At 41.8% G+C, this 102,687-nt stretch overlaps 4 protein-coding genes across 12 annotated transcripts in view; all 4 read left to right on the top strand.

The window, feature by feature from the left end:
- The first annotated feature begins 1,232 nt into the window (after positions 1-1,232).
- On the top strand, positions 1,233-14,759 carry pnpla3 (patatin-like phospholipase domain containing 3). Its single transcript, XM_030046304.1, has 9 exons — positions 1,233-1,546; positions 2,925-3,157; positions 3,752-3,817; positions 7,530-7,739; positions 9,878-9,938; positions 10,093-10,269; positions 11,180-11,312; positions 12,757-12,864; positions 13,529-14,759. The coding sequence occupies exons 1-9, from the start codon at positions 1,360-1,362 to the stop codon at positions 13,752-13,754; spliced, it is 1,401 nt and encodes a 466-aa protein (XP_029902164.1). The 5' UTR covers positions 1,233-1,359; the 3' UTR covers positions 13,755-14,759.
- Positions 14,760-16,721: 1,962 nt separating this feature from the next.
- ttll12 (tubulin tyrosine ligase-like family, member 12) lies at positions 16,722-66,326 on the top strand. Its single transcript, XM_030046129.1, has 15 exons — positions 16,722-16,916; positions 17,634-17,773; positions 18,592-18,790; positions 19,808-19,967; positions 24,205-24,338; positions 25,471-25,547; positions 28,211-28,327; positions 29,618-29,812; positions 39,591-39,702; positions 49,356-49,507; positions 51,783-51,864; positions 52,017-52,085; positions 52,866-53,004; positions 55,730-55,889; positions 65,716-66,326. Exons 1-14 carry the CDS (start codon positions 16,776-16,778, stop codon positions 55,879-55,881), a joined length of 1,869 nt encoding a protein of 622 aa, XP_029901989.1. The 5' UTR covers positions 16,722-16,775; the 3' UTR covers positions 55,882-55,889; positions 65,716-66,326.
- A 2,207-nt stretch (positions 66,327-68,533) lies between these two features.
- LOC115355383 (uncharacterized) lies at positions 68,534-81,567 on the top strand. 4 transcript variants are annotated; one of them, XM_030046159.1, is made up of 5 exons: positions 68,534-68,751; positions 75,336-76,639; positions 77,021-80,131; positions 80,259-80,333; positions 80,487-81,563. In XM_030046159.1, exons 2-5 carry the CDS (start codon positions 75,370-75,372, stop codon positions 80,537-80,539), a joined length of 4,509 nt encoding a protein of 1,502 aa, XP_029902019.1. In that variant the 5' UTR covers positions 68,534-68,751; positions 75,336-75,369; the 3' UTR covers positions 80,540-81,563. The 4 variants fall into 4 exon arrangements, with proteins under 4 accessions (XP_029902019.1, XP_029902018.1, XP_029902016.1 ...); XM_030046158.1 differs by having other exon boundaries at positions 75,336-80,131; positions 80,271-80,333; positions 80,487-81,567; XM_030046156.1 differs by having other exon boundaries at positions 75,336-80,131.
- A 17,921-nt stretch (positions 81,568-99,488) lies between these two features.
- Positions 99,489-102,687, top strand: part of dennd5b (DENN/MADD domain containing 5B) — a 106,536-nt gene continuing 103,337 nt past the window's right edge. For all 6 annotated transcript variants that reach the window (XM_030045440.1, XM_030045436.1, XM_030045438.1 and 3 more), the window contains exon 1: positions 99,489-99,907. In XM_030045440.1, coding sequence (XP_029901300.1) covers positions 99,799-99,907 — 109 coding nt within the window. In that variant the 5' untranslated portion in view covers positions 99,489-99,798. The remainder of the gene's footprint in view (positions 99,908-102,687) is intronic.

The following is a 102,687-nucleotide window of genomic DNA, read 5'->3' as shown; positions in this document are numbered from 1 at the left end:
AGCTTCCCAAAATATATTATATTTTCAAATTTCTGTCTCTTTTTGGTGTTTTTTTTTTTTTTTTTTAAGTATGAAGTTGGTCTAATGTTCCTCTAATGCCCTCTCACATGACTGTGGTTCTTTTTTCTTGAATTTTTGGCTTTTGTTTCACTTCTTAAATCACATGTTATACGAATGTGGGATAAATAAAAAGACAAACAACCACCAGTGTAAAGCCTGGTTTGCCCAAATCAACTGTACTAAGACAACAACAACAGAAAAAAACTGTACTAAGTAACCAAACTGTACCGTGTGTCAACGTGGGCATGTGTGGATTTTGTACCTGCTGGCTAACCGGCAGGCTGTTTAGTTTTGGTCCGTCAGTCATGACTTCACTCCGCCTGGCCCCGCCCTCTGCTGCTGATTGGCTCTAACAGAGAAACACGACGTGACTGCTACGCCGCTCAGCCAATCCTGCTCTCCGTATATCATGTTGCCTTTAAATACCCCTCGTACATCTTAAGTCCTTGTTCATTGTAAGTTAATTTAAGACTTGGTGCATTCGAGCGCATTTAATTTAGGAGGAAAAGAAAAGTGCATCAGACAGGATGAAGACTTTTAAATAATTAATGAACCAAAAGTTGTTGTCTGTATAGCCTATGCCATGTGCGACGACTGAAAATTCAACTAAGTGAGAAAACAGAGGTGCGGATAATATAATGTGATATAACCCAGAATGTCTCATAACAAGCTACATAATAATTAACTGCAGCCCTTTGTCCTCAGATATTGACACAACCCTCATACCCTCCGCTCCATAAAAGATGCATATCTTTCATGTTTGTCACGAGCTTCATGAAAACTTTCCAAGTCCAAACCCATTCCTCGACAATTGCCCGCATATTTTGGAGACAGAAAATATTTCATCTCCAAAAATATGCGTTCCTTGGCAATGTGTCTGGACCTCGATTTAACCCTGCTCAAGACACCCACCCTCTCTCTCTCTCTCTCTCACACACACACACACACACACACACACACACACACACACACACACACACACACACACACACACGCAACACGAACCGATGACAAACCACGCCGCCAGGGGAGGCACATTTTTAGTCACACAAGCTGTTCATAAGGGAATACTGATATTTCTGAGAGCACGTGAACGCATCATCCTCGCTCCTGACACTCCCTTTATATAGAGCCAGTTGTTTACCTGGGAGTCCATCAGTGAGCGGCTCCTTGCACGGAAGCGGAGCTGTGTGTGTGATGAAGGTGTGAGTGTGACTGTCTTTCCACATTAAGAGTGCAGTCAGTGATCTCCTGCTTCTCCGGAACCGAGGCGGCCCGGCCGGGGCTCCATGTCCCGGGATGTTTGACCTAAAAGGAGGATGGAACCTGTCCTTCGCCGGCTGCGGGTTCCTGGGGATTTATCACATCGGAGTGGCCAGCTGCCTGCTGGAGAAGGCGCCCTACCTGGTGAAGGGAGCCACCAAGCTGTACGGGGCCTCGGCCGGCGCTCTCACAGCCTCCGTGCTCGCCAGCCAAGCCTCCATAAGTAAGATTTCACCTGCGAGCGCAAGTTTTACGCACGCGTTTGCGCAGCGGCCGAAGCGCCTCCTGTTTGTAAAAACACTTAAAATTCACATTTACACCATAATAGTGTTTAAAGGTTTCATCTGAAGTGCCGTGAGTGTGTTTCTGCATGTTGAGCAGCCAAAGTACATCGTGTTCTGTATCGGCTTCCAGTCCTGTTGTCACCAGCGCGTACAGGAGGGACGATGCAACCCAGCGTCCAGTTTATTCTAACAGACTGTTACCTCCTCCAAATAATACGTGGGACATTGTTGGTTTTGTTTTCTTTTGTTTTGCCTCTAATCATAATGTGATTTGAAAGGAATATATAGTGAATGTCTATTTGTTTGAGTTCACTTTGTGTCCTCTGTAAGTTAATACGCTTTTTAATAGTCTATTTCAGTCAACATAGATGTTTTTTTTTTTCCATATCTCTAAACAAGATTAGATGTAACTTGGACTGGGTGGTAAATTGACATTATCTCTATTGTGGAATGAATGAGACCCGATAAGTCTGGGATTAGGGTGTGTAATATGATGATATGGCATTAGTTTCGTTTTTTCCATGTTGTAAAGGCTGCATTACAGTAAAGGGGTGCAGTTGTCAGAGGTTATTACACTGTTGTAGCTGTTCTGCGATTTGCCTCTAGCTGCTTGGTCTTTATATCCACGTTATTAATGACTGTTGATGTAAATATAGTTTGAAAGCACCAATAATTACCCCTGCCAGTCAAAGATATCATGATGATTGCTTTTGTCTATATCGGCCAGCCCTAGGTTTAACCAAATGCCTCTAATTATAGTAAAAAATCTATCTATCTATATATCTATCTATCTATCTATCTATCTAGAGACAGAGAGCTGTGCCGGACGCAGAGGGGACAAGGCCTGATAATAGCTTTCATTTATGCGTGTGTAGATTTGATTTGAGGAGCCACAAGGTCACAAGCAAACATGCCTGGTCTTGCCGGGGGAAAATATGATTAAGATTCAGTGAGTGAGTGATTGATCGACTCTTTCACTTTCTCTCCTATGAATAAGCAACCATAAAAAGTCATGTTATGTCACCGAGAGGCGGCAGACACGTGTAAGTGGACATCGGCCAATTTTGGAGAACCAATGAGAAAAGTAAAGGCCCTGTGAAGAGGTCACACCTTGCCGGGGCCTGGCGCTCGGCCACAGAGACGCACAGTTCACTGCCGGTCACTGACCCACGCCGATCGAGGTCAACATTGATTTAAATGCTGGTTGACAATCGTGGTGTGTTTTTGTTTGTCGTCAGCTGATCACCAGGGTTCCTCCAGGTCTCTCTAACCCCTAACTCCTCTCTCTCTCTCTCTCTCTCTCTCTCTTTGTCTTAGCTACATGCTGTGAAGATGTCATCGCGGTGGCAAAGGAGGCCAGGAAGAGGAACCTGGGCCCCCTTCACCCCTCCTTCAACCTGGTCAAGGTGCTCAGGTCAGGCCTGAGTCGCGACCTGCCCTCCGACGCTCACATCCTGGCGTCAGGCCGGCTGTGCATCTCCCTCACGCGAGTGTCCGACGGACAAAACGTCCTGGTGTCCCAGTTCGGCTCCAAGGAAGAGCTTATTCAGGTGGGATGGAGGTTTCAAATGACCTCAAACTGCTGTGCCGAATAAAAGCTGAAAGTAGCTGAAATACTGCTGGTAGTAGTTCAGTAATAGTATTATTGTGATTATAATTATAGTCACAATAATTATTATTATTGGTGCAAAATGCGGGTGGATAATCCGTATCAGATGCGGATTATGCATCCCGTGGGAAGGGTCTGCCTTGACAACTGCATTCCTTGTGTGAGAGCTTTTGAATATATGATGTTTAAAATCCTGAACGGAACGCAGAGATTAAAATATAAAGATGAAGTCTTGCAGCCATTCTGCACAAACGGGGTGTGTAACATGAAAAGTCCAATTTGCCAAGGTCAGTATTTGCCTTCGATAGGTCTTGTTAAATAGAGTGTGAGCTTATTAGTGATGGCTTTAAAAATATGACATCCACAAAGTCAATATCAAGTCACAGAGATGGTGTTTTATGATGATGATGGCTTGGCCTGTGCGTGTGTGTGTGTGTGTGTTCAGGACCTAGAGGATCTAACTGGGTTTCTGTTGGTGAAACATGTGCAACAGGAAATGGATTTATTCTGGTTTAACCCTGTGCTCCCTCCACAGGCCCTCATCTGCAGCTGCTTCATCCCCATCTACTGTGGCCTGATTCCTCCGTCCTTCCAAGGAGTGGTAGGTGTCTGTGGTTGAATTTCCCCCGGAGGGGCTTCAGCTTTGGCCTCCATTTAAGAGTGCAATTAATCGGACATTGGTGTTGTATGTCTCCATGATAAATAGTCGTGTAATTGAGCAAGGCCAAAGTGTTAAAATCCTTGTGTGGTTTGTCGTTTATGATGCATTGCCAAACATATCTGCCGAGTGGGCGACGTGCTCCAGTGTGACCAGGACAAAAGTTCAGCAGTGAAACGTGACATTTAGAAGAAGAAGAAAAAAATCTTTCTCCTCTTCTGAATGCCTGAGGAGAGCCTTCTTCTGTCGATGGGAAAAGTTTTGGTGTCAAAAGACTACAGCCGAGCAATATGGTTAAAAAAAAAAAAACTATTTTGAAAGATGTTGCAATTGCGATATGATTCAAAAATTTAGTGGGAATGATTATTTTTGCATCACAGTTTTCATTTTTACTTGAGACAAAACAATCAAAGTAATGATGACGTGATTTGCAACATGTTTATTACATCTGGAAAATAGGTCAAGGTGCCTTTGAAACACCACAATGCTTCATTCACAATGCAATTTTTTCACATAATTTACCATTTCCCCCCCAAAACCTAAGCTCCTGCAGTTTGGATAATGCTTTTGTTGCATGTTGCAATTTTGATAAATTGTTTTAAGGCCTACAAAAGACCTCAAACAAGTGAAGAGTCTATGCGATGTTTGCCTTAGGGGCTGTAGCTGTGCCCGAAAGTAATAAAGTGATTTATTTTATGATTTATTTGTCATGTGAAATTTGATGATAAAGAACCACAGTGAGTGTAAGAGACAGAGTGTCTGCAGGTCCTTAAAAAGTCTAAAAAATGTCTTAAATCCAATTTTATAAATATTAGGCCTTAAAAATCAACAAGTTGTCTTAATTTTCAATGCATGATATTTTAGTTTCACCATTTAATCTCATTTCATTTATCGGCCTATTTCAATTGACCAGAGTGAGTTCCTCTGCATCAGACAGCATTTCTGCAAAATGTATTTGAATAAGAAAAGGGAAAATTTGTCCAGAAGTCTTAAGCCTTGAAAGATCTTAAAAAGTATTGAAAGTAACTCTCTGAAAGCTGCAGACACCCTGAAGACAGCAAGAAGTGAAAATGTGAAAGTATAAGGTGCAGCGGTGCAATAAAATAATTTTGTGTCCTGAAACCGAGATACAGTAGGCGATCTTGATTGCTAATCAGCTGCAGTTGGACTCTGGCGGTGATCTCATCCGGGCACATGCAGCGGCAATGACTTGACTTCTTGTATTAAAAAAAAAAAAAAAAAAAAAAAAAAAAAAAAAACGGTGCCACTTTACACGGCAGCCATCAAATCACGCACGGACCTACTTCCCGGCAAGGTTACTATCCTCAAGTGCAACAGTCCAACAATTTCATTTGAAGGGATAGGAGGAATGAGAGAGGACGTTTTAAGATTTGTGAAGATTTTATTGGTTGAAATCTTTAATTTTCACCCACTAGTGCAGAATGATGTCACTGTTTAAGATGGAGAAGTCATGTGTGGCCATTTCATAAAAATAAAAACTAACAAAAAATGCAAAATTGTAGTAACCTTGCTTGCTGGTCAGACATTGTTATAGCTCAGTCAGATCAGATCAGAGTCCAGGCCTGGTGGCTGTGCTTGCAGAGTGACTCACTGGGGGCAGAGGAGTGTATCAGGCTCAAATTAAAGGAGGACAAGCCTCAAAACACATGCAGCTCTCCAGCCTGCAGTCTCTCTCACTCTCTCTCTCTGCCTCTCTGTGGACGCCTAATTGTATTTCACAGATAGCTCATGTCCTCTGAATAGAAGCTGTTATCTGTGCCCGCTGGGGGTTAATGGTAAAGTTCAATCTAAACACCACAGTGCATGCATTGTGTCCCATAAGTCACAGCTAAATTCAGCTCAACAGGCGGCTTTTTAGAGGAAACGACCCCTCTCTCCGCTTTTTCCCCGAATTGGCCGGCCTTGCTTGTGAATTCTATACATTCTGTACTCTTGGTTTCCTGAACGGCAGGCTGGCTGTGAGCTCATTTCAGCTGGCGTGACTCATCACCCCCGTGCGAGGATGTGTACAAATTCTGCACACGTTGCCGTTTCACATGAGGCACGCTACCTCCGGGGGGAGGACAGCCTGAAACGAGTTACGCTTGGTCTAATTTGTCTGACATTTGACTCAAGCAAATTGATTTAAGTGTCGTTGCAATCATGTAAAAATAAAAGTCACAGAGAAGGGAGTTTGGTTGCCGTGCACATTTCGTGAGATGATCTCGCCCTGCATTTCCTCACTGACCTCTATTTCGTCAGACGGGCCGCTCAAACAGGAAAACAAAACACAGAGGCAGCATTTTTCACATTTTTCTTCCCCTGCCAGCAAACTGAATGGGATTTCAGAGCTGGCACAGGGAAGGAGGTTAATTCCTCCTGTGCTGAGCGAATTAAACCAGAAAGCCTTCTTTTTATATGCTCACGTTATAGAAGCTGCATTTGACCTTAATTTGCAACTAGAGCAGTTCATTGCATAAAAGTGACAAAATGGGTAATCTCCACTCACGTCACTCATGCCTACAAAGATGTTAGTGTTGGGGGAAATGAGATGAGGCCAGGCACATTTGACTTGGGTTGTTATTGGTGGAAAGGTAATTTTTTATTTTATTTATTTTTTTAGCCGTTGTAATATTTGCTCGCTGCAAAACGTGGGAATTGTTCAAAACATGTGACCGAAAATTGGGAATACAGACAACCACTTGTGTCGGCTTAATTCTCTTTCACATGAGCATCTGTGACGCGCCAAAATCAGATAACATGCCGTTTATTTAAACAAGAACAAAATGTTGCAGGGAAGTCTGTCAAAAAAAAAAAAAAAAAAGTCGAAACTAGTTTAACTTTTGGTAGAGCGTACATAATGCATTTTATCAGCCAATGAAATTTTACTAAAGCTGTGCCAATTATCAATACAGCTGAGTATCACAATAATCGATAATATTTCGCGATACTATATCAATTCTCTAATCCTTTGTGTTGAAATGGATCATTATGCTCTTCATTTTGATATAATGTTATTGCATTTTAGCATTATGATGAGTGCATTGTGCTAATAGTGTTATAATAAATATGAACTATGGATGAATTTGTTTTAAGTCACAGAATTTATCAAAATATGTTGCAGTAGCTTGTATTTTAAGCTTTTTTTATACATTTTGTGTCCAGTAATGTAATTGTTATGTATTATGATAAAAACCATGTTGGAACCATGGTTATTAATCACTAACGAAAACTAATGAAATAGCAAGAACTAGATGTGGAAGAGCATTTTTGTTAACGGAAATAAAATGAAAACGAGACTTTGCAAAGAAAAATCGATAACTAACCAAAACTTTAACAAAACTAACTGAAGTAAACTAAAATTATATACCAAATGTCTTCAGTTTTTATCTTTTTTGAAATCGCCCTTTTTTGAATCTTGCCCCTAACACCCCATATTACAAAAAAGACTGAAATTAACACTGAAACTAATGAAAACTAAACTAAAACTAAGCATTTTCAAGAAACAAAAACTAAACCACACTAACACAACAGCACAGCCTTGGAGGTTTCAGAGTACAGTTTACTTCTTTGTGAATTTGTTGGTGTCCAATGTCTCGTGTGAGCGGCGCCTTCTACGTCCTTATCCTAAAATCCCACTTCTGATTTATTCCAGCGTTACGTCGACGGGGGCATCAGCGACAACCTCCCCCAGTCGGAGGTGAAGAACACCATCACCATCTCTCCGTTCTCGGGCGAGAGCGACATCTGCCCCAAGGACAACTCCAGCAGCTTCCACGAGCTGCGCTTCACCAACACCAGCATCCAGATGAACCTGGGCAACATGTACCGCCTGAGCCGAGCCCTGTTCCCCCCAGAGCCCAAGGTAGGAGCGCGCCGCACCGAGGACGAATCCCCTTGTCTGGGCCCATCAGTCACCTTGTCTTTAGCTGGTTTTTGTGTTTGGACCAGTCAGTGCAGTCGAAAAACAAGTGATGCATTGGGCTGATCAGTGTTTTCTGCAAAATCCAAGTTAAGTTCAATGGTTTGGACCCACAGCCTCTTTCTATCTCAGGTCCCTTCCATTATAGGTAAAATCCAAGTATTCATTCCTCAGGGTTTCATCAAAATCTGATCGGTGGTGTCTGAGATATTGTGTGCGATGGACGGACCAATCAACCAGGGCCAGTCCAATAGACTTTTATCTCAATTTACGGTGAGGTATAACAATATAATGTTCTGCTCAAGCCTACAAACCTCTCATAATGACTTTATAATCACCTCGCCCATCAGAATCTGAGCTATCATCATTTATGAGTGCAAACTGGCGTCATTATGCAAAAGGTCAAGCGGCTCACACGGAGGAGGGTTAAAGTGGAAACCCACGAGATTCACACTTTCATGCATTTGGCGACGTCTTCAGCGCCACGTGCTGATCGCTGCTGTGTTTTTGCACCGCGCTTCCCAGAGATCAGCTGTCCATCAAACAGCGTGGGCGGGACCGTGGGGAATATTTCCTTGGAGTTCCAGTTGATGGAGTTTGAGTTTCTCTTTTAGCCATGGTGTCTATCGCCGTCCATGTGCCTCTTCCTCTCTTTATTCCAATCAAGGCGCCGTTGCTGCAGCGGGACACTTTAAACGCATCACTAGCATTACAAAACCGATGCATATTTTCAAGAAAACATCACTTATTATTCCTTTGAACCTGTTTTTGACTGGGCACAGAGTACATGGGTGAAAGGGACTTGTGGCACAGATAGTTAAGATGGTTTACAAAGTTGGATGCCCCTTAATTCCCCAAACCGCATGAGAGAATAAAGGAATCTTTACCCCAATGGTTCACCCAATGCTTCATAAAGGTCTTTGTAAGGGAGGGGTGGCGGCATTTGCACCACAACTTTTTTTATTTTCTCCCTTCTTTACCCTCAGCTTGCCCGTCTGACCACTCAGTTGTTTAGTGTCTCTGTGTACTTTTGGCTGTTTGGCTGTTGTTTTCCCCTTTCTTCCCGTGTTTCCGCTGATTGCCCCCCTTTGTCTCGATGACATTAGGTAACCTTTAAGGCGAGGCGAACTTTGACCCCACTGGTTTGATCTCTCTGCGCTATGTTGTTGTGGTGCCGCCTGCCGTCACACCACTCACACCACTCCCCTCACGTGGGAGCGGGGTGTCGCGCCCGCTGCGTCGCGCGGTTATGTAACACCGTGCACAAATCTCTGTGTGACGCCGGCATGTGTGCTCTTACAACATTCTTGCAGGGAGGAATTGCCTTTCTGCACCACGTGGCCTGAAGAAAAAACAAAAAAAACACACAGGGAAACAAATCTACTCGTACATACTCAAAGCCATGAGCGTCATAATCATGTTTAATCAGTCTGTGTTAACTAGAAAGGGCAAACACACACACATACACACACATACACACATCTTGGCTTGCGGATTAACAACATGGAAAGAATTTGAACATCAAATAACGAAGAGAACTGAGTGTTTTTTGACTTCTGACCCCCTGAAAGGGCCTCTGCTGATGTCAGTGCCCTCCCTTTTATTGAAGCAGTTGCACTTATGTAATAAGAAACTGAGCATGATGAGGTGATGGCACCATAAGATTGATAGGACATGCCATTAAAATGATAAGGTGATTCGCTGACAGATTTATAACTTGCATAATGGAAAGATGTGAATGTGAGGCATTTAGGAGGCACTTATGCAGACTATCAAATATAATTTAACAATCTGGTCTAATAAGGAAAAACATGGGAATGTATTCCAAAAGGTATAAAATAGTTAAAACATGTCATCTTGAAGAAATATCCATGACTTCTATACAAAATCTGTGAAATATAGATGAATGGCTTGAACTCTTCTTCAAATAGATTTCTTTTAAATTTATTTTGGGATGCCACCATGCCTGTAATTTCTATGGATTTTTTTTTTTTTTTTGTTAACACTTTGTTGATGCAGTCTTTCTTTCATATACATTCACTTCTGGTAATTTAATTTTTTTCTCTTTTTCTTTTTGACAGGTCATGGCAGAGATGTGTCAGAGTGGCTACAAGGATGCTCTGCGCTTCCTTGAGGATAACAGTGAGTATCCCGCTGTGTTGCCATGGTAACTCCCAAATAGTGCATCATTTTGCGATGTCATTCCATCCCCCTATCATAAACCTCAATGGCTAAATTGCCGTTATAATGGCTCGACCTTTGTAACGTCACTCACGTCGTGTTTGTGATGCCGCAGACCTGCTGATGCTGGAGCGTCCGGCCGCCGGCCCCGCCCTGCCGGACCCCCCGGCCGACTGCTGCTGCAGGCACGCCGAGACCACGAGGGAGTGGGTGCTGCGGCGGCTCCGCCTGGTGGGCAAACAGCACTGGTGGCTGGACGAGCAGCTCGTCCTGCCGACGCACATCAAGAAAGGTGACAAGTCGTCCCGGGATCTGTTGGCTTGTGCTTAAGTTTCTACACGTCGCTGTTTACTGGGCCAACAAGTCCATTTTTATTACACAGTGACCATAATGCAACTCACTTTTTGGCCTGTAATCTGTAACTTGTTTGTTTTTATCCCTGGAAAAAAGTCTAACTTAACCTTACCACTGAAATTCTTAAAATACTCCAATTCACTGTGGCTATTTTGACAAAGGTCACACAAGTGTCAAATGTTGCTATCACTTCAATACCAGCAAAAAAAAAAAAAAAAAATGCAATATCAGTATTACATTTTGAGTCTGATATCAGCTGATAACAATTTTGATATCTCAGCCCATCCCTATGAGTCATTGTCAGCCTAAAAAGCGAATGACAGAGCAGTATATTTATCAGAATATTTAACATGCTGATATTTCACCTCCTCACTGGATGAGTCTGTTAACTGGCTGTCAAACTGAATATTTCAGCCTGTAATCTGCAATCTGTTTGTCTCTAATCTGGAGAGAAACAATCCCTACACACATTTTAAGATGCTCACAAGCGCCTCCCATCGTTTCGGCTGTGAGGCCATGTTCTTATAAAAGCAGTGGTATTATTAAACAACATAATTAAAGCAGCATTCACTATGTGCTCCTGTTGAATTTCAGCTCTAATTAATTTGTTTGCTCAGCCCTCTGTTAAACTGTTTGTGTCAACACTTTTGAAGGAGGCCCGTCCCATCAGGCCTGTTTTGGTTTTTACTGCCCGCCAATAGAGGTCGAGGGTCATGCATGACTTAATCCTGCCTTTTTACTGTTGTATAGATAATGTTTGTGTGCATAGATAACATAATGATCTGGTTTCTCTCTCTCTCTCTGTGTGTGTGTGTGTGTGTGTGTGTGTGTGTGTGTGTGTGTGTTAGTGTTCTGTGAGGCCTGCCAAGGCAAGGCTGGCCTGTACGCCACAGTGTCAGAAACGCTGCCAATGAGAGTGGCTTCCTACATGCTGCTGCCGTACACACTTCCTGTGCAGTCGGCCTACTCAGTGGCCCAGAGGTGAGTACACACACACACACACATACACACACACACACACAAAGATGTCTGTCGGCGTCAAACAAACGAGGCTGCGGTTTAGTTAAATTACAACAAGTCTGAAAACTCTCAGTCCAGGTGTAAATATATATATATTATATATAATATTATATATTTATATAAGTTAAGTATTTAATTTATATAGTTTTCTTGTCATTAAAAAAAAATTCTACTCATTTTCAGGTCATTTCTTGCCAATTTTTAATGTTAACTCATTGCCTTTTCCCCATGTTTTGAAAGAAATCAAGTGAACATTTGTAAAAAAAAAAAAAAAAAGAAAAAGAAAAAAAAAGAAAAAAGAAAGAAAGAAAGAAAAAAGAAAAAGAAAAGAAAAGAAAAAAAATCTAATATTAGAATATTACAAAACTTGAAAATATGTATGAAAATATTTTAAAATTACAATAAAGCTATATTTCTGATTATTAAAAAGATATATTTAAACATCATACCAGTGATGTTAGATCAGATTGGTTGTGTTTAAATGCTTATAAAAGGTTGAAAAGCCTTGGATTAGTATAAAGAGGCTCCCTCTAGTGGCCGAGGTATAGAGGCACATGACTGAAGAAGTCTGTCCACCAGGAACTGAAATCAACATCACAACACTCATGAATATATATATTTTTAAAAATCAAAATAAAGGGAGTGGATAAAATGAAACTCCTCACAGTTCATCAGTGTGTTCATGTTCATTAGTTCATCAGTTTCCTCATGTTGCTTCAAAAAATATTCAAAACATTTTGTTAGTGGGATTTTGTTCTTTAATTAGACAGTAATTTTTCATGTAAAGTTTCCACTGTTCTGTCCACCCCCTCTATATCACCATATGACTCATGTATGCATAATCACCTTAAATGAAATCAGATTATTTTTCATACCAAGTGAAGTGAGCTGTAATGCTGGGTGTGGTGTCACATTTTCAAATAATTTCCCTGCCTACATGTAAATGATTCATGCCTCATTTTGTCAGTTTTTGAATTCAAATTTTCTCGCCGTCATCAGTTGAGACAGCAAAACGGTGTGTCACGATACCCCGAGGTCACCTTATCATCACCCTGTCATCATCATCGTCACTATATGATTCAACTGAAAGGTTTTAAATGGAAATATTGACTTGATCACAGACTCATGTTACAGCTTTGTTTTGTTTTTTTTTCCTCATAATTTTGAGTAGCCAGGACCTGGAGCTGCATGTTCCCCACAGCACTTAGAGCTTGGCAGGTGTTTAGCACCGTCAAGTGCTAGAAGTTGAAAATATTAAAATTTTAGGCAAAACAGCGGTGCACTTCAAACTGTCCATGAGGAGCACATTTCATCTCACGTACGGTCAGGGCTGCAGGCTAAAACAGCGCTGCCTGGTGGTTAAAAATGGGAAACAGCACTCGAATGTTCCTTCTTCTTCTCCCAGATTGGTGGAGTGGATCCCCGAGGTGCCGACTGACGTGCGCTGGCTGTTCGGGGTGGCAGGCGACGTGTACCGGCACGCCTGGAGAGGAGCGCCAGCCGCCTCCGACGGGTAACACGTGCCTTCGATTAAGCACTTTATTTAAGAAGGGCTTTTTGCTTCAGTTCAGTAATCAGTAAAGTTAACTATAGCCGTGTGGCTGAAGGGTTCAGGATGACGACTGGGAGGATCAAGTTGCCATCCTGAAGTTTACTTAACGAAGAGAAAATAACTCCTGCACACGTCATCAATTAAAACCGAAAGAAAGAAAAAAAGTGATTTAAATTATCAGACTTTTGGCTCCACATGCAACCCTAAAGCTCAAATGAAGATATTACAAACATGCACTGCTTTTTGTATATCTTCTGTGCACCATATGGTTGTCTCTGTCTGCAATTATTGTAGTTCTGCAGCCCATTGTTTATATCTATTGTAATATAGTTCTAGTTGTGGAGCCCATTGTTTATATCAATTATAATGTAGTTCTACTTCTTTAGCCTATTGTTTATATCTGTTGTAATGTAGTTTTAGTTCAATAGCCCATTGTTCATATCTTTTTTGATATAGTTCTGCTTCTATAGCCCATTGTTCAGATCTATTATAGTTTAGTTCTAGGTCAATAGGCTGTTGTAATATACCAGCCCATTTTCTCTGTTTTTTTATAAAGTGTGTAGAAGCTGTTATAATTTTCTGTGTGTGCACCAAACTGACAGCGTCCCTGTGCTCGACCCCACAGTGACCCATGCCTGAGGAAGTGCCTGAGCTCGCCGCCGACCGTTGAGCACAACAACTTCGTGGAGAAAGACAATCTACCGGCTTTCTCCGCCCTGGACCTCCACAGCGACTACTGGGACGTCCTCAGCTCGAGCCCGTCCTCTTCCTCCCAGCACCAGCTCTCTCCCAGCCCCTCTCCTCGACAGGTCTGCTTCTTCGTGGGCACAGAGGACGAGCCGCACGAGTGAAATCACAACAGGAGCTGCACTTTAGCAACGAAATTGTGGTCAAATCTCAGCTCCGTCCCGCTCCTGATCAGCCCTGCTGTCTGATTGGAGGAGATCCGCTGGGTTGGGTGCTGGCGATTTGACAAAAGTGAGACTGAACTTGTGAATCCATGTTGCACAAGTGCACGAGTGTTGTTCAGGACGCACAGCTCTGTTTCCGACTCCGAACACTCCAGGCAGCACCGAGCATACCGTGTTTTAACGGCTGGCAGTGTCACTGCTATCTCAGGATTGCAGATGTGTTTTATGGCCTGTTTTATTTTCGACAAAGTCTCCCTTTACACCTGGCGATATTAACATGTGCCTCAAATCCAGATTGTACCTACACCCGGCAGTAAAATGCATCTCTCTCTCACACTGAAATATTTTACATCCTTTAAAACTGACAGTGAATACTGTGTCTCTACTCATCCATGTCCTGACAATCCATTTGTGGTGGCATGGGCGATTTCTAAATCTTAATATTGCGATATTGTTGCAATATTTCAACAATGATGAGCAGATTCAGCCAATCCAACATCAACTCAGAATTTGAAAAGTCAGTTTATTTTATTTTATTTTATTCTAAAATCTCCTACATTCACTGTTTTATGTACATGGTTTGCACATTAATCAAAATTGTTGTGTGTATAATCAAAATGACCTACGCACGCGTGACTACTGCCATGTGCATATGTGTTATATGGATAAGTGCAGTGCCAACAATCTAATTTTTTTTTTTTTTTAACTCAAATAGTTAAATAAAAGAATGCATACGGGTGGGTTCAATATTGTAACAAATATAGCATTTGGCCACTAATATCATGATATTTAATATTATCAGATATCAGTGGTCACTTGTCCAAGCTGCCTGCTACCAACTGATATATATACATATATATATAAAATCAGCTGCCTGATATTATTGGCCAATATTGGCTCTTTTTAGATATATTTGTACTGGAGTGCATGTTGGTCAGCATGCAAAAAAAAAAAAAAAACATATTGCAGCATAAAGCACTTTAGATAATTTAAATCAGTGTTATCATGAAACAGTTTGTGCAGCAGACTCTGTTGTTTACAATAGTTTGTATAGCAGTGAGGTGGCAGAGCAGCGAATCACAGCCGAGCAGATGGAGCTGTGTTTATAGTTGAGATGTAAAATATCAAGCCTCTAGTGCATACCTTTACTATTTCATTACCACATTTAATTACTTCTCACTATAAATGTGTGTTTGATGGATAAGGAAAATATGGGCCACTACTACTGTTATTTTTAGCCTCAAAAATCCAGTCTCAGTCAGGTGTTAGGTTGTTTTGCTTGCACTCCCTGGTTGGATCTGCACTCAAGCCTCGTGGAAATAGAAGTGTATTTTTATCAAAAGTTTATATCCTTTTACGTAGCTTGGACACGTGGTTTGAAGATTGCATTTACGATGCATCGACTGATCAGATCCTCAGTGCATCCTGAGTGCATTTTCACCTGGATTTGATGTTCCTGCACTCCGCGCTCGCAGTTCCGCTCCCTCAAAACGTGTTAATGCCAGGTGTAAACAGGAGTTTTGCCAATTAACTACAACCTTCCCTACCTGCCTGCCTGTTTGAACTTCTCTCAAGTGTAGCATTCCTTCCTTGTTGCAAGACAGCACCTTTATTTTTGACAAGCGCAGGTATGTGCTGTGTGTTCCTGCAGCATTACAGAGTGCAGGGCGAGGGGTCCTCACGGTGAATTCGGTGATACTGTGCTGAATCAAATCTGTTTCTTCACAAGTGCCTTTCTCAATCTGTCTGTCCGTCTGTCTGTGTGTCTTCTTTGCCATGTCTGGCGATTGTCAGGGTTGCACAATAACTCTGTGTGCCAATACAAGGCTTTCAGGTGATGTAATGCGACCTCTGGTGGGCGTTACGTCACCTGAAACATCTACCTTATCAGACTATTTGCTTTTACTAACCTGACCCCACAGCACAACTTTTAAAAGCCTAGTTTTTTACATATTTCGCCATTATTTGTGCATAGCCAATTTGCCATTGGAGGCCTGATGGTGCCACATGTGGTTGCTCCAAGATTTGTGATGCTACTGCAAAAATCTCTATTAGGTTTATTGTTTCCTTTAACAAAAAAAAAAAATCCCAAACTGATGATCTGTCAGCATCTTACACCAGCCAGTGAGTGCAGTGATTGCATCTACATCACACGTACCAGTGTGTGCTGCTTGGCCCTCAACGTGTGAACCTGTTTCTCTTCTTCTTTACCACTTGAATTCAATGCAAATTTATGTTCATACACTGTGATATCATGTTCTGAAATTAAACAATTTTAAAATTCAGCCTGGAGTTCTTTTCTTTTCCCTCAAAGTGGAAGCATTGTGAACATCGTGAGTTGTTATTCTCATGATTGTTCGATCTATTGCATCATAGCAACATGAACACACTACAATTTTAGTTTTCATACATATAAATAGGTAAGACTTAAACTCTTCAACACAGAGTAATGGTATCTCCAGTAATCTAGAGGAGTCCAGTCCAGTGTAAAACCATGCAAGGAGTCAAAAGAGAGAAACGTGACTGGAAGATATAGGTGCATTTGGGATTTGTCTTATTGAAATCTTCTCAGAGAGCGAGTAAAGATGCTCATACTGTTTGTAAGTTGCATCTCACACACCGAATTTACTGTTTTCTTGGTGTGCTCCTTCCAGAATCTCTCCCAAAAAGGCCTAAAACTGCAGCATTTAACTCCTTTGACATGAATTAAATGGAGGCTACATGAATTGGGTGATTTGCTATAATAATTACTATTAGAATAAATACTTTTCCTCCCTTTTCACCCATATTTGTTCAATGCATGAGGGAATAAGCCCTGTGCACTTGTGCTGCTGGATGAGCCCTTGAGCAAGGCATGCGACCCCTTTAACACGTCCACCCACAATGCACTGCGCCCCAGCTGTCAGTTCCCGACATCCTGGCTCTACCTGTGTGCACACACGTGAAACTCGGCTAAACAACATGACGACGAACGGCGTGGCTATGAATGGAGACGAGGACGAGGAGTTCAGCGCCTTCGTGGCTCTGCACGGCGCCGCGCTCCTGGCCTCCAAAATACCGCAAACCTACTGGAGGAGTCTGCAGCGCAAAATTGTCAACGAGGTCTGGACTGGCGCTAAGTTAGCTAACATGCTAGTGGAGTAAGTTAGTGTTAAATAGTGTGAAATAAACCAGGCATAGCTTTTGTGGCAGTGACAGTCATTACACCTGTTTATTGATAATGCAACTCTGTGCTGTGTTAAGATACACTGAGGTAAATATTAGTGTTGTGTTTTAATTTGCCTCGGAACATTGTGCTTTCGCTCATGGGACAATCTGTCCTGCAGAACTCCATTGAAAAATCAGGCAGTTTTGTATTTCATGGCTCACAGGAAACTGCACACATAGAATAGAAATTGATTTACCAACTTTTTCGTGTAAATGTGGCCTTCTGTTAAATTCGGCGTGCAAATAACTCGTTAAACAGCATGCCATGTTGGTGAAATCCCAGCCTGTCGTGTTTGACTGGATTGCAGTAAACGCTGTTATTTAAGTTATGGCCGGTGGGGAAAAGACTCTGAGAAGAGGACGGAAACCTGCAAAACTTGAAGCCACGCAGAGAGTTAATGCATGCACCATGGAGAATGGAATGCGTGATTAAAGTGAAGAATAGGTCCTGTCCAATCAGGCTGTTAAAGGGGTGTGTGCGTTCACCCACAAGCAAGGAAACTTTGAACTGACAGATTTTTGTAATGGACTTTGGTGCACCGTCTTCCTAATGAAACAACAGGTCAGTTTGCATTTCCTCTCAGCCATAAAGTGATCTCCTGCCTGTCCTAGGTTTATGATGCCGGGGAAGTGTTCGGCATCATGCAGCACCAGCATCAGGACGAGCAGGACAAGGATAGCCATGCAGCAGAAGTTACCTGTAAAGTGCTTGTAACTCGAGAGAGTGGACTGCAAGCCTCAGAGCCGACCAGGTGAGGGCGCTAGAGTCTTTAAAATCTCCTCTGACATGAGGCTTCGGCACCCTTTGGCACCTTCTTCTTCAATATTTATGTCTGCATATATATACACATGCACACACACATACACCTCACCTTATCATAGACTACACATTATATTATTCTGAGCTCATGGGAAATCCACCACAAGGGGAAACAATAAGCAGAGTGGCTTTATAACGCCACAATAAGCATTTATTCTCAATTGCACTCATTATTATTTATACTGGTTATTCACTTGTTTACACTGTTTAGTCTGTTGTACATTCTGTTTTATCTAGCTATTCTCAATTGCACTCATTACTATTTAGCTCCTGTTTTTTAGCACTAGTTATATAGACCATATCATACCAGGTATATAGACTATATTTATGTATAATATTTATATTTATATATACCTAAACGGTCCCACAATTCCATCTCTGCTGTAATCCGGAAGCCAAGCAACGACATTTCGTTGCCAAAATCTCACTGCTGTGTTTTTTTGTGCAATGACAATAAAAGAAGTCTAAGTCTAAGTCTAAGTCTAAGTTAACTGACAGAGCCATTTCATCAGCTGGCTTACATTTCTGAATGTTTTCAAACGACCACGGTGCTGTCATGTTTGTTTGAATGAGTGCAAGCCACAATAGTTTTACTTTGGCGTCCAAATCTGGACATCAACAATTCTTTTGAGACATTTGAATCTCTGGGAAGGAGCCAAATTACAATAACAGCATACGCAGGCAAAGCTTTTCCATCAGTGTTGCTTTCCTTCCGATATGGATCCGCCCCCCTTCCTCTGCCCTCTGCAGTATTTTCCTGGTGGATCATGCCTGGACCTACCGCGTGGATCATGCCCGCCAGCAGCTGGAGCAGATCCCCGGCCTGCTGCCCAGGATGGCCGCCCTCATGGGGCTGGACTTCCATGGGGAGGTCCCGGACCCGGACACGGTGGATCTGGTGATGGAGCGCATGTGGAAGTACAACCAGACCTACCAGCTCTCCCAGGGGGTAGGATGGCAAACACACAGGACTGTAATGATTTGTTGAGGTTATAAATTATACCACTACATGACACAGATTCACAGTATATTAGAAACATACGACAACACATGAGATAATAAAGCTAGATTCTGGCTACTTATTTCTTCATTCAAATGAAGAATGAATCTGCTAAGGAGGACCTACATGTCTTTTACTTTGAAATTATGACTCTGATTTCTGTATATTTTAACTATTTGAGCCGTTGTGTAAATGACTGCATTCATAGGAGAATAATGATAGTGCAAACAGGGGTAGAAAAAGTAACAAAGTACATTTTAAGTGCATTTACTCAAGTACTGTTCTCAGATGCGATGTTGATTTATTGGCACTGTATTTGAGTATTTTCCATTTTGTGATTATTTGTGCTTTACTACATTTCAGAGGAAAATCTTGACTGGATGACATTTATCTGACTGAGTTGTTAGTTAATTTTCCGAAGGCGTTTCTCCGTGCAAAACATCAAATATAATGCATTGTGAGAGTGTAGACCAGCCAACAGGATATGGAGCAGTGAGAGCTCCAACATTAAAATACTTCTTACAGGTCAAGGCATCGACCCCATAACTCTCCATTCTTCACGATTAATATCTTTACTTTTCATGCTGAACTACATGTGACTGCTGATGCTGTGATACTTTCATCTATATAACATTTTTAATGCCTACCTAGAGTAGTTTTCAGGATTTGAGGATTTTCTTTCCATGATGCATATTGTGACTGATGGAATTTATGTTGCAGTGTATTGTTAATATATTGGTACATGCCTGGACACAAAACACACTTAAACACAGTCCAGCCTGCCATTTATTTTTCATGCAGCCATTTCTCCTTCCACTGGGTTAATTTCACATTTGCTGTTTGATGAAACTGAATAGTTGCACAGACAGGAGCTAAATATCTGCCAAATACAAATGGGAGTAAAGGCCAGCTGTCTGACATCAGCCTCGATGCTCTCCTCCCCTCTCGGCGGTGTTCGCGGCTCAGACGGCAGAGGAGAAGGTGCCGGTCTGGTACATCATGGACGAGTTCGGCTCCCAGGTGCAGCACTCCGACCAGCCCACCTGCGGCATGGCCCCGTTCTACTACATGCCGGGACAGCTGACCTACAGCGTGCTCTGGCCTCTGCAGGACCTACAGGAAGGAGGTAAACACACACACACACACACACACACACACTCTCACTTTCCTGCTGGCCAGTGAAGAAAGATAAAGGTGCTGAAAGTGCGTTCAGACTCACGCTTTCCTCAGGGTGACTCTGGCACGACTCGCCCCTGAATTCAGCCGCGCTTCTTATCAGATTTGATTTAATCTCTCATAAGTCAGTTTGCTGTCACGCTGTAGCCAAAGAGGTTGCTGTCATGTATTAACAACAATTTATTTAAGCAAAGATTCGCTTTAATCAGAGTGTAGCAGAACAGTTTTTTTTTTTTAATATGTTTTGGGGTGGTTTTCTGTTTTTGTTTTTATTTTTTGCTTTTCCAGTAGTTTTACAGTGTTTTACCAGGCTTCTGGTAATTTTATGACAAATTTTCCGATAGTTTTAATTTTTTTTTTACTGATTATCCAACCTTTTTGTGATAATTTTCTTGTAACTTTTTGCTGATTTTATGCAAATTTTCAGGTAATGTCTGGCTTTATTTTAAGCGTAATACATGGGCTTGAGCTAATTTGTGTGTGTTGGGTCAGGAGATGGAGGGGGGCTGAAGTGAGAACGGACCTGGCACAAACAAAAGTAATCTCCCACACAGCAGAGCTCAGACGGGAGCCCTGTGCCGAGTTATGTACTTTCATTAGGAGGATATGAGCCTGCTGTCACTTTACATGATTATTTATTATTTATGATTCTTTTGTTGCTGCAAAAATAAACAGAAATAAAATCCACAGCCCGTGTTTCTGCACGTCGTATTAAACATTTTAGTAAAGAACTGTAAAGTGTACAGGCATGAGCAAAACCTGTGTTCTAACTGCATTAGTAACTTATTGATCAATACATGCTTTAGGTATTAATTCTGCACAAATGAGCACTTAGTTATCATGTTATAATCAATATACACACACACACAGTTACATGCATCTAACCCTCTGTCTTGCATCTCCCCATTTGTGTTTATTGTGTTCACAGAACGGCTCTTAAAAACATTGTTGTAACTGAAATATGAACAAGATATCAACGTGACTCAAAAGAGGATTATATAAGGAAGCCATCGCCTCATATTTTTTTTAATGCTGACCGCTGAATTTTCATAATATAACTGAACGAAGGAGGAAGTAGACTCATTGGTTTGAATTTACCAAACCCAGTTCCTCATTCAAACAGTTATGTTATGAAAATTCAGCGGTCAGCATTAAAAAAAAAAAAAAAAAAAAAAATGTGGCCACTGCTTCCTTATATGACATTCTTTGAGCCATGTTCGTAACTTATCATGTTTTAGTTGGGACTTTCACCGTCTGAGGCCCGTTAGACGCGAGCCAGAATTTTAATTTTAGATTTTAGATTAACGTTCTGGGAAAGGAAGAGAATCACCAACAGAGGTAGAAGCAGTCAGGGAAGGTGTGTAGGAACTAGTGCAGATGCTTGAAAGTGGGGAAAAAAATCCTGAGCTCTTCTCAGTTTTACATAAGCCAGTTATCACTTTCTTCACACCAGTAACATCACCTGAAAGTTGAAATGGTTTCCTCTGACAGCGAGCTCATTATCCTCACAGACTCAAGGACACCAACAGAAACTCCCCGACTCTGCCTGCAACTCCAAAGTTTTCCAAAGTTTTCCTCACACACACAATGAATAAAACCTGCCGTGCCAACACTCTAAGCCCTGTATGCACACACACAGGAAAGCATTTTATTTTTGTTGCAAAAGTCTAAGTACACCTTACACACCTCAATAAACAGAAAGGTAGGGAGATCTTTTCTGATTAGGAATCAATTTCCCACTCATAAAATACTCAAACAACTCATGAATTACACAGATTTTACAAAAAAAACAAAAATAATAATAATAATAATAAATAAAAACTACAGATACTGATTACAAACTACCAGCTAAGTTACATGCGAGGTGATGTGCAGGGTTATTTACAGAGGCTAAATCCTGAGTTGAACCATTGAAAGGAAAAAATGCACAGATGAAAAAGAGCCATGAAACAGTGATGTGGCTTGAGAATATTATGGAACATACATCAACAGTCAACCACCATGTACCTGAGTCAGCAGCACTGCGAAATGCCGGATCTAAATTCTGGGGGATTTGGAAATATATGAGGCAATTTTGAATTAGAGTGGCGTCATAAGTAAAGCACCAGGAGCTGAGCTAAAGAGCGCTGTTGTGGATTTCTTTTGCTTTTGCTAGGCCAGTTGATCTTCAGCTCTTTGCTTTACCAAAAATTACTCAAGCAATTAAATAAAACTGGTAGTCAGGCAGAGTCTGGTTTACTGCAAAAAGTAGGAGAACGCAGTAAACCGAGGCTGGTTCATCAACGCAGACGCTGAAAACAAAGACCCTGGGTACTGAGTTTTATCCCTTCTGAGTTTTCGTCTGTCAAGGGACCTTTTTAGTTTAGTTTTTGGCCGTGATGTAATGATGTCTTAGTTCTTTTATTCATCCTGAGCTCACTGGAAATCCACCACAGCGTGTGTGTGTGTGTATCTGTATGAGTTGGAGGGGGTTAGCTATCTTTCCTTCATGGTCAGTCGTGGGAGTCTCCAACTGCTCTCTGTTTTTGCTCGCGTGTTATAACACACTCTGGCCTTGCCCGATGTTTGACCGCTGGAAGGTGGGGAGCATTATCTAATCTGTGTCCGTTTGGAAAAGGGGAATTAAGGAGCTCGGATGCTGATGAAGGTCTGGGCTCCGGAGTGTTTCAGGCCGGGAATAACAGACGCCGGTCAGGCCTGGATTTGGGAACAAATGTGTGTGTGTGTGTGTGAGAGAGAGAGAGAGAGCATTTAGCTGCAAAAAGGTCAAAGGGAACTTTTTATTGGTGTCAGGCTGGTAGGGAGGAATTAGCTTGAAGGGGAAATTCTGTGGTTAAATGCAGTGAATCTGATCTGTTGGCACTGAAGAGAGAAAATAAGTGATCAATTAGTGTCTTCATGTATGCCTAAAAAGTGTTTTGCAGCACTTAATCACCAAATATCTCCTGTAACAGACACAACATCACAGACTGATGATATACGAGGAATGGATTTTTTTTTTGAACACTCAACAGGGCAGTATCAAGCAGGAGACCAAGCTGCTGGGAATAGTCACTGATGAAAAATTGTCATGGAAATCACATATTAATAAGATAGTTAATAAAATGGGAAATGATATTTCTGTTATAAGAAGACACGGGACATGTTTAACTCCAAAAGCAACTAAACTAGTAATTCAGGCCTTAATTATATCAAATCTTGACTATTGCCCCGCAGTATGGTCAAATGCAACTGCAGATATGATTGAAAAACTACAAAAAATACAAGACAGTGCTGCACGCATTGTTCTTGGTTGTAATTGGATGACAAGTGTTGATAAAATGCATAAGAATCTTGGTTGGTTAAGGGTTAGTGATAGGTTATTTTATTCATTACTATTATTCATGAGAAATGTGTCCATAACAAAGAATCCTCATGTATTATACCAGGAACTATGTTACAGCTCTGATTACAATAAATACATCACCAGACAGGCGGCTGGAGGATATTTTGCACTGCCAACAGTAAAGTCTGATGTTGGTTTAAAAAAAAAAAAACGGTTGTGTACAGAGTCATGTATGAGTGGAACTCGTTCCCTTAGCACATCACACAAACATTTGGCAAAAGAACATTCAAACTATTAGTTAAGCAATATCTTTTGAATAAGTATGAATGATAATTATAAAAATAAAAATGATTTAAATAAGCATTTAGCTGAGATTGATTGTCTGACGTACTGCGAACTGAAACATAGTTATGACTGCTGAATGTATTTCTCTCTGTGCTGAAGTCTGTGACTACAAATTAAATGGATTGAGGACAGCTTTTCAGTTTTTGAGAGGGATTTGACCTCAGACAGATACTAAACTGTTGCAGTGTTTTTGTTTCATTTTTGTTCTCTGTGATGTTCTAATTTGCTGTTTTTAATTTCTTAGTATGTCTCTGCTTAGGGCAGATTCTTATTTGCAGAGTGTTTTTTTCTGCATATGGTATTTTCTTTCATCTATTTAAGCCTCTTTAGGTTTGCTTTTATTATGTTATTTTAAGAATTGTATTATTTTAAAATGTTGGCGGACCACATGAAGAATAGCTGCAGCCATGCTGTTGCTAATGGGGGTCCTAATAAACAATAAACAATAAACAACACACCAGCTCTTGTGTTTGCCAAACTTTTCCTCGTTAAAAACTCCTCACTTACTTTCTCATAGACGAAGCAACGCGGGATTACACTTACGGCGAGACCAACGCCCTGGTGAGGCAGTGCAGCCTGTTGCCATGGATACCAGCTGATCTGGAGGGGGTCAGCGCAGTCACCGCTGAGCCCGCTGACTTGTACTACGAGGTAAGAGCAGTCAGTTTCACTTGGATTTATGTGCTTATTTGTATTGTTTCGCTTTTTTTATCTTGTTCGAGGGTAAATAAAGAAAATTCCCTACATGCACATTTGATGTCATTTTCCTTGATGCACCCGTGTTTAATCCCTGCAGTCACAACAACATAAATGAGCAGAGCAGAGGGGAAACTGCAAAACTACTAGAGCATTGTGGAGAAAAGCAAGGTGCTGTTTTTGATGATGCAACCCGTCTGATAAAACCCTATCTGAACTTGAATGTGTTTCTTGACGCCACTCGTGCTCATAATTCTTCATTTTTTCTGATTCCCCTCCCGTGCGCTAATGGAACGTGTGCTCGGCGGCACGAGAGGACAAATTGAAAATGAGTGTGGACAAACGCAGGGGGCAAAGCTCACACAAATTAAACAACGTGCAGGTTGCGCTCTGTTTCAACGATGTCCCATGAGAGGATATCAACACTTTCTCATGTTTTTGTAACTGGCCGCGTTCCACTGAGCCGAGGCACTCGGAGCCGCAGAGACGGGCTGGAGAGTCGTGTTTTTAGACGCACTCACTCTCCTGTGGAATGTGCAGGAGGATCCTCTCTGTTGTTCGTGCCAGATCTAAACCAAAGAAGCCGCAGTGTCAGGATGTGTGTGTGTGTGTGTGTGTGAGGGGCAGAGTGTGTGCTCCTCACGGGGCTCGCCTGGGTTGCACACACTCTCCTGTTGATTGAGTGTGATTTAAAACATTCTCTTCTACAGTCTCAAATACACACACACGCGCGCACACATGCTCAGGGCCTGACTTTTGAGATACTTTTAAGGAGGATGAATGCAATTTAATCAACACCTGCTCTCCTTGAAACAGATAATTAATACACTATGTTTAGTTTATTGTAACTGTAAACATTCAGGGGAATGAAAATACCTCACATCCATTATTTATTTCCCACTCACATGATAGGGACACTTTTGAATTTTTTTTTTTTTTTTTTTTTTTTTTTTTTTTTAAAAGACAGCATATTCAGGGATCTCTTAATTGGCAAAGAAACAAAGAAATGGGACCTCATGGTGACAGAAATAAATGCCCAGTTAAATCTGTAACACCTCGTTTTCTCCTGTGCCGTGGTTTTCTTCAGACCATTTCAAAGGAGAACAAGGAGCAGCTGCCTGTGGAGATCCCACCCCACGCCGTGCCCGACGACAAAATCCTCAAGTAAGTCTTCGGTCTCAGCAGCAACAATCAGTTTTGTTTTCATTTGGTTATCTGGTTCGCACCTTGAGTATTCCTTAAAATGTCTAAATGTGTTTTGCAAGTCACCTATAAGGAATCTTTATTGTGTCATGGAAAGATGCATGTTGTGTCTTCGCCATCGGTGGATTGAAAGATTAACTGATCGATTGATGAACTTTTAACAGAGACAAAAGTTGATGTGACTTCAGACGTTTGGTCCTTGGACTTTATTTTGTAATATTGACAGGGTGGTTGACTTCATGTGAAAACCTAGTATATCCTCCAATAGAGATATTGGAGGATACAAATAGATATGTATGTGACATTTTGCAGCTGTGTGAAGGTCAGCTCTGTTTCATTTCTGTTTTTTTTTTTTTTTCATTTCCTACTGAGGCCAGCTATGCATTTTTGCACTTTTTTTTGGAGTCTTTGGATAACAAATTGTAACATTTGTCAGGTTGGCTCTCAGTATGGGCGTCACAGCTTATTTTTGCCCCAAAGGAGAGCACCGCTTCTGCCTTCATGTAACCCTGAAAAGCAGCTCTTATCGAGTCACGTTTTGCTTTGGCTGTGTGGATTATTTATCACTTCCCAGAAAATCAAAATGTGTCTTTTCTCTGTTTAGGCTCTGAGCCTTTGTGAAGCAACTTTGACCAGCAAGGTCAGCCGCACCAGATGTCAGAGCTGCTCGTATCGTTTGTCTCTGTTGTGTCTGTTATGCTCGAATTTCAAAATAAGACAGACCTGTCCATGTGCAGGATTTACAGTATGTGGTAATGAAAAACCTCAAAGTCTGTAAATATGAAAATACAATCTCCAGCCCCTGAGAAAGCAGTGGAATACAATTTTTTTTTTAGTTTCTACCTTTTGGAAAAGTAATGGAAATCTGAACAAAGTAAAACTGACTTTTTAAAGATCGATTGAATGATTGTTAAAGAATAACAGGTAGAACCATTGTGGCTTTGCTTTAATCTCTTAATACCCGAGCTCTTGTTTGATATGCATTTTTTTTATTTCTCTTTGCTATTTTGGCTTATTGGACCCTGATAAGTATAAAAACTAAGCATCATCTTTTTACATGGTGTAGTTTTAGAGAAATATGTGGACACTGGTTCTCAATTTCCTTAAAACACAATAAAGTCGTGATGTGGAAAAACTTCTGTCCAGATCAGGCCAGATTGCCTGGCAAAATCTTCTTATACTTGGTACCAAAAAACACCAATAAAAGAATCTTAAAGTCCTCAAAAATAAAGACTTGAATCAGGCAGAGTCTCGAGCATACAAGTTTATTTTCCTTTGAGATCTCAAACGAAACAAACAGGGAGTCGTTTCACAAAGAAAGACTGGAATTCACCGTTTCAGCACCCATTTTTTATATCACACAAATTGGCAAGTCAGCATTCGAGATCACAAGAGTAGCGGTGCTTACATCATGCCAGCTGGGAGATCGGGGACTTTCCAAGTGGTAGTAAGTTGTCTTTGATGTGCAGCTGATTGGCATTAAGCCAAGTACGAGGTCGTTTAAAGTTGACTAAATCACGTGTCCTGGCTCCAGCTCCAAGCGTGATGCCGCCCAACGCATACTAGCCTCGTGCCCTGTACCTCCTCCAAGTGTGGGGGTCTTTTAAAGTTAACCAGGCGAGTTCAAACTGGGACATGGTTTTGGCATTCAGTCAGAGCCGAAAGAGGTGCACCACTAGAGGCTTAGTGAGCCTTTATGTTAAAAAGAGCTTCATCTAATGGCCAGACTATTAATTCAAAGTTTTACTCATAGTGTTAGTGCTTTCAGACTGATGCTGATTTATGTTCCTCGATCCAAGCTTCCTTATCTTTATTACTCCCTACAATGTTGACATTCTTTCAGAGTCAGAATTTCCTCCACAGTCGCCTTTGTGTAATAAGGTGCAAAAGTCTTTATTTCCACCCTGAACATTGCAGTTTTTGTCCTGGCTGCTTTGTCTTGTATTAATAACACGTACAAATGTACGTATGTATGTATGTTTTGAATATCACAGTGCAAAAAAACAAAATGAAGTAACAACATTTTTGCCCCCTTTGGACAGTCACAGCTACAGTAAGGCATCATATGCTTGTAACAAAATACAAAACATTCAAAGCATTTTGCATTGTCACTGTTGCATGTTGCATTGTCACTTGCAGATAAGCAGAATTAACTACTACGGTAATATAACCCAAAATGTGATGTCCATGCATGTGTACGCCAGGTCCTAAGAGGTTAAGATCACTGTTGTGTGTGTGTTCATGCATCATTTTGACACAGAGAGGTGGAAAAATGATGGAAATGGCTAATTTTACCTCAGTGAATAAATAATGTCGTTTCCGCTTGGACTGGAGTTACAAAATGAAAAGATTAATCCAGGAGGTGTATGTCTGTTCCTAATTTGTTCGAAAGAGGCTCATTTACAGCATTTGAAATACGGAGTGACTTTCACAGCACATGTACTGCTGAAACACGTTTTCAGTGGCAACTCAAAAAGTTTTTTTTTATTTTTGTCTTCGAAATTAAGGTAAATTTCATGGAGAAATCATGGGAAAGTCCTTGAAAACCACTGGTTTAAAATAAATAAATAAAATAATAATAAGATATGTATGAACCCTGGCATCTGCTTCTGCTTTGCTCCCAGAGTTTATGCCACCATGAGACAGGTGAGAGACAACCTGACACATCCACGTTTCCAGCTCACAGAGGAAGAGGAGGAGGCTGATATTATCTGGGCCTTCAGTCACATCAGGGAGTACAGGTCAGCCTGCAAACACACAATAACACAAACACAAACACAGCCGCTTACAGTCACACACTCACGTTCACCGAATACGTCCCTTTTGGCCAGTAAAACCAGCAAACTAGTTAAGATGCTGTGATGCACAAGAGCAGCTTTACTTTGGTGCACTCTGCCTTTCACTCACTGTCACTGCTTGGAAGGAACCGAGCATTTGCTGCCGCTGATATTTCCTCATCTCCTACCCAGTGACAGATTCAGACTCAGACAAAAAAAAAAAAAAGAGGGCACCTGCTGCACAACAGGCCGGCCATAAGCTGTGGTGCATCGTGTATGTGGAAATAGTCCTCATCCGTAACAAATTACAATATTTGTAGTATAATTGACTATATTTTTGAACTGTATATAATGTTGTGTTACAAAAGAACACAGCACTGCCAGCAGTTCACTTGCCTTAATGATGTTAAAATGATAAAAGGAGTTGAAAGACAGTTGAAAGTGCATCAAGGACTTTTTTTTTTTTTTTAAACAATCTGTTAGGTCTACCGAGGGCTTTTCTCTCGTTACAAAAGAAAATATGATCCCTTGCCCTTGCACAGCACATAATATAATCTGTTTCAACACTGAAGCCTTCAAGGTTAGTTAACTCCTAGTCAAAATACCCTAGTATTTATATTAACACTCCTACTATCTTTGGGGTCAAGTGTCTCTAAATTCATGATGAATGTAATTTTTCATATTTAGTGACTTTTCCCAATTTAATGGGGATGAGTAATTAAACATGAAATCAACATGATGATATGTTTTCAATGTCCTGTACACATTTGGTATCCTTTGGTGTTTTATTGGTCTGTTTTATTGAGTCTTTTTGACGGCTTTTTTTAGCAGTATAAAATATATGACACTGAGAAACCACAATATGCCATTTATAATCGTCAAAAATCTTCCCACCGCTTTAGGGTGCTCACCGAACACAACCACACCTGTAACCGTGTGAAAACCACTGATAGTTAATGTGACGTTTGGGGAAAAAACATGATTTCCACAAGAACTTTGATGTATTTGGGGAGTGATTAGGTTTTTTTTTTTTTTTTTTTTAAGGGATATTTAGGTAGTCAGGCAGTAAAAAATTTAGGCAGTAAAAAAAAAAAGCTCGTAAATTTGAAGGTAACAGCAGGATTAAAGTAATCATCATACGTTTCATCAAAACAGTCGGGAGGATATAATAAAGTGGCTGCTGCGATATACATCAGACATATCTGAAACCCCCGGGTGGACATGGTGCTGAGAAACCTTTCTCTCCTGCGACAGGAAGCTGAGCGAGGAGCGGCCTCATGTCATGCTCAACCAGTTCCCCTGTGAGGCGGTGATCACCGTGAAGGACTGCCTGGCAGCTGTGAGCCGCAGGGCCAGAGGCGGCCGGGGGGCAGACTGGCTGCCAGAGACCTTCAACCTCCATACAGAGCTACCGCAGTTTGTCAAACACTACCAGCAGAGACAAGAAAGGTGAGCACGCTGGCTTTGGTTTTTGTAATATGTTTCCATAAAAGAGATCTACCAAATCCTGATTAATGCAGCAACAAACCTGCACTCAGGTCTGTTTTTTTTTTTCTGTTTTGTTTTGTGTCATGGAAGTCTACAGCAAAAACGAACAGTCAGATGGTCTTCAGGCCTTTAATGCTGTGACAGCAGGAGAATCATACACACCAAAGCTTGGAGGTAGATTGTCAATGTGACAGAGGTGATAGAAAGCTTTTAAGGTCTTCTGATTTTACATATACTTTGCATGTCTTACATAGTCAATCAGGTAATAAAGCAATAAAAACTTTCCAGAAACAAACCTAGCTAATGAACAGGTCTAGTCGTAAATTCCAGACAAGTAACTGACCACCTCTAAATGAGATAAGCTGGTAGAGGGTCTGCTCCATGGCACATACCACCGGTTTAACTCTGAGGTCATACAAAGGCTAACGCAATACATGATTTTAATGATAAATTCCTTCACACTTCCCTCCTTTTTAACATTAAAATCATTGTATGGTGGTATAAACATATATCATAAACATGGATACAAAGTTATTAAACACAGTCTTATCTAATCACATGGCCTGGAGATTCTGTTCATCTTTCAACCTAATTTGATCCAACTGGATTCAATAAAAGTTACCAAAACAAGCCAGAAAGTCCAGGTTTTCTTATGTCTGGAGACAATCCTTCCACAAGCAATTGAATGAGTTGATTTTCCCATGGAGATGGGTTGGTCATATCATCTGGTTTCTGCAAACCAGAGCACTCTTCAAAAGCTTTCATCAACCGCTTCTGCCAGTCTGCACACGTCTCTGCTGCCCCTTGCCTCAGATTTCTGAGTTTAGTCGAGTCCATTTTAGGTGGAAATGTTTCTTCTATGTGAGTGTACAGAGCATTTAGCTGTGTAGTATATGCATCTTGTATATTAGCAGACCATGGAACATTTGCATCAAAAGCACCTCTCACATCTTGCCAATTTAATTTCAGGGTCTCAGTGAAAATATATTCCAACTCAGCCTCTTTCTGTTTGCGTCTGACCTCGTCCCTAGTGAGTGGTTTATGAGCACGTTTACATGCAGACCTTATTCCTGTATTAACCGGAATATTCGCAATATTCCGGTTGCGCACGTGTCATGTAAACACGCACCGAACCCGATTAAGGTCATATTCCGGTTGGAGAGAATTCCGAATAAGCCCCCTGGAATATTCCTGTTCCAACCGGAATATTGGGGCTTGTAAACACCTTAGTCGGAAAACTCCCCAAACCGGAATATTCAGTCACGACTGCGCATGCTCGACTCACAAGGACTTCTGTGGCGTCTTGGTTGCTATGGTTACTGCAAGCGGGGAAAACGGCAGGGCGAACAGCAGCAAGAGCCAGGAGACTGCAGTCCACCTTCAGCTAATGAAAGACTTAAATATCACGGAGTATATCGATGGGAGAAAACATAGAACTAGCGACAGAAGACAAAGAAAAAGAAGAAGAAGACGAGGAAGAAGACTTCTTCGTCTGTTTTTCCGGCAGACCAGACGCCTATACGCGTGCTGCTGCCCCCCGCGGCTGAGTGTCGCATTACGTCAGAGAGTGGAATACGCCGAAACACGGGGGCATGCCAAGTGACATGTAAACGGAATATTCCAGTTGCCGCGGCGCAGTTACCTTAACCGGAATATTGAGCCGAACCGGAATATGGTGTGCATGTAAACGTACTCTATAACTAACTGAATCAGTGATCTGTGGCACACCAGGGTATGTGCGTGTGCTAAGGCTAGTTGTGGAGCTAACTTCTCCCTCTGCTGCTGATGCAGTGTGTGTGTGTGTATGTGTAGATGTATGCAGGGGAGGAAGACCTCCACCCTCAGCGCCTTGCTGTCCTCTACCTGTTTGTGGTTCTCCCCCAACTGCCTGTGGTCCTGCCCTCCTTTCTGCTGCTCCATTCCCTGGATGAGCTGCAGGGTTGTAGGGAGGTGGGCAATCAAGATCTGGATCTGCAGTGTAAAGGCTCACCATGGCAGAATCTCTCCTGTCACTAGGAAGACAGTTTTTTGCCATTGCTTCCCATTTATTTAAAGATTTTCTCATGTATGGCATGTCCCAGCTTACATTACCTTCTGGAGATATATCATCTAAGTTGTCCCTCAAAAGCTGTGTAGCCCATGGCGCTAAGCTACCCTCCTTAGGCCACCTTCCATCTGTCCACTTAGTTATATCTCTACAAAATGGCTCACAGAATTCCCAACCAAACTTACCAGCAACCAGTTCTCTAGGTGGTTTGTGCTCCAGCAGCTCCTTCTTTGTTATGCTTTCCAACCTTCTCTCTTTCATACTCCTTTCTTAGCCCCTACATACCAAAGCCTCCAACTTACCTAAAGACTCTCTTTCCCTTTCCTAATTCTATTAATAGGTTTTGAGTTCTCCCTCAATTGCTCAAGTTGACAGATACTAAAACTACCTTTAGCATAGTTACTGTATACTCACTCACTCAATTTCCATACAGTGGGTTTTCACCTTCAAAGTCAATTACCTGTTCACAAAAACAATAAAACACAACAACACCAATTTCCAGGACAAAGCACTCCTTTGCAACAACAAAAGCACAGACATAGACACAGACACAGACAGAGACACTCACACTCAGACAAACAAATAAGCCGGCAAAACCTTCAACTCAGATCACGTGAATTCACTTTAGCCCTTTCGGCTGGCACCCTCAGAGGCCCCAGGCCTCCTACCTTAGAGCTCCCAGAGCTCTATCACGTGATTTCACTTTGCCCTTTCGGCTGGCGCCCTCGGGAAACTGATTTTCCCTACAACTCAGAGGCCTTATGCCTCCTACTTCGGAACACTGGTTCTTCAGAGGACTACTTTCTTCCTACTTAGAATGCAAACTTCAGGGAACTTCCTGTTCCCCTACACTTCAGAGGCCCCAGGCCTCCTACCTTAGAGCTCCCAGAGCTCTATGCTCCTACTATTCAGAGCCTTCCGCTCCTACTGCTTAGGTCCCAGACCTAAGGGGATCCCTTGGGTCCCAGACCCAATACTTAAGACAATCAGACTATTCAATATTGCTCTCGATATTTAAAAGGATCACTTACTGATGTCCACCAGCCAACAAAGAAATCTTAGGGCTTCTCTGAAGACTAAGCGAGGTTGCCCTGTCTGCGTCCAGACTAAGTTTTCTCCTGTGGGCCAGTGGCATCAGGTTAGCGATCCCAGCCTCGTCGCCAAATTGTCATGGAAGTCTACAGCAAAAACGAACAGTCAGATGGTCTTCAGGCCTTTAATGCTGTGACAGCAGGAGAATCATACACACCAAAGCTTGGAGGTAGATTGTCAGTGTGACAGAGGTGACAGAAAGCTTTTAAGGTCTTCTGATTTTACATATACTTTGCATGTCTTACATAGTCAATCAGGTAATAAAGCAATAAAAACTTTCCAGAAACAAACCTAGCTAATGAACAGGTCTAGTCGTAAATTCCAGACAAGTAACTGACCACCTCTAAATGAGGTAAGCTGGTAGAGGGTCTGCTCAATTGCACATACCACCGGTTTAACTCTGAGGTCATACAAAGGCTAACGCAATACATGATTTTAATTATAAATTCCTTCACATTTTGTTTCCCCCTCGGTTTGCTGTGGTATAAACTTGACTCTTCATACTTCATATTTTCATGTTATTTAGATAAATCCATGCTAAATACTCATATACAGGATCATTGTATGACTTGTTGCTAAGGATAACAATTAATATCGCCAGTTGTTAGGAAAGTTATAACCTGAAAAAAAGATGAATCCACATATATTTGTGTGCATTCATTCTCTTATTGTTAGTCTGTCGGCCTCTCCCTGTGTGTCCTCTGGGCCTGCTCGGAGCAAAGTGTGTGTGTGTGTGTGTGTGTGTGTGTGTCCACTTGTGTAACCTGAGGACACGATGAACGGAAGCTGATACTGCTAGGAGAAAGAGAACAGCATGGACATGGGCAGATTTTTTTTTTTTTTTTTTTTTTTTTTGGAAGACATGACTCCAATTTCTGGAAAGATTGTTTATGATTAAGGCGGGTTGAATGCACCTGTTGGATGATATTCAAGATCCATCAAGGTATGTTATAGTCTGGAGGGGGGGATTTAATTGGTGGTCAAGCAAACAGAGAGGTGGTGTCCATGCAGAGATGTGTGTAACTTTGGCATGTAAAATCTTAGGAACGCAGAGAAAGAGACAGCCGGTTTCTCTGTCCGGCGTCCAGTCACTACCGTGGGATGTGGACGCCCTCGTCAGTGGCCTCGCCCCTGACTTGAGGCAGCTCATGGACACAGATTTTTTGCTCACCTCCACAACGTGGTGATAACACGTGACCTAGTAACATAACCCCAAGCTACCATCTAATTTAAGAGCTTCTCTTTAGACAGAAGTTTAGGATCCAGGTCGTCTGGCCTGGTGAAACAGACACCAGATCATAACAATTGCTTTCCTTGTTATGATCTGACCGGAGCTCGACCCAGGATGCTTGAGAGGGTTCCAGCACTAAAAGTTGCCCTTTCCTCTCACCTCTGCGTGCAAATGAACAAATACTCCCCTCTCTCACCCCAAACCAACCTGGCACGGCGTCGGTCTGGGCCAGCAGTTGGACTAAGGGTCTACTCACATTAGGCCCAGTTGCTCCGTATCGTGCTGAAGCACAAATGTCCCCCCTCCCCAGTCCCCCGCTGGCCTGCACTCACATTGACCCTGAATACCCAACAGACACCAACCAGACCCTTAATTTATGCCTCACAGCCCAGGTATTTGAATTTTAAATAAATCTGGCATTCCACATACAATGAGGTTGTCAGGTCCCACTGTCAGGTCCCCAAGGTGTCAGTGGGATCAGGACCTAGCTGTAAATTTTGACACAGATCCAGTGGTTATCCTCTCCTCTGAAACACACACACACACACACACACACACACACATCTCCATTGAAGGACATCCTGCAACATGAGGAAACCACCCAGGAGAATCCCTCCTGCAAGAGGAATGCCACAGTTGCTTGACTCAGAATTAGACTGTGTGCCCTTCTCTGGACTGTACAACACCATGAATTATCAAAAATGCTCAGCAAATCATAACTGGGTTAGGCTCATTTGAAGGAGCAAGGTTACATCTAATTAAGTGATATTGTAGATGTGAATGTTAACCATGTTGTGTTTTGAAATGTCATGTTGGTTGTTATTGTGTTGCTTAAGCTGAGGTGAATAGGCCGTAAGGTGAATCCTGTTATCGTTTAATTCTGTTCCGCGGTCCGGCAATCACATGATCTTTAATTCCTAAAAAAAAAAAAAATACAGATTCATAATTAGCTAACGGGCAGAAGTTCTCCGCTGATAACCCCCGCAAGAGTCCTTCAACCAGGCATTTTATTCATCACTAGCTCCTTCTGAGCGTAATGAGATTTTGGCTCACGAGTGGTGGCACGGCCGTTATGTGATCGTGCTACACCAATACGGTACCTGCTTTTTGTCAACAAACCGGCAACAGACTGCCTCCAAGGTTTCATTCAGCTGTGGCGATGAAGTGGTCCTCTCAATATCCTAGATAACAGAGTGTTATCTGATTGGCCAAGATTTCCCGCCCGAGAAGGGACCCAAAGAGTTAAAACCACTGGGTACCTGGAGAAAATGGGCTTTTTCTTTTAGGCGTTCTTTTCTTTTTTTTTAAGATTCTTTTTTTTGGCATTTTCCTGCTTTATTGGACAGTCACAGTAGAGATGGACAGGAAAGGCCTTTGTCCCGGTACGAGCCGTTGGAGCCCCCTTCATCATATGGTGCTTTTCCACTAGTATTGACTCGGCTCGACTCTACTCGGTTTGTAAGCTTTTCCATTACCTGGCAGTAAATGCGCATGTGCAACCGTACATGCAGCCTGTTGCAAGCGCTCCTGCTCGTTTTCTAACTTTTTAACTTACTACTCGAGTACTACCTACTAAGCCGTTCCCTCTCCGAACATGCTGGTGGAGAGAGCTTTAGTCTTTTTACTAGCAGTGTGTATACTTTTTACACTCTGCCGGGCGCAGCAAACACACGGCCGCTTTGTTTACACTAGAGAACAGCTGATCGCTATGAAGCCGGCCGGCATAGCGACCAGATCGGCAGACATCCCCGAGGATATCTGGAGAAGAACACACCGGGGTTGCAGAGGAAAGAGGAACCAGCGGAGAGGAGAAACAAGAAGGAGACAGCAGAGACTTATGGAGAATAAGAGGTACAAACCGAGTCTCCCCACCGTCACCATGGGCAACGTGAGATCGCTGGCTAACAAGATGGATGAGCTAACAGCACTAGCCAAGAGTCAGTTCTCCCTCCCTCGAGTCTTATGTGCTTTACGGAGACATGGCTGCACCAGGACATCCCCGACGACAACGTCTCCATCAGTGGCTTCCAGACTGTCCGGGCAGACAGGGACTGCACCGGGAGCGGTAAGCGGAAAGGAGGTGGGCTTGCCGTTCTAGTAAACAACAAGTGGTGCAATCCTATGCACATCACTATTAAAGAGCGCATTTGTAGCCCGGACACTGAACTTCTTGCTGTTGGTCCCGTCCATATTATCTGCCGCTGGAGTTTTCTCATGTTGTAATGGTGACTGTGTACATTCCTCCGTCCGCCAACCCGACCACGGCGTGTGACGTCATCCACTCCGCCATAGCCCGGTTACAGACTCAACACCCGAGTGCATTCATGCCATCTCGGGTGACTTCAACCATGTCACCATGGACAAAACACTACCCAGCTTCACACAGTTTGTAAACTGCCACACCAGGGAGGAGAAGACACTGGACCTGCTGTATGCCAACGTGAAGGATGCATACAGCTCCTCTCCCCTTCCCCCGCTGGGCAGGTCAGACCACAATCTAGTGCACCTCAGACCCTCTTATGTGCCTCTGGTGAAGAGCCAGCCTGCGACCACAAGGACAGTGAGGAGATGGTCGGAGGAGGCTTATGAGACACTGCAGGGGTGTTTTGAGGTCACAGACTGGCAGGCACTCTGTGAGCCGAACGGAGAGGACATAGACGGGCTCCCAGAGTGCATCACGGACTACATCAATTTTTGTGTTGACTCCATTGTTCCAGCAGAGACGATAAACTGTTACCCCAACAACAAGCTCTGGGTAACAAAGGACATCAAAGCCATCCTGAACGACAAGAAGAGGGCGTTCAGGGCTGGCAACAAAGAGGAGGTGAGAGACATCCAGAGACACCTGAAGTGCAAGATTAAAGAGGCTAAGGAGGAGTACAGGAGGAAGCTGGAGTGGAAACTCCAGCAGAATAACACCAGAGAGGTCTGGAGAGGGATGAGAACAATCACCGGCTTCAGGCCGGCCGTAAATAAAGGTACTGAAGGCAGCGTGGCATGGGCCAACGAACTAAATCTGTTCTTTAACAGATTTGATTCAGCGGTCCCTGCACCCCCCACGGACTCCACCATCAACACCTCCACCAGCACCTCTATTGTTTGGCCCCTGACGACAGCTACTCCTCTCTCTCCCCCTCCCCCTCCTGACTGCCTCCCATCTTCCTGTGAATGCCCTTCTCTCACCTCCACCCCCACCCATCCACCCTCATCTACAGTGTTCATCACAGCAGAGGATGTTAGAAGACAGCTGGGGAAACTTCACTCTGGCAAGGCTGCGGGCCCTGACGGTATCAGTCCCCGGGTGCTCAGAGCCTGCGCCCTCCAGCTCTGTGAAGTTCTCCAGCATATCTTCAACATGAGCCTGAGTCTACAGAGGATCCCCGTGATGTGGAAGACGTCCTGCGTCGTTCCCGTGCCGAAGACGCCGCGCCCTGGCAGCTCCAAAGACTACAGACCGGTGGTGCTGACCTCCCACATTATGAAGACCATGGAGAGACTCATCCTACAGCAGCTCCGGCCTGTGGTCACACCACATCTGGACCCCCTCCAGTTCACCTACCTTGGGAGTTGTGGGAGTTGTTATTGTAACAAAAAGTCATTTCCCCCTGGGGACCGATAAAGTATTCTGATTCTGAGTACCTGGTAGCAGGTCCCATTTTTGGACCTACACGGCCGGGGTTTCAAGCGAGCTGAGTCGAGCCGAAATGTGACGCAAACGGGAGTGACAACACGTGAGAGCAACTCTTTCATGAAAACCAAACCTAGCATTTAAAAAAAAAAAAAAAAACGGAAACAGCAACCGTGCGCATTGATCATCGCTGAAGTCGGCAAAGTCGGAGCTGGACGGTGCGCCGCCTTGCTATGACGACTCCACCCACGGCGAGGTGCTACTCAGTTGTCATGGAAAACCACCCAAACCGTGTCAAGGCGAGTAGAGTCGAGCTGAGTAGGTACTAGTGGAAAAGCGCCAATAGAGAGCCACTTGATAAGCACACCATCCGCGTAAACTCCGGTCCGTCGAGAGGCTGATCCACCCCGCACTCCAGCTCCAACCCAACTCCGTCCACCGCGACTCCCTCGAGTAAGCCCTGACTGCAGTCTGCAGATCGAGGAGTGGCTCAACGTGGGTGGAGCTAAACGTTTGGCTCCGCCCACTTCCTCAATAGCAAGCCACTGGAAGAGGTTGCTAACCCTAACCCTTACCCTAATCCTAACCCTAACCTCAACCTTAACCCTTCACCTAACCCTAACCAGATGGCGCCCGGGTGGAGTCAAACGTTTAGCTCCGCCCACATTTAGCCCAACTCCGACCTGCTAACTGTAGTCACCGCACGGAGTCAAACATTTAGCTCCGCCCACATTTAGCCCAACCCCGATCTGCAGACTGCAGTCAGGTGCAATTGACTCCCTCCGGGCTCCGCTGCAACCAACTTGGCCGTCTGCCATCAACTCCACGCAACTACCAACTACCGCAAGACCTGCCCCAGGCCCAAGCCGGGACTCCAAGCCTCTATTTGTGTAGCCCCTGGTGCATTAATTGCCGCTATCCTTTTTTCTAATCTGTTAATCTTCCGCGTTTTCTCGAAACCAGCGTGACAAAAGATGCAGTTTCTTACTCCAGGTACAGAGTGGTTACCTTTCACTGACACTGCCGTTTGCTGTTCTAATATAATTATTCCCTCCCGGTTTTGCCTTACCATTCATGCCCTTCCATATACATCATTTTTGTCTCTTGTGTTTGTTGTTGTTCGTCCTGTTTCTTTATTTAGCGTAGATTAGTTGTGTATCATTATTAGTCGTAGAAATAAAGTGTGTTAAATTCACGTCCGTTGTCCGAGTGTTTTATGAGTGGAAATCTTGATCCCTATTCGGAAAAGATCTGCCTGCCTGTCAACTTATTAGAGCTTTTGCTCTAAGACAAATCATTTTTTGGCAGAGTAATATTCCCGATTTGAACTGTTCTCCTGCCTGATCACCAGAAGACATAGTTTCGATCATTAATTATTACACCTACTCCCAGGTAAAACTGCCGTTTTAACTATTCATCACTCTTGTGGTAATTAATAATAGTTTCAGTAATTTCCCCTATCATTTATGAAACCTATTCAAGCAAGTGATCCTACAGGAGAATGGTAATAACATACATTAAAGCATGTTTTAAAGGTCTCATATTTTGCATTTTCCAGCATAGCGAGGTGCAGCAGACAAAACATAAGAGGGGAAATGTGTATCCCAGCAAAATGACGTTTTCGAATCACAGAATCACAGTGTAAATGAATATGCAAAAGATGAAACCACATTTTATTATTAGCATGTATACATACAGTTCGACTGCCGTCTGTGTGTGTGTGTGTGTGTGTGTGTTTCAGAGGAGAGGATAACCACTGGATCTGTAAACCATGGAACTTGGCTCGTGGCCTGGACACGCACATCACCAACAACCTGGACTACATCATCCGACAGAGAGAGAGCACACCCAAGGTACACACTCAGCATGAAACATTAAACGAAGCCTGTTTGCATATTGTCAGTAGTGGCTGTGTCTAATTTTATAGATCTTGCAATTGCGATATGATTCATGATTTTAGTAGGAATGTAAGTTTTGAAACATAGTTTTGATTTTCACTGAAAAAACGTTCAAACAGTGATGTGTTGGAATTTTTGTTGGGGTCAGTAACAAACAAGCATGTTCTCTTACATTTGGAGAACATGATTTGTAGGCCAGGGCATCTCTGTACAACCACAATAACTCATAATTTCAATAATATTTTGATTAATTTGGCAGCCCTACTTTGCACACAGTATACCAAATATTGACTCATATCCTATCAACTTGTTGACATGGCAATAAATCTATTGAATCTTGATCTTGAATCTTGAATCTTATCAAAGCTGGCAGATAAGCAGAGTTTGTGCAAGGTTTTTAATTAAGTTTAAAATATATGGAGCTTGTGCAGAAAGCGGAGACCAAATGTAAGAGTAATCACCTGTTTACATGGGCTAGCATCCCAGCTACCACTTCTCGGCTTTTCAAGATTATTATAAAATGAGATGTAGCGTTCATGTGCACCGTGGTGTTAACATGTGCAGGGAACATGGGTTTGAAACTCAACGTCCAATCAGACATTCACCAACTCCTAAAATTTACCAAATCCTTTAGATCCCAGTGACCTCATATGTTTAACACACACAGAAAACAAAACAATTAGCCTCCATAGAAAGGTACTTTATTGCACATTCAGCAGTATTAACATAATATATAAATGTGTCACATATCAAAAATAATAGTTGATAAAACTCTGAGTTTGGAAATATATCACAGTATCATAACAGGAAGGAGCAAATATTGTTATCAGTGACTGAGCCAATATAGATAGCGGCAGCACAGAGGACTATTGATCTAAGCAAATAATCTGAGCAAAAGTCGGTCATATCAGATAAAAATTTCCCCATGAGTGGGCGTCAACGAGATCTCTTCATTGCCGCCAAAACTTGAGCTAAACACCTGCCAGCAGCAAGATTAGTGATTAAGCTTAAATATATCTGGTATCTATGCAAGGCTGTAAATTAGTAGCTGCCTCACCAAGTCCATTTTAAGGTTACTTTTTTCTTTTAAGTGCTCGTTATTTATATCACGTTTTATAGTGAATAAATCTCTTGTTTTGTGCTTTACATTTTAGATTTTTTCCCCTCTGTCTTAATATGGTTTCATGCATTGACACCATAGACCGATTGACACCAAAGATGAGACATTTATGACCAGCCCGGCCTGAGTTACCTTTTTGTTGGGTATAAATTTTGCACCAAGTACTGCAGCTTTCATTTACACACAAAACAGCGGCAAAGTGGACATGCAGAATTGATCTCAGCACATATTATCATGTAATTCAAGTCTTTTCTGAGTGTTTGGGCCAAGCAGAAGTGCAAGGGGAAAAAAGAAGGCTTGCTCTTTGGATTTTATGAGACATGCAAGAATTTACTGCTCTCTCTGTCGTCTGTAGGAGGTCCACCTTTAGTTTTTCTGCAGTCCTTCTTGTAAGAGGGATGTTGACTTTATCTAGGTGAAAAAAGGCTTTACTCCTGAAGTCAGCACTCAGAGTTAAGGAAAGGCAAACAAGGCAAACAATGTGGGGGAGGATGACTTATGGCTTATGCAGGCCAGTGCGCGCTACACACAAGATCTTACTTTGCTGGTTCTCTAACACCCTAACAACACTTCAAAGAGAAAGTCAAACGGCATTTTAGCATTTTTCTTGGTTCTTGATTTATTTATTTATTTTATTTATTTATTTTTTACCCAGGTAAGTCTAGTTTGGTGCAATTAAACATATTTACAGCAGGGAGTTGCCAAATACAACTGGCCTCCTCCTGTTGCCCACTGACTACCAAGGGTAACCTTGGACTTTATGTGACCGGAAACTTATCCAGAGCCCCTGAAACTTCACTAGTTGCCAGTGTTGCTGGTGTTCAGTGCTAACGGCAGACTACACAGCACTTTCTGTTCACCACCCAATTCAGTTCAGACCCAATTCACACTCAACAAAGACAGAAAATACACCAATTGTGCAAGATATTACGGTTTTTGAGCTGAAATTTCCTTTACACAGCACACATCTCACAATTGTCTCAAAGCCTAAAAATTCATATGTATATGTTCTTTTAACTACATCTTCTTATTTGCAATTGGTGTAGATTTAGTGAGGGTATTCAATATTTGATAATGGTTTTAACCTCAATTCGCCAAGTTAGCTTAGTTCATGAAGAGTAAATTCCCCAAATGATTTATTTATTTTTATGCCAGTGATGGCATAGGAACCACAGCTAAGCCACTACTGCTACATAGAGCAAGTTATTATGCAACATTTAAACAGTTTAGGAAGGCTACTAAGTCAAATGTGTTTGCACAGCCCTCAATCATAGTTAGAGCCTGGCTTTGTAGAGGTAATTCTGAGCCTGAAAAAAATCAACACTGTAGAGGGTATTAAAGAGGAGAGAGAGAGCTCATAGTGAAGGACATGAATCAGCATTTGTCTAGAAACATTAGGACTTAAGCAATGCTTTGTAGCAGGAGCATAAGCACTTAGGGTGATGCTTTCTCACTGTGTTGACATCAAGGCTCACACGGGTCAAGTAACATTCTGTAAGGGAACAAACCTCCACCTGCACTGACCACAACTGCCATGCCTAAAGGCATATCAAGGTCTGGCCTAGTTAGAATGTACCCAGTCAGCCTTTCTCATGTTGAAAAAAAGACCACTAATCATCGGCCAGAGTCCAAGATCTGCAAACCTAAGGTACATCTGGCCCAATTAAAAACTGTTATCTTACCAGAAAGCCTTACACTGGCACAGCTACTCTTGTGATCATGTATGATCTCTTTGTTATGACCAGAATTGATGACACGGTGGTTGGGAGGGTATAAAATCAAGTGCACAAACTAAGAACGTCAGTCGTCTTCCTGGGTGACCGACTCACTGTTTGTTTCCATTTGAGATCTCGAATGAAAATAAACCTGCCTGCTCAAGATTCTGCCTGCTTCATAGTCTTGATTTTTGGAGCCTCCAAGACTTATTTTATTGGTGTTTTTGGTACCAAGTTTAAGAAGTGTTCTGCAGTCAATCTGGCCTGATTTGGACCAAAGTTTTCCACATCAGCTTCCAGTGGCCACAAACAACAACCCCAACTTTTGACGATCAGGGAAGAAGAAAAACATCAATCACCAAAACTTCATTAGGATAAAAAAAAAAAAAACAAAAGTTGGAAGAAGGGCCACACAGAGAGGTACCTCCTCATATTAAATGTTGATAACAAAATGGAACAGAAACAAAACGCCAAAAGAGTAGACAGGTATAGACAAAATTCACACTGACTTCACTCTTTGGACTGCCTTCTGCCCTCCTCTAGCATGACCTGGGTGATGTCAGCAGTGATCATCTAAAGCAGCAGTAAATCTGTAGCTTAATCTGCACTGATGGCTAGTGGGCTGCAATGAACTCACATTCCTGTGTGTATGTCAAGATCACGAGTTGCGGATACAATACGCCAGAAAAAGGAATGATCCAGTGGAGTCTTTTTATGTCATTTTCCACTCTAATCATTTTTTTAATATCCTTGTTTTGTGTTATAGAAGGGACAAATGATTCATGTGAAGTTTGTGTATGAATGATTATTTTTACACATAATTTGATCAAAAGAATGACCAATTTTGGGTTTTTTAATACGGCCCCTTTAGTGACTGAGTTTGACACCCATGCTGTAATCTCCATCTCTGTCAACAGAGCAAACCAAAATAACTGCTAAGCACCGATGGAAAGCCTGTACCTCTGCAGTTCCCCAAGCCCTGATATAGAGCCCTTTGGTAATCTTTGGTCATAGTAGTTGGTGCATCTACCAAAGGATCTGGTCCATAGAGAATTCTTGCTACAAAAGAGAAAGGGACATCTACAATGTAAAAAGTACGTTGAATTTCATCAAACCAAACAGCTGTTTGTAATCCCTCACTTGTCTACTTTTCACCACGTTAATATGCTCCTATGTAGAAAATAAACTCAGATGCATTTAAAGCCAAGGATACCCCAATTTTTTGTTGCAATAAAATGAAAGATGACAGTTGATGTGGAAAACTTCAGTCCAAATCAGGCCAGATTGACTGCAGAAAACTTCTTAAACTTGGTACCAAAATCACCAATAAAAATCTTGGAGGCTTCAAAAATCAAGACTAAGAACAAGGCAGAATCGTGAGCAGGTGAGTTTATTTTCATTCGAGATCTCAAATGGAAACAAACAGTGAGTCGGTCATCGAGGAAGACGACTGACGTTCTTAGTTTTTACTCCTGTTTATATGTTCTCTGATCCCTGGGTGCCCCCCCTTACTATTTTCCTTTGTCAGCAGTTTTGTTCACACAAAGAACTCCTGTATTATCCCAGGGTGTCATCTTTCGGCCAGCCGGTGAGATAAAAGCTCCTAATTGGGCCATATTTATGTTGGGCTTGTAGATTTTGGACGCCGGCCGATGCTTTGCGGTCTCTTTTCTAGATAAAAAGAGGGCTAATTGGGCACACTCAAAGTAGGTCAGGCTTTGAACTGAAGTGAAGAATAACCCACAAACCTCAATCCATAACATTTTGTGATCAGTGCAGGTGGATGTCTATTCATCTAAGAGTATAGTCAGGCCTTCTTAAATCTTGCTACGGCCCTGCTCATGCTCATTAAAAGAGCATAGTCTAGACTTTTCAGGACAGTCTAGCTTTTCAAGGCTTACTGATGTGTTGTCCATGCAGATTTAAAAAGTACAGTCTAGTCTTCTAAACATTAATACTGTGAGGTCCGTGTAGATTTATGTTGCTCATTATGAGTTTTCTTACTTTTGTTACCCTTTACAGTGTGGATATTTTGGGCTCAGAATTACTTCTACACAGTCAAGTGGCAGTCATACACATATCTGCAGTCATATCGGCTTCTGCGTATGTGTTTGTCAAGACAGACGGATGCCTGTTGTTTTCTTTCCTCTCATCTCCGCATGTGCGCTCCTTGTGGCAGAACCATTTTATGCAGTTTCAAGCAACATGCGAGCATGTTTTTTTAACTGCAGCCACGTCCTGTGACGATCTTCATCCCGTTACAAGTCATACTTGTTTATCTCTGAGGTCAGAGGTGAGAGATTGCTCGTGAAAGTGTAATGGAAATTTACTGCTCATGTCTGCTTAGTTAGTATGCCCTTGATTTATATCTTGAAACCTCCGTTGTACCTTGGTGACCTCTACGTTCCTGTTTTATGTTCCTGTTTTCTATGAAACTTCTACGTTCCTATTTTCTTTCTGGACCCTAATAGTCCAGTCATTTTATGAAAAAACCTAGGACAAATTGCAAGAGAAGCAAACTCAACTGATTTTGTATCTTCAGTTTGTCCTGAGTGAGGGAAAAAAAGTCCCAAGAAATCCCATTGGTGGAAAGTTTTGAAAATCACCTATATATGACCATATAATACCAAAAAACACTGTTTTTAACACACAGGGGAAAGAGGTTCAAAATTTTACTTTCAGATATCACTATAAAAATTCACAAGTTGATTACACACACAAAGACAAGAAAAAAAGTCAATTACAAGTTTGTTGAATTATTCTGTTTACACATGCATATCACACATTATCTGATTTGATATGCGCTAATAATGAATATAAGGAATAAATGCCGAAACAGATATTTAAACAGTGAATTAAAAGGTTACTAATTCACTGGGTTAGGGTCACCAAACAGTGTTGTTTGGTAATATGTCGTCAAAAATAGGTGATTTTCAAAACTTTCCACCAATGGGATTCCTTGGGACTTTTTTCCCTCCCTCAGGACAAACTGAGGATACAAAGTCAGTTGAGTTTGCTTCTCTTGCAATTTGTCCTAGGTTGACCCCAATTTTGGCCTAAAATTACTCGACTATAACCCTAACCCTAACCCATTTCCACGACAGAAGCGAGAACCAGTTTGCCCACCTTTGTCAGCTCTGAGGATGGCTCTGCGACTGGACCCAGTTTCTCCCATACCTCCACAAGATCCCCTACTTTTGTACTCACCACTTAATCCATCCCTCATGTACTGTATCTTGATCAGATTTTGATGGAAACTTCCGCAAATGATGTGTGTCGTTGCTCTATTCTAGCACTTCTCAAATTTCACTTATTGGTGTAAGACGGGCTATGACTTGTCTTACTGATCTGCTCTGGCATTTGTAAAATTGCACTGACTAGTCCAAGGGGTCACTACAGCATTGGTTTTGCCCAAGAGGTGCCTTCATAATTCAAGTTGGGGATGACATTGTAATGGAAAATTCCTGTGTACTCCCTTAACCTTTGACTTTGTGCCCTTATATCCTCAGCAGATGTGCTGTTTCAAGTGTAGTTTTTGTATCTAATATCGTTAAAAAATAAACAAAGTTTCCTTTTAAAACCCCATGACAATTAAGAAGCGATCAGAATTAAATGCTTCCTTAAAATCTGCTTAAGCAATAAGTCATTTTTGATAATATAAGGTTGAAAAAAATGTCACAAAATATATCAAATCAGTGACAACAGGAGATGCACAGATTTTTCACTCCTGATATGGAGTCCAGGGCTGAGTGTCAACCGATACAGAGCACCATTCTGCTGCTGAACCCTCTTTTCCCAATAAAGTTGCACACAGTATATATAATACTGTGTACTATGAAATGTTGTGGTTGGTTAGGGGTGTTACAGTTCTGAAACTTAGACCGAAGCTGCGATACAAACGACCACGGTTTCGAATCACCACTCTTCCATCTCAGGAACGACATGATTAAATGTGCGCTCCAAAGTCCTCTGTATTGAACTCTGTACAGGTTGGACAATAATTACTTTGACGCAAACACATGATTGCACAGTGCGAGTTGCAAACTATGGTTGTGAGATAAAAGAACGGAGAGAAAACACAAGCGAGGAGCAAGTAGAGGCAGGCTCATCTGGAACACAGCAGAAAGTGTGTAAACTTTGGGACCTATGGTGGCTACAAGCGGTGATTTCCACTACCGGGTGCTGCCTACAACTGAGCATCTCTTCTCTTGCCGTTCCTGTTAGTAATCGCTGGCTGTCCCTTTCACTGACTGTTACCCAAAACCTGTGAAAAATAAGATTCTGTAATGTTCCCATGGCACTGACCATTTCCCCGAGTGAAGGGAGGCAAACATGATGCGCTATTTAACAAGAGCAAACGGAGGCACCGTCACTGATGACACACAAACTGGTCGCTGGCAGGGAACGACATCTGACCCGAGTGGACTTACAAGTCGTCACAGAACATAACGTGTTACATTATCATGACATTATTATTCAGTAAAAATGAGTATTGGGTGAAGGTAAGGTAATCTTGTTTGGTTCCAGCAAGAATATTGAATAAATACGATCATTTGAAGGAGAAATTTGTAAATGTTCTCACGGCAATATAAAATCAGTGATACAGAGGGAATTATGACCTGTTTAACCACCAAACAGAAAAACAGTTCAAACCAAGATCCCATAGTACATGAATGGTATGGTACTTTATGCATTAAACAGTTTTTCGGGGGGAAGATAATGTTTTTCTATCACCAAAATATGTGATAAAATTATTGATTTTCTTCACCCACACACACACACACAAACTAAAGGCGTGAACTGACCTGTGGCTCAAAAATCGAGGTCTGAACTGAAATGTGGATTTGGAGAATCGTTGCACTCCTAATCATTATCTGCCAAAGTAGTTTGTAGCGATCCGCTCTGTTCCTTTTATTTTTTTATTTTTTATTTTTTTAACCTGTACAAACTCCTTGTGTTCTTTTGTTGTAGTACTTCTTCAAATGCTGGTCTTACTTAACACGTATTGAAATTTGCTTTGCTGCCACCTCGTATGAAACACAAGCCTAATTTGCACTTGGCACCCTTCCCGGCTTCTGTCTCAACCTTGAAGTAAGTGGTGTCACACTTTGGTAATTAAATGTCCACACCGAAAATATGTTTATAGTTTGGCGTCACCAATGCTCCATCCAGCAGTTTTTGGTCAATATCGGATAAATTCCAATACGTAGATATGTAGTATGGGGTTTTTGCATCCCTACTATAATGTTACCCCTCTATAGTATTTTTTCTCATGAAGCAACAAAAGTCAGAGGTGATCAAAAACTGAGGACTGAGAAATCTACAGCAGCAGCTCCTTGTATGCTCAGTGATTCAGAGCTTTCAGAAACAGACCAAACGCAGCTGCTTTTATACCCTGGTTTTCCTCCTCCCTCACATCGGACCATATAAAAGCGACCAATCACAGATGATGTGCGTCACGTGCGTGCAGGCAAACTGATTGTGTAACCTAAAAGTCCCGGTGACTGTGACTCAGTGGAAAGTCCCTGATGTTCGTAGTTCACTGGCAGACGCTTCCTGCCAAGCCTCAGTTTGTTTCACACTCCTCCCAGATACAGTCGAGTATTAGCACGCTTTTTTTTCCCCCTCTTGCTCTCTTTCACTGAAGTTAATGTGTCAGATCATCTCCAATTTGAGTTTTTGTACTTGTTTAGCAAGGCTATATTGTACTGTGTGATTATTAAACACCATTTTTACCTCGATTATTCTGTAGCATATCTTCAGTTTCTGTTTTTTTTTGCAAATGCTTACTTCAGCATGATCATCTACAGTATCATAATGCACTGTACTTGTGAGGGCAGCTATGCCAGATTTTGTTCTCTCAGCCTGATCATTCAGTTGTGTTTTCTCTTTCTCTCAGTCGATCTCGCAGCTCCTCTCTGTCTCTGTGTCGATCGCTCGTATTTATTATCATCTTGTGTATCACCAGATAGGTTTAAGCAGCTACTACACCCACTTCCTGTTTTGGTATGAAGCGGTGTGATCTGGTTTGGGCTGCGTTGCACAGCACGGTTTCCTGTTTGTCTCGTGTCAGACTGAGAACTGAAAACGTAGCTGTGGCATTTAAAAGGGTTGTGTTTTTGCCTTTGAACTTCCAGATCTTTTGCTTCCCAGCGAATATTGCCAATTCATTCCTTCCATGTATTAGAGAAAGAAATGTCTCGGTTTCTTCATCTGCTCACCTTTACCTTTTGATGTCTGCCACAGTAGCCAGCTCTGTCTAAAGTTAGATATCAAAGAGACACCAGACTTTTGACTAAATCCTATGCATGTCCTGTTTTTATTCAGCGAATGCATTTTCATTCCAAATGATCAAACTCCAGTTTATCCATCTCAAGCAACCACAAAAACTTTTGGGCATATTTTCGGGATTTTATTTGACTTTTGACATTTTGCAACAGCATTTTATATACAATGCGGCTCAATACAATACTGCTCTGGCTGCTGATAAGCGGTTTCTAAAGAATATAGAAAAAAAATGTTGCATTTCCACACTGCACACTATCATATTCTCTTCTCCAGTAAAAATTAACCAAGTAATAGCAAAATTATTTATTCTTTTTTCGTTTGACTGTCACTTTTTTTGAAGATGTCTGTGCATCCTCTTCATGGGCGACGTACTTCACTTTGGGAAACAGTGTAATGTCATATCCTGCCGCTTAGACTCATTTTATGGATGTTTCGTTCTTTCGTCAGGTCTTATTTTGTATTTTCTGTGTGTCCTCGTCTCTCAGGTGGTGTGTAAGTACATCGAAGATCCAGTGCTGTTCAGTCGGGAGGATGTGGGAATGGTGAAGTTTGACATTCGCTACATGCTGATGCTACGCTCCGTGCAGCCTCTGCGTCTCTATGCCTACAATGTGTTTTGGCTGCGCTTTGCCAATAGGTGAGACTACATACATGCTACAAAAGTGTTTTTTTTTTTTTCCTTTTTTCTTTAAGTTGCATTATTTTGATGAGTTAACTTATATCGCTAGAGAGCAATAATTATGCAGCATTAATCCAAAATAAATGAAAAAAGTCAATCACAATCATGCGTTTATTCCCATAATTTCTCAAATAAAAATAATTTAAAAAAAATAAAGGTGAACTGGGAAGATTTGAATGGCTGTAATGAGCTCCTCATCCATTTTGCTCTTGCCAGGCCAACGTGTTGCTCATGAAACTAAATATCAGTGAGGGAAACTAGGAGGCGGGTAAATCTGACGGTTGGTCGTCGATGCTTGAAGCTCCGCTCGTCAGCCATCCACATGTATTACAGGCTGAATTCAGTCACACACCCTATAGGAAATGAATAGGCTCCTAATAGCCTGTTGATTATGTCACGTGCGGTGTTTTGCACTTTCTATGGAGAGTTTTCTTTTGGATGTGGATACTTTGGATCTGCCTTACATTTAAGAGTGATCCTGCTGTACGCGTGCAGAGTGTTTTCTTTACCAGCAGTGTGGCAATATTGCTTGTGTGAAGGAATTTTCCCTCACAGATTTGGCCCTTGAATGCTGCATCAGGGGTCAGGTGTTGTTGCTGTAAACCACCTTTAGGCCCCTTTGGGCTGCTTGTGGTCTTCTGTGCTGACACTGGAAATAGCTGCACTGATAAGATGTGCTGCCTCCCTGTGATACCAAGGCCATGAGTCTGGAGCATGCTAGACGCAGGGAGGCATGGCCAGGCAGAATAATGCCTTAGGTCTTTCATACTTGGGTAAGACTTTCTCCCTCCACTGATGCCCCTTTTCCACCAAAAAGAACCTGATGCTAGAGCCAGTGCTTAACTGGTTCCAACAAAGAACCGGTTTGCTTTTCCATCGGCCAAGAGCCAAGTGGAGCCAAGTCAGACCCACGTCATTACATCAGCGTAAAACGTGATGACGTGGGTGTGGGTGTGCAAGACGCTCACTGGGAGTCACAATAAACGACATGGGCGACAAATGGACGAGCCATCGCAGTGATGCAAATACTGCTCGTGTCTTTACAAGCCTACATTGTGATCCAGAGGAGAAAAACGCAATTATTGCTGGCTAACCATCGTATTCGTGGTCGGAACGAACGACGACTATGTTTAGCTATACGTTTATAGCGTTCGCTGTTTCCGTTTGGGTCTGTAACCCCGCCCACCAATGACGTGGTGGGTCGAGTCCTCGGTTCTTTCTCTGGCCCCTGTAGTTGGTGCTTGCCTGGAACTGATTTGGAACCAGTTTGGCCCGTGCTTGGGTGGTGGAAAAACAAAGAACCGGTGCTAAGTCAGGCACTGGCTCTCAACCAGCCCTGGAACCTCTTTGGTGGAAAAGGGGTATGAGCAACCTACAGAATTGATGTGGCACTACACAGTGTTGACATTTGTAGTGCTTATAGCCAAGCATCAGTCTCCTTGGATATCTTTCACCCAGAGAGTTGACCAGAACCTCCTGTTCCACCTTTTCCATCACAGCATGTTCCAGAGCTGCCAACTCTCACGCATTGGCCGTGAGACTCACGCATTTGATTGGCTTCACACGCTCTCACGCCACACCTCCGATTTCTCACGCTGAAGTGCTCATCAAGACCCTTTTTTTTCTTGACTAAAAACGGTTCTGTTTATCTGTGATCTATCGGCTGGGCCACTTTTACAAGAGGCTCAGCCAATCAGAAGAATCTTTTCGATCAATCAGGGACTTCCACTCACCTCACCGGCATATTATCCAATGAAATGAATGAGTTAGAGGCTACTCACATTACAAAGTTTGTACCGCGCCCAAGCGCTCATGCACGAGCACATGCACGGTCACGCACGCAGCGCGAACGTGGATATGGTGTAACTCATGCAACTTTCCTCCTTCCTCCGCAAAATCGTTTAATGCGCGCAGTGCGGTTACCGGCGAATCGCCGCGTTGCGCAATCAATAATGAACCATGTTGTCTGTGTCGCTGTCCATGGTGCTGCTGCAACCGCATATAAACAAAAGTCGGTTTATAATGAAAGTACAGCAGTCTGTGTGCGCGGCTTAGGCTAGGCTTAGGCTATATTGATTTACAACACACACACACACACACACACACACACACACACACACACACACACACACATCAAATCTCACTCTAAGAATTTTTGAAAAGTTGGCAGCTCTGATGTTCTCAGTTGTATCCAGTTACCAGTGTCCTAACCTCTGTTGTGTCTCTGATCCAGGCCTTTCTCCTTGGACCGTTTTGATGATTACCAAAAGCACTTCACCGTCATGAACTACGCAGAGGGCGTGCAACTTAAGCAGGTACACTTATTGGCAATAAAATTTGAAATAACACAGTTGAATACTTTTTATTTAAATCAATATTTTCTCATTTAATTATTCTGTAGTTGCAACAATAATCTCCATTTAACATTCCCAGTTCATATATATACGGTCTGATTATCTGTCTCCAGGTGCATTACGACGAGTTCATCCCGATGTTTGAGGAGCAGTACCCGCAGTATCCATGGAAAAAGGTGGAGGTAAGTGTTTTGAGGGTTTTAGTAAGGATCTTTATACTGCGGCAGATGGTCTGACCCAGCAGCTCTAATGTTATTCTGGGCATAGGGGTCTTGAACTCTGATCAAGTGCTCGCTTCCTTGTTTTAATTCATTTAGTTCCCCTTTTCTGCTACCAATCTGTGTCCGCCCGGACTCACTAATGTACTGCATCACACGCGCACACGTACACACACACCAAATGCTCACTCTAAACAATGAAGCAGGGACAGTATCACACACTAACATCAGGATCTCCAACTTCAACCTGCACAGTCCAAATTAAAAATTATTACTGTTGTAAATTACAGAGTTCTTATAGTTTTATATTTTTCATTCCGTTTTCGTTTTTGTTTTCAGTTCAGCTTAGTTTCAACAATCTATATATTTGCAAAACTCAAAATGTTTAAAAGTGCAGCTCTATCGTGTCATGAGCATTAAGTATCTTGATGATGTTGGATTGTGGGGCCTCTGGTGATTCCCTCCCTCCCGCTGTTATTGGATTGGTTCACATCAGTCTTAATGGTGTTAAGACAGTTTTGGCGGTTTCCTCTCTAATTGTTGCTATAAATCTGCCTGATAATCCTTTAGTGTGTCCACAGTCTTACTACAATCGTGAACACTGAGTGCCTTGCTTCTCGGGGGTGTGTATGTGCTAAATGCTTGCTGTTATTTCTTAATTTTTCTTGTTGCTTTCTCTCTTTTCTGTTCCGCCCTTTGGCCCTGTACTCTCTTCCCGTCCCTCCTCTTCGCTCTCCCTCACAGGCGGACTTGTTTAAGGCGTTCGGGGAGCTCTTCCAGGCAGCCACATCCCGCCCGGCCCCGTACGGTATCTGCGCCTACCCGTCCTCTCGGGCCATCTACGCTGTAGACCTCATGCTGAAGTGGAGCACAGGGGAAGACGGTGAGCCTTCAAGCGCACAAGTGGCATGAAAGTAACCATTACCTTCAAAACCACAGGGTCATAATGTGGGGTTTTGTGTCGGCTTGTATGAGAGAACTCACATTTAAGAAAGATAATGAAAGATAATGGTGACAGTGATGAAGATGGTTGTGACAGTGTTAGCATTGGTTAACTATGTCTGTTTTGTTTATGATGAGATTGGCAGCTAGAATAGAGTAGAACAGAAAGCCTTTATTGTGATTGTGTAGTATACTATGAAATTAGGAACACTACTCTTAATCAGTGCACTAAAAGACCATCAAAATATCAGAATATCAAAAATAAAAATAATCAGAGTAACAAACAGCCAAAGCCATCGGCACAGGTTCAGAAATAATAAAATAAATAAAAACAATGTAATTTTGGACTAAACTTCTTGCACTGGAATAAGTGCAATTATTGCTCTGGTATGAATTAAGTTCAGTTGTGTTTGTGTAGCATCAAATCATTTTTCCCTGTTAAAAGGGGGGAAGTTCCCTTTAGGGAGGATGCCGAGTTAGTTCATGGAATATTAATGCGTAAGGATGGAGAGAGGAAAGAAAGACAGAGCTCAGTGCATCATGGGAATTCCTCCAGCAGTCTAGACGTGCAGCAGCATAACTACGGGCTATGGCTATGAGCTATGGCTATGAGCTATGGCTATTGCTTGGACAGTTTCTCATGGCGTTTTGGCAGACCTAACTTCCGAATAATGGGGGAGCATTTCTCACTCTCACTTATCTTGGACTCCAACCAGCTACTGTGTGTGTGTGTGTGTGTGTGTGTGCGCGGTGTACCTGCCTTTTTCCCAGAATCTCCAGATGTTTCCCACTCATGTTCTTGGCCTATGCGTTCCCTGTTCGGCGCCAGTACAGGACACAATGGCCTGGCACTCACACTCTTCCTGGCGCCAGAACAGAGACACGACCTGAACTGCTTTTGGACCTTTTTTTTTTTTTTTTTTTTTTTTTGGGGGGGGGGGGGGGGGGTAACAGGTCACTATGAGTTCATTAAGATAAAATTTAGGGTTTTGTATGTCAGAAGGGTTTTGAATTCAATTCTGGATTTCACAGGGAGCCATTTCAGATAGGCATGTAGGACGGCGTGGTTTCTCGTGGTTTTGGATGACCATTAAACTCAGCCAGAAAACTCTCGATTATGAGAGCTAGAAATCCTGTGAGGAACAAAACTCTGCTGTTAGGGTCACAAGGGGTCACGAGCGACTGGTTCAACTTCGTAGGACGGCATCGTAGGCTGGAGAGATAAGTGGTGCCCGAGACAGATAGCTTCTCTGTTGACAGATCGTTTCTCTATCTTAAGATATAGACAGATAGCTTCCCTCACTCCTCTATTTGTCCTCCCTATCCAAGGTCTCAATACAGTCCACTCTATGCAGTCCAGTGCCATAAAACCAACACAGCAGGAGCAGCTCCTCAGGTCAAAACCCAGCAGTTTACCTGCAGCTGAAAGAAAAGGGACGCTCCTTCGGGGACTATAACCTTCATGGTTTGGATCGAGAGGGCAGATGGTTTGAAAGAGGAGCGGAGGAGACACTGAAACCTGAAACAGAATCAATATCAAGCCTAGATAAAAGCTCTCCCATTGAGTACTCCAACCTCACTGGCATAAGCAACAATAAGCAAACAATTACAGGAATTAAGCCACTAGTAAAGATTTGTTGTTACATTTTCACATATAATGAGCTTTGTGATTCCTTTTTGTTAATATGATATTGCTAGAAATGCAGTGAAGAAACTGATTGATAGCAATGTTTTGACATCCAAATGCAGAAGAGGGAAGAGGGAAGTGTGGTTGACCTGAGTTTGACTGCGGCACTGTGGTGACTGTACTGTTTTCTTATCTTTTTTTTTAAGCCTTGCATATGTCCTGCACTGTGACTGTGATTATTGATACTTTGGTGCTGCAGCCAACACATGGCTGTGGCAGATAGATAAAGACACTCGTGTGCTCCAAGTTAAGCAAAAGCAGTTTTTGGATCAAGGTTAAACTGGTTCGTTTCGTAATATTTATTTTTTGACATGATGGCATTTGCATTGATTTAAATAATAAAAACTTTTTTAAATATTTTGACTAATTCCCCATATCATCACATCCACCTGTTTATCAGGAAGTGCCCTTTTTGTTGAAACTGATTTCCAGCTGGTGTTTTATTGATCACAGCACACCAATCACTGTCTTAGTCTGTATTAAAATAAATTTAAAAGTTAAAATTAAAATGAAACATGTTGTTGCAACCTCTGCTTCGACACAATGCTTCAATAATTTTTTAAGTGAAACAACAGTGAAAAGTGCTTTATTGATCAGAACAGATCAATCAGTGTATACCGTCCATATCATTGAAATATTAATGTCGCAAGTGTTCATATATAGAAAACGATGTGTGTGTGTGTGTGTGTGTGTGTGTGTGTGTGTGTGTGTGTGTGTGTGTGTGTGTGTGGTGTGTGTGTGTGTGTGTGTGTGTGTGTGTGTGTGTGTGTGATTGAACCAGAAACACACACAGCGCTGGGAGCAGGATGCCACTGAATTAACATTTGCTTGTCACTTTAATGTCACGCAGACATGTGCTCTCACAGAAATCACCCATCCATTGTGTTTGAAGTGTTTTTCCACAGTGTTTTGCTGTATAATTAGTGTGATTATGCTAAAGACATTTTATTAACTGCTGTCCTTTCTGATCCTGGGTCAGGTGAGCGCATCATGAAGCCTCAGATTCTGGAGGTGAACTTCGGTCCGGACTGCGCCCGAGCCTGCCTCTACCACCCATCCTTCTTCAACCACATGTTTCAGACGCTGTTCCTGGATCAGGCCGAGTCCTGCCCGGTCACACAGATTCTATGATAAATGAGGCAGGATTTTTTTTTGTTTTTGTTTGTTTTGTTTTTTTTTCCAACTTTATTTTTTTGACAACACTGTCAAACAGTAATATTTTCCATTCTTCTCCCCCACTGTGTATTGCTCTCTCTAACCCTTATTTCACAATTGATCTTTCATGTTTACATCTTTCCAACTTTTTTAAATTGGCAAACTATCTGTTTTCTTTTTCTCTCTTGTTCACTGAATTCCCCAAACAGATCCAGTCACTTTTTCCATTAGAGGACAAATGTGGACATTTTAAATCTGAATGAAACCAGATAATTAATAAGTACTGCACAAAGTAATGCGGTGTAGCATTAATAAAGGGTAATTTGGGTAAATTGTAATTGTATGATGACTGATTACTCTCAGGGCGGAGTTTTGTCACAAGCCATTGGACAACTCACATTTCAATTTTCATAAAAGCACATCGTGTTGTAGCTACAGTTCACAGTATTCTCCTTTCTCCTTAGCCTCTTATTTTACTCCTTATTCCTGCATTCTAATTAATTAATTCATTATGATAATTGAACAGTAACAACAGTTTTTTTTTTTTGTTTGTTTTTTTGCACTGTCCTTGGCAATCATTGTTGGTTATGTCATGGAGAAAATGCTTCAGATGGGCCAGTCGATCTTCACAACATTTATTTACCATCAGCAGTAACTTAAACAATGCAATCAAATTTGTGGACAGACAGAGTCAGGTGCAAGGTTTAGATTTGCTGTTTATTGTGAAAGTAGCAAAATGCAGTAAACCGAGGCTGGTTTCATGAACACAGACACTGAAGCATCGCCTTATATCAGCTCCCTCTCCCCTGCAGACTGTTGCTCTACACCTCCCTCTTATTCTCAGGGAAAATCTCTGGGAATTTCCCACCATTAGATCATCCCAGGCCCTGTTTCCACCTGCTATTAAAATGTGCCTTTTGCAATCCGCTCACCAAAGTAAAAATAAAACGGCATTTAACAGGCACCAGGTATTTAACAAAAGGAGACATCCTTGCTCATTTTAATGTGCTGTGAATTACTTAGAACAGGTTTCACATCTGTAAATTAAAGGCTCAACCCAATCACATCGGTTCAGGCTCGGATTATTTAAATATCCCAGCCGGTCTGAGATGTGTGGGTCCTCTGCTGAGGCTGATAAATCAACCTGAACCTGACATTGAACTTGAATGTTTGAATGTGCAGGTGGGTGGGGACTCAAATCATGAGTGATCTCTCAAATCCCGTTTTTAGGTTCACTGAGCACCTCCTGGCTGCCTTGTACTTCTGAACCTCCAGGTAGTATTTTTATTCACCAAACAGCTGCTTTATAGCCGGCCGGCACTTCAGTTTGCATTCAGTCCATCAGCTGACACTTCAGTTGCTCTGGGCAGAGTCACAAAGATTTTTTTCTCCGTTGGAAAAGTGCCGGTGGCGGGTGTGTTGGGCTGAATGCTGTAACTTAGTCCTGCACTAAGAACCTTTTGTCAGCTCATTACAAACATGTCGACTGTGGTTGGCTTTCCAGCTCGCCCAGAGTGGACCACCTGATCACAATGACTGTCTGGAGCTCGCCGTAAATCCCACACAATCATCACATGACAATAACCACAGCTGCTGCCGGCCACTCACACTTCATTTCATCAAGATGTGTAACGTGATGAGTACTCGTGCAACCAGAACATTGCTGACTTTAAAAATTTCACAACTGTCCACGGCTATTTTTGTGACACCACTGAAGGACAGTTCATTCTTTTCAGCTTGACATGTCCGGACATGTCTTGAGACACAGACTATAGCACATATTTGGTTAAATTCCTAATCATTCCTGTATTACTGATCATCATCATGACACCCTGTTACAAGGCTGGCAACATATTGCATTGCACTGTCATGTTTGCAGAGAAGTAAATACACCCAGCAGTGCCTCATGAGCCCCTAATACTTAAATATTAAGACCTGAATACTCAGAGGCTTAAGTTTACTATAGTGCTAAAACTGTAAAGTAATCTAAAATGAGACTGGACATTGGTGTGAAAGTGCAGTTGTGCCGGTGTGATTGAGGTCAAGGCTGTCTAGGTCGGTAGATTGTGTGTTTCTAGTGATGACACACTTGAAAATGGGGAGCTGGGAGTGTAGTGTGTGTGTCTGTCAGCGGTAGGAACAGTACCGAGTGAGGAGGCAGAGTGGGGGCATCTGAGGGGCCATTGCTACTCCTACGCCGCCTGCTGTGTGATCGCGTTGAAACATACCAAGGAGCTCATGTTGTAACAAACCTTTTCGAGTTGGGGAGGGCTGCTCCCCCTCCCTTTGCTCATTCCAACTTTGTGCCAGTGCTCTGTCTCTTCTTTTTTTTTTCTACTCGAGCACATTAAAGCGGCGCCTAGGGTGGAGGGGTTGATTACTCTTTGCTAACTCGAACGATTCAATTTGTTTGCTGTCATCATAAGAAGCACCAAAAGTTTAAATAAAAGTGAAGGAAAATCTTTAGGGCCAAAAAAGAGAATTGGAGTTGAAAATCTTAAACTTATTTAATGATGAGGGCCGGCGATACATGAATTGAATAAAAGAAGGCCTAGCTGAGGTAAAACAAAAATGACCAAAACAGATAAGAAAGAGGGGAGGGAACACTCGACAGGCGTGGCAGGACTGGGTCCATCTCTGGTAGGAACGGTTAATATTAATGGAGACTTTCAATTGAATGATAAAGAAACACTGTCCTAACCATCTCTGCCCATGGCTCCTTCATCCGCACCTCGTGCTGCCTACCCTGCGGCCACCAGTCTTTCTGAACCGGGTGAAAAGTTGAAGCCAAGTCAAACCATCCCAAGAGAAGGTAAAGCAACTCAAGATCTGATGCCAAAATTTTGCAGCACGGGGAGGAGGGGGAAGGAACCAAAAGCACCACAGATGTTAGACTGCTGTGCGGAGTGAAATGAGACGATGAGGGGAAGGACAGGTGGAGAGTCGACGGTGATTCAGGAGTTAGAGGAGGAAATAGATAAGTGCCATGAGAGTATCTGTGATTAGGGGGGAGAGGGCAGAAAAGGTGAAGGCTGCAGAAGCGTCGCCAACTGGGCCTGATGTGACAACAGTTGTCCAAATCAGGCCAGAATGACTGCAGAAAATGTCTTAAAGTTGGTACCAAAAACACCAGAAAAATAGGTCTTGGAGGCTTCAAAATGATGACGAGGCAGAGTCCAGAACAGGCAGGTTTATTTTCATTCAAGATCTCCAATGGAAACAAACAGTGAGTCAATCCCCAGGAAAGACTGAGCTTTACCTGGCCTGGACACCTGTTTTAATGCTGTCCTTAGGGTCCTCCCAGCTCCTGGGGGCCCACCCTCACTATTTCCTTATTCGGTCATCTTTTGGCATCAAAAACAAAGGTGTCAGCATTTTGTTCATCTTATGAGATCATATCTTGGCACCAAAAATACTGGTGTCAGCATTTTGTTCATCTTATGAGATCATATCTTGGAGTCAGGCCAAGATTACCTCAGTCTTAGAAACCTTGGAATCATGCCAAAGCCTAGCAGGCACTTTTCTGGGGCAAGAAAGGGCTTGATCAGACACACTTAAAAACAGGTCAGACTCTAGCTGGATTTTTAAAAAGTATTTTTAAAGCACACACAAACCTAAATCTATCACTTTTCTTTGCAAGTGCTGATTGGTTTCTACTCATTGTGAGGTATATTAACTTTTATTAGCTTATACAGTGTTGGTATTTTGGTTCAGAATTACTTCCACAGGCCTCCCAAACCAAGCGGGGGTAATGAGGCATATGATCTCAGATATGCACCTAACATACATCCACCAGATAGATATACTCATCCAGGGCAGTTTCCTATTCTAATACAGGGAGCCCAGGGTCATCACATGCCGTGGCAGACACTCGACCTTGCAGGGCTAATCGCCCCGTTACTTGAGGGAGCCAGTAAGGGGTTTTGCATTTGAGGAAGAGACAATGGGCAAACTGCTGGCCCTGGGGAACATTAAGGCAGTGGGGGCGCAGAGTTTTGGAGCACCAACCATGGAAAACACTCTGAGGTACAGTGGAAATGGTTGGATGGTGAGTCCCATGGCAGATGGAACTGAATTCAATGCATATCGGTCAGTGTTGTGGAAAGCCCTGTGTCCTGAATATCCTACCGAAATCGATTTCAAAGCACTGAAGGGTGAACCCCTATTATACCCCTTTTCCACCAAAGCGGTTCCAGGGCTGGTTCGGAGTCGGTGCCTGACTTAGCACCGGTTCTTTGGTTTTCCACCGCCCAAGCACGGGCCAAACTGCTTCCAAACTGGTTCCAAGCAAGCACCAACTCCAAGCAGGGGCTAAACAGGAGCCAGAGAAAGAACCGATGACGCGACCCACCACGTCATTGGTGGGGCGGGGTTACAAAACAAAACAGGAACTGCGAACGCTATAAACGTTAAGCAATAAGCCCCGAGAAGCCGTTGGTTACACTGATTTTACAACGGCGTGGAACACAGCTCAGCCAATCACATTTAAGGATGGGAAGCACCCATTTTATAACTAAACATAGTTGTCTTTCGTTCCGACCACGAATACGACGGGTAGCCGTTGTTTTCCGTTTCCTGCTGATGTATTGACGTGGCTCTGACTTGGATCCGCTTGGCTCTTGGCCGGTGGAAAAGCAAACCAGTTCTTTGTTGGAACCAGTTAAGCACCGGCTCTAGCACCAGAACCGAACTAGCACCAGGTTCTTTTTGGTGGAAAAGGGGCATTAGAGACTGAATGTCCAGCTGTCTGTATCAATAGACAACTGGACTGAAAAGATGGAAGCAAGAGACTGATGAGGAGATTGAAGAGAGCCAACAACTCTGTTCAGGAACTCAGTTGCTGAATCACTCCCAACTCCCACCAAAGAGGTTCCAGGGCTGGTTTGGAGCCGGTGCCTGACTTAACACTGGTTCTTTGTTTTTCCACCACCCAAGCACCGGCCAAACCGGTTCCCAATCGGTTCCAGGCAAGCATCAACTTTGAGCAGGGGCGAAACAGGGGCCAGAGAAAGAACCGATGACGCGACTGTTGGACTTCACACTCAGTCTACCAGCGTCTGTGTTCTTCTCCAGGATTGGTCCGCTGATCTGACTCCATTCTCTGCCTCAGTGTTCTTGAACTCCAGTCGATCCCCACCTGCAGCTGTTAAACTTCAGTTGTCATCTACCTGCGATAGCTCCCATTTCTGAAACGACCGAGCACAACACAGCACATCCTGTCTCTATGCCCCTCAGGGGTCTCTTTACCATGTATGGGTCCTCTTCTAAGAACATCACTACAAGGTCTTCCCCTAAGAACATCGCTTTCCTGTTCTTGTCAGCTATTTCTCTAATATGGTTATTTTTGCACATCTCTGTTGCAATATCCTGTTATGCACAGTGCTCTCACAGCAAACTTTATTACTTAAGTATAGCCTTCCTATGGATTAATAAATGCAATACTTCTGATTAATGTGTTCTGCTCATTATTGCTAAGCATCAAACCATTGCATATATCTACACGACCCACCACGTCATTGGTGGGTGGGGTTACAGACCCAAACGGGAACAGTGAGCGCTATAAACGTATAGCTAAACGTAGTCGTCGTTCGTTCCGACCACGAATACGACGGGTAGTAGGCAATAATTGTGTTTTTCGCCTCTAGATCACAATGTAGGCTTGTAAAGACACAAGCACTATTTCCATCGCTATGACGGGTCGTCCATTTGTCGCCCATGTCGGTTGTTGTGATTCCGAGCGAGTGTCTCGCACACCCACACCCACGTGATCACGTTTTTACGCTGATGTAATGACGTGGGTCTGACTTGGCTCCGCTTGGCTCCTGGCCGATGGAAAAGCAAACCAGTTCTTTGTTGGAACCAGTTAAGCACTGGCTCTAGCACCAGGTTCTTTTTGGTGGAAAAGGGGCTACAGAGAGTTCAGTGATTTTGTGGTGCATTTTGTAGACAAGTACTGGCAGGGGAAACGTGAAGTGAGTGAGCAGGACAAGAACCTTCAGTGGAAGCTCGCTCAACTACAACTTGATGCCTTGCAGGGTGCGGGTAGGGCCAAAGTCCAGGTTTCAGTGGTGAGCAATGCTCCGGAGAAGGCTGCTCCCATCTCTGAACCATCTCTGGTGGGCAATGTTTTCCCTTCCCTTTCACAAGCCTATGGTGCAGCAAGATGACCATAAGGGGTGTATACTGACAGCTCTGGCCTGGCTGGATCTGTAAATGTACACCAAATCAGAATGTGCAAAAGCCTATTGACTGAAATATGAACCGCTGTCCTAAATGTTCAAAAAAGGGGAAACATTTATCAGAGCGCAAATTCCAAAGGCCACAGATCAGTTTTCTTTCTCATTGTACCATGCTCAAACCCCTCTGCCTAACCCCTACGCCTACTCCTTTGCCAGGGGAGAAATCAGAGTCAGACGTCGGTTACAGCCTGACAGGACTTTTAATAGAAACACACAGCACACATGGAGACTGCAGCAAAAGTCCTGGTTATTATTACATCGTGTCAAGCCCACTGGTTCAGGCCTTGCACACTACCTTTCTAACACAATGACATTACTGAAAAATGCATAGCCCAAGCCTGGCTCTTTGGCAAGACGTTTGTTTTGAACACTTTTGAACAGATGCTATTGTTTTAATTTTAAGATTTTTTCTGTGCTTTTTTTTCCTGCTTCATTTCATAGTGACAGCAGAGATAGACAGGAAAGGCAGGGGAAGGGGGGAGAGAGAGGAGGGGGACGACATGCAGCAGACACCATCAGGCATCCTGTTGCAAGGCTAGCAACTTACGGTCGCCTGTTGCACTGTCATGTTTGCAGAGAAGTAAATGCACCGAACAGTGCCTCATATCGTGACTTGGGTTAGGAATGTCCAAAAGTGCGCGTGCTTAGGAGTGTGCACACAAAGTAGCTCCAATTATAAAGAAAAACCAAAGGACAAGAAGCAGACAAAAGACCAGTCATGTAAGAAGTCGCCAAGGACACACAGATGGCCTCTCTGCCTGGACTGATAAAAACTACAACTGGAATTTTGCAATGAGGCCAAATGTGATGTGGTTACTTCTGAATGGGAACACAGCTTTGGTGGAGCTCAGGTCAGCAGGCAGCTTATTCCAGATGCTGATTTTTACAGCTGCGATCATTTTAAACTACCTGAATCAACACTGTTTTACACACCACTTCCCACATCATCTTTGTATTACAAAATATAAAAATCATAATACTGTCATCAAACAGTATTTTCATGCAACATAGTTTCTAATATAAAGTTAAAACCTCATTATTAATATCACATAACCTTTGTATTCATTTCTGTGATGCTCTAGTTTCTAGTTTCTTATATGCTGCTTTCAATATACTAGTTCAGCCACAGTTCATTGCTCAGACTTTTTGCTGGGACCATGTATTCCTTGTTGTTAAGGTTCTTACACACCGGCATGCGTAGCGAAATAGCGGAACAAAAGTGCGAAAAAACTCACTGGCGACAATTTTGCCTTTAAATATTCACACCAATCAGCGATGCGAATATGCGTATTGCAAAATATGAATCCCACAGCGCACAGGAGAGCGTTCTGACAGGAATAAAACATGGAGTCAACTTCGTCCTCCGATGAGGACCTTGTCATTATTGAATTGTTTACCTGTCCAAAGAGGAGATTTTGGGTACACCTGCTTTTACAGAGCAGGGATAGAGAAGGGGAATTCCACCTGCTGATACAGGAATTAAAATTGTATCATGACCGTTTCCGAACTTATTTTCGGATGTCCGTGGGACAATTCGAGACTCTCCTGGGTCTGCTGGCACCACATCTAGAGAGACAGAGAACCAACTATCGGGATCCCATTGACCCAGAGCAGCAAATGGCTGTTTGTTTGAGGTAGGCTATCATAATATTTTAGTGGGCAACTACTGAGGAGAAACGCTGCCTCTCGTGCAGGCACTGACGTAATGTTGTTGTGAATGGAGACTGGTGATTGGCTGCTGCAGTTTGTTCGCCTAGAAAAATCGAGCTTTTTGCGATCTCTCGCATTTCGACTTTTCGTATTTCACGTTCTATGTGCAAGTACTGTTTGCATGTTATGAGTTTGAAAAAAAATATATGAAATATTCGCACGGAAATAACGCCGTTGGTGTGTAAGGACCTTTAGTCTTCTCTTACTGTTTGTTATATGTTTTCCTCCCGCTGCTGTGGAGGACTTGGAGAGCAACAAACAAAAATTCTCTTATTGGGTAGGATGCGGTTAGGAAAAGTTGCTCACAACATGCGCATGAAATGTGACAGCTGGAGTCTCCCAAAAGGATGCTCTTGAGTCAGCCACAGTATTGAGCGGATGGGTTTATTTCTGTCAATATGCACCAACAGCAACAATTTTTGATCAAGTCCCAGGGCTTCACTAACTTGATTGAATTGTAAACCCACTTTTATAGTGTGTGGAAGGCCCTCCCAGCTTGTCTCATGGGGCTGGGGGACGGACTTCCAGCTTTCCCTTATTTGGACCCTTTTTGGAAAGTAAACAATGGTGTCAGCAGATCCTGTCCCCACCTCTTCTTGGCAAACACCGTGTCTTCCCTGGGAGAGTCTGGGCATGTCTAGACACAGACCCACTTTCTGTTAGTGCTGGTGTTTACGTGATGACGCTGAAGGCAACACATAGGCTATTTCAGGAGGTAAATGTTAGGGATGGGCGATACCACACTTTTAGGATTCGATATGATACCGATACTTTTTCTTGCATTTTCATCGATACCGATACCGATACTGATAATTTCTTACTGGCAATTTTTTTTCATTCAAAATATTATTACATTTAAGACAAATTACATGACAAATACAGACCATTTATACCATATTTATCATGGTCAATACATAATAAAACTAAAATTAAAATAAATAACATAAATATGAATGAAATAAGTTAAATATGAACAAAAATTTGCACATTTTCACTTTTCTTGTCAAAAAAAGAAAAAAAGACCGATCTGCCATTATTTTCTGTGTGTTCCTCCGGCTCCCGCATTCGAGCCACTCTTGCTGGCTGTGCTGTCGGGCCGACACGTGACACGGGCCAGCTCAATACGTCGCCAGGCTCGGGTGTCTCGGCACATAGTAAGTGAAGTAAGCTATCTAAAACAGCTGAAAGTTACGCATGCACCCACAATTCTTATTTGTTAGTATCGATATTTGTTTAAGGAAATTGATGCCAAATGAGTATCGATACCACAGGATCGATACTAGTAAATGTGATCTAGCGATGGAGGACAGGCAAAATCGGGCTTGGGTTGGGTTAGAACGCAAAGAAAAGAATGCCTGGTGGGTTCGGGTGCGGCACGTTGCTATGCTCTCAGGTTCAGGTTGGGTTTGGATAAAAATATGCGGCCCGATACACACTCTAGTGTAGTGAGACATGAGTCATCTATTTTGCATATAGCTGCAGGCAAACCTGTCACCAGCTTGTGCATGGATAACACATGGTTACCACATGGTTACCACATGGTTGACGTGCCTAACAACAGTTACTGATTGTTTACAGCTCTCATGCACATCTTTTTTTTTTTTTTATCCAAGGAAGTATGGTTTCACTTGGATGTTTCATGTTTGCTTTTATGGTTTTGTTTTCTAATTTTTTTTCCCCTTAATCATCACCTCCCTGTGTTTCCTCTGCTGTGGGTTTGGGACGGGATGGGTGCATCCTTTTTGTAATATCTATTTATTTAAAAAAAAAAAAAAAAAAAAAAAAAAAAAGGATGAAAACATTAACTTTTACAATAATTGACCTGGCTCTCACCACTGTGTCCATGTGTCCTCCATTGCAGCCTCTGAGAAATGAATCACCCATCCTGGGACTGTTCAACCAACCACAAGCTGGACTTCTTCTGACCAACACACACACCCTCCATCCCAACCCCACCAACACTTTTTATCCTTTTAATGAGCAAAGTTTTGCAGCCTCCCCCACTTCAGACTTCTTCTTTATCCCTCAGCTGACACATGAATTTGCTGAGTCACTGAATAGACCCTCTGTAAAGCATTTTTATTTTCTAAATTAAATATTTACCCATTTACACTGATTTGACATTGACTGCACTTCATAGTCACTTTGTTACCTTTGCTTGCTTGCACTGTGTTACCATTTGTCTTTGGGCCCAGTTGCATAGAAAGTGTGGTATTATTATTATTACGCACACACACTGAAAGAGAGAGAGGGCTGATGATATGCTCCTCCAAAAATTCAAAGAATCTACTTGTGCTGATGGGAGGATCAGGTCAGGGTCACAGATGACTCTTCTCAGGTTAGTTTTACAAAGTGACAACTCCATTAAATACATCTTTGTCTGTTGGATTTGCTATTCTTTGCTGTTGTTGATGATGCAGGACTGAGCATAGATCTCTAAGCCTTTCATATACAAAAAAAAACAAAAAAAAACAGGAGGCTTTATTACCCGCTGTAGGTGAAGAAGAAATATTACCACCATTAGCAGACTCTGGCTGAGTGCATCTGCAAAGGAAATAGATTTCCTCTGAATGTAAGGTGAAGGGTAAGAAAAAAAGAATGATTAGGCGGTGCAGCCTAAACTACACGAGATGATGAAGATATAGTGTGGTGGAAACCTTGTCACTAAAACTGAAGAAAACATGTAACCTTTAGGCTGCATACTCTCTGAACTGTTTAACCTTGGGTAATGAGTAAATTATCCAAAAAACAAAAGCATTAACTTCTCATGTCAACATGACATGACAAAATAATTCAGTGAGTGTCCAGTGTCTTGTTAGTCATTTGGCAAACGGGTGAAGGTGAATCTGCTTCAAATTTCGAGTTCTTGCTCTGCAGGCATTCTATAACAAAAGGCAAAACATAACAAAAGCACATAATGTCTGCATCAGTTTATTCTGGTAGAGGGCCAAGTCACTAAAGTTCAAGGCTGGTAGACTTTTAATCATCCAGCGCTGCACCCAGTGTGCTGTTCGTCTTTTGACCTTGTAATTGCTGGACTTAGACTTAAACTCATCCATACTGGGCTGTTTATTTAAAAAAAATTTAATTTTACCTATTAATCTCTATGCAGTGCTTTGAAAGGTTTACTTGTGGGATAGATTAAAAGCTGAGGGCTTTTTTTATGTATGCATATATTTTTTCCCTGTGTTTTAGGTGTGTGTACTAAGGTGTGTTTACTCAGGTGTGTGCACTCGGGTGGAGTGGGGGGCTTTCTGTATGTTGTAAAAAAAAAAAAAAAGGAAATACTATAGCATCACTGTATCGTGTGCTTGTCAATATTTCCAAATAAAAAAAATGTATAACACAAATTAATGGCTTGTAGATCCATATTGCCTTTTTGGCGAGGTAGAGTAATTAATCACTGTTACCGTAACAAATGCACCTTTGATTGGCATATCAATAAATCAAATCTGGCATTCAGGAAATGTAACTGCAAATGCAGTCCTGAATGTCAGGAAATATTAATCAACCTTAATCGGGTTGGACGCTGTCATGCAGTTTCCTGATTGGTGGAAAGTATTGTCCTTATGCTTGCATGAGGATATGGCTTCCATTCCATTTTTTTATTACAAATACCAGTGTTTGTGTAGATGCATGTTTTGATGTTTTTGTGCGTATTCATCGTGTATTCATTCTGCCTCAGCCACACAGTAACTAATAATAAGGTGCAGGTGGATTATTTCCATTATTATTTCTGTCTCGGTTGTTTTTGGTGTTGCCTCAACAGGAAAAAAAAAAGATTTGGAAGCTTTTGAATCACTGGTCTACACAGCAAAGTGTCATCATCATCATCGTCATCATCAACCAGATGAGCTAGTTGCTTACCGCAGCAATATAACTTAGTCATTCCTGTTTTTGCACTATAATGCACATTCTCCCAGCACCTCAACCCCCCACCCCGCTACCCCCCACCCATACACACACACACACACACACACACTGCACTACTGGTAGATAACACGTAAAGACTGGAGGGGAAGGGGTGATTCCATAAGGCTGGATCAAGTCTGACAGTTCCTGAATCCCAGTACCGGGCGTCGGGTTCTGCCACTTGGTCTCATGGTTTCACACTAACCCTGAACCTCCGTCGGAGCAGGTTGTTCCCCAGGTTTAGGTTTTTTCTTCTGTTGTTTAAATTGTGCATATTTCTATCTTGTTTTTTTATATTCCTTTTTTTTAATAATGTTTATATTGCTTTTTTTCTATTTATTATCTGTTTATACTGTTTATAATGTAAATTATGCTTCATATCTTGCTATCCACTTTGCTGCTGTAATGCGTGAAATTTCCCCACCGTGGGACTAATAAAGGAATATCTTATCTTATCTTTGTTGTGACTACCTGTTGGAAAACATCAAAGGAAGGCAAACAATATCAACTTATGTAATTAAAAGGCCCAAATAAAATCACATTGGCTCATTCAAAATTGAAATCCTTTAAACAACAACAGCAACAACAAAAAAATCAGAGTTGGGACACCTTTTCAGGCACTGTGTGAATACATCCTCAGTGTCCCGCGCAGTGATAATGCGGCGAAACAGACCCCGCCCACTCTGAAAACCCACCAATCAGAGCTCACAAGACACTATAAATTAACTTTCCCTGAAAGCGGAGGTTCAAGAGTTTCGTTCCTCTTTCGGTCGGACCTGAGGTCTTTCACCAGCCAGACCACGCTTTCTCAGTTTCCCCCCTGGAGCTCCTTGGATATACAACAGTGCACCGGTGTGATTTCACTCAGAGGGAGCTCGAACTACCGGATCCGAAGACGGAGAAAATGGGATGACTCACACACGGAAGCTGCGGTTGTTTTGAGAAATGCATCAAAGAAAAAGTCAAAGTGAGAAACGGAATTTAAGTAAGTCATCTCGGCAGACCTACAGAGGGGACATTGGGTCATACTTAAGTCGTCCCTCCTTGGTTTTAGGATTCATTCACTTTTTTTTTTTTTTTTTTTTTTTTTTTTAACGGAAGAGGAGCGTGTGCATGTCACTCAGGTTTCAAACAACGTCGCACGTTTTTGGCATTAAAACGTTAAGCGACGCCCCATAGGTAACGGCTCTGCAATGTCTTTTTTTGTTTGTTTGTTTGTTTGTTTTGTGTGGGTGTTTTTGTGTTGTTTTAACGGTCGCTTAAGACGCTATGCGGTTCATTTTTACCGTGTGGGTTTGCCAGCTAAGGTAAGTTTGCATCGTCATTCGTGGAAAATCAATGATTGAAATGACGTGATAGTGTGTGTGTGTGTGTTTTAAACGCTGCATGTGTGTTTGAGAGAGAGAGAGAGGAAGGAAGGAAGGAAATGAGGAAGGAAGGGAGGCAGGGGAACAGACTGTCATACACTGAAACAGATCAAACACTCGTTTCAGCCCATTTGGTCAGGCTTTGGTGTTGAGGATGATACTGAATTACTGATAAATATAAAACATAGATAGGACTCAGATAAAGATTTTTCTTATCAGGTTCTGGTTCTCAGAGCTTGTGGAAGTTATTTTTTAACTAAAATAACAACAAAAGTAACTACGCACAATCTAAATAATCAACATTTATTAGATGAGCTATCCAGAAGCAAAGTTTGTGATTCTGTACTGTAACTTCGATTAAGTAAAATATTGTTTTAAAATGAAGAGCAACAAAGAAGGTGTGGATGCTATTTTAACATAGAAAGCAATAAAACAGTGTCAGTAGTTAAGCTAAATAATCAAGATTGTTAAACGACTTAGTCCGAAATTAAGTTTATGTGAGTAAAAGATACTTTAAAAAAATTAAGTATGAATCAGGGTTGAATATAATAGTGCCGGGAGATGGCTTGGACGATGGTTTCCAAGGGAAGTCCGTGGCACAGTTATTTTGAGGTCCTAGACAGAGCTTAGATGTCAGCTTTATGCAAATGAGGAGATAGTCATTTGACATCTCTCGAAACACAATAGTTCGTTGCCTAGACAATGAGTGGGAAGGATGGAAATGACTGATCCTGCTCAGCAGCCTGTCAGGGTGAGGGGAGGTCGTTTCAACCAGGGGGCTGCCACTCTGGTCGGAACTCGTACCCGCAGCTGTAGTGCTTGGAACGACCATGTGGGTGTCCATTTGACTTGGACCAGGGACCAGAGGAGTGCAAACGCACTCATCTTTGCCACTGGTGGACGACTCAGTCTGTCGTACGGTGCGTTTAAAAAAACTGTGGATATTTTCACCTGTTTTTCAGGCGGCTGGAGCCAACGTGACATGAACTATTTGTTTCACTCATAGGGGCACAAGTGTGATTCTCCTCTGCTCTCCTCTCTCTGTCTGCTTGTGGGTGGGTGCGCAGGTGTGTATCACACTATTGTGTGATTAGAGCGGAGCCCCGTCCAAGACAGCAGAGCGCATTCTGACCAGATAGGCCCTATACTGAAATTATATAAATTAGACTAATAACCAACCTGAACGTATTTAGTTTATTTGATAAAAATACGGTCTAGATATATTCTATAGAAACGTGATGGTAAATTATTTTTGTTGTGATTTTATTTATTCTTTTAATTTTAAAATAAATTAAGGGTGTTTTCACACATAGAGTGTTTAGGTCGACCTAACTGTCTAGGCCGGCCTAATTGGTGCGGTGCGGGTAGTGTGAACACAACTAGCCGCACCCGAGGTCGACCTAAACGGCCGTACCGAGAGCAGCTGGAAGGGGCCCTTTAGTGCAGTGCGGCGCACCAAACTAGTGGTGTGAACGCGTAGTGAACGTTATAACTTCCCGACACTGAACTCCCGCCCCCGCGGCACCAGTCGGCCGCGGCACCGAGGCACCGTCAGTCAGCATCAGGCAAGCCAGCCGTGGCACCGGCCGGCATCAGGCCGCTCCCCTGTCAAATCCGGCAGACCTGACGAGTGGGTGCGGTTCCGGCCGGTGCTGCGGCCGGCACGCCTGATGTTGACCGGTGTTGGTCGGTGCCGGTGAATAAAACTATCTTGTTTTATTCAAACAAGATTTTGTCCATATAAAAAGTGTTTTTCCAAAAAAGGGTCTTGAAAAAGAGGGGTCGTCTTAAAATTAGAGTCGTCTTTTATGTGGGTCAATACGGTAGTCTAGAAAACTGGCGTTTTGTTTTTTTTTCCGTGCGCCCCCAAGTAGATTGAGCCCTGGGCGGTTGCCCACAGGCTTATCAGACAGTGTTGCTGTTGAGTCTCCATCGTTCACATGTGTTCTGTTTAGGCTACATCTTGAGGCTTCATTTCAACCTTCTTTTCCGTCTGGTTGCCATGGATACATGATGCTCCATTCTGTAGAACGGTGGACTTGGTACGGCGATAAAAAGCATATGTGAAACCGAGCCGCGCCAGTTGAAAATTGATACATTGTATATTGGGTCGACCCAAATATGTTACTGGGTCGACCCAAATATGTGTGAAAACACCCTAAGTTAATTTAGCGTGACTTTCAGGCGAAGCAGGAGGCTCCGTTGGCAAGCCCCACCAATAGAATGACAGGTGAAACACTGCTGTGGACATGTGCCAGCAGGCATAGTTTGAGTGTGGAGCCTATTATCTCTGTGGTACCTCCAGTGTAGAAAGATAGGGCTGTCACTAGTAGTACTGCAGCAGGAATGCTGTCTTTGTGGAAACCACACAAAGGCAAACTGCAGTGGTCATGTACAGGTAGAGATAACCACTTCATGAGAATAAAGGATGGAGGCTGCCACCTTATCAGAAGAACAGCAGTTGCTGCTGTTACATGGAAATGGTAGTTTCCTTTTACTGTAATCTTAGTTCCAAGTGAACAAGAGGTAATAAGTTGCTGAGTCGCTGACTGACACTGTTCAGTGGCAAAGTTGACAGTGGCAGTCATGAAGGAATACTTGATAAATCATGCACATCCCTATTTCAAATTCAGAGTGATTTTTGCCCTGCTGCCTCTGTCTTTTCTTCTGACTGATAGAAACCGTAGGTTTGATTCTGCCCGATAAGTCAGAGGATGGACATACATAGAATTTTTTGAACTTTTGAGCGTGACTATGACTTTTAGTTATGTTTTTTTGGTCACAGCAGGGGCTTATCTTCAAATGATGTCTTTTACGTTTTGGATGCAGTATATTTGGGCTGTACTCTTCTTGACCCTCAGCGTTAGTAGTGCAACGGATCATCGTTGATCCGTACGGATCCCTCTCCACGGTTCGGCACGCGCGTGGTCCGTGGATTGGTTGATGGAAAAAAAAAAAGTTGTGCGCATTCACATGAAGGGCGCATGTGCAATCCACACTGGTCAAGCGCTGCAGTAAGGCCAAGCAAAAAAAAACTTTGGGTTCAGGTTCCTTGTCATTTAAGGGCATGAGTAGGTAGGGAATTTATTTTATTTTATTTTTTATTTTATTTAGCATTTTAAGGATGGGTAGGGGGGATTTATTTTATTTCATTTATTCATGGGAAGGATGGCTAAGACCACCTTTTGTAGCCCAGAGGAGATATGTTGCTCAAACACTTGGTATGTTGTGTTAGTGTATGTTTATGAGCTGTAGAACATAATAAATGATCTTGCAGGAGTAGATGTTTACCAGTAAGCGTGACTCAAATAATTTAACAATATTTTAAATTATTATTTGTTTTAAAAATGTAAATTACTTATCAAACAGACCTAACTATTCAACTACCAGTGAAAGAGCAGTAGTATGCATGTGATAACACAGATAAGTCAAAAAAAAAAAAAAATAGCCAAAGTGATACCTCTTCTCTGAATAGACAAGCTAAGCCAGTGTGCCATTGTGTATTCCACACAAATGAGAATTTAAATGAAGATCGATTCAAACTCGGAGGATCGATCTTTTCAACACAGATCTATCCTGAAGTCAAATACACCCATCACGCCCACCACCATAGAGCCAGGCTCCGCGGTGGGGGCAGCAGGCAAACATGACGGATCCCCCGTCATGTTTGCCTGCTGCACTTGCAAATCAACACACACACACCGTGCGGAAGTCCATTCTTTCCAGCCGGTGCTGTCGGTGGCGTGTGATTCCATGAAGTTATTTTCTGAAGTTACGCGAGAACATCACAAATAAGGCGAGTGCAACATACATCAAAATAAAAGCCCTGCTTAACTTTTGACCAATGCCAACAAGGTCACACTCGGTCACATAGTGCCTTTATTTTATTTTTTTATTTTATTTTTACACAGAGGCCAATAAAATAATCTGACTCGGGGGTTAAATGGGACAGTCGGTCGGGAACCGGAACCCAAAGTTTTTTTTTTTGTCTGGCCTAATCATGGCTAGCACCTAGCAGAGGAACTTGAAAAACCTCCTGCATCATTTAAGTCGCATGTATGGGAGCATTTTGGCTTCCCTGTAACATACAATGATGATGGAAAAAGGATGGTGGACAACAGTGGCGGTTCTGCCTATGTTGCCGCCCTAGGCGAAATTACTGGCTTGCGCCCTTCCATGTTAATCAGGGTAGTCTTTTATGCGGGTCAATATGGTAGTCTAGAAATTATTTTTTTTTGTTTGTTTGTTTGTTTGTGGAGGGCGCTTGTGGCCCCCAAGTAGATTGCGCCCTAGGCGGTTGCCCACATTTCCCATAGCAAAAACCGTCCCTGGTGGACAAAACCATTACGGTGTGTAGGCACTGTGGCACGCAAAATTAGAATGTATTATGATTTAAATTGCACTTTAATTTGTTTTTATATAATTTAAAAATTTAATTAAACATTGGATGGACATTTTTAGTTGAATGTTTTTATTTAATGGGCAAAAGTGTTTTACAAAATAAATGGAGGACAAAGTTATATTTGTCTTGTCTTTTTTTTTTTTTTTTTTTTTTTTTTTTTTTTTTTTTGCTGATCTGAAAAATGATCCAATCCGGGACTCAAAACCGTGATACAATCCGATCCGTGAGTTTTTTTGATCCGTTGCACCCCTACTCAGCGTTGAACATGCCAACCAAATCACGCTCAACCACAACTTGAAGAAAGAGTTGAATGTTTGTGGAGATGAATCATCATTGTTGTCCAGGGGCCAAATTTTGCCCACACAGGGCTTTTGTGATCATGGCATTTCAAGCAACTGCCTGTGGATAGTACACAATGTGACAGGGTGGGGTTTGTTTGGGGATTGGGGTTAAAACAAAACTAGGCCTCTGTATCAAGAATCTGCTTCATAGTCTCAGTTGCCTTCCTTACTGTATGCATAAAGTCACCACACTATTGCCTATTGATTATTAAGAATGTAGAACAGCTGGATACCTCTTGAGGAGCTGTGAAACAACCTTTTTGATCAGTGTGCTGTAAGCTCTGTGTAAAACAAGCGGTCATGTTTTTGGAATTTACTAAATGAAAAATTAATTAGTCAAATTATGGCCAGCATAATCCAAGCGATCTTACTTATAAGAGGGATCGCAAATGGCACTGGATTAAGACCAGATGCTGCAAAAGTGAAGGACTGAGCAGGTTCAGGTTATGGGTATAGTTCAGTCAAGCACTACTATTGCGCACAAGATCCACTGTCATGAAAATGTATAGCTCTAATTTAGATCAGGTGTGCAAGGACGGTGCTTATACATTGTTGGCAATAAGCCTGGGCGGTGTGGAAAACATTGAATTAATTCCTGGTCTGAAGCTGACGCTGCTCTGTTGTTGTGGTGAAAGGACGCTGTAGGCTGTGTCGAAGGGCATGCAAAAGTGTCAACATGTCACCATGCTACATATTGTTGATATGACGCTTTTTTCGTGTACAATATTTATACCAGCATTATCATGAATAATAAGTTATGGCAAGTTATGGTATGAATCATGGAATTGACATTGGCCTCCTTTTCTGGCTCATCTTCTGCAACATGATGTCACCATTGTCGAAGAGACAAGAAAAACAGACTTTCAAGGAGGTACCAGATGAGATTGATGAGGCAAGGCCGGTGCCAGCGTCCAAAAAATTACATTAAGGAGGCCACTAATGAAGAAGGTAAAAAAAAAAAAAAAAAGATAATCTTCATCAAAAAAATCCAGAATATCAAGTGGAGCCAGAATTGGTTGTTGACTGTTCTGCGTACACGTTTGTCTGTCATGAGGAGATGCCCAGGAGGTTGAATGAAAGAGTGAGCAGCTCCAACAATTACACAATTACAAATACACAAACTTAAATCTATGACATTTCTTTGCAAGTGCTGATTGGTTTCTACTCATTATGAGGTATATTAACTTTTATACAGTGTTGGTATTTTGGTTCAGAATTACTTCCACAATAGTATGACTTGATTGTAAAATAGGGAAGCAGCCTTAAATTAAAAAAGTGTATTTGCGTATGCATTGTTTTAAGCTTTCTCAATTCAGCTGTGACCTTTTTGTAACCACAAAGCATCCGACATTTCACTCTACAGTATTAGGTTTAAAAGGCCTTTAGAATGACAATATGGAAGGAGGTATTGTGATGAATTGACATTAGCAACCAACTCTTGTTCTTTTTTCCCCTCTAGACCAGAGAAGAACTTAGCTGATGTGATCACTTCTATGATTGTGCTCCATGCCATGCGATCTGGGTGTCTACAGAGCCATCATAGAGGAGTCAGTCCTATGCACCACCAGTGCAGGAATAACAATAGAGCTCTTACATCAGCCAGTGTTGACAGAGCTACAGCTAAACCACTGGGTTACCCTGCACATGAAGTGCAACACAACATGTTTGCCTCTCAACATCCTGGGGAACCAAGAGTGGCCTTATATCCATCCCAAAGACAACTTCAACAAAATGTTTCAGCACTGCGTCACAGAGAGGACCCCCAAACAAGCTCTCACACGGCTGGATTCCAGTACTTTATTTCCATGGGAGACATCCGTACTTCTCAAAGCAGTTGCCACCAAATGAGTCGAGAAGCTAATGGACAGTTAAACTCATCAGCAAGTGCCCCTCCTCAATACAACAAACAGTTTTTGACAACTGCTACTGAATATGGTGCTCAACAATCTATGATGCAATTTGATTCATCAAGGAAATTTACCAATCAATGTTTTAATATTAATCCTTGGAAAAGGTCCAATACAAACAATAATACTAAACTGGCACAAACACAAGCAAATCCTGCATTATCAAGGCATCACAGTTCTGCAGGGTGTCATGAAATCAGCCACAACACTTCAGAGAGTCTGCTTCAACATTGCAACACAAACTTTTGTTATACAGCAGCCTCTCATGTATCGGTGCAAACACTGAAGGAGTCTTTCCCACTGCTGGCATCTGCTCTGTCAGAAACGTCTCCCAACACAACCACAAGCTTAACCCAAACCTCAAACTATGGACTGCCTGGACCCATGGTGGTGTCTGAAGCCAGTTTCCAAGACAAATATTGTACACCTGTAAATTCTGCTTTTGCCTCACAGGAACAGGGCAGTTGTTCCATCTCCAATGAGCGCTGTAGCTCCTCTCCATTTCTCAGCTCTCGGCCAATACTCACTGATGACCAAATACTGGACCATGTCAGAAAAAGGCTTGTGGCTATAATGAGAAACAGCCAAGGAAGTAATGGCTGGCTGGATTCCACAAAGGAGAGGATTAGAAGAAAGGAACAGAAGCAGTCTGATTGCAGATCCATTGTGCCAAAAGCTGACAGTGTTGCTAATTCACCTGCAACATTTAATCAATTAGAAAAGCCACCGCGATGCTCTGGTGGTGAAGCATGTGAGGAGGACAGCCCATGGAAGACCAGATCCAACGCTGAGTTAAGTCAGAAGCTTAAAAAGAAGAATGACTGTACCAGATCAACACCAGAGAAACATTCAAAAGGTACACCAATCTATACTGTTGAAACCTCAAAAGATGCTCATAAAAATGAATCTGTTGAGAAGAGTACTTTAGATTTTGACGTAAAGAAACAATTGGATGTAACTGTGTCTGCAGGTTGTGATGGCAAACCCATTTATTCCCAAGATAAGCAATATGTCACTAGCAATGATGAAAGTTTCAACACTAAATGGTGTCACAAGACCTTAAAGAATGAGTTATCCACTCTTCCAGTACTTTGTTATTCATTAAATGCATTGAAGCAACTGGTGGCTAGTTTGGAAAGTATAAAGGCCATTGCTGAGATGGACAACATGTCTGACACCATATTGAAGCAGTATTGGAATGGGAATATAGATAACCTTCATGTCTTTACATCCACAGACTATCCACAAATTATGATGAGCGTCGCGGCCACTTGCACAAAGAATGAAGAGGAGAGTCCCGTGGTTCTCACTGCAGTGTCTGGAATGACCTTGGATGATCTAGTTGAGGGAGATCCCACTTCAAAATCACATGAAGAATACAAGTCTTGTTGGTTGAACACCAACAAAAATCTGGATGACATCGACCAAGGGTCTGGTGTTTTTTTGCCTCTGAAGTGCATACCAGAGAAAGAAGGAGCCAAAAGCCTAAAACCAGCTGCGGTAGTAGAATTAAATATTTCTCAGGTTGTGCCCGGTGGTGTCTCAGAGGATTTTAAAGCCAACTCAAGGTCAGTGCTATCTGAAAACCGAACTCAGGAGAACCAACATGTAAGACCAGGCAAACGGAAAAATGTTTTGGATCCACAACATGGCAGGGTGACTGGTAAGGAAGGCCAAATTCATAAACAAGTATCCTTGTTATCATCTTTGAATCCAAGTGAAAGGCGTTACAAGCAGACAAATCATAATACACAAACTGAAGTTGAAATTGATGCGCTGGAGGCTGGAGATCCAGTGTGTTCACAAATTGGGCAAAGCACAGCACTTTCTGGAAACAAACGTGAAATCCAGGCTGTATCTGGAGATAAGGGCAAGGGATCAACCTTTCAAGAGTATTTAAGAGACCCACAGTATGAAGACGTTTCAGAAGATGAAAGTTCAACTGAAAACATAGCTATAGATTCAGAGCCAATTTTGCAGGTGTCATCAAACAAGGAAAAGGAGTCAAGCTTTCCTCCGTCTTTTAAAGTTCCAGAGTATGAAAACATAAGCGATGATGAAAGTTCACAAAATCAAGATGTGACTGTGTTGCCACAGTCAGTTACACCACTATCTGAATGCAACAGTGAAAAGTGTCCACCTGGAAATCAAGGTGCAATTTCAGATATGGAACTGATTCCACAGAAGCAAGTCCTACAGAGGACAGAAAAGTGTCAGTCAGCGCAAATGTGCTGTTGTCCAATTTATGTTGAGACTGAAGATGGTTTTGAAAGCCAGTTGTGCCCCAAATGTGAGACTGAGAGACAGCTTCCACAGGAAACAAATTTGTTCAGTCATTCTTTGCAGTCAAAACCTTCTAATGAGAAGGACAGGATGGAGGCTGCCAAAGAATCAGCCAGGCCAACATTGGCAGGATTACGCTATAGCAGTATAACCAAAAGGAAAACTTCACCATGCAAAGTTATAACCAAGAACGATGGTCTTCAGTATCAGAAAGTAACACAACCCGGTGGTCCACAACAGATAAGAGAGCCACAACATGAGAACGTATCAGTGGAAATATCTCCACAAAGTGAGGATTTGGCAGTAAATGAATTCAAAAGTGAAACTAAAACAGAGGATGAGATGGAAGATGACTGGATTACCATACCTATAGTGATATCACATCTTAATGATGCGACACAGCATGGTGAGAATGGGCACAAAACAAGAATAGGTCAAAGAATCCTAACTCACTCTGAACTATATCAGTCTACTTCAAAGGCTGCACCAGCTTCTACTACCACCAATGCTACCACTGCCACCCCTAGTACTACTCCTACTCCTACTATGGAAGTGTTTGAGACGCTTGAAAGCTATCTGCAAGCAAAAACAAATCAGCTGGGGAATCGTTTTTATTATCAAGTGTCAACTGAATCTGAAATAGATCAGTCCCGGTCAAAGGATCAGGAGGCAGTGACTAAGACATCAGGCAGGAGCACACCTTCACTTGAAGTAGAGCCTATGAGGAAACACTCAAGCTCTAGTGAAACTGAAGACAGTTCTGATTACTCAGATTCTTCATCAGAGCTTAACTTTAAAATTGTGTCCAGTCAATACTGGGAGAAGAGGTCACAAGTAAAGACCATGCAGGGGTCAGCAAATCTTTCCTCTGATAAAGATGTATGTGTAGAGTCTGAATCAGTGAGTGCAGATGGTGGGTTTACAGATGTTAAAAAACAAACAAACAGGACATTCTCCAAAGCTGAAAGGGACAGCTCTGATCAATCGGACTGTCTGAGCACAAGTACACAGTTGGTTCAGCACAGCAAGACCAAGAGACAAAAAATGTCCGAGAGGAAAGGTACAGTCATATTTGCATCTCAAACAGAGTCTAAAAATGACGAAGACAGCAGAAAGAAGGCAAAGAAGAGATTTCTCTCAAGAACAGGGCACAGTTCAGATGACCAGTTGATTCCACAAAACCAACATTCAGCCGAAACTGTGAAAAATCAAGGGCCAACTGCAGTAACAGAACCAAGACCTCGAAAAGCCAGACTGTCTGAGGACTCATCTCTGCCACATCAGTCTGTGGACAGAGTGGAGTCCCCTTCAATCCCTGATCCTGTGATTGCACGCCTTGTTGTGCAAGTGCCTTCTGACCCCACTGATCACCTGAAACTTACAAAAGCTACATTCCACAAGCAGAGGAAAGCTCAGTCCTCAAAGCCCCCCACCAAAACTAACGAAAAGAATGGCACCTCTAATATCAGGCAAAAGTCACAGTTGCAAAAAGATAAAGGAAGCAGTTTATCAAATAAAAAAGCTGACGGTTGTTCAGTGGCACACCAACAATCAAAGACATCAGAGAATGAGACCAGGACCACTGTCAAAAACTGCAAATCGGTTTCATGGAACCCCATGCTCTTTATCCAAGATGCCCCGTCCACCTCCACAGACAGCATGGCTTCTGCAAGAAGACCCCCCTCTTCAGCCAGAGAGAGCTTGGCTTCTCTGTCCAGAGAGGGCTCAGGATCCTCAAGGACCTCTCATTCTGAATCAAAACAGTGCCTGCAGATACTGAGAAATGAGTGGCAGAAAAGCTATTTCCCAACCCGGAGAGACAAAAAATCTGTCTTGGACAGAGAGGAGGAACCAAGAACCAGTCCCACTCATTCTAAAAGCATGGCTACTGGACAACAGTATTATGATGCTGGGAGGGAAGCTAGGCCAGGACCAAGTCACTCTGACAGGTTGCCAAGGCAAAGGCACAGCTCGCATGAGTCTGCTACCCCACTGATGAAGAGGACCAAACATCAGGCCATGCTCTGGACAAAGGCCAGACATCGTGAAGCACAACATGACCAAAGTACGCACATGGTGTTGGTTGGAATTCTTAAATGTATTTTTTGAATAGTCAATAAAAAATGTCTATGTAACAACCAAATGTAGTTATTTTTAATTTATATAAAATTAACTCTGGCTCCTGACCGTAGTTCTTACTGCAGGAGCCTCTGTGGGTGAAGGTTACAAGTGGGCAGAGAAGACCCCAGCAGCAAGAAAACCAAAGGGTAATACCTGCTGTTTTCTTTTACATGCTTCATTTTATGCATAAGCACAAATGCCAGCTAATGCACGAAACCATTTCACTGATTTTGACTCTTTTGTTTTTGAGCTGTCAGTGTAACCTGTTTTGCCTTGTCCTCCACTGTTTTGCATTGTAGATTACAGACCGGATAGGAAGAAGAGTCGATCCTGTTCAATGCCAACTCTGTGAGGGTAAAGTGGTCAGTGACTGTAATAATGCCCGGAGGGAGAGGGACTCAGGAGGGGAAAAATTACTAGTTCAAATTGTAACTAACTGAAACTGGCATGATTTTGAACACATGCCCTTTTATTTTCACAAATGTACAAATTATACCTTAAAGGTTTCTTCATTCCTATGTTTAATTTTAACAGTGTTTGTTTATATTCAATGTGTCTGTGTTCATCTGCTGTTGGCAAGCTGTAAAACTGTAAACAAAAACTGTGTGCAGCTTTATTTTTACACTGGCTACCTAAGTGAAATGCATATTACTACTTGAATGTCCTATGTTTTGCTGTTCTGTACAGCCTCCTTTTCTTCTTTGTCTTCGTCTTCTTTTTTTTTTTTTTTTGGTCCTGTATAAGAGCAGCTACAGTAATGTCTAAGTTGACAGAGATCAAAGTCAAAATGTTCATAACTTTTGAGTTTGGAAGAATCTGATTATTTATTTTGACCAAAGGACCACGTAAAACATTAAAATAATAACAGTTAATAAAAAAATGTATAACTTCTAGAAAATCTAGAATACACCATTAGCTCTCAAAATGTGTTAGATTTGAAGGATCCTACTATACAGACCTACTGCCCTCCAGTGGAGACAAGAGTGTATTACTCATTTTCCATTGCCTTCACTAACTGCACTTGGTACGGTCAATCTGCATCGTGTAATAAATAATAATAAATTTGTTTATTATTACAACTGATCATTTCCTTTTATCAATACACTGTAATATGATATATTTGATATTATTCCATGTTTACCTTTTTATGTTTACAGGTTTTTACTTGTTAAAGAATGCTTTCCTGTTTAGGTTGACATTGGTTTTGCAATACAATATATAAGTATTACACTGTGGTTGACCGTGGTTATGTTGTTCAACAATGTTTTATTATTTTTAGTGTTAATGTATATTACATAAAATGTCTAAAGAAATGCATTCATTGTTATGTGTGGTCATTTGTAGTTAAAATGCAATTTAAATGTCACCTACTGCAAAATACTACCCATGACGTATGGCAGCACAACATATACATTAAAATCACATATAAAATTGTAGGAAAGAAAGAAAATATGTAATTATGTGAAAGAAAATATGTGATTAAATATGCAATTAATGTTCATAGTAGGCAAAATGTCTTGGCTGATACCATGGACCAGTAAAATGTATGAGTTCTCTAATATTCTGATTTTTTTTTTTCTTTTTTTTTATTTTTAATCTAGTATTTTTGAATTGAAGTCTTCACACAGGGACAGCAGCATTCAGTTAACTGCAGACAGAGGAAGGGAATTTGCATTGCTTATACAGTATCAGTGGATAATAGTTAACATACTGCATTAGACACCTTTTTATTTCTGACAACCAAGTGGCACATTATTGATATCCAAGGGGAAATTCTGTTTTCACCTGCCCACTCCAGGTAATCCAGTTCAAAGGCCACAGTGAACCCCGCAGCTGGTATTAAAAGCATATTGGCAGGGCGGATGATTGCCAATAGGTGGCTTGAAGTCCACAACATGGTTTACAAAGCATAATTTAACCCTAAGCTTAGCATGACAAATTATCAAAGTCTCAGATGTTCCTGACCCCTCAAGGCAAGCTGGCTGTCATTAAGCCACAAACCATCTTGTGCACAGATGTCTAGAACATTGATAAGTAGATTCAATTTGTTGAGATTAAAAAATAAAGGCATAATTTAAGATAAGACAACACTTTATTTATCCCCCATAGGGGAAATTCAGGTGTTACAGGCAACAGCATTAGGAGAGACGATTCAAAAACAAGGTACACAATATACAACATACACAATATAATACAATATACACAATATAAGACAAAAAAACAGCAGCAGTGTGCAAAATCACAGCAGCAAGTGTGTACCATCACAGTGCAGCAGCATTATACAGTACTGGAGTTTAACAGTCTGATTGCAGTGGGGATAAAGGACCTGCAGAAACGTTCCTTCTTGCAGGGTGGGTGCAGCAGTCTGCTGCTGAAGGTGCTGCTTAGGTCCCCCACCACACCCGACATATTTTTTATCTTTGTTCAACCACACAGAGTAACCAGTCATCTGTCTTGAAGATTGTGCCCAGCACTTATATGCTCTTCCTTACTTCTGACAGGTTGGAACAGAAGGTGTTACAGACACATGTATACACATATAACACCATGAATACACAATGTAACACCATGAACACAATAAAATGCTGTTTATTGTGCCCACCATGTCTCTGTCTGACAAAATTATTTTTTTCTTTTCCGTTTTGTTTTTGTTTTGTCCTGTTCTGTCTCGTTCTATTGTCCTTTACTGTATACAGTGTAAGTGCTATTCACTTGTGGTATGATAAATGAAATAAAAAACTGAAGAAAAAAATGAATATAGGTGTTATTTCTGAGGGCAGAAGAAAAGGATCTCCAGTAAAAAAAAAAAAAAAAAAAGCTGATTTTTGTTAATCCACTCCTTTGTTAGGCATCTGACTCACAGTGTAGTTGGATTTGTACCACAGCTGTGTGTAAGTACTCTCCATGAGTGTGTGAATGCATATGTGCTGGATGAAATTAGTTTAAAAATAACAGATGCTGTGGGACAGCTAACAGAAGGTTGTAGTAACCAAGAAATACAAGTAGATGTACATTTTGTTATTTCTCCTTTGTCATGACATTTCTCACTGGACTTGTATGCAGTCAGAAATATCAGTGGAGATCCTTGGGCTGAGACTGGCCAGGGAATAGAAATGGAAAGGAAGAGAAGACACAGCAGCTGGCAGCTGGCTGACTGCAGGGTCCACTGCTGTGGTCACAGCTAAACGTTGACCTACAGCCCTTACCACAATTCTCCTGCTGTGCAGAAGGTTTCATCATACATCTCTACACATCATGAAAGCCTAAAGGTTCATCACTGTGCTTTCGCAGTCATAGCATTTGACAAAGCCAAACTAAATGCAAAAGGGCCATTTTTTTAAACAGGGCAGGTGGCAGAATATCGTATGATTGCCCCTTGAAAATGAATTGATAATCAACATAAAATGAACATTAAATGAAGGGAAATACAGAGAGGAAACACATAATGAGATATGTATAATCAAAACAATTTCAAGATGTCTTGGACATCTTGCAGCACCCTATAATTAATGTCCTTCATGGTAATCTTCAGTTGCCATAGGGACAGAGAAGTAGTCAATTTAAGCAGCGATGCTGGCCTGCAAGGGAAAGAAATGTTCAAGCAATTATTGCTGCTGTTAAACTCTGAAAGAACAACCCAGTGGATGTCAAAAGGCTTCACTGTTGAAAGCTAAGTGTTACGGAGAAATATTATCCACCATTCACTCTGATCATTAAATATGTATCAAGCAAGTAGTCTATCCTAATTGTTTTTATAAATGAAGAGTTCATTTGCAAAAACAGATATCTCCATTTGAATTTATTAAACCTTTTTAAACTTTTTTGAATTTTATTTAAGTTTACTTTATATTTATTTCTATTTTTTATATGTTTATTTAGTCTGGCATAATGGTTATTATCCTAAATCATGCTTTGTGTGTGTGTGTGTGTGTGTGTGTGTGTGTGTGTGTGTGTGTGTGTGTGTGTGTGTGTGTGTGTACTCCAAGCAGTATCAGTGAAAAAGGTGTATTCATTTTAAGAATGGCTTTTATCTGTTTTTGCAAATGAACTCTTCAAATATTATCCACCATTCACTCTGATCATTACATGTGTATCAAGCAAGTAATTAAGTAAGTAAGGTAAGCAAGACAGAAAGACAGGCGACGAATTATTTAAAATTAAATGCAACGTTGCCGTTGATCGTGAAATTTGGTAGAGATACTGGCATGTCCACCTTAGTGGCATTTGAAGGACGGAGATTTAACGTTTGTGGACCCTGACCACTGCTGGTTGGGACGTTGCGGGACGACAAAATGTTGCTCCATTCTCGTCTCTCCTGGACTGACGGAGCCCAATAAGCCTGCAGGCTGCTTTCACAGCGATGCCCCGTCACAGACTTGCCGTTGTGATAAATAAACTGTAAAATAACGTATGTTAACGTATGTTCTGAGTTTCTGTTGCCAAGGTTACCAACTGGCGTTTGAGCCAGCGCAATAATTTAGAACAATCAGGCTATTTGACCGGAACTTTTTTTCCACATTTTAACGGACACCCTGCAGCCAATCAGAATCGAGTATTCACCCAGACCATGGTATAAATATATATTATTGCCTGATATTTGCTATGTTGTCGAATAAACCTCGGATCAGGTACGGTAGCTTTGTGGTCTAATTAAATGACTTACATAATTTCCTTTAGGTATCGAACCCCGGGTGGATCATTTTTATTTTGAAGAAAATAAAGCAAAATATGGAGTAGATTTCTGATCCCACCGTTTCACTAAACCGCATGAACCACCAACATGTTAAGTTAAGCAGATAGTTAGCCAAGTCTAGAAAATTATAAACGAGATTGAATAATAGTCATTCAGGTGTCCGCGAGGTCAGCTGCGTCCCCTCGCCGTGATTGGAACATCTGCTGTTGCCACGAGAAACGCCCGACGTTTACAAACAAAAGTCACCAGTTAATGGAAACCAGTTAATCCGTAACACCGGGATGAGTGGGAGCTCCGTGGGGTCAGCCACTACTTTGTTATATGCGGGATAGACACAGAAACTGGACTGGAACCGGACGAATGAGCAGGTATGATGTCTTTTGAATTAGTTTTCTAACATTAAACATTTACAATAAGTAAAACAACAGCATAAGTTATGTTGTTTACTCGCTGGGCTCTGACTGTAGCCTGACCCATATGAAAAAGAGCCATAGCTGATTTATTTTGGCTGTTGTGGGCTTCAGGTATCTGACATGGATATTAAAATAATTGAGATTGTTTACATTCCTGGAGAGTCTCAGAAGCAGAGGCCTGTACCATAAAGCTGGATTTGGGCTTGGCGAGGTAACTTCAGGGTTAACCCTGGGTTTTCTGTACCACGGAGGTGGTTTATTTTTCATCGGGGTACGTTGCCGTGGTAACATATGCTGAACACCTAACCTGCTCCGGAGAAGGTTAAGTTTAAGGGTCATTCCACGAAAATGTCCATTTTCCTGTCCCTCATCTTTACAGAAGTGTAACACTGGAAAAACACTTTAGGGTTACACTTTTATTTATGTTTTCAAATAAAACAATATGTCATTTGATAAGTTATACCTTCTTAAGCCATCATTTTGGCATTTTTTTTTAATCAGTTATATCGAATCCCAAGCTCCACAGAAGTGATCATCCCTATAGTCATGTATAGAGGCCAAGTGCCATATTTTAAGGTCAAAAAGTTGTTTTTCTGCCATTTAAAATGCAATAATGTCTACATAAATATAAAATATTTTATGTGAATGGCATAAAAAATAAAAATGCTAAATGATTATTTAAAAAAATTATAATTAAAGTGTGGTCCCCTGGAATCATGTCACTGGTGTTACCAGCGAACACAAGTCTCTTATTTTGAAATAAACATCACACTGATGACATCACTTGACTTCCTTTTATCTCTTTCCTGGAGATTTATGGAGAAATCTCCATGGTATGTCCACTGTCTCTCTTCAGTTATCAAAAGATTTCTTATTTATCTAATGATTTCATGTGAAGCTTTTGGTTGAAGTCACTGGTATGACCCATTTTATTGTGAGGGAAATGTAAAAAAGTGCAATACAAATGTATTAAATAACATAATTTAGTGAGTATACTGTGATTGACAACATGTGGTCTGATTCCCTGTAGCAGTCATTTTGTCAAATTCATTTTTCATGAAAACTGTCACTGGTGTTACCGTCACTGGTGTTACCATCCTTATAGGTAACACCAGTGAAGACCAGTATCTTCGGCCTTATCAATGTCACTGGTGTTTCATTGTGTCACTGGTATTACTGTGATTTTTTTTCTGTCACACAAACTAAAATGTGTCACATTTAACATAATAATTTTACATCAATTGAATTTTGCCATACTTAAGCATTAAGATTTAAAGGATTGCATCATTACTTGTTTACAACTGTTTTTCAAATATTTTCATTGTTATAGCAAATACATGGTTGCGCAAATGAAGAAATTTCATTCAGTCACACTTTTAACAAAGCTGATTAAAATTAATAAAAAGATATTCTCATCTCTGGTTGTTTTGTCATTATTCTTCTGTGACTCTGACTACATTTGCTGAAGAGACTGAGAAATAATATTTAATTAAAGCCTTTAAAAATGCCAAAGAAGTAAGGTAACACCAGTGACAAAAATACGGTACATGCAATCTTTAAATAAATGCACAAAAAAATAAAAAAAATAAAAAGCCATTAAGCTGTCATTTATGTGTATTCAGAAAGTCAGTAAGTTATAGAATAATGTTGTATAGGTTAAAATGTTAAAAAAGAAGATCAATTTTATGACATCATGCCTTTCCAAAAGTGAACATATCTGTAGAATGACCATTAAGCATTATTACACAAGAGGGTGTGCTTGGCCGTTATTATTGTCAAGACAGTGATGCGGCCAGTTTCGTTAGCATCACTTAAGTGTAATAATATGTGTAATAATGCGATTATACAGCTGTTACCAACAATTATACAACTATAACCAACAAAATAAAATGTATAATCAAAATGTAGCTATTCATACTGTGGTCATTTCGCTCACAAAATATCAAAGTTTTTTGCTAGTATTCTCTCCGTATCTGCGGAAATACATGAGATCTGATGTTAACTGGTCCTTGTCAGCCAGTCAACTTGGGCTTGTCATGCTTTCTAGACATCGTGATTCCCCAAAACTGAAAAAATACCACACATAGCAACATAAAATTGCTTTACTAGCTCAATCATGTTGTAACTAGAATATCCGCCCTTTTTATGTGAGCGTGCACAGATCTAGATTGGAAAACCCTGTTTAAAACCCTGGTTAATTGAAGCCAGATAACTAAGAGAAACCCCGGGTATGTTAATCCAGCTTTATGGTTCAGGCCCCAGCTCTGACCATTGGCCAAATGCCATACCTCTGATCCAGTGTGGCTTCTTCTCGGGGAAGAGAGTGACAAAGCCCTCCTGTAGGTTTACACACACTCATAAATGTGATGATCTAATCAGTGTTGTGCTTGTGTTCTTCAGTGGGCTCACACAAACATACCTTTTTTGGTGTATTTGGAGGGGTGGGACAATCTCATACATAGGCAATTATTTTTACTCACTTTGTTTTTAAATTGAGTTGTTCTCGTTGTTTGAAAGCTATTTCAGTGCACATCAACAAGAAATATGACTTGCTCTTGGATGTTTTGGTTGATGTTTCAGATCAGAAGTTTGGTTAAGCAATGTCTCGCTGTGTTTCCCACTGGCCAGTAATTATTCTCACTCTCATACAGACAGTAGAGGCATACTGTCATGTGGAAATGTTTGTTAACACAAACACAAGCTAATCCTGCCTTGTCAAGGTATCACAGTTCTGCAGGGCATCATGAAATCAGCCACAACACTTCAGAAAGTCTGCTTCACCGTTGCAACACAAATATTTGTTGTACAGCGGCCTCTCACGTGCCGGTGCAAACACTGAAGGAGTCTTTCCCACTGCTGGCATCTGTTATGTTAGAAACGTCTCCCAACACAACCACACGCTTAACACAAACCTCAAACTATCGACTTCCTGAACCCATGGTGGTGCCTGAAGCGAGTTTCCAAGACAAATATTTCAACACTAAATGGTGTCACAAGATCATAAATGATGAGTTATCCACTGTTCCAGTACTTTGTTATTCATTAAATGCATTGAAGCAACTGGTGGCTAGTTTGGAAAGTATAGAGGCCATTGCTGAGATGGACAACATGTCTGACACCATATTGAAGCAGTATTGGAATGGGAATATAGATAACCTTCATGTCTTTACATCCACAGACTATCCACAAATTATGGTGAGCGTCGCGACCACTTGCACAAAGAATGAAGAGGAGAGACCAGTGGTCTCTCCTCTGGATGACATCGACCAAGAGTCTGGTGTCTCTTGACCTCTGAAGTGCATACCAGAGAAAGAAGGAGCCAAAAGCCTAACATCAGTTGAGGTAGTAGAATATTTCTCAGGTTGTGCCTGGTGGTGTCTCAGAGGATTTTAAAGCCAACTCAAGGTCAGTGCTATCTGAAAACAAAACTGAGGAGAACCAACATGTAAAACCAGGCAAACATGTTGTTGTCCAATTTATGTTGAGACTGATGATGGTTTTGAAAGCCAGTTCTGCCCCAAATGTGAGACTGAGAGACAGCTTCCACAGGGTACAAATTTGTTCAGTCATTCTTTGCAGTCAAAACTTCTGTTGTCAAATGACTGTTTAAGTTCTAATGAGAAGGACAGGATGGAGGCTGCCAAAGAATCAGCCAGGCCAACATTGGCAGGATTACGCTATAGCAGTATAACCAAAAGGAAAACTTCACAATGCAAAGTTATAACCAAGAACGATGGTCTTCAGTATTCAAGAATCCTAACTCACTCTGAACTATATCAGTCAACTTCAAAGGCTGCACCAGCTTCTACTACCACCAGTGCTACCACTACCACCCCTAGTGCTACTCCTACTCCTACTATGGAAGTGTTTGAGACGCTTGAAAGCTATCTACAAGCAAAAACTAATCAGCTAGGGAATATTTTTTGTTATCAAATGTCAACTGAATCTGAAACAGATCAGTCCCAGTCAAAGGATCAGGAGGCAGTGACTAAGACATCAGGCAGGAGCACACCTTCACTTGAAGTAGAGCCTGTGAGGAAACTCTATACTACCAGGAGCAGGAAACACTCAAGCTCTAGTGAAACTGAAGACAGCTCTGATTACCCAGATTCTTCATCACAACTTCACTTTAAAATTGTGTCCAGTCAATACTGGGAGAAGAGGTCACGAATAAAAACCATGCAGAGGTCAGCAAATCTTTCCTCTGATAAAGATGTATGTGTAGAGTCTGAATCAGTGAGTGCAGATGGTGGGTTTACAGATGTTAAAAAACAAACAAACAGGACATTCTCCAAAGCTGAAAGGGACAGCTCTGATCAATCGGACTGTCTGAGCACAAGTACACAGTTGGTTCAGCACAGCAAGACCAAGAGACAAAAAATGTCTGAGAGGAAAGGTACAGTCATATTTGCATCTCAAACAGAGTCTAAAAATGACGAAGACAGCAGAAAGAAGGCAAAGAAGAGATTTCTCTCAAGAACAGGACACAGTTCAGATGACCAGTTGATTCCACAAAACCAACATTCAGCCGAAACTGTGAAAAATGAAGGGCCAACTGCAGTAACAGAACCAAGACCTCGAAAAGCCAGACTGTCTGAGGACTCATCTCTGCCACATCAGTCTGTGGACAGAGTGGAGTACCCTTCAATCCCTGATCCTGTGATTGCACGCCTTGTTGTGCAAGTGCCTTCTGACCCCACTGATCACCTGAAACTTACAAAAGCTACATTCCACAAGCAGGGGAAAGCTGAAGCTCAGTCCTCAAAGTTCCCCACCAAAACTAACGAAAAGAATGGCACCTCTAATAACAGGCAAAAATCACAGTTGCAACAAGATAGAGGAAGCAGTTTATCAAATAAAAAAGCTGACGGTTGTTCGATGGTACACCAACAATCAAAGATGTCAGAGAATGAGACCAGGACCACTGTCAAAAACTGCAAATCGGTTTCATGGAACCCCGTGCTCTTTATCCAAGATGCCCCGTCCACCTCCACAGACAGCATGGCTTCTGCAAGAAGACCCCCCTCTTCAGCCAGAGAGAGCTTGGCTTCTCTGTCCAGAGAGGGCTCAGCATCCTCAAGGGCCTCTCATTCTGTATCAAAACGGTGCCTGCAGTTACTGAGAAACGAGTGGCAGAAAAGCTATTTCCCAACCCGGAGAGACAAAAAATCTGTCTTGGACAGAGAGGAGGAACCAAGAACCAGTCCCACTCATTCTAAAAGCATGGCGACTGGACAACAGTATTATGATGCTGGGAGGGAAGCTAGGCCAGGACCAAGTCACTCTGACAGGCTGCCAAGGCAAAGGCACAGTTCACATGAGTCTGCTACCCCACTGATGAAGAAGACCAAACATCAGGCCATGCTCTGGACAAAGGCCAGACATCATGAAGCACAACATTACCAAAGTACGTACACGGTGTTGGTTGGAATTCTTAAATGTATTTTTTGAATAGTCAATAAAAAATGTCTATAGTTATTTTTAATTTATATAAAATTAACTCTGGCTCCTGACCGTAGTTCTTACTGCAGGAGCCTCTGTGGGTGAAGGTTACAAGTGGGCAGAGAAGACCCCAGCAGCAAGAAAACCAAAGGGTAATACCTGCTGTTTTCTTTTACATGCTTCATTTTATGCATAAGCACAAATGCCAGCTAATGCACGAAACCATTTCACTGATTTTGACTCTTTTGTTTTTGAGCTGTCAGTGTAACCTGTTTTCCTTGTCCTCCACTGTTTTGCATTGTAGATTACAGTCCGGATAGGAAGAAGAGTTGATCCTGTTCAATGCCAACTCTGTGAGGGTAAAGTGGTCAGTGACTGTAATAATGCCCGGAGGGAGAGAGACTCAGGAGGGGTAAAATTACTAGTTCAAATTGTAACTAACTGAAACTGGCATGATTTTGAACACATGCCCTTTTATTTTCACAAATGTACAAATTATACCTTAAAGGTTTCTTCATACCTTTGTTCAGTTTTAACAGTGTTTGTTTATATTCAATGTCTCTGTGTTGGCCTTGTGCTATTGGCAAGCTGTAAAACTGTAAACAAAAACTTTTTGCAACTTTATTTTTTCACCTAAGTGAAATGTATATTACTACTTGAATGTCTTATGTTTTGCTGTTTTTTTTTGTTTTTGTTTTTGGTCCTGTTTAAGAGCAGCTACAGTAATGTCTAAGTTGACAGAGATCCAAGTCAAAATGTTCATAACTTTTGAGTTTGGAAGATTATTCATTCAGATTATTTATTTTGACCAAAGGACCACGTAAAACATTAAAATGATAACAATTAAATAACAATTGAAAAAAATCTATAACTTCTACAAAATCTAGAGTACACCATTAGCTCTCAAAATGTGTTAGATTTGAAATATCCTACTATACAGACTTACTGCCTTCCAGTGGAGACAAGAGTGTATTACTCATTTTCCATTGCCCTCACTAACTGCACTTGGTATGGTCAATCTGCATTGTGTAATAAATAATATTAAATTTGTTTATTATTACAACTGATCATTTCCCTTTATCAATACACTATAATATGATATATCTGATATTTTTCCACATTTAGCCTACCTTTTTATATTTACAGGTTTTTACTTGTTAAAGAATGCTTTCCTGTTTAGGTTGACATTGATTTTGCAATACAATATATATGTATTACACTGTGGTTCACCGTGGTTATCTTGTTTGACAATGTTTTATTATTTTTAGTGATAATGTATATTACATAAAATGTCTAAAGAAATGCATCCATTGTTATGTGTGGTCATTTGTAGTTAAAATGTAATTTAAATGTCACCTACTGCAAAATCCTACCTGTGACGTATAGCAACACAAAACATACATTAAAATCACATATAAAATTGTAGGAAAGAAAGAAAATATGTAATTATGTGTAAGAAAATATGTGATTAAATAAGCAATTAATGTTCATAGTAGGCAAAATGTCTTGGCTGATACCATGGACCAGTCAAATGTATGAGTTTTCTGATATTATATTTAACAGTCTGATTGCAGTGGGGATAAAGGACCTGCGGAAACATTCCTTCTTGCAAGGTGGGTGCAGCAGTCTGCTGCTGAAGGTGCTGCTTAGGTCCCCCACCGTCTCATGCAGGGGGCGGGATGGGTTGTCGATGACTGATGTCAGCTTGGCTAACATCCTTCTCTGTCCCACATCCTCGATAGTGTTCAGAGGGCAGTCCAAGACCGAGCCAGCTCTCCTGACCAGTTTGTTCAGTGTTTTCCTGTCCCTCTCAGAGCTTCCACAGCCCCAGCACACCACTGCGTAGAAGATTGCAGATGCCACCACCAGGTCATAGAAACTTTTTAACAGTGTCCTACAAACTCCAAAGGACCACAGTCATCTTAGCAGATGGAGACGACTTTGGCCCTTCCTGTACAGGACATCTGTGTTGTTTGTCCACTCCAGTTTATTGTTGAGGTGTACACACAGGTATTTGTACTTCACTATCTCCTTCGGTTGAAACACACTGACTTTTTACATGATTTAGCCACTATAATGAAGACTTTTTCCTTGTGGTTACATTTCCTGACATTTGAGGTACCTGAAACGCCCTCCTAAGTACTCCCTTTTCCCCGTTTCGAAGAGCACCTGACATATTCTTGATATTTGTTTGATATTCTAGACACATCTAGTATTAAAATTTTGTTTCTCTTCAGACAAGAAAAACAAAATTCTGCCACTTAATCCCACTTAGTTCCAATGCTAATCATTTCCATTTTTTTTTTTTTTTTTTTTTTAAATTAAGTGTCATTTTCTTGATGTTAGTGGGCTGATCTGGCTTACTCTGCCATCTTTCAGCAGAACAGACATCCAGAAGGCCTCTTCATTGTGGCTGGGATTTCAACCAAACTAATTTAAAGTCTGTGCTCCCCAGATTTTATAAGAATGTGGACATTAAAACAAGGACGGGCAGAACACCAGACCAGGTCTACACCAACATTCCTGGAGCCTACAAAGCTCGCCCTTCCCCCCACCTCGGACACTCAGACCATCTTTCCTTGCTCTTGACACCAGCTTACAGGCCCCTCATCTAGATAGATAGATAGATAGATAGATAGATAGATAGATAGATAGATAGATAGATAGATATACTTTATTGATCCCAACCAGGGAAATTCTGCAGGTCTAAGCCACAGAACAAGCCAGTGCAGTGCTGGACTGAGGAGGCCACACTATCTTTGCAAGAATGTTTTAAGGACGCAGTCAAACCAGCAGGATAATCTCATCCTACTGTAAGATTTTTAAAAAATTTATTATTATTAATTATTTTATTTATTTATTGATCGATTGCGTAAAGAACAAGATTTTATTTTTAAGATTGAATGTCTTTCTAAACAGCTTGCCAAGATGAAGATTTATTTATTTATTTATTTTGCAGTGTGTATGTGAATGCAAATTCTGGCTATTCATAGAATAGCTAGAATGGGTGGCGGGGTGGGGGGGGGTGGGGGAGGGGTGGCCTGGGAGCTGGGGGGCGGGGCGGGGCGTGATCTCAACCAGCACAGATACACAGAGCACGGAGGGACAGAGAGGTGAGACGAAACTTATCGTCTCATTTGTGCCTTTTCCAGCGGATTTTTCAGCTACCGTGGTAAAAAAAAAAAAAAAAAAATCATTTTTGTGGGTAATCTATTAAAATTTTCTTTATCAACTTCTAAAATTTTGATTTGAGGGGGCAGGACAGTTGTTTGAGGGGGGCCGCAGGGTTGCCCCTGCGTAAAGCCGACCTCAGTTCAAAAGCGACTCCTGTGAATTTCCCCCTCTGTCCTGCTTTCTCTGGAGATGCGTCGCTTGGAGAACTAGGAGCGGGAGGCGCTGCACACTGAAGCCGGAATGAGTGGGAGCTCCGTGGGGTCCGGCGCCTCGCCCACTACTTTGTTATATACGGGATAGACACAGAAACTGGACTGGAACCGGACGAATGAGCAGGTATGATGTCTTTTTAGTTTAGTTTTTAGTTTCTAACATTAAACATTTACAATAAGTAAAACAACAGCATAGGTTATGTTGTTTACTCGCTGGTCTCTGAGTGTAGGCTGACCGATATGAAAAAGAGCCATAGGTGATTTAAGAGGACTGTTGTGGGCCTCAGGTATCTTACATGGATATTAAAGTGATTGACAGTAACATAATGGGAGTACAATTAGGTCACTTTCCACTCGTAAGTGAATAACACAGGCACACTACAAGTTCCTATAGGAATATTAGGCGATTGTGTTTTTTTTTTTTTTTTTTTCGTTTGATGAGCACGCAAAGCTTTAGCAGGATACTATATAGTTACTAGATAGATAGATAGATAGATAGATAGATAGATAACTATTGTCATTCAAGCACACATACATAAAAAACAGTGCACTAGAACGAAATTTCATTGCAATTGGCTCTCACAAACAGTTAAAAAAAAAAAAAAATACAATCATCAGCCATAGCAGTGCTTATGTGTGCATACAATTGAAACAGATCTGCAATAAGTATATATATGAATAAATAGATAAAAATTAGAAGTAATAAAATAGTTCTAACATAGTTCTGGCAGCAGTTTTGGAGTTCGTTTTAGGGAGTTCAATAGTCTTATGGCCAGTGGGATGAAACTGTTGCAGAATCTGGCGGTTCTGCTCCTCACTTCCTCACCCTGCGAAACCTCCTGCCAGAGTTGACTAGATGCAGCTGGCTAGATTTATAAATTTAAATAACAAAAGGCAGCGAAGTGAGATTGTTTACACTCCTGGCAAGTCTCAGCAGCAGCTCTGACCATTGGCCAAATGCCATACCTCTGATCCAGTGTGTCTTCTTCTCAGGGAAGAGAGTGACAAAGCCCTCCTGTAGGCTTACACACACTCATAAATGTGATGATCTAATCAGTGTTGTGCTTGTGTTCTTCAGTGGGCTCACACAAACATACCTTTATGGGTGTATTTGGAGGGGTGGGACAGTCTCACACATAAGCAATTATTTTATTTATTTTTAAAAGCATATCTGAATTTTACTGATGCACACTTTGTAATTAGCCCTGCTCACACGCCCCTTCCTTTTAATATGTCTGACACCATATTGAAGCAGTATTGGAATGGGAATATAGATAACCTTCCTGTCTTTACATCCACAGACTGTCCACAAATTATGATGAGCGTCGCGGCCACTTGCACAAAGAATGAAGAGGAGAGTCCAGTGGTTCTCACTGCAGTGTCTGGAATGACCTTGGATGATCTAGTTTAGGGAGATCCCACTCCAAAATCACATGAAGAATACAAGTCTTGTTGGTTGAACATCAACAAAAATCTGGATGACATCGACCAAGAGTCTGGTGTTTTTTGGCCTCTGAAGTGCATACCAGAGAAAGAAGCTGGGTTAAGCACAGCACTTTCTGGAAACAAACGTGAAATCCAGGCTGTATCTGGAGATAAGGGCAAGGAATCAACCTTTCAAGAGTATTTAAGAGACCCATAGTATGAAGACATTTCAGAAGATGAAAGTTCAACTGAAAATATAGCTATAGATTCAGAGCCAATTTTGCAGGTGTCAGCAAACAAGGAAAAGGAGTCAAGCAGTTACACCACTATCTGAATGCAACAGTGAAAAGTGTCCACCTGGAAATCAAGGTGCAATTTCAGATAGGGAACTGATTCCACAGAAGCAAGTCCTACAGAGGACAGAAAAGTGTCAGTCAGCGCAAATGTACTGTTGTCCAATTTATGTTGAGACTGAAGATGGTTTTGAAAGCCAGTTGTGCCCCAAATGTGAGACTGAGAGACAGCTTCCACAGGAAACAAATTTGTTCAGTCATTCTTTGCAGTCAAAACCTTCTAATGAGAAGGACAGGATGGAGGCTGCCAAAGAATCAGCCAGGCCAACATTGGCAGGATTACACTATAGCAGTATAACCAAAAGGAAAACTTCACCATGCAAACTTATAACCAAGAACGATGGTCTTCAGTATCAGAAAGTAACACAACCCGGTGGTCCACAACAGATAAGAGAGCCACAACATAAGAACGTATCAGTGCAAACATCACAAATTGAGGATTTGGCAGTATATGAGTTCAAAAGTGAAATTGAAACAGAGGATGAGACAGAAGATGACTGGATTACCATACCTATAGTGATATCACATCTTAATGATGCGACACAGCATGGTGAGACTGGGCACAAAACAAGAATAGGTCAAAGAATCCTAACTCACTCTGAACTATATCAGTCAACTTCAAAGGCTGCACCAGCTTCTACTACCACCAATACTACCACTGCCACTCCTACTACTACTCCTACTCCTACCATGGAAGTGTTTGAGACGTTTGAAAGCTATCTACAAGCAAAAACAAATCAGCTGGGGAATCGTTTTTATTATCAAGTGTCAACTGAATCCCAGTCCCAGTCAAAGGATCAGGAGGCAGTGACTAAGGCATCAGGCAGGAGCACACCTTCACTTGAAGTAGAGCCTGTGAGGAAACTCTATACTACCAGGAGCAGGAAACACTCAAGTTCTAGTGAAACTGAAGACTGTTCTGATTATTCAGATTCTTCATCAGAACTTAACTTTAAAGTTGTGTCCAGTCAATACTGGGAGAAGAGGTCACAAGTAAAGACCATGCAGAAAGCTGAATGGGACAGCTCTGATGAATCGGACTGGCTGAGCACAAATACACTGTTGGTTCAATCCAGAGCTAGCTCTAAGCACAGCAAAACAAAGCGACAAAATATGTCCAAGAGGAGAGGCCAGTCATATAGAAAGAAGGCAAAGAAGAAGAGATTTCTCTCAAGAACGGGACAGTTCAGATGACCAGTTGATTCCACAAAACCAAGTGAGTCAGTGACTGTAATAATGACTGGAGGGAGAGAGACTCAGGAGGGGTAAAATTACTAGTTCAAATTGTAACTAACTGAAACTGGCATGATTTTGAATACATGCCCTTTTATTTTCACAAATGTACAAATTATACTTCTACACATACTACAGTAATGTCTAAGTTGACAGAGATCCAAGTCAAAATGTTCATAACTTTTGAGTTTGGAAGAATCTGACTATTTATTTCGACCAAAGGACCATGTAAAAACATTAAAGTAATATCTATATATATATATATATATATATACACCATTGTGCAGTAGCTCTCAAAATGTGTTAGATTTGAAGGATCCTACTATACAGACCTACTGCCCTCTAGTGGAGACAAGAGTGTATTAGACATTTTCCATTGCCTTCACTTATTGCACTTGGTACGGTGAATCTGCATCGTGTATTAAATAATAATAAATTTGTTTATTATTACAACTGATCATTTCCCTTTATCAATACACCATAATATGATATATCTGATATTTTTCCACATTTAGCCTACCTTTTTATATTTAGCCTACAGTTTTTTACTTGTTAAAGAATGCTTTCCTGTTTAGGTTGACATTGGTTTTGCAATACAAGTATTACACCGTGGTTGACCGTGGTTATGTTGTTCAACAATGTTTTATTATTTTTAGTGTTAATGTATATTACATAAAGTGTCTAAAGAAATGCATTAATTGTTATTTGTGGTCATTTGTTGTTAAAATCCAATTTAAATGTCACCTACTGCAAAATACTACCTGTGGCGTATGGCAACACAAAATATACATTAAAATCACATATAAAAATATAGGAAAGAGAAAGAAAATATGTGATTAAATATGCAATTAATGTTTATAGTAGGCAAAATGTCTTGGCTGATACCATGGGCCAGTTAGAGAATCTTTTAGTGTTAATGATTAACACATAAAATGTCTACAGAAATGCATTCATTGTTACGTGTGGTCATTTGTAGTGCTGTTTCACCACTAGAGGGAGACATTGCAATTTAAATGTCACCTACTGCAAAATACTACCTGTGACGTATGGCGAGACGAAATATACATTAAAATCACATAAAATTATAGGAAAGAGAAAGAAAAGATGTAATTATGCATAAGAAAACGTGTGATAAAACATGCAATTAATGGTTGGTTGATACCATGGACCAGTAAAATCTAATATTCCGCTTTTTTTTTTTTTTTTTTTAAATCTAGTATTTTGGAAATTAAGTCTTCATAAGGTAGTCATACTGCACAGGGACAGCAGCATTCAGATGACTTGTTTCTCAGACAGAGGAAGGGAATTTGCATTTCTCATACAGTATCAGTGAATAACAGTTAACATACTGTCCTTGTGGATGTTGATCTCACAATGGAAAGCTCCTCAGCTGAATGATTACTCCCCTAATCTACATGATAACAGCAATTTGTTTAGAATCATAGATGTACTGTGGGATAAACCCAGATAAACTGATTTTACTTATCTTTTATTTAAGAACTGGAGTCAATCCGCCTCTTTATACAGACCAGGCAATCTTCTGGAAGTAAATTTAACATCATTCTGACTAACCTACATGATGTGATGGGCTTATGTCATGAGAAAAGGTAGAAAGGTCATGGTTTGTCCTCTGATAATCACCAAAAACAAATTATTCATTAGACACCTTTTTATTTCTGACAACCAAGTGACACATTATTGATATCCAAGGGGAAATTCTGTTTTCACCTGCCCACTCCAGGTAAGCCAGGTCAAAGGTCACAGTGAACCCTGCAGCTGGTCTTAAAAGCATATCGACAGGGCTGATTGCCAATAGGTGGCTTGAAGTTCACAGCATGGTTTACAAAGCATGATTTAACCCTAAACTTAGCATGACAATTTATCAAAGGCAAGCTGGCTGTTATTAAGCCACAATCCCAATTCTAAGTGATTTTGTCCTGTATTAAAATATATTTTGGTTTGTGCAAAGACGTCTTGAATACTGACAAGCAAATTCAACTTGTTAAGATTAAAACATAGTGGCGTAATTGACAATTAGCCTAAATTATGATATCCAAATTAAACTGTTTTTTATTTTGTTGCTCCCCGGATGCCCCTTAAGCACCCCAGGGGTTCCCCCGGAACCACCGCTATGTAAATAACTTACTGGTACAAATCAGCGCTCCGATGCTTATCTTAATTGTAATGAGGTCGGATGTGCGTTTGCTCGGTAATTTAAATGAGCTTAATGACTCAGACAAAGAGGAAAGATGCAAGCCAATCACTGTCACTGCTGAGAATCACGCAGCCACCGAAAACTGACGTAGTTCAAATTCAATCACGACCGCACATTGTACGAACGGGGAGATTTGAATGTCCCGCCCTGCCGAGCTGCTCCTGGGAGATCCGCCGACGCGAGGCGCACAGCGCGCTCTCTGCCCCAGCTCCGTCAGTGTGTCCGGGCAGCGCTGAGTGGCTGCAGGCAGGTCCGCCGACACCGCGCACCGAGAGCAAACTATCACTGGAAAAGCGTTTAAAAGCGACTCCTGTGCAACCTGAAGCCTTTTCCTCGCAGCCAAACACAGTTATTCACCGGAGCCGAGTGAATTTCCCCCTCTGTCCTGCTTTCTCTGGAGATGCGTCGCTTGGAGAACTAGGAGCGGGAGGCGCTGCACACTGAAGCCGGGATGAGTGGGAGCTCCGTGGGGTCCGGCGCGGCGCCTTGCCGCTTCGCCCACTACTTTGTTATATGCGGGATAGACACAGAAACTGGACTGGAACCGGACGAATTGGCAGGTATGAGGTCTTTTTAATTAGTTTTCTAACATTAAACATTTACAGTAAATAAAACAACAGCAGAAGTTACGTTGTTTACTCGCTGGGCTCTGACTATAGCCTGAGCCGCATGAAAAAGAGCCATAGCTGATTGAAGAGGGCTGTTGTGGGCTTCAAGTAACCTATATGGATATTAAAGTGATCTATTGGGATAAAAATATCCCACACGATAAGGTTATAAGTTGAATGCCATTGACATTAACATAATGGGAGCACAATTAGGTCACTTTCCACTCGTAAGTGAATAACACGGGCACGCTACAAGCCCCTATAGGAATATTATAGTGATTTTTTTCGTTTGATGAACATTCAAAGCTTCAGCGGGATACAAGTTAGTTACTATATGCAGCTGGCTAGATTTATAAATATAATTAACACAAGGCAGCGAGGCGAGATTGTTTACATTCCTGGAGAGTCTCAGCAGCAGCTCTGACCATTGGCCAAATGCCATACCTCTGATCCAGTGTGGCTTCTTCTCGGGGAAGAGAGTGACAAAGCCCTCCTGTAGGCTTACACACACACTCATAAATGTGATGATCTAATCAGTGTTGTGCTTGTGTTCTTCAGTGGGCTCACTCAAACATACCTTTTTGGGGTGTATTTGGAGGGGTGGGACAGTCCCACACATAAGCAATTATTTTAACTCACTTTGTTTTTAAATGCATATCTGAGTTTTACTGATGCACACTTTGTAATTAGCCCTGCTCACACGCCCCTTCCTTCAAAAACAAGAGCCTTTGAGCCGTTCCAGTTGTTTGAAAGCTACTTCAGTGCAAGAAATATGACTTGCTCTTGGATGTTTTGGTTGATGTTTCAGATCAGAAGTTTGGTTAAGCAATGTCTCGCTGTGTTTCCCACCGGCCAGTAATTATTCTCACTCTCATACACAGACAGTGCAAGCGTACTTTTCATGTGGAAATGTTTGTCTTTTGTTTCTCTGCTGCTGATAAAGTGAGCCGAGTCGCTTTCAGGGTGCTGCTGCGTGCTGTGCTGCGCAGGGTTTGATCCAGATCAATGAAATGAAGCCTGTGATTCGCATACTGCCCTTGTAAGATTTACCACGAGATTGTCCTTATTTATAGGGGCTCATATGTTTATTTGATGCGTGACTCGAGCACACACGACATGCCCTTGTTCTCCGCTCAGTTCCAGTTCCAGGGTCAGATTGTCCCCGGCCGTCCTTCGCTGACTTGCTGAGCGAAGTTTGCCGTGCCCCTCTGCACAAAGCAAAGCTATTGATTTCCCCACAGCTCCACAGTCTCAGCCTCTCAGCCTCTCGGACTCGGCTTCAGGCTGGGTCTGGCAGCGCGGCTCTGGTGTGGCAGTGTGTTCAACGTTTGGTCCACACGAAGCCGGCTCCCACTCTCTCCCCAGTCACATTCAGTCATAGCTGACTTGCTCTGTCTTCCCTCTTCAGTGTGATGCGGGAGTCACTTTGTCATGATTTACCGTGTGGATGTGGTTTCAGCAGCACAGAGGGGTAGCACACTGTGTTACCCAGTTATTGCATCACATTTGTATTGGTAACACATGTCAGTGTAGCAGAGTCTCTGGGCCAAAGTTCATATTGAAATTATATATGTGAGTGTATGTGTGTGTGTGTTTCAGCTCCATAAAGCGCCTCACTGGCCGCCTATGGACTCTTACATCAATACATCAACAGCAATCTATCACACAGCTTTTTTTGCAGAGGCTTTTGAGTTTTTGATGATCACATCATGTGCAATCTTGATTATTTGTTTGGCTGTTTGATCAGGTCGCAGCTGAGAGCCTTGCATATTTAATTTAAGAGTTTTAGGGAACATCTGGGAATGTTTCGGGGAATATTTCTCAGTGTTAGACCACTTGTAGGTTAACATATGTTTTTGTCTCTGCATGATTAATGTCCTGGTAGTGCGGCTGGAGACACTATACGTGCATGCATGCATGTGTGTGTGTGTGTGTGTGCGTTCCTGTGTGTGTTGCCCTCGGGCAGCAGTGGGTCCCTGAGGTGACACCGATAAGCGTCCACCATGCTGAGTCCATATGCCCTGCCGTCTGCTGCCCTCACACCACTCTCCCCAACTCACCGAGCATCTGGTGTGTGTATGTGTGTGTGTGTGTGTGTGTGTGTGTGTGTGTGTGTGTGTATGTCGTGTTTTGTTGTCTAACTGAGGCACGAGTTAACAGTGAAGCGGCTGAGTCATCAGCTGTTTTTGGTTGACGAAGCTGGAATTCAGTTGCAGACGTAGTAGAAATCAATATCTGATCTGTATATTGTGCAGGAACTTTGTGTTTAAGCTCATCGAACAGCAGCAGCAGCAGCAGCAGCAGCGTGGGTGAACTGTCGATGATGTCATTATTGTTGCAATTGATGAGATCATATCGAGTGTCACTTCTCCCCAGACATGATTAGCTGATTATATGGGTCAGATTGCGATTCCGCCACCTGTGAAAATTACAACTCCATTGTTTTTCTCCGTTTTCACACCTCAGCGTTTTGTCGGTGATGTTTTTTTCAAGCTCAGATATGTTTTCTAACACTGTCGTGCAACCCCACTGGGACTGTCAAGTGTACACGTTTTAGCACAACATTAATTTTCCTGACAAGGTCCCTCAAATAATTACATTTTAGTCCACAGACCCTCCTTAGAAAAAGGTTTTCCCTCAAAGATCCTCAATCTGAGATTATTCTGGTAGTCTGTGCCGAAGGAAAAGAGGTAACACTGCAAACTAAGGAGCAGATTAGTCGTTGTTTTGTA

This window comes from Myripristis murdjan, chromosome 23, assembly GCF_902150065.1.
Source record: "Myripristis murdjan chromosome 23, fMyrMur1.1, whole genome shotgun sequence".
NCBI classification, from domain to species: domain Eukaryota; kingdom Metazoa; phylum Chordata; class Actinopteri; order Holocentriformes; family Holocentridae; genus Myripristis; species Myripristis murdjan.
The sequence above is the reverse complement of the archived record's forward strand: the minus strand, read 5'-3'. Positions and strand labels throughout refer to the sequence as shown.

What these genes read in the sequence shown, in the direction of transcription:
- pnpla3 (XM_030046304.1), top strand. Translation starts at nt 1,360, where the DNA reads ATGTTTGACCTAAAAGGAGGATGGAACCTGTCCTTCGCCGGCTGCGGG. An exon ending in CCAAGGAAGAGCTTATTCAG is followed by an intron (nt 3,158 to 3,751) that starts GTGGGATGGAGG and finishes CTCCCTCCACAG; the next exon opens with GCCCTCATCTGCAGCTGCTT. An exon ending in GCGCCAGCCGCCTCCGACGG is followed by an intron (nt 12,865 to 13,528) that starts GTAACACGTGCC and finishes TCGACCCCACAG; the next exon opens with TGACCCATGCCTGAGGAAGT.
- ttll12 (XM_030046129.1), top strand. Translation starts at nt 16,776, where the DNA reads ATGACGACGAACGGCGTGGCTATGAATGGAGACGAGGACGAGGAGTTC. An exon ending in CAAGCCTCAGAGCCGACCAG is followed by an intron (nt 17,774 to 18,591) that starts GTGAGGGCGCTA and finishes TGCCCTCTGCAG; the next exon opens with TATTTTCCTGGTGGATCATG. An exon ending in CCGCTGACTTGTACTACGAG is followed by an intron (nt 24,339 to 25,470) that starts GTAAGAGCAGTC and finishes GGTTTTCTTCAG; the next exon opens with ACCATTTCAAAGGAGAACAA.
- LOC115355383 (XM_030046156.1), top strand. Translation starts at nt 75,370, where the DNA reads ATGATTGTGCTCCATGCCATGCGATCTGGGTGTCTACAGAGCCATCAT. An exon ending in TGAAGCACAACATGACCAAA is followed by an intron (nt 80,132 to 80,258) that starts GTACGCACATGG and finishes TCCTGACCGTAG; the next exon opens with TTCTTACTGCAGGAGCCTCT. An exon ending in AGCAGCAAGAAAACCAAAGG is followed by an intron (nt 80,334 to 80,486) that starts GTAATACCTGCT and finishes TTTGCATTGTAG; the next exon opens with ATTACAGACCGGATAGGAAG.